Here is a 144,179-nt window from a genome sequence, read left to right on the forward strand (position 1 = left end):
CTTTTGGTAATAAAGAAGGCAAAGGAAGTCCAGATTGCAGAGAGCCCATAGGTTGAATAATCCTGTTTATAGCTCTGAGATCCGTCACCATTCTCCATTTACCAGATTTTTTCTTAACCACAAATACAGGAGAATTCCAAGGGCTGGTAGATTCTTCTATATGTTGAGCATCCAATTGCTCTTGTACTAGCTGTTCTAAAGCTTGCAACTTTTCCTCAGATAAAGGCCATTGTTTTGTCCATATCGGTTTCTCAGTCAAACATTTTAGAGGTAGGGCCGTTGGTGGTTCTGGAGGGGCATCCATTGGTTTGTGTTCTTGTACAGCCCGAATGGCTGGTTTTCGCCATCTGTAATACCTTTTGATGTTTTCCTCAGAAATATATGCTCTAGAGGCAGCAGGAATGTTAATTTGAGTATTCCATTGCTGCAATAGGTCACGACCCCATAAATTTACTGCAATATTAGCTACATATGGCCTTAATTTTCCTATCTGTCCCTCAGGACCGATGCATTCGACCCATCTAGTGCTTTGCCTTACTCGAGATAGGGTCCCAATTCCCAAAAGTCGAACATTTACATCCTGTAGTGGCCAATACGGATGCCAAGATTCTGGAGTAATGATACTAACATCCGCTCCTGTGTCCAGCAGGCCAGTAATGAAAATGCCATTTACACACACTCTTAACTTTGGTCTTTGATCACTTATAGAAGTTTGCCAAAATACACGTAATTCATCTCTTGGGCTATTTTCGCTTCCAACAACAGACATGGGGATTTCTAATTGTCCTGACAAGGCATGTTCTCCGTTGTAACGGGAAATGACTGGACCACATTCGCCATGGGGGCCTGCGAGAGGCCCCCCATGGCGTTTCCCGCCTGTAACGGATTTCCTTGCCTATCTCTTGATGATTTGCATTCGCTGTCCCAGTGTCTGCCTTTCCCACATCTCTTACATAACCCTGAAGGCTGAGGCCTTCTATTCCTGTTATTCCTGGCAAAGGCATTATTATTATTATTATTTCTGTAAGTCCTTTGTCTGCAATTCCGTTTCATATGTCCTATTCTGCCACAATTAAAACATTTGGTATTCTGATATCTTCTTGTACCGTTGGCAATGGCATCTTCTACCCACTTATCGGTGTGATGGGCGTGATGGGCGTGATGGGCGTGGAGCTCATTCGATTCAATATTCATTGTATGTAAGACCCATTCCTCCAGGGGTGCTGATCTGATCTTTAGGGGCGTCAATACCCTTTTGCACTCTACATTGGCATTCTCATAAGCCAAGGACTCAATTATTACCTGCCTTGCCTCTGGGTCAGATATCCCTATGTGTACAGCTTTAGTTAGTCTATGTAAAAAGTCCACAAATGGTTCTCTCGGATCTTGTTTAACTCTGATATATGATTCTGTTCTCTGTCTTGGGTCTTGAACCCTGTCCCAAGCTTTCAAGGCTGCGGTAGTACATATGGATAGAGTGTGTTCATCATAATTAGCTTGTTCTAGAGGATCAGAATAAAGTCCTTCACCCATAATTTGATCTAGGGTGATGTCAACTCCCTTTGATCTTTCCTGCTGTTCTAAAAGCCTGGCCTCTTGTCTAAACATGCACTTCCAGCTCAACTGATGACCGTTCTCTAACACAGCTGAGACTAGGTCCAACCAGTCCCTAGGGGTTGGGTTAATTGTAAGGGACCAAGACTTTAGCATCTCCTTAACAAAGGAGCTATGCATCCCAAAATTCATAACAGCTTGTTTAATTTCTTTCAGATCATTCATACGGATAGGTTCCCATGTATATTCCTTGGTGATCTTAGGGTTTTTAGAACCAGTCACCTTTTCTGTAGTTATTACTGGGAAAATAGGTAGAGTTCTATTGAAGCTATCCCGGAGAGTTCTATTCGATGGGGTTGGGACTTTCTTTTGTACTATTTGCTCCTGTTCATGAGAGTCCATAATTTCCTCGATCTTTTCAAATCTATTTACCATTGCCTTCTGCAATGCCTCAATCTCTTGTCCAGTATTATGTTCCAAGGCTTTCATAGAGGATTCAAGGGTATGAAGTTTGTCCAATACCGATAACGTCTCATCCTTGGACAGAATTTTCATGGCATGAATGGTGCCATCTTGTATTGAAATTCTGTCCAGCAATCTTTCATAGCTCTTTGATAAAGTCTTGTTAATACATTTAACGGTTCGAATCTCCTCAGATAATGTTTCAGTTCCTACCGACAGAGATTGTAACTTATGATTCAGATCCGTTGTTCCTGACTCCATACCTTGCATTTTTCTCTCAAGTGATAAAGCCATCTCAGAGAGAGATCTGTTATTCCTTTCCTCATGAAATTCAAACTTCTCCTCGAAAGTTCCAAATTTCTCAAGTAACAAAGCCATCTCAGAGGAAAGTCTATTATCCCTTTCCTCGAGAGCTGCAACCATCTTTTCAAGCTGTTTATTAGTGTTTTCCAAACCATTTATGTCCTTGTTTAGTTTTTTAGCTCCTGCCTGTAAGGACTCTATCTCCTTTTTATTTTCCAACCACGTTGTAATGAAACAAACAAAAATAAAGAAGATACCAAACCCTGTAAATATCCAGCCAAGGGAAACCACATCTGTATCGCTCAAAAATTCAGTCATCGTGTAGTTGAACAAATTATAGAATCCGTTAATAGTGATATTGTCAGACATTGTTAATCCAAACGGTTGATTTTTAATCAAATGAAAAATTACCTGTAATTACCGTTGTCTGCCACTAGATGGCGTAGGGCCCCGAGTTTCACGTGGTTTAGGAAACCAAAGATGGCGTTCCGCGCAGAGCACCGTAGCTGTGGAAGCAGCAGCGAAGTGGCGGGGCGGGGCTTCGGTTCCCTGCAAGAACTTCACAAACGATTTGGCGGGCGACTTGGCACCGAGGTGTGGGGAGGGGGAGTGCGGCGGGGCACGCGAGCTGCGCAGGGCGCGGAGCCGGACGCACTGCGAGCCGCGGTTTCTGGTCCCGCAGAGCGCGGAGCAGCCCGTGAGACCGGGCAAACAGCTCCCGGGCAGCAGGCCTGGTTTCAGGTGGCTTGGCGGGCCGGAGCAAGCCGCGGTTTCGTCTGGGAGGGAGGGGGGAGCGCGCGCTCCGGCCGGGCCGCAGAGTCGCGGTTTGACCCACGTAAGGTTTTTAAGTGGATGTAGCCACGTTGGGCGCCAGCTGATGCGGCAAAGATTGGAAATAACCAAAAATAGTCCTTTTATAATTATTCAATTTTAATACAAAGGGAGATAAGGGAACTCACAGAACCAAGGGTCCAACGGAGCAGAAGGAGAGCGCGGGCGAGCGCCAAGAAGGGGCTGCCTTCCGGCCCCCAATCCTATTTCAAGGGCAATGCTACCCCGCTGGAGCAGCCACGCCCCTGAACGCAGGGATTGGGCCAGCTGCCCCAACAATAGATGGCCTTAAACTCATGGAAATCCCCTGACTCTGCTATCCAAGTGCTGTAATTAAAGCTTGTGCCACCACAACTGGAAGTGATCGCGTTTGAAATTAAAAATGTGTAGTCTTCAACTTTTTTATTATCTATATTCTTTATTCTGTGTGTTTTCATTATATTACTGAATCAGGTTACATCCAAAAGTGGCATGATGGTTATGGGGTTAACTAACTGCTTTTGGATTAAATATAAGGCTTGACCTAGGAGAGATTTTCTGTTTGTCACTTTAGACCATTTCAAAAGCTCATGAGTAAGGAGGTCATAGGTCTTGTAAGAGAACCCATTGTTGTTAAATGACCACACTATCAATCTGTTTTCTAAATAATTATGTTTATACTCATCAATTTGTGTTGCTCTCAAATTTGGTCAGAGAAGTTTTTTTTTCTTTTTTTCTGAAGTATAGGCTCCCATGAAAGTTCCATGTATAATCAAACTGAACGAAGCATGAGTGATCATCTGTGGATGAGTCATGTTTATCAATCTCCCCAATTATGGTTTAAGGAACATCTTGGAAGACTAGGTGTATAGAGGGTAAGAGTTGGGAGATGAGGAGAAAAGCTGTGAAAAGCTGAGGTCTGGGCATGACATGGCTACTGCACACATCTGTATCAGCTCACACCAGTTGTGCCCACCTGCATAAGATCAAGCCAGTAAAAAACTCCATCCTGGTTGGGAGAGGCATTCTTGAGTCCCTACTCCTATTGGAGGTGCTATTGACAGTTGATGGCTGTTGAGGGAGAGAGAGTTATACTTTTTGGGGTAATGTGGCTGGTGGTAGTCCACACACATATGGGAAACACTAATTAGACTCAAGAAACTATTAATAGCAAGAAAGGAAGACGTGATGTTGTGTATGAAGGGGGTAGTGGCATAAGGGGGAATTGAAGGGAAATAGTGGTGGATGAATATGATCAAAATACACTGTTTAAATTTATTTATTTTACATACCAACCACAGTTTCCCCTCCCTCCTCTCATCCTGTTCCCTCCCCCACCTTCCTTTTACACCCCTGCCCCCATTCACTCCTTTTCCTTCTCCGTTCAGAAGGGGTAAGGCCTTCCATAGCAGTCAACAAAGCATGGCATAAAAAGTTCAGGAAGGACCAAATTCCTCCCCCTTGCATCAAGGCTGGTCAAGGCTTCTCACAATAGGGAATATATTCCAAAAAGTAAGCTAATGTATCAGAGACAGTTCCTGGTCCCAGTACTAGGGACCCCACAACAGACCAAGCTACACAACTGTCACCCACATGCAGCTGGCTTAGGTCGGTCCCATGACAGCTTCCTAACTGTTAGTTCAGAGTCTCTGAGCTCACTGCTTAAATCTTAATAAATAAATCTTAGGTGTAGATGGAATGGTGGAGCACTGCTTCCCACCACCCGACTAGCTTTACACAAAATAATTACATGGAAACTGTATTTATTTAAACACTGCCTGGCCCATTAGTTTCAGCCTCTTATTGGCTAATTCTCACATCTTGCTTAACCCATTTCTATTAATGTGCATAGCACCACGAGGTGGTAGTTTACTGGGAAGATCCTAACCTGTGTCTGTCTCAGAGAGGAGAGTCATGGCAACTGACTGAGGCATCTGCCTGACTCTGCTTTCTTTCTCCCACAATTCTGTCCTGTCTGCTCTGCCTACCTAATTTTCTGTCCTATTAAAGGGCCAAGGCAGTTTCTTTATTAACCAATGAAAGTAACACATAGACAGATGACCCTCCTCCATCACTTAGGTATGTTTTATGGCCCAGAGTGTGGTCCACTTTAGTGAATACTTCATCTGAGCTCATATAGAATATACATGAATATGTATATGAACAGTAGAATATATGTATACATACACACATATCTATCTATCTATCTATCTATCTATCTATCTATCTATCTATCTACCTACCTGTCTATATTCCTAGATACAGGTATCAATTGTGATGAATTGGCTGGTGGTACAGTGGAGTTCATTTATGCTATGCACTTTATTTTCTGCCTTCCCTGTCTATCTTAGTAAAGGGTGTTGAGGTTTCCAAGGAGAATAGTGGATTTGTTTCTTTTTCACAGTTATTTTATCAATGTTTGTCTCATTTGTATTTTGGAATTCTGTCCATTTATGCAAATTAAGGATAAAGGATTAGAGAATCAATCCTTTTGCCATTTTGTAGTGTCCTTGACAATTTTCCTTAGTCTAAAGCCTTCATTGCCAGAAATATAGATAGATGCTCCTGCCATTTTCTGCATGAGCCATCTCTGTGTATCTCTTTACTTTTATTTATGTTTTTACAATTAAACGGTCATTTTGTAGACATTATTTTTAATTTTATTACTAATCTCTTAACATATTCATATAGTTATTTTTATTTTGTTTTTATTCATAGTAAATATATAAACAGTTTTCAAACCATGTGGAAGGAAGCGGCGGGGCTGCGTCCCGCCACCCGGCCGCCGGCTAGCTTTACACCCGAAACAATTACACGGAAACTGTATTCTTTTAAAACACTGCCTGGCCCATAGTTTCAGCCTCTTATTGGCTAATTCTCACATCTTCCTTTAACCCATATTTAGTAATCTGTGTAGCACCACGAGGTGTGGCTTACCAGGAGAGATCTTAACCTGCGTCCATCTCGGAGAGGAGAAGCATGGAGACTCACTTATGGCGACTGCCTGAAGCGTCTCCCCTCTCTTTCCCAGAATTCTGTTCTGTCTACTCCACCTACCTAATTTTCTGTCTCTTAAAGGGCCAAGGCAGTTTTCTTTATTAATTAACCAATGAAAGTAACATAGACAGATAACTCTCCTCCATCAAAACCATGTTTATTACATAAGAATATTCTGAATTTGAATAATTATCTGTACTTGTGAATTTTATTCCTCTTAATAATTTCTTCTTGCTCATTATTTTTTGTCTAAAGTAGTCTCTAACAATTCGTAGAGGACAAGTCTGATGAACCTAAATTTGCTTGCCCTTTACTGTCTAGGAAACTTTATTTTTCCTTCATTTGTAGAGAATAGCTTCATTGGGTACTAGTATCCCAAATTGATGAGGTTTTTGTTGTTGTTGTTTTCGTTATTGTTATTTGGTACTGTGAAAGTCTTTGCCTACTCTCTCCTTGTCTTCAGTTTCTGCCAAGAACTCTGATCTTATGTGAACTGGGTACCTTTAAATGTTATTTTTCCTCATTCATTGATAGTACTTTTTTTTTTAACCGTTTGTCTTTGTAACTGGATTATATAATATCTTGGGATAGATTCAGTTGAATTGAACCTAACTGGTGAGCTTTGATCTTCATCTATGATTAGTTGTATGTTTGTCTTGAAAATCCCTCCTCCTCCTCTTGATTTGTTTTGTTAGCTTGGAACTACCAGGGATCTGCCAACTCTGCCTCCTGAGTGCTGGGATTAAAGGTGCATGCCACCACTCTGGGGCAGTTTTTTTTTAATATTTGTTTTTATTTTATATATATGGATGTTTTGCCTTTATGTATATCTGGGCACCATGTGTGTGCCATGCTGAAGAGGCCAGAAGAGGATATTGGATCCTCTGGAACTGGAGTTAAAAGACTTGTAAACATCCTTGTGGGTGCTGGGAAAGAAACCAAGGTCCCCTGTCAGAACATCAAATACATTGAGCATTCTCTCTCTTTACCACCTCATTATCTTTTTGAATAACCTCTCTACCCCTTTGGCATTCTTGTCGCTCTTGCCTTTGTGACTAGATTTTGCTCTTCTCATGCTGTCTCAGAGATCCCATATGCTTTCTTTACTTCTCTTAGTTTTCTTTCTCATCCCATCATGTATTTTCAAGTAGCCTGTCTTAAAACTTCATCATTTTGTTTCCTGTTTGATCTGTTTTACATTTTCTATCATGTTTTAAATTTCACTTAGTATAAATTCAGCAGCTCAGGAACCTTTGTAGGCTGGGTGTGGTGGTAATTTCACATGTATTCTCCCAGCACTCAGGAGGCAGAACTCAGTAGATTTTGAGCAGTTTCTCAGCCTGTGTATAAACAACAACAACAACAACAAAATCAAAAAAGAATTTGTTTTTGTCTTTGATTTAAAAAAAAATCACGGTGCTTAAATTAGTTCATTATTCTATTGGTTTATTTCTTTGTTATCCTGAAGTTCATTGAATTTCTTTAAATTAGCTGTCTTGAAGTTTTGGTACGTGGATTCTCAGGCCTGAGTTATTATGTAACAATTTCTTGAGTCTTATTTTTGTTCACAAAGTGGAGTACTGGTTCCTGGAAAGTCCTTGGTGTTTGTTGGTGTTTAACAGTGTCTTCAATGAAGTATTAGGTACCTTTTAAAATTTTCACCATTGGATTATGTCATTCCAGAAACTATAGGCTGTTTTTTTTGAGTCTATGGTCATTTCTTTTTTTCAACCTTAGTAAATATAGTCTCCTCTAGAGGAATTAGTTTTGTTTTCAATATTATCTCATTAAAAATATTTTAATAACAAGGTCAAGAATGAGGCACTTTTAGAAATAATACAGTCTTTACAGACTAATAATGGACAGCTAGTTGAGAAGATCAATACAATGGAGTGGGATAGCATCAATTTGACAAAATTATTGGAAAGAATTTGTATTGTTGAATCTGATAGAAAGTTATGATAGATTTACGGCAAAGATATCTCTCCAGGAAGGTGATATGTACACAATCAAAATTATGTCCAAGGATAAGACATAATCTTTACTGGAAAAGTTTCATACCTTGGAATCCTCAGTGAGGCATTAAAATAGAACGACTTTACAAAAGGCAGTAGTAAAAAGAGTTGAAAAGATTGAGGAATTTTTTGAAATTACTGAGCAGGGACAGAAGGTACCAGGACAGGATTTAGCATCATCAGTACATGCCAGACTTATACAGAATTTTAACTGCATATATGGCAATTTCCTTTCAAAGACCATCTGGCACAAAGAACCCCAAGGAAGTCAGAGAATATGCTTGGGAACCAATAAATATGAACAATCTAAAAGAAATAAAATAGCAAGAGTTTTTTATGGGCTACATTCACCTTTTTTCAGATAAATGGTGAAAATATGGGCTTCATGCACCACGATTGGATTCAGTTAATCCTAGCAGTTCTATAAGATGGTCCTCAGCTGCTTTGGAAATGTTATTGAGAGAAGAGGCAAAATTTTTAAAACAATAGGGGAAAGCAAAAGGATTTGAGACTTCCCAAGATCAAATTTCTGGCAAGGGTCTTTACTCTGATATTCAAGAACAGGCTTGCTAGGATAAATGCACCTTGTCCTTATGGAGCACAGCAACCTTAAATTCTTGGGACAGGATTCAGGAACTAGAAAAGAGAACTGAATTATATATTAGGGTTAGACAGCACCAGAGAGAACTCTTTAGTGACTTCTTACAAAGATTAACTAAGGCTGTATAAGGAGCAGTGACAGACCCTGAAGCTAGTTGTGTACTTATTGAATCTTTGGCTTTTGAAAATGCCAACTTAGAATGCAAGAAGGTCCTTGGGTCTTTAAATGTCAGATCAGCACCCATAGATGAATGGATCTTACATACAATGAATGTTGAAACATTTTACTATAGTACTGAGACTTGGGTAGGAAAAGCGAGTTCCAATGGTATGAGGAGACACCAAAATGCCAGATGTTTTAATTGTGGTAGAACAGGACATCTAAGAAGGAACTATAGACAAGGAATTCCTAGGAATAATGTCTCCTCTAGGTATGGCAATAATAGGAGGACTCAGCCTCCTGGTATATGTAGGAGGTGTGGCAAAGGCTGACATTGGAATAATGAATGTGAATTGACAAGAGACGGACAAGACAAACTGATACCACCAGGAAACTCCTTAGGGGTTACTTCTCACAGGTTCCAATATCAAACAAGGTACAATCATTCCCAGTCACTGTGGAGAACATTTCTCAACAAGAAAATTAAATAATCCAGTGCCTACTGTAAAAAACCATACTGTTCTGGATGATGGAATAGACATGGCGGATGAAACAAAAACTCCAGTAGGAAATAGGAAACATATATTTTGGCAGACTTCTAGAAATGATGAAATACCAAAGCTAAGAGTGCATAAAAATGACATTGTAATTGAGGGATTACTAGACATGGGTGTGGACACAAGTATCATTACTCCAAATCTTGGCATTTAGGTTGGCCTTTTCAAGAGGCATATATTCAGTTCCTGGAATTGGAATTCTATCTCAAGTGAAACAAAGCATGAGGTGGGTTGAATACATAAGGTCAGAAGGACAGAAAAGAAGGCTGAGGCCATATGTAGCTAATATTGCAGTCAATTTATGGGGACATTACCCATTGCAGTAATGGAATACCCACATTAACATTTCTGCAGAACCCCAAACTCCTATTTCTGGGAAGGACATTATAAGATATTATAAACAAAGGTAACCAGCCATTCAGACTGTACAAGAACACAAAGAAACTAGCAAACCTTCAGAGTACTAACAGTCTTGCTTTTAAAATGGTTAACTGAGAAACCCATATGGGTTTAACAATGGCCTTTAACAGAAGACAAACTGCAGGCTTTAGAACAGCTGGTACAGGAGCAACTAGATGCTCGCCATATTGAAGAATCAAGCAGCCCTTGGAATTCTCCTGTATTTGTTCTTAAAAAGAATTCTGCAAAATGGAGAATGGTGACAGATCTAAGAGCTGTCACCAAGGTTATTCAAATTATGGGCCCTCTACAATCTGGAATTCTTCTGCCTTCTCTATTACCAAAAGGATGGCCTCTTATATTTATTGATTTAAAAGATTGTTACTTCAGTATACCTTTACAAGAAAAGGACAGAGAAAAATTTGCTTTCACAGTGCCTACTTATAATAATTCTCAGCCTACTAGGAGATACCAGTAACTGTCCTACCATAGGGAACACTCAATAGACTCAACCTGTGCCAATACTTTGTAAATCAGTCATTGGAAATAATACACAAGCAATTTCCTAAGTCCATAATTTAACATTACATGGATGACATTTTGTTATCTGATTTAAATGCAGATACGTTAGAAAAAACGTTTGAAGAAGTAAAGAAAGTTTTTCCTAAATGGGGATTACAAATTGCTCTTGAAAAAATACAAAGAGGAGATTCTGTCAATTATCTAGGTTACAAAATAGGTTTACAGAAAATTAGAACACAAAAGGTACAAATTAGGAGAGACCAATTGCAGACTCTTAATGATTCAAAGTTTGTTATTCCAGTCTACAGCCAGCTGTTGGGATAACACTTGATCTAATAGTTCATTTAAACAAAACCTTAGATGGTGACAAAGACTTAAGTAGTCTCCAGGAATTAACAGCTGAAGCAGAAAAAGAACTGATGATCATTGAGGAGAAATTACTGGTGGCACATGTAGACAGAGTTAATCCAAATCTTAATTGTATGCTAGTCATATTGCCTTCCAGAATTTCTCCTACAGGAATTTTAATGCATAGAAAAGATTTTATCTTAGAATAGCTCTTTTGACCACATAAACCAAGTAAAAAATTAAAAACTTATGTGGAAAAGGTCTCTAAAGTATAAAAGGAAAATTGAGACTTCATCAACTAGCAGATATAGACCCAGCAGAGATTATAGTTCCTTTTACTGATGATAAAATTAAAAAAAATATAAAAAGACAATGAACTATGGCAAAGAGCTTGTGCAAACTTTTTGGGAGAAATTAATAACAATTTCCCCCAAAATGATAGAATTAACCTTATACAGAGAACTATTTGGATTCTTCTCCAAATTGTAAATAACTGGAGCCTGTACATTTTATACTGATAGAAATCAACAAAGGCAGGTTACAAATCAGGTGGAACAAAGCCCTTATAATTCTGTCCAAAAGGCAGAGATATATGTTATTCTCGTGGTACTAAGGGATTTTTAAAGAACATCTCAATATAGTTACTAATTCACAATATTCAGAAGGAGTTGTTTTGCATATTGAAACTGCTGAATTTATATCAGCTGATACAGAATTGACTTCATTATTCATTCAGGTTCCAGGTATAATCAGGAATAGGCTTTGTCCCAAACACATAACACACATCTGATCCCATATGGGTCTGTCAGGTCCTCTAGCTCCAGGTAATGCAGAAATTGACAGGTTATTGACTGGAAGTGTTCTGAAGGTCTCAGAATTTCACAAGAAACATCATGTCAATAGAAAAGGTTTAAAGAAAGAGTTTTCTATTACATGGTAACAAGCTAAGGAGATTACAAAGAGCTGTCCAACTTGCTCTTTCTATAATCAAACATCATTACTTACCTGCAGGGACTAACCCAAAGGGTCCTCAAAGGAATGAGATCTGGCAAATGGATGTGTTCTACTTTATAGAATTTGGAAAATTAAAATATGTACATTGACACGTATTCAGCTCAGAAAAGACTGATTCAGTAATCACACATTTATTGGAAGTTGTGGCCATCATGGGTATATCTTCATAAATAAAGGCAGACAGTGGTCCAGCATATGTGTCAAGAAAATGAAACTTTTTTGCTTAATATAAAGTATATTACAGGTATACCAAACATTTCTACAGGTCAGGCAGTTTTAGAAAGATCACACTGAACTATGAAGGATGTGCTAAACAAACAGAAAGGGATGGAAAATACCTCCAGAAATAGATTGCATAATGCTTTACTAACCTTGAATTTACTTAACAGTAATGAGAAAGGAAAAAACAGCAGAGAGACATTGATAATAGAAAAAGCTTCTGAACTGAATCAGCTGGTATATTTCAAGGATATGTTGACCTCACAGTGGAAACCAGGAGATGTGCAAGGTTGGAGAAAGGGTTTTGCTCTTGTTTCCACAGGAGAAGAAAAATTATAGATACCATCAAAATTAATAAAGATTCTGTTTGAAAAAGAGAAACCACTTGAGAAAGAGAAATGAGAGTTCATCCACAGAGATTTTTCTTTCAGTTTATTTATGTGATGGATTACACTGATAGACTTTCATATTTTGATCCATCCCTGCATCTCTGGAATGAAGCTGATTTGATCATGGTGGATGATTTTTTTTGAAGTGTTCTTGGGTTCGGTTTGCCAGCAATTTATTGAGTATTTTTGTATCTATGCTTATGAGTGAGATTAGTCTGCAATTTTCTTTCTTGGTTGAGTCTTCATGTGGTTTTAGTACTGATTACTCTTTTCATTCTTGTGCTTTTTATCTTTGCTATTGTGCTTGCTTCTTCTTTTCCCTCCACTCCCTTTGCTGCATCCAGACTGAAGCTTATAAGTTGACAAAAATGAGCTGGAGCTGTATGGCCCCCAGAGCTCTTGCATGCCATCAGAATTTTCATATTGGCGCCCGGCACAGACCTTGAAGCGATATTTTGAATTTGTAAGATAGTTGGAAAAGGAAAAGGTGGTATTTGGTCCTTTGTAAATCTAAAGGAAAAGGAATCAAATGAGAATTGCAGTTTTTTCCAATTAAAGCTATATTGTATAGTTTTTTTTTTACAAGAAAAACAAAAATTCCTTATTTTAATGAACATGTTGACAACAAAAGTAAAATTTTACTCAGTGTTTCTAATGTTCTGAGGGTATTCAGTATTTATTAGATAATTATGTTTAATAAAGCATAAAACCCCTAAACTGTTGAGAATTAATTATTTCATGTCTGGACTTGAACATGGATTGTGGTCAGTGGAATCAAGAAATAGTAAATAATTCAATGGTGATGAGCTAATTAAATGAATAAACTAGATTATGTACATACATATTACAGATCAGATGAGACTTTGGAATAAGATTTAGTTACTTTAAACACCTTTGCTTTTTTTTTTTTGGTTTTTCGAGACAGGGTTTCTTTAAACACCTTTGAAAGTAACATACTACCGTCCAAAAAACTCTAACCTCAGCTATACATAGAACTACAGTACTTTTTCAAGATAGGGTTTCTCTGTGTAGCCCTTGTTGTCCTGGAATTCAATCTGTAGACCAAGCTGACCTAGAACTCAGAGATCTGCCTGCCTCTGCCTCCCAAGTGCTGGGATTAAAGATGTGTGCCCATGTCACCAGCACACTTTTTTTTCAAGAATACAAGACCTCATAGAGCCCAGGTATCCTCAACCTTGCTATGTAACCAAAGAGTACCATCATCCTCTTGTAAAAATGTGTGACCATCCCCCCAATATATATATTTAAAAAAACAAGACCTCGTAGAGCCCAGGATACCCTCAGACTTGCTATGTAACCAAAGAGTACTTTCATCCTCCTGTGTTTACCCATCAAGTGCTGAGGCTACAGTCAGGAGCTATCATGCCTGGCAGAATATTAAAGACTAAATGTGAAAGAATATACCTGTTCAGCTTTCTTTCCAGTGAAGACTTGAAGAGAGTAAACAATGGGGTCACCTTTAATTGGCTCCAAGGAATCCCATTTGATCTCACAAATGTTGCTATTCAGTGGATGTAATTTAGGGGCTGGAAAAGGAAAATTGCATTTTAGAACGTTCTATTTTTTTCTAAATGATGCTGAATACATTAAAATGACTGAAACCATACAGTCATTACAAGCACATGTAGACCTAATATGAGAAACATGTAACCATATTTAAAAAGGATATTTATGTATTTTGAGAGATGGTTTCCCTATGTAGCTGTGGCTGGCCTGGAACTTGCTATGAAGATTAGACTTAACAGTTCTGATTGTAACATTCCCCCAGACCTTAAGACAACTGACTCCAAAGTCTCTAAATGTCCAAACTTTGTATTTTTTTGCTTCTATAATTCTACTTCTGGCTAACTGCTCTTGTTAACTGAAGTTTGACAACCCCATACATGGTTTTTGTGCTTCAAGCCCACATTAAGAAAGGCTCAGTGCTACAATAAGATCCAAACACCTAGTGTAGGTTTGGGCCTGAATACTTTTTTTTTAGGTTTCATTATAGTTTTTTAATTTTTTTTCTCATTTTTTTTATTAAAAATTTCCATCTCCTCCCCTCCTCCTCCCCCTTCCCTCCCCTCCCTTCCACCCATACCCCTAATCCCTCCCTCTCCAAGCCAAAGAGTCATCAGGGTTCGCTTCACTATCTTAAGTCCAAGGTCCTCCCAACTCCCCCTAAGTCCAGGAAGGTGAGCAACCAAACTGACAAGGCTCACAGTGAGCCCGTCCATGCTGTAGAGTTCAAGCTCATCGCCGTTGTCCTTGGTTTCTCAGTCCTCCTCCACCATCAGCCACATTCAGAGAGTCCGGTTTGGTCCCCTGTTCCATCAGTCCCATTCCAACTGGACTAATACTTTTTATAACAATCCATTTAAGAAAATATAATATGTAGCAATGAATGGATATGACAATGTGGGGAGCACACCATTATGGAAAACAGGAGTCTGTGTTTTGCTGCATATTGGCATGGGCACCAGTGTGTGTTCTGGGTGCTCACAGAGGTCTGACAGGGAATTGGATTCCATGGAACTGGAGTTGTGGATTTTTGTGAACCACTAAGTGGATCCTGGAACATAACCTGGGTCCTATGCAAGAGCAACCAGTGCTCTTAACTTTTGAGGCCTCTCTTCAGCTCCACGTCTTACTCTTAAAACTTACAGTGCTTGAATTAGATGATCTCTAAGATATTTGAAAAGTATTGATGGCAAGAGTTTCATTTTTTAAATTTTTTTTTTGAGACAGAGCTTCTCTGTGCAACAGTCCTGGCTGTCTTGGGACTCACTCTTTAGATCATGTTGGCCTCGAATGCAAAGACCCGCATGCCTCTACTTCCCAATTGCTGGGATTAAATGTGTGCCCCCACCACCAGGATTGAAGTCTTGATAAATCTTTTCTTGCTCCTGAAGTACACAATTAAGCACTACTTTTCTGATATTTTATTAGTGTATTTTAAAAATTACTGCTGCTAATTTTAAGATTTAATTTTATTTAAATTTTACGTTATTTATGTATTTTATGTGTGTGGGGGTTTTGCCTGCATATATGTATGTCTGCACTATGTGTGCCTGGTGTCTGTGGAGGACAGAAGTGGGCACTAGATTGCCTGGAACTGTAGCTACAGATGGCTATGAGATGCCATGTAGGCACTGGGAATGTATCTTGTGTTTCCTGCAAGAGCATCTAGTGCTCTAACTACTGAACCATCTCTCTAGCCCCAAGATTTAATTTAATTTAATTTTTAATTTTTTTTCTGTTTTTTTGAAACCGTGTTTCTCTGCGTAGGTTTCAAACCTCTCCTGGAACTTGCTCTGTTGCCCATGCTGGCCTCTAACTCACAGTGATCTGTATGTTTCTTTCCCGCTGAGTGTTGCTATTAAAGGCATGAATGATCACTGCCCCACTGTTTTTTTTATAATTTATTCATTATTATTTTATGTGCATTCATGTTTTGCCTCCAGGTATTACCATACAAGGGAACCAGATCCCCTGAAATGGAGTTACAGACAGTTGTGAGGTGCCATGTGGGTGCTGGGAATTGAAACCAGGTGCTTAGCAAGTGGAGCCAGGGCCCTTAATCAGCAAAGAAAGTAAGAGACTTCCTTATGGCGTTTTCATACATTTTGAGTTTGTTTCGGTTCCCATCAGCTATGCATCTCAGTTTCCTGCTGTCTTACTACTTGTACTCCTCACCCTCCTGAATCCCCTTCTACTTTAATGTCATATGTGTTTTATGCTCTTTCTACCCCTTTCCTTAGAGTCTCCCCAGTCTTATGATTTCTACTTTCCTTACCTCTACCCATACTGACTCTCACCTAAATACATTTATATGAAATTTAGAAGTCAGAATTTCCAGGAGAGAGTGCATGTGGCATTTGTCCTTCTGAGCCTTGCTGCCTGTCTTAGCATTTTCTAATTACTGCTTATATATATATGTGTGCTGAGGAAGCTCTAAGAAAATGTTCAGCGTCTGCATGCAGCATGCATCATTTACCTTTAAGAGCACCAGGTGGGGTTTTTGTTGTCGTGAAAGTGTAGACATCAGACTGTGGTCCCTCACCAGCTTCATTACATGCCTGGATTTTAAACTTGTATTGTGTATATTCACTCAATTTTTGCACTTTGTGAGTCAGATCAGGCCCATGGTAAATGACAGAAAATCTGAGAGGAAAAAGATAAAGATTAGGGAAGCAATGTTATAATCAGCAGCTGAACCCCAAAAAGTCAAAATAAGCCAGAAAGGGAAAAGAAAGAAAAAGGCAAAAGGAAATCAAGTCAGAAGATCAATACTGTCAGGGTGGCAGGTTTTCTCTCTTTCTTCCATAACTTCTGTTCTCTGTTACTTACATTGCACTAGGTAAAGGAAAAGTGGTTAGGAAGAAGGGAAAACACACAGCTTAACCATGGACAAGTACTGAAAGTACTAGTGTTGTTTTCATGTCGACTTCGTTCACTGAGACTACAGATTAAGATATTTATGTGTGTGTGTGTGTATGAGAGAGAGAGAGAGAGAGAGAGAGAGAAAGAGAGAGAGAGAGAGAGAGAGAGAGAATGGATGGAAAGATATAATAATTTAAAGTGTTCTAATTACAGTAGACGTTAAATGGTATAAGTTGTTACCTGCCAGTTCGATCTTCCATTAGTAAGTTGTAGCTTATAAAGGTGGCATGTGATTTTTTCCTTGAGATATTGCCCCATTTGAGTCTGAGGCTCTGGTGTCCTTGGACCACACAATCAAGCTGTGGAGGCTCGGGTAGTATTGGTTTGGTTCTGCTTCTTATTGATGGGCTGAAAGGACTTAGTCCGTAACGATTAATAGCTTGAATTCTGATTCTAGTGGTAAAAATAATTTAAAATATATGAATTTGTATTTAGTAGAGGAAATACTTTTCTTCATAGAACCCACTCTATCTCTATATAGAATGACTATTATACTGATTACAAGACAGGTTTCCAAAATATACCTACTATTGAAAACTATTGATGAGAGGCAGAAATGGTTCTTCCTAATATGACATTTTGCCAATGAGGCAGAACTCTTCAAAAGAAATCTGAAGTATATTAAATACACAAAAGCAGATCTGCTCAAAATTCTCAACATTCTTTCCACCTACCCAAAATAAGATATGAGTGACTTACCTGTATGTAGTATTAGGCTGTAGATTTTTCAGAACATACTCTGTTACTCTATCAACAGTCAAGATTTTTTTCTCTCCATACTCGATGTTATATCCAGTGATGGGAGAGCCATGGCAGTCTGGCTCCTCCCATTGAATAGCTATGCAAGATGAGGACAGGTTGGCAGGTACTTTGTCTTCAACTTTGTGTAACATTGGAACTTTGGCGGGTACAGTTCCCAGTGTAGTTACTTTTCCAGTTCCTCCAAACATTCCAACCCCAACTTTATTGACAGCCTGAAAAATGCATGCAATATTTGTTAGCAATTCGTTTTGATGATTTTCTGTGCATGAGTATTTTGTTGCATAATGAAACAGTGCATCATAAACTCATATTCTAACAATTTGGTTCTACATTGCAGAAATACATCTGAGATTTGCAGTCTGTGTCTTTAAGAAGGTAAAGAGTGTACACAAGGGAAGATACGTCAGGAGTGTTATATGGACATTTTAGATAATTAACCCCCACAACACTCATCAACTATGACACTAAGCTTTTCTCCATTCTTTATGCTTGAGTTTTTATCTCTGTTACATTCCCATCCAGTCAATCAGTTTCACTGATCTTGGGAAAGCTTATAATATATAATCCCACACTAAAAAATAACATATACATATATCCTGTACCTACTTTCCTTTGGAGACAATTTTTTTCAATAGTTACAGCTCAATACTATGGCCAGGAAATCACCATTGATAAAACCTACTGATATTACTCGGAACTGTGTGCAGTTATTTGTGTGTGTACTTAAGGTTTAGTCAGTGACCATGGCCACTTCAACATAAAGAAATTTTATTAAAGGATTCTATGTGCTCCTGTTCCAGTCACAGTATGTTCCTACTCTGTCCAACTTCTAATTCGTGGAAACCACTAACTGCTAGCTATTCATCATTACTACAAATTTCTTGTTTTCAGAATATTATATAATACAACATATAACTTTGATGCAGGCTCAGCTTTTAGTTACTGTAATAATCTGGAGAGCTTTCATCTATCCTATATATTAGTAATTTGTTCAAATTCATTGCTGAACCATGTGTCACATTATAGATGTACCTAGATGGATAGATGTTTATTTAACCACACATCTGTTGAAAGATATTGAGCTGATTTCAGTTTTTGACTTCTACAAATAAATGTAAGATGCTACTATGCTCTTTTCTGGAAAGACTATGATTCTCATCAGTATCTTGTGAGTGACCAGTTTCCTTAGGACTCTGACAATACTTGGTGTTACCATTGATCCTTAACTTAAGCATTCTGAAAGATCAAAATGGAATTTCCTTGTGCATTTCCCTATTAGTAAATGACTCTGAACATCTGCATGTGCTCACTTGCCCTTGTACGTTATCTTCAGTTACCAATCTTTATTCATTTTCTTCTATCTATGTTTTTCGAGTCAGGATTTCTCTGTGTATCTCTACTGTCCTGGAAGTCACCCTGCAGACGAGGCTCACCTCAAACTCATAGAGATTCACCAGTCTCTGCCTCCCTAAGTGCTGAGATTAAAGGCATGTGCTATCATTGCTTGGCCTGTATGCATTTTCTAATTGAGCTGCTTGAAATAACTCCTGAGTTTTGAGAGTCTTTATATATTTTAGGTTCTAGCCCTTTTCAAGATATGAGAATGGCAAATATTATCTCCCAGCCAGTAGGTTCAATTTCATGCATATTAGAATATAGAAAAGTAAAAATTTTAAACATTTAATAGCTCAAACTTACCACTATTCCTTTTGTGGGGCTCTAATTTTGATATCAAGTGTTTGCCTAGACATAGATCACATAGATTTTCTCTTACATTTTTACTTTTTTTTAGTTTTGTTTTTGTTTATAAATTTGGGACTTTATTTATTTTTAAGAGCCAGATTCTTGCTATGTTGCTGAGGTTGGACCGAAACTTCTGGACTTAAGGGATCCTAGCATTTCAGTCTCGAGTAGTTGATACTATATGTGCTTTCTGGTTTATACTTTTATTTAGTATTATGGTTTCATTCTGGAAAGGAAGATGTAAACTCACTGTTAATTTGTCTTTAACCTCTTTGTAGAGTTATCCTGTGAAACTTCATTTATTTTGCCATTCTGTTCATTACCTGATGTAGAAACTTAGATTACTGAATCGAGTTCTGTGTAATATAAGCATCAAATGTTCTGAGTTTTTTTTTTTTTTTTTTTTTTGGTTTTTCGAGACAGGGTTTCTCTGCAGCTTTTTTAGAGCCTGTCCTGGAACTAGCTCTTGTAGACCAGGCTGGCCTCGAACTCACAGAGATCTGCCTGCCTCTGCCTCCCGAGTGCTGGGATTAAAGGCGTGCGCCACCACCGCCTGGCCTGTTCTGAGTTTTTTTTACTCAGTACTGTTTAATTCATCCAACTCATTTTGGTATGGTGCATTTTGATTTTTATCCAGTTCTGTGCATTTAATATTTTTCCTTGAGATTTCAGCTTTGATCATGGAAAATCTGAAACTGTATTATTTAATTTCTCTCTGATAAACATTTAAGATACCTTTTGTATTGATTGATAATTTGATTTTACTATGGACAAAGAACACTCAGTATTAAACTTCTCAAATTAAATCCCATAGAGTGGCAGGCATGGTGGCACATACCTACAATTCCAGTACTTGTTTGGTGGAGGCAGAAAGATCAATAGTTCAAGGCCAATCTAGGATACATAGAAAGACTGGCTTTTTTTTTTTTTTAAAAAGACAAATGGGTGGTAGTGGCGCATGCCTTTAAACCCAGCACTTGGGAGTAGAGACAGGTATATCTCTTTGCATTTGAAGGCAGCCTGGTCTACAGAGCTATCCTGACTTTCCTTCCTCATGCCCTACTTTCCCACCACTATTCCTCCTCTGCCCTTCTCCAACTCCATCTCCATCTGATATTTGAGTCTTACCTACAATTTCTCTGAAATCCTAAAATTCTAAAATCCAATACTTTCAACTATGTCTTGGAAGGGTCTCCTCCAGGCTATCCTTGCTCCCTTATCTATCCTGTGGCAGCTGTAGACTTTGGAGCTTCCTTCTCCCTCTGGCACACTCAATCTTAAGACTAAATGTGGACACTCAAGGGAGCTCTTCCAGATGCCCTGCTTTGACCCTTCCTCTGCCTGGCTTGTACCATCGGCCTCTTCTGAAATTGTGCCTTCTTCACCCACATGTGTCTCTTAATTGGATAGGAAAAAAATATTCTTTTCTTTTTCTGTCCCCCGCCATGTCAATTTTCCCCTCTGATGTACCTATCCAGGTCTCAGCCTCCACCAGGGTCTCTAAACAACCTTGGGAGTCACGATGGAGTTATATACGAGGATCTTTCTCTCTAAACAAGTGTTAGAGAGCATCAGCAGTGTTGCACATTGACTCCTCACAATCCAAGACCAGATGTTACCTAGCTGTTTTGGTCATGCAGAACTTCTGGGCCTTCCCTGAATTTTAGAGGTCACCTATGGGGGCTCTGTGTGCACTTTTGAATAAACAGTGCTATTTCTTTACCAGTAAGTCAGCTCTGGTAGAGATAGATCACAAGGTTTAAAGGCTACTGGGCCAGAGAGATGGCTTAATGATTAAGAACACTTGTTGCTCTTACAGTGGTCCTGGGTTCAGTTTCCATCATCCCCAGTATGGCTCACAACCATTTGTAACTCCTATTTTAGGGGATCTTAAGCCCTCTATTCTGGCCTTTGTGGGCATTAGTCATTTTTATAAAATTAAAATTAAAAAGGACAGAGCCATTGTTCTTCAGTGGTCCTCAATCTCATGATTAACCCTTTCACATTCTAGGTTGCTCCTTTTGGCTGCTCCTTTGGTTGTTCCTGCTTATCATGATCATTCTGGAATTGCTCTTCCTTCCATGATCTGTTAACCTTTTCCAGAAGATTTTGGCTGACAGGATCACCTCAGTTTTCCAAGCACAGTCAACTCACAAGAAGGCCTTAAAGTTGTCCTTCTCCTCCAGACCCTTCATTCCTAGGACTGTCACCCCTCTCTAACAGGGAGTATCAGTAGAGACATCCTCGCAAAGCATAGTTCCTGAATTGAGAGAAGAGAAGCACAGCCATCTTGTCTTGATTCTTGTCTCCATTCTGGCCTGAATAGTATCTCTTTTCATGAAACTAAGAGTTTCAATTTGCTGAAGGCAGACTTTAATTGAATATATCATTCCCGTAATGCTATTTAAATCAGTAACATCATCTCATCTAACCCACAAGACCATTCTGATCATTCAGGAAAATTCACAGCACCCCCAGTAAGGCTTTCCCAAGAACTAGCCCTATAAGAACCCTAGCCAGTAAATGAAGTTCATTGTTTTACTCTCGTGACTTCTGATAAGTGCCTGTCCCAAGTTTTTCTCAAAGTCAACCTATCGTTGCACTGGGGAAGCAGAGGCTGTTGGATTTCTGAGTTTGAGACCAGCCTGGTCTCCAGTGAGAATTCCAAGACAACCAGAGCTACACAGAGAATCTCTGTTTTTTCTTGAAGAGCCAAAAACAAAATTAATCCCTCCAAAAAAAGAAAAAAAAAGAAAAGGAAAGAATGAAATTGATCGTATAGAACTGAATGGGTATATTTGTTTGTTTAAGTCAAACTTACTATGTATCCTAGCCTTACCTCAAACCTGTGGCAGTCCTCCTCATTGTCTAAAATTGTGGGAATATATGCATGTATGACAGGCCTGACTCAAGTCAGTGTTTTAAATAAGCATTTTAGATAATTGCTAAGTTCAATGATATCTGGAAACCACAGAAATATAATGCAAATATGGCAGATCAAGTGGGACTGGAAAGTACATGTGAGATCCTTTGGGGCTTTAAATAATAGGAGAAGGAACTCCAAATGCTGTAGTCACAGATAAGCAATATTCTTAGAAATCCTTCCCTTCTTGACTTTACTCTGGTCTTTACATTGGAAATGACACTAGTATTCTATATATATGGGAAGTGCAGTTTAATAGCTATTGTCTTCTTTATAGTGAAGGAAATGCCATCTCTACCTGGACTCTGCAAAAATACGTGGTTGCTGGAATAAGGCCTTTGACTTCACACTGCAAACAAGGGCCAGTGTAAATCAAGTGCATGGAATCTTCAACTTGTCCCCACTGCAGTCGGTAAGCAGTGATTTCAGCACCATTGCATTTAGGAATCTGAAAGACGAAATGCACACAGAAATTCAATCCTTTTTCTAAGTGGTCACTATATTAGATACTGTGGAGAGGAATAACACATGAAAGCTTGTAATCCATCATGTGACGCAGGATAGAGATGGATAGAAACAAACACAGGCAGGACACTAGAACTACATTCAAAGGCACAAATTAAAGTATGTAAAAGGACTTGCTGATTTCACAACTTAGATGAATGAAAACAAATACATTAATATTGTTTAACATAGCCATTGGTTAGTATGATAAATCACTGATCACATGCCCTGGTGAATTGGCCAACATAAGTTAAAAATCAGCATTGTAATACATTATTAACAGACTAAGCCCTTTTTGTCAATGTTAAAAAATAAGCTATTGCTTGAGACTGGGGAAAAAAGACCAACCCAAATGAACCTATTCACCTAAATAATTAGGTAGTTTGAACATAAGTAGTTTGGTAAGACATTCACATGGGTTGTTAAAAGTATATTTTTAAATCTTTAATATACATTATGTACCAGCTTGTAGTTAAGGTTAGTAATGGTACCAGAAGATTTTTCAATGATGTTCTTCAAAAAATAGCAAGTTCTGGGCTGGGGATATTGTTCAGAAGTAGAGTGCTTGCCTAGCATGCATGAATCAGCCCCAGCTTCAGTCCTCAGCAGCACAGAAAGTTAAAAAAAGTTCTTTTTTAACAGAAAGTTAAAGTTAAATTTTATAAAATAAAATTCTTTTATAAAATGAATTACCTTAGCTGTCTCTTGCATTTGCTTTAAAACCTCAATTAGTAACCCATTGATAGTCCATTTTGATCCCTGTTTTTATGGTTGATATCTGATGAGCATATCAGTTTTGTAGTCTTCCTGATATTACTAGTATCAAGTCCTAGGTATGTTCTAGAAACCAAGGTCTGAGGGTTACAGGATCCTAATTCTAATCTATGATTCATGAGAGATTTCAAGTTTCCCCCAGAAATGTTCTAACTCATTAGCATGTCTGTATATCAGCAAAATTATTAATAAGTATAAGTTGAATTAGTGAAATACCTCCCAACTGACAACAACACAGGTTGGACCCTTGCAGGTTAGCACAGGTGTACCACACTGGGAAGGAGGGTGCTGGGCTGGTACAGTTTCACACTTCATTGAAGGAGATCCAAGCTACAATTAAACAAACATACAAATAAACCCATGCATGACTTTGCAGGCGTGGTCACTCCTTACCTGGACAGCAAGTACAGTGCAAGCATGTATTCACTCAAAGTGAACTGAAGTACAGGTGGGTCACCTGGGCAGTGCAACTTCTCTTCTCCTATTTTATGTTTTTAGCCAGAAACTGTGGGTTCTTCAGGAAGTTGTTTACTTACTGTACATTTCTTTACAGAGCCTGGATACTCCTTTCTGTCATTTCGGGGACCTTTTGCTTTTTTGCCACGCACAACTGTTCCCAAGTTCCGATTAATGGATCGGTTGTCTATAAAATATGTAAAAGGCATTCTGTTCCCCTCTTTCCAAATTAGTTATTTTTGTACTAGTGTTTGAACCCACTTTTGTTTATATTAAACAAAAACACTATCCTTTAGCTCCATACCAAGTCTCTAGTATTTAGGGATGGTTCTTTAAAACAATTCAATATATTGTGGAGTGAGTTAAGACTTCTCTTAAAATGCTTAGAGACGCCAAGCTTATTGTATCTATTAACCTAATAATTTGACTTAGGCATTAAAAAGCTAGTTTTCCATTATCAAGCCTTGGTTTGCTAAGAATCATTCAATTCAGATTAAAAGGAAACTCTTCTGGATGATATTAACACATGCACGCAAAGCAGAAGTCACAGGACTAGAAACTTAGGCACAGTTGTCAATCCTGTAAGGAAGCCTCACTTACCAAGGAGAAGGTTTGTGTCCTTGCACTTGGTTTTACTGTTTAAGCGCAGTGAGCGACAAAACACAGGAGGTGGAGTGGGTGTCTGAATTGTCAGTACATCAGAAGGCTAAGAGATAGAAAATGTTTTACTAAATTGGAGATCAGCTTTAGAAAACATTCAATAATATAACAGTTTATTTCAACCCTCAATTTGAGAACTCTCCCTTTTCTGATTTCTTACCTGGCTTTTGCCTACAGGTGAAGTGCAAAAGACTCTCAGTTTATATGTGGTTCCTGGTTGGAGGCCATCGTACAGAAATTCCTGGTGAGTGCCATTGTAGATTATCTTCCAGAGATTTGCTGCAGCAAGCAGAGCAATTTGGCTCAATTTTTCATAGGTCACCTCTAACTTTTAAGTCCCCACAATTAATATATACATGATATACGCTAAGAAACAATCATCTTAGAACATAAGTAGTTCCAATAATCTTTTTTGTGGGGGAGCTTTCAAAACAGGGTTTCTCCTGGAACTCACTCTGTAGATCAGGCTGGTCTCCAACTCATAGAGCTCTGCCTGCCTCTCCCTCCTGAGTGCTTGGATTACACATGTGTGCCACTACTACCTAGAGAAATGCAGTATCCTTTTTATAAGAAATTATTTTGTTCCCAGTAGAATTAAACAGAAGTATAAGGGATCAGTAAGTAATGATTTCTTGTCAAAACTCAAAGGAATCCAATTACATTTTGTGGTTTGGCTTTACAGCTGTGTATTTCTATTGATTTCTGGTTCTTGCAATTGTACTATGGCTACATAACACACTACTATTAGGTGAAGCTAATAGGTCAACGTTTTTCTAGGGAACTCTGTACTATTTTTTATAGCTTCTAGATGAGTGTAAGATTATTTCAAAATAAAATCTTTTAAAATCTGTGTTGCCTTACCACCATCTGAATTTTCACTGACTTCTAAACTGTAACTTGAAATGTGCATCCGACCATTGTCTCTGGGGGAGTCTAAAAAGAAAAACATTGTAAGTGATTCTAGGAAAAGCTTGCAAGTCTTTCACTAAAATTTTATCTCATTAATTGTAACTTCTCAAAGAGAAAAATAAAAACATGTCTCATTGTTATATTTATATCTATATACTAGTAACAATCTACAAACCTAGTACAAGTTACATTCATTTGATATTACTCATCAAATATTTAGATAGTATTTCAAAGTTCTTGGTAAGGAACTAAAATGAAAGGAATATGTGAATAATTTTAAGCTATGTAGTTGAGGCAATAAGTATGTTTAAATATAACTTTTGATTAAGCTGACATTTATCTGTGACACAAAATTCTTTCTACAGTAACTATGTTGTCTAAAATTTTATTTGGAAGACAGTTATTTAAGGATCCATATGAAGTTCAAAAGTTGGTTCATGTGTGAATAATTAAGCTAGCTATAGGAAATTCAATAGCAAATTAGGAAAAAATAGGGTTATATAAACTCATTTATACGACAGAATATTTCACAAGCAAATGGGAACATTTTATTAAGCATAGAGCAATTGCAGAAAGATTTCTTTTCAACAGTTATTATGGGGAGAACAAATTTTAGACATAGAAGAATTATTTACCCCATCCAATTTTTACTTTGTGTGCATGGATTCCTCCCACTACATATGGTTTCTTTGGGTATTCAGGCTTGGCTGGACAAGTAGAATATTTTACTTCTCTGCTGGGGTTGCTTCTTCCTTCTAGATTGCAGGCAAAAATCTGTTTGTGTAAAAGAAAATATTTTGTTGGGCATTGGAAATAAACGTCTGCTTTGATAATGTGTAATGTGCAGCTGGGTGAGCATTTTCAAAAATTAAATGTAAAGCAAAGTTTCATTTCAAAGAAAAAAACAAGCATTTATTCCAGCGAGAGTTTAGTCTTATATGAAAACGCAACACCAATTATTATATTATGCCACATACCCGAAATTTGTATGTAGTACTTCTTTGAAGATGTCTTACAATGCAGGAGAGATCTTCTCCACTGTATTTACGTTTAAAACCCAATCTCTGAAAATGAAGGACAGGGAATTTAGGAATGAAGCTTAGGTTTGAGCTCTAGCTTCAACTTACTGTCTACCTTAATGGTCTTGAGAAAGTACCTTAGACTTTCGGAACCCCAAAGGGTCTGCACCAATTCCTCTGCATATATGTTATAGCTGTTAGCTTGATGCTTTTCTGGGACTCCTAACAGTGGGAATGGGTGTATCTCTGACTCTTTGCCTGTGTTTGAGAGTTTTTCCCTCCTATTGGGTTGCCTTGTCTAGCTCTGATATGAGGGCTTTTGCCTTGTCATATTGTATCTTGTTTGGCTGTGTTTGCTTGTTGTCTCATGGAGGCCTGCTCATTTTTGAAAGGAAACGAAGGAGTAGCAGATCTGGGAGGTGTGTGTGTGTGTGTGTGTGTGTGTGTGTGTGTGTTGGGGTGGATCTAGGAGGAGTGGTGTTGTAAAGGGATGTATTGTGTGAGAGAAGTTAGTTTCAATAGACAATGGAGATAATTTTTAGTTTTAAATGTTCCATTTTTCACAACATAGTGAGATAGCACATGTAAGAGCAAGTCACCTATAGGTGACGACCCAGAACACATCTCAATGTTATCTCCTTCATTTAAAATTTTGTGGCTTGTACACAGTAATTTGTGGCTGTTGTTTAAATTGACTGGCTCTTTGACACAGATTTAAAAGCTCCAAATGGAATGAAATAGTTGCCCCCACCCACACGAAAAAACCGAGATGAAGGTGTACAGCTTGGCAGAATTGTGTAAAGGTGCTGAAAGATATCTGTGACCACAGAGAGTCAGCCAGAACAGGGCTGGAGCTGAAAATGCTAACAGAGGTCTTTGAATAGAACGAGCAGAGTACAGAGATGCTGCTTTTGCGTTCAGCTAGTTGAGGATGAGCGACCTATGCAGACTTGCCCAACAGTTGCTCTGCATTGAGCCCATTCAGAACACAGGGACTCAAGGTTGTTCTGCCCTCCAAGTGAGAAGTGAGTATAAAAAGGTATTGAGAGATGAGGCTAAGGATCATAGCCCCCAAACAGGAAACTTACAGATTTTGGTTCCTCCATCTCGAGTACATAAGTCAGAGTGTCATTTGGGTTTGGGTTTGTTGGGGCACGCCATTCCAGCCACAAACTATAGACTCCTGCTTCTTTCAACTTAGGTGGCAGCGGTGCCGGAGGTGTGTTTCCTGATGTGTAGAAGACGGCTATTTCACTGAAATTACTAAAAGGATATGTTAAAGTGGAAACACCAGTTTCAGGATCTCATGGCACTGTAGACTTTTCAATAGTGAAAATAATTCAGTGTACCTGGAGCCGAAGTAATTTTTGGCAGCTAATCTGAATGCATACTTCGTAGAAGTGGTCAGTTTAAAGATCTTGTGCTGTTTCATGGGACCACTGTAGCAAATTTTGAACTCTTCACCTTTACCCTTGACAATGCACACAATATATTAGAATATTTCAAAATACTGCACTTAACAGCACATACTTGTCATAACCTTAATCATTCACAATCAGGTGAATGATTTTTAAAGGTATCTGTGCATGAGGTTTAAGCCTGATGGGGTCCCTGCACTGAGGGAGGAAAATGGACTGAAGCTCCCATCCTTTACCCGGAAGTTATCTCCTGTTGCAAAGTGCTTGCAAAGGAAAAAATCATTTTCTCCCATGTAGCCTCACTGGGTATCTAATCCACACTTCAGGCCAGGATCCATTCCCAGCAGTAGTTGACTAACGCAAAATGAACTCAATAGTATTTTTTTTTTTTTTTGGTTTTTCGAGACAGGGTTTCACTGTAGTTTTAGAGCCTGTCCTGGAACTAGCTCTTGTAGACCAGGCTGGCCTCGAACTCACAGAGATCTGCCTGCCTCTGCCTCCCAAGTGCTGGGATTAAAGGCGTGCGCCACCACCGCCCGGCTCTCAATAGTATTTTTAAAGATTTTTTAGTGACTCGTAATACTTTGTCTGGGCATTTAAAATTATCTAGAAGTCTTTTGCTTAGATATTATGGTTTTCGATCCTTATGAGATTTCTAGGTGTGCAAACATGGGTCTCTATGTCTTTATGTGTTTATGTGCTTTTTTCCCCCTTTTTTTCTGTTCATTTGTTTGTTTTGTCCTATTCAGGTTTCCTTGTTTTTACATATCTTATTATTTTCTTCTTTCTTGTTTTAGATGCCTATTTTCTAAGGAGAATAAGAAAGTCTTTGGATGTAAATGGGGGATGCGCAGGGGATCTGGAGTTGAGGGAGGGAAAATAGTAACCTGCATATATTATATGAAAAGGTATTTTAATAAAAATAAAATCAAAATAAATGTGCATACCTCATCCCATTCCAAAAGAAAGCTGCTTATTTTGGATCCATTGTCGTTGGAACCCTGAATAGATCAGAATAATAAAATTATGATCGGTTATTTTTACATAATAAATATTTAAGTGTGTTACATATTATATACATATGTGAATGCATTTATGGTGGTATAAATTACTGTAAAATTTTTGTGTATTCTTTCATGGCAATTCAGATTTAAGGTTAAAGCACATGTTTTACAGTCTACAAGACACACAGTGATTCTGTACTTTGTGTTTTCAGACTACACAAAAGGAAAGAAATTAAAACTGATACCTAAGAAAATGGAGAGATATATTTATTAGTAATTGTGATGACTAATACCAAAATTTAAGTGCTGGATAGGCGCAGTTCACTTTTAATTAATTGTCTAAATTCTATTTACATTTCTCAATTTGCTTGGCAGGACCTCTCAGAGCGAAGAGAAAGAGCATTGTGAAGAGAAGCATTAGAGAAGTAAGTTTGATGAAGCATGCATAATCCATCTTTAAAGTTCAGGATACCAGAGACTGTTTTAAAGTCACACTGAGATGCTTTTGTCAGTAAAATCCTTACTTTCCACTCCAGGGTCAGGCTGTTCTTGGTTCTGCTAATTAGTTTGGGTGCAAGTGGAGGGTCCGGTTCACAGCCACGTGTTGTGAAACTAACCACTTCAGACACATTTCTGTGCTGTGCATCTCTTATGGTTGTAACTCTGAAAGGGTAACAGCAATTGTCATAAGCTTTCAAGTACTGAGTTGCAGGATTATGCTTCTAGACACATGTTTTGTTGCTCTGTTGTTAGCCTATATTGTTTATACATGGTAATGGCTCACATTATGGCATTTTTATAGAAGACTATACCTCCTCCTTTCCCATTTTTTCTCTTTTGTTCCCTTCTCATTCCCAATAGTCCCCCACTTTCTACCTTCTTGGCCTTTCTTTTCAGGGTAACCTAATTAGTTAAACTAGGGTTGCTTACATGAGTATGGAAGAGGGGTTGTTTGAAGCTGGAAGGAAAGGGCATTTTGCTGGTAAATAACCACTCTGACTTCAGGAATTTTAAGTACTAAACTCTCATAGGTAAAGGAGTCTTGGCTGGCTTACAGGCTGGTTACAGGTTGTATAGGACAGACTTCTTACCTTAAAAAGTAGACTGTGCAGGGCTGAAGATGATGTAGGGCCACAGTACCCTCATTACCACTGTGAAGATAATCTTTGTTTACATGGGATCTCATATATATTTAACAACTAATAAACAGTCCTAGTCTCATAATACTTGAATAAATGATAAAGAACCACAGTTTTCCTTGAAGTTTGGATAACTTAAAATCACTTTATGTATGGGCAAAATATTTCTAGTAGGCTCCAGCTTGCATTGAGGAGCAGCAGTGCCTCATCAAGCATACCAAGTTGATGAAGGATATGATCTGGGAGGTGAGTGGTTATCACAAGCTGGAGGACACACCACAGAACAGCTCTAAATTTCTATGTCAGATGATCAAGTTTAGAGAGCGGGATGCCCAAGGCAAGAGGTGCTGAGCAAAACCTTAAAAACACCTAGTGTATTTCACAACACTAAAGAATTCCTAAAAAGACCCCTCTAAAGATTGAAGGGATTGATACTTTTAAGCAAAGCCTACTTAAAAGCCTTTAAGTGGCCGGGCAGTGGTGGCCCATGCCTTTAATCCCAGCACTCGGGAGGCAGAGGCAGACGGATCTCTGTGAGTTCGAGGCCAGCCTGGTCTACAAGAGCTAGTTCCAGGACAGGCTCTAAAAAAGCTTCAGAGAAACCCTGTCTCGAAAAACCGAAAAAAAAAGAAAAAAAAAGCCTTTAAGTGTGATCAGAAATGTAAGAAAACAGGCAACGTCATTCTCTTCCCATGCCTTTTCCTCCCAACATTGAAAGCTAAGTTCTTTTTCGTTTTTTGTTTTTGTTTTAAGTTTATTTCTTGTTTTTACTGAGCTAATTATTTTTCTCTGCTCCTCTCCCTTTCTCCCCCCACCCTTCCACCCTTTCTATGATCCCCATGATCCCAGATTACTGAGGAGATCTTGTCTTTTTCTACTTCCTGTATAGATCCATGTATATGTCGCTTAGGGTCCTCTTTGCTGTCTAGGTTCTTTGGGGTTGTGAATTGTAGGCTGTTTTTTGTTTCCTTTATGTCTAAAAGCCACTTATGAGTGAATACGTATTATATTGTCTCTCTGGGTTTGGGTTACCTCACTCAATACAATGGTTTTTAGCTCCATCTATTTGCCTACAAATTTCAATGTGTCATTATTTTTTTCTGCTATGTAGTACTCCATGTGTAAATGTACCATATTTTCTTTATCCATTCTTTGATTGAGGGACATTTAGATTGTTTCCAGGTTCTGGGTACTACAAGTAATGCTGCTGTGAACACAGTTGAACTCGTGTCCCTGGGGTGTGATTGAGCATCCTTTGGGTATATACCCAAAATTGGTATTGCTGGGTCTTGAGGCAAATTGTTTTCTGATTTTCTGAGAAATCGCCATGCGGATTTCCAAAGTGGCTGAACCAGTTTGCACTCCCACCAGCAATGGAGGAGTGTTTTCTTTACCCCATATCCTCTCCAGTATAAGCAGTTATTGGTGTTTTTGATCTTGGCCATTCTGATAGGTTTAAGATGGAATTGCAGAATTGTTTTGATTTGAATTTCTCTGATGACTAAGGATGTTGACCATTTCCTTAATTGTCTTTCAGCCATTTATATTTGTTTGTTGAGAGTTCTTTGTTTAGGTCTGTACCCCATTTTTAAAAATTGGTTCTTTTGTTCTGTTAATGACCAGTTTCTTGAATTCTTTGTATATTTTGGAGATCAGTCCTCTCTCTGATTTGGAGTTGGTAAAGATCTTTTCTTTTTTGTAGGCTGTCATTTTGACTTATTGAATGTGTCTTTTGCTTTACAGAAGCTTCTCAGTTCCAGGAGGTCTCATTTATTAATTGTTGCTCTCAGTGTTTGTACTACTGGGGTTATATTATTTAGGAAGTGGTCTCCTGTGCATTCAAGTATACTTCACACTTTCTTTTCTGTGAGGTTCAGTGTGGTTAGTTTTATTTTGAGGTCTTTGAACCATTTGAACTTGAGTTTTATGCATGGTGACAGAGATGAATCTCTTTTCATTCTTCTATATGTTGATATCTGCTTATGCCACCACCTTTTGTTGAATATGCTTTCTTTTTTCTAGTTTATATTTTTTGCTTTTTTTTTGTCAAAAATCAGATGTTTATAGGTGTGTGAATTTATATCTGGGTCTTCAATTCAATTCCATTTTCCTCCTGTCTGTTTTTATGCCAACACCAAGCTGTTTTCATTACTGTAACTCTGTATTAGAGCTTGAGGTCAGGGATTGTGATGCCTCCAGAAGTTCCTTTATTGTACAGAATTGTTCTGGCTATCCTTGGTTTTTTGCTTTCTCATATGAATTTAAGTATTGTTCTTTTGAATTCTGTGAAGAATTTTGCTGAGATTTTGATGGGAATCCTATTGAATCTATAGATTGCTTTTGGTAAGATTGACATTTTGTGGTATTATTTCTACCTACCCAAGAGCATGAGAGCTCTTTACATTTTCTGGTGTCTTCAATTTCCTTCTTCAAAGATTTCAAGTTATTGTCATGCATTTCTTCACTTGTTTGGTTAGAGTTACTCTGAGATATTTTATGTTATTTGTGGCTATTGTAAAGGGTGATGTTTCTCTGATTTCTTTCTCAGTCCATTTATTATCAGTTTAAAGGATTGCTACTGGTATTTTTGAATTCATCTTGCATCTGCTACATTACTGAAGGTGTTTATGAGTTGTATGAATTCCTTGGTAAAAGTTTTGGGGTCACTTATATAAACTATCATATCATCAACAAATAGTGAGTGTTTGACTTCTTTGTTTCTGATTTGTTTCCCCTTGATCTCCTTTTGTTGTCTTATTCTCTAGGTAGAACCTTAAGTACTATATTGAATAGATATGGAGAGAGTGGACAACCTTGTCTTGTTCTCAATTTCAGTGGTATTGCTTTGATTTCTGTCTGTTTAGTGGTGCGTGATTCCCTTCTATATGTTGTGAATATGTTTTATACTATTGGATAATAAAAAATCAGCTTTGGGCCTATTGTAGTGCAGTATAAAGCAAGGTGGGAATAGAAGAGAAAAATAGAAGGCAGAGTCAGAGAGATGCCACATAGGTGCTGAAGGAAGCAGAGTCCCTGGAACCTTACCAGTAAACCATGAGCCTCGTGTTAAATATAAAATAATTGAAATGGGTTAATTTAAGATATAAGAGCTAGCTGGGAATATACCTAAGTGATTGGGCAATCCATGTTAATTAATAGAGTTTCTGTGTTATTATTTTGGGTCTGGGTGGCTGGGAATGAATGAGCATCCTACACCTACAAAATGGTGCCCAATGTGGGGTGCTAATCCACAACCCTGAGAGTAAGAGTCTCATGTTTTCAAAATGTATGTAGGTAGCCCTGCCCCAAAACCTCCTATCCCCTTCAACCTCAGAGGAACTCTTTGAAACATAGTCTTCTATTACACAGAGAGGACCAAGAAGTGAGTGACCAGCCACCCGGTGGTACACCCCACTCTCTAGGCCCTCCCTACCTCTAGGCAAAACCCTGGGCCCCTCCCTTACCTGTCTTGGCTTCTCTAGCCAGCCAGCAGGAGAATTTCCTGTAGGTAGGCTGCTCCATTACCCCCACACCAGCCATCAAACCCTGCAATTTACAAATCCTGCCCTGCCCACAAGTCCTCCTATCCCTTTGAAACCTCAGTGGAACTCCGAAACACTGCCTGCTACTACACAGAGAGGTCCAAGAGGTGAGTGACCAGACATCCAGGAAGACACCCCACTCACTAGGCCTTCCATACCTGGACAAAACCCTGAACCCCACCTTTCTCAGCTTCTATAACCAGCCAGTAGGTGAGTTTCCTGCAGGTACACTGCTCAAAAACCCCTAAGACACAGACAGTGACAGTATAGAGCAGAGCAAGAATAGTTACCAAGACAAAGACTGGCACTTCAACGATTGGACCAAGATGCAAAGATACTGCTGGCATCAATTGAAGGAAGAGATGGGTAGGTGCCAATGCAAGAGTTCATCTAACAACCTAAAAAGCAGCATGGTAACACCAGAACCCAGTGGTCATACATCAGGAAGACTTGATTATCCTAACCCAGAAGAAGCAGAAGAATATGATTTTAAACATAACTTTATGAAGATGTTGGAGATTGTTAAAGAGGAAATAAAAAACTCTCTTCAAAAATGGTGGAAAAGACAAACAAAAAGTAGAAGAAATTAATAAATTTCTCAAAGAAACCCAAAAAACCAAGCAAAAACAATCAAACAAGTGAAGAAAACAGTTCAAGTATTGAAGTCTGAAATAGAGGCAATAAATAAACCAAGGGAATTCTGAATATGAAAAATCTGGGTAAATAAATGGAAACTATAGAGGCAAGTATAATGAACAGAATACAAGAGATAGAAGAGAGACTCTCAGGTGTTGAAAATACTATAGAAGAAATTGATTCAGTGGTCAAATAAAACATTAAGTCCAACAAATTCTTAACATAATACATCTAGGAAATCTGGGACACTATGAAAAGGTCAAACTTAAGAATAATGAGGATAGAAAAAGGAGAAGAACTCCAGTCAAAGGCACAGAAAATATATTCAACAAAGTCATATAAGAAAACTTTCCAAACCTAAGGAAGGATAGCCCTATGAAGGCACCAGAAGCTTACAGAACAGCAAATAGCCTGGATCAAAAAAAAATCCCCTCGCCATATAAAAATAAAAACACAAAACACATAAAATAAAGAAATAATATTAAGAGTTACATAAGAAAAAAGGTCAAAAACATATAAGGTAGACCTATCAGAATTATACCCAACTTCTCAATGGAAACCATGAACTCTAGAAAGTCCTGGGCAGATGTGCTGCAGACACTAAGAGACCACAGATGCAAGCCCAGACTACTATACCCAGCAAAACTTTCAATCATCATCGATGGAGAAAACAAGATATTCCATGAAAAAACCAGATTTAAACAATATCCTTCTACAAATCCAGCTCTACAGAAAGTACTAGAAGGAAAACCCCAGCCCATGGAAGCTAACTGAACCCACAAAAAGACAATAAACAGATAACCTCACACCAACAAAACTCTAGGAAAGGAAACACACGTAACATCACTGAAAAATCACAGCAATTAACAATCATTGGTCATTGAATTCTCAATATCAAAAGACTCAATTCACCTATAACAAGACAGAGGCTAAGAGAATGGACACAAAAGCAGGATCTAGTCTTCTGCTGTATACAAGAAACACACCTCAACCTCAAAGACAGACATTACCTCATAGTAAAGGGTGAGGGAAAAGATTTTCCAATCAAATGGACTAATAAACAAGTGGGTGTAGCTATCTAATATGTAACAAAATAGACTTCAAACTAAAATCAGTCAAATATGGAGAAGGACACTTTATATTCATAACAGGAACAATCCATCAAGATGAAGTCTCAATCCTAAACATCTATGTCCCAAATACAAGAGCACCCACTAACTTAAAACAAACATTAATAAAGCTTAAATGGCACATCAAACCCCACACACTAATAGTAGACTTCAATACCCTACTCTCCTGATGGACAGGTCAACCAGATAGAAACCTATTAGAGAATCAGAGAACTAACAGGTATCATGATTCAAATGGAATTAACAGACATCTACAGAACATTCCACCCAAGTGCTAAAGAATATACCTTCTCAGCACCTCATGTATCCTTCTCTAATATTGATCACATACTCGGTAACAAAGCAAATCTCAACAGATACAAAAAATCTGGAATAACCCCCTGTATCTATCAGATCACCATGGCTTAAAATTAGAATTCAACAGCAACACTAATTTCAGAAAACCCACAAACACATGTAAATTAAACAGTGCTCTATTGAACTACCCCTGGTTTAAGGAAGAAATAAAGAAAGAAATTAAAGACTGATGTGGGATTTCCCTCTGTACCATTGATTAATAAAGAAACTGCTTTGGGCCTATAGCAAGGCAGAAATTAGGTAGGAAGGGAAGGCTAATCTGAATGTTGGGAGAAAGGAGGTGGAATCAGGGAGAAGCCATGGAGCTGCCGGAGACAGAGCTAGGAACTTTATCCAGTAAGCCACAGCCACGTGACAATATACAGAATAATACAAATGGGTTATATTAATATAAGAGTTATTCAATAAGAAGCTAAAGCTAATGGGCCAAGCAGTGATTTAATTAATACAATTTCTGTGAGATTATTTTGGGTCTATTGTAGATGGGCAGCTGGGAACTAACAAGTGACACTTCTCCTACAAAAGACTTCCTAGAATTCAATGAAAATTAAGGTATAACATACCCAAAGCTATGGTACACTCTGAAAGAAGTGCTAAAAGAAAAGTTCATCACATTAAGTGCCTACATAAATAAAATGGAGAAAGCTCACACTAGTGACTTATCAGCACAACTGAAAGCTCTAGAACAGAAAGGCAGACTCACCCAAGGAGTAGAAGATAGAAAATAATCAAACTGAGGGCTGAAATCAACAAAATAGAGACAAAAGCAATACAAATAATCAATAAAACAAAGAGCTGTGGTTTTTTTTTTGGGAAAATCATCAAGATAAACATACCCTTATCTAAAATAACTAAAAGATAGAAAGAGAACATCCAAATTAACAAAATAAGAAATAAAAAGGGGGACATAACAACAGATACTGAGGAAATTCAGACAATTATTAGGTCATAGTATACAAACATGTACTCTACAAAATTGAAAAATTTAAAAGAAATGGATAATTTCATGGATAAGTACCATATACTAAAATTAAATGAAGACCAGGTGTACAATTTAGATAGACTTATAGCCTGCAAGGAAATAGAAGCTGTCATCAAAAGCCCCTCAACCAAAAAAAATCCCAGGGCCGAATGGTTTCAGTGTAGAATTCTAGCAGAACTTCAAAGAAGAGTTCATCCCTATCCTCCTCAAAGTGTCCCACATAATAGAAACAGAAAGAACATTGCCAAACTCATTTTTATGGGGCTATAGTTACCCTGATACCAATACCATACAAAGACTCAACCAAGACAGAAAATTACAGACCAATTTCACTCATAAACGTAGGTGCAAAAATACTCAATAAAATAATAACAAACCAAATGCAAGGACACATCAAAAAATCATCCACTATGATCAAGTCAGCTTCATTAGAGATGCAGGGGTGGTTCAACATAGAAAAATCTATCAATGTAATTAATCATATAAATAAACGAAAATTAAAAAACATGATCATCTCTTTAGATGCTGAAAAAGCACTTGACAAAATCCAACACTCTTTTATGATAAAGGTCTTGGAGAGATCAGTGATACAAGAAACATATCTAAACATAATAAAAGGAATATACAGTAAGCTGACAGCAAACATCAACTTAAATGGAGAGAAATTTCAAGCGATCCCAGTAAAATCTGGAACAAGATGAGGCTGCTCACTCTCTCCATATCTATTCAGTATAGTTCTTGAAGTTCTGGCTATAGCAATAAGAAAACAAAAGGAGATCAAGGGGCTACTATTTGGAAATGAAGAAGTAAAACTTTAATTATTTGCAGGTGATATGATTATGTGTGTGTGTGTGTGTGTGTGTGTGTGTGTGTGTATGTGTGTGTGACCCCATTACTCTACTAGGGGACTTCTACAGCTGAGAAATACCATCAGTAATGTGATAAGATACAAGATCAACTAAAAAAAATCAGTAGCCCTCCTGTATACAAATGATAAAAAAGCTGAGAAAGAAATCAGAGAATCATCACCCTTTACAATAGCCACAAATAACTTAAACTATATTAACCCTATATATATATATATATACATATATACACACATATATACATATATGTGTATATATGTATACCCACATATATGTATATATATGTATGTATATACATATAGGCAACACTAACCAAAGAAGTGAAAGAGCTTTTTTGAGAAAAACTAAGTCTTTGAAGAAAGAAACTGAAGAAGATACCAGAAAATGGAAAAGATCTCCCATTCTCTTGGATAGGTGGGATCAACATAATAAAAAATGGCAACCCTACAAAAAGCCGTCTATAGATTCAATGCAATCCCCATTAAAATCCCAACACAATTTTTCACAGACTTTGAAAGAATAACCAACTTCATATGGAAAAACAAAAAACCCAGAATAGCCAAAACAATCCCATACAATAATGTAACATGTGGAAGCATCACAATCTCTGACATCAAGCTCTATTACAGAACTACAGTAATGAAAACAGCTTGGTGTTGGCACAAAAACAGAGAGGTTGACAAATGGAATTGAATCGAAGACCTGGATGTTAATCCACACACCAATGAACACCTGATTTTTGACAAAGAAGTTAAAAATATACAATGGAAAAAAGAAAACATCTTCAACAAATGGTTCTGGCATAACAGGATGTCAACATGTAGAAGCATGAAAATAGATCCATATCTATCATCATGCACAAAACTTAAGTCCAAATGTATTAAAGACCTCATATAAATCTTATCACATTGAACCTATTAGAAGAGGAAGTGGGAAGTAGCCTTCAATGCATGGGCAAAGGAGACCACTTTCTAGATATAACCCCAAGAGGACAGACACTGAGAACAATAGTAAATAAATGGGACATCCTGAAACTGAAGCTTTTGTAAAGCAAAGAACACTGTCAATAAGACAAAAAGGAAGCCTACTGAATTGGAAAAGATCTTCTACAAACCCATATCAGACAGAGGACTGATCTCCAAAATATATAAAGAACTCAAGAAATTAGACATCAAAATTCCAAATAACCCAATTAAAAAATAGGGCACAGGACTAAACTGAGAATTCTCAACAGAAGAATCTCAAATGGCTGAAAGACCCTTAAGAAAATATTCAACATCCTTAGCCATCAGGGAAATGCAAATCAAAACAACTTTGAGATACCATTTTACACCAGTCGGAATAGCTAAGATCAAAAACACCAATGATAGCTTATGCTGGAGAGGATGTGAAATAAGGGTAACATTCCTCCATTGCTGGTAGGAATGCAAATTTGTACTTGTACAACCACTTTGGAAATCAATATGACTCTTTCTTAGAAAATTGAGAATCAACCTATCTCAGGACCCAGCAATAGCACTCTTGGGCATATATCCAAAAGATGCTCAATCATAGTACAAGGACACTTGTTCATCTATGTTCCAAGCAGCATTATTTGTAATAGCCAGGACCTAGAAACAACTTAGATGCCCCTCAATTGAAGAATTGATAAAAAAATGTAGCAATTTACACATTAGAGTACTACTCAGCAGTAAAAAAACTATGACATCTTCAAATTTGCATGCAAAGAGATAGAACTAGAAATAAAAATCATCCTGAGTGAGATAACCCAGACCTAGAAAGATGAACATGGTATGTAGTCACTTATAAGTGGATACTAGCTGTAAACAAAGTATATTGAGTTCAGGATCCTAGAGAAGGTCAATAACAAGGTGAATCCTAAGAAAAACAGACGGGATTCACCTGGAAAGGGAAACAGACAAGATAGCCTGACAAAATTGGGAGGATGAAGGTAGGAGAAGTAGGGAGAATGGAAATGGAAGATGAGGGTAGAAGGAGTCGGGGAGGAGAACTTGAGGGAATAGGATAGTTGAGATGGACAAAGGACAGAGATGAGAGCAAAGAAAAGGCTATTTGATTGAGGGAGCCATTATGGGGTTAACAAGAATCCTGGCACTAGTGAAATTCCCAGTAATTCACAAGGATGACCCCAGCTAAGACCCTAAGCAATAGAGGAGAGGATGCCTGAACTGGCCTTGCCCTGTAGTCAGACTGATGTATATCTTAAATATCACCATAGACCATTCATCCAGTAACTGATGGAAACAAAGGCAGAGACCAGCATCTGAGCACTGGACTGAGCTCCCAAAGTCCAGTTGAGAATGGGAGGAGTAAGAATATGAGCAACAAGGTCAAGACCATGATGGAGATACTTACTGAAACAGTTTAGCTGAGCTAATGGGTGCTCACCAACTCCAGCCAGACAGGGAAGGAAACAGCTTAGGTTCAAAGTAGTCCCTCTGAACGTGTGGGTTACAGTTTTATGGCTGGAACAGACTGTGGGGCCACTGGAAATGGCACTAGGATTTGTCCCTACTGGTTTTGCTCGCTTTTTTGGGAACCTGCTCTGTTTGGATGGATACCTTGCTCAGTCTAGTTATAGTAGGGAGGGCCTTAGACTTTCCCCAAAGCAATGTAACTTAACCTCTCTGAGGAGTGGATAGTGGGTGCGGTGGATGTGTTAGGTGTTATGTGGAGGGAAGGGGAGGAAGGGAGGGAATGGGAACTTGGAATGGTATGTAAAATGAAAAAGGATTGTTTGTTTTCTTTTAAAAATACATAAATAAATAAATAAAAAATTTAAAAACATACTTAGGCTTGGGAGAGAGAACAAAGAGTATAGACAGTTATAAAAAGAAGTAATATAAAAGAGTACAGACAGACATAAATTAAAGGAGTAAAAAGAACAAATATTAAAAAGCAATAGAGTAAAAAAGGTCACATAAAGATGGAAAATACACAGAGACTATATTATGTATACTATTGTGTTTTGTTTGAATTTTTTGACTGTGAATGAGCTAATATAGAAAGACATTTTATTGTACAGGCTGCTAAGCTAAGCTAACATATATATATATAATATATATATATATATATATAATGCATCTTGACTCCAAATTTGAGTTAAAGGATATGTTGCTTTGGAAAAGAGGTTCTGCTTTTGTTTCCACAGAGGTTGAGAACCTGTGTATTCCTTCCAGACTAATGTGGTTTGATGGAACAAGACCCATTAAAAGGTCTCCATGAATCCTCCCAAATACTTTGCCCAGCAAAAAGCAGGAAGCAGTTTGGGGATAACTAAGCCCAAATTCTGAAATATTGTTTATAACTGTTTATTTTCATTTAAACGGAGATATATTATTAAGATGAATACTTTACATTGATATGGACTCTGGATTATTGATACAAATTTAAGGTTAATTTTGTTATGTGTATATTTCTGCTCTTGTTTAAGGTATTGTGCTTATGCATCTCATTTAAAATGTAATATATAGTTAGGAAATACAGATTAAGAGATAGTCATTTATAATAACCAAACTTTTAGTCATATTAGTTAGATTTTTGTAGATGTACAGAGATATATTTCAGATAAATAGGTATTGTTCAAATCTTTCAAAGACTTACAGAATATGGTATTGAAAATGTTTTAAGAACTGAGACTCTTCTCTACAGTGAGACATATCTGCTTCTAGAAGCACCAGTTACTTTAGAGAGGTTGATGGGCATTGAAGAAACTCATTATGGAAATTGCTTTAATGTGACAAGGCTAACCATTTGGGCAAGAAACTGCTCTTGCCTGCTTGATGGTTTGCTATATAAATTGGACATTAAGGACCTGCTGAAAAATGACTGCTGAAGTTGCTTAAAGAAGGTGAGACAGTCCTTCAGGGTTCCTGCTTCATGAAAGAGTCTGCCAGATATTCTGCATGATACAGAAGAAAGTTACTGACAAACTGCCAATAGAGGCGGATCTGTCTTTGAAATTTCCTGCTTCATAGAAAAGTCTGCCAGATCTGTAGGCTGAAGATGATGTCCCAATTTTACAATGAAGTTTGGGTGGCTGTCAGGGCAGCGAGATGTCTCTGTCAATTCTAGGGTTTTGGAAGTTGCTTACAATGCACTTCCTGTTAACTTAGGTAACATTATATCCTTCTGTGGTCTTTGATGGAGTTGAAGAATAGATCGAATTATAATTTTCCTTAGTTATGATAAAAGATAAAGTATATATAAATATTGTAACTGTAATTCTTACTTGATACCTGTTTTGTTGTATGTAATTTTACTATGTTAAAGTTAAAATGTTCCTTTTTATTTAGACAGAAAAGGGGAGGTGATGTGGGATTCCCCTCTGTATGCTGTGAATATGTTTTATTATCATTGGTTAATAAATAATCTGCTTTGTGGCTTTTGCAGTGCAGAATAGATTAATGTGGGAATTCTAAGCCGAGCTAGAGGAGAAAAGAATTTGGAGTCAGAGAGATGCCATGGAGGTGCCGAAGGAGACAGAGGCCCCAGAACCTTATTGGTAAACCATGAGCCTTGTGGTAAAGTATAAAACAATGGAAACTTTGGGTTAATTTAACATGTAAGAGTTAGCTAGCAATATGCCTAAGTTATTGGCCAAACTGTGTTGTAATTAATATAGTTTCTGTGTTATTATTTTGGGTCTGGGTATCCAGGAACGAATGAGCAACCTCCACATATATTTGATGTTAGCTGTTGGCTTGCAGTATATTGCCTTTATTATGTTTAGGCATGTTCCTTGTGTCCTTGCTCTCTTGAAGACCTTTATCATGAAGGGGTGTTGTACTGAACTAGTGATGTGTGTAAAGTGCATGAGATGCCAGAAATAGATTTCCATGCAAGTTAATTTTGCATTTCCCTGTCTCTTACCCAACATAGAGGATTGTGGGTTGTGATTCTTAAATCTCATAATTTTACACGATAATTATCAAATTAATGAAACTTCACAGAAATTCCCATTTTTTACTTTGAGTATCTGGTCAAAAATAGTTTTAAAAAATCAAATTGTTTAATATGATTTCCAAAGTATTGTACACCATCTCTGGTTTACTTACTGCCTAAGCTGAAAAATGGATATGATTGTCCCTTTCTCTCTATCTGCATGTCTTTCCTTCCTTGTTTCTCTTTGTTTGCATCTTCATCCAGGATGACTGCTACTTAGAACATCTGGTTGTGCACATGTTATCTTCTAATGTATTCTCCATAGTCCTGGATCTATCTTCTGAGCCACACCCCTCAATTTATCTTGCTATTTTAACAGACTCCTTTTTTATAACCAGCTCCCAGAGCTTAATTAAGAGTGCAGGGCTTGAATTTTCACTGCCATGTAAATTATCTCACTCGTTTACCCAACGACAGTATCACGTGGAACTCCTTTTTTCTAAATTGTACCAAGTGAAAAATGAGGAGGAATTAGAGGTTCAATTTTTTATCCTCCTAATGTTCAAATTTTTCTACCAGGAAGCCTGTAGCTGAAAATGGATGATCTGATATTTAAATAACGTCTTCAATATAATGAGCTTTGTGGACTGATTTGGGAACCAAGTATTAGAAAAAAAACTAAACTAAAACTCACCCTGTCTAATGGAAGAATCTAGGAAAAAACAAAGAATTTAGCCTAGGGATAAGTTGGGACACAATGATTATATATTTATACAATATACTTGAATTGAATAACACAAAGTAATTAAAAAGACTTACTTATACATGCTTTTGTAGATTTCATTTTTACCATCGCTAGACAGTGCCAATTCAAATGTCACAGGAGAATTAGTATGATCACATTTTTCAGTACAGGTCAGATTCCATGAAACAGTAGCAGATCTTGTTTGGATATTAGAAACCTGAATTTATGAAAATGGAAGGAATATACTTAAAAATCATAATGTGTAATTTTGAATACAGTCTTTTCTTCAGTCTTAATTGATATTAGGTGTATCACATTAGGTCCTGAAATACTATGATTAAATAATTAGCTATTAATTTTATGTTTAATGGTGCTGCGTTGGTTATTATTGCTTGCTGAAGGAGATTATAGAAATTTTAACACAGTAAATGCTTCAAATGAATCTTCTTTTAAGGAAAACATCACAGTGATCATGCAGATTAAGGGTGAAAAGGTAAAAGAGCACGAATTCTTCAGTTAAGTTACTTACCACAGGCTTTTCAAGGTTGGAACAGCAGGGCCATGCTCTGTATTCTGTATTGTTTTCTAAAAGTAAGAAAAAACTCACATCAAACAATAATAATAATATATTGGTAAAAAAACAAAAGTTAGATCTATTATCACCCTTCAAATATATCAGTCCAGTGAAAAATGTAAAGAGCTAATGACAACTTACATTAAATACTAAATTAAGAATCTGACAAAAATATGTATTAAACTCTAGCAGTATTATAACATTGCTCAATTTAAGTAAAATCAGACAGACTAAGTAGGATTGAAATTTGCAATGCTTCATTAGAATACCACCAGAAAAACATTCAAGGACATGGAAATTTTAAAGAAGACACATTTTTTTTTACTATGTGTATTTGCGTGTGTGTATTCCTTGGCATTTTATCCAGGCCCTTTCACGTACTAAGCAAGCTCTCTATCACTCAGATGTATTCTTACATTTTCCATGATTTTTTTAAAAGGCAGCCAAATTATGATTTTGCACACACTAATTGGTCTTCAAAAGAAGAATGAGAGTTCTGTCATTTGCTACAACATATACAAACCCAAAAGACATTTAATAAATGATATAAGTCAAGCCCAGATAATAAATACATCATGATCTCAGTTATATGTAGAATTCTATAGAGTTGAAGGAAACATTACCAGGAGTCGGTGGAAGTTAGAGAATGGGTAGTTTCTGAAGAAAGGAAAGAAAATTTTGTATGGGAGATAGATTTTTGAGAGCTATGGCATGGCAGGGTGACTCTAGCTAATATAATGTCTATTTCATTATAATGTATATGCATTTCAGATGTTGCAACATAAAATTCTCCTACCCAAATTCTCTTGAAAGAGTCTATTCCCTTCATTCTGTCTTGGAGATTCCACCTTTAGAGCTTCTGCTGATTTGTTGTCCCAAACCATCTCCCATCCGGTAGCTCAAACTGTTCCTCTCTGAGGGTTGGCACAAGGTAATAAACTGGAGAATGCTTCTGTTGTCTAACTCCTCTGCACTGCCTTCCTAGCCACAAGAGCATACTTTCTGTCACTAGCATGAAAGCCCAAGCTGAGATTCCACATTTCACACCCCATTCATTTTTTTTTCCTTCTATAACATAAGTCTTATGCACTCATTTATCATCTTACTCCACTATCTATTTCCTCTATTAGGAGGGGGCTTGCTTCCTAAACTTGCATCGGTCCTATGTCTTTCTTGTCTATCAAATTATCTTCAATTTATCCTTCTGTGCTAGACGGAACCTGAGAGTGACTTTCTCACATCCCTCAATCCTGTTTCTGTCTCTAAAATCAGCCCCATTATATAGGACACAGGCCACCTGACATTTGCCCAACACCATCACCCGGAGCTCATTTCCCTCAGACTTCCTTCTTAATTTATCTCAATTCTGAAGCATCCAGTTTCCTCTGCCAGGCGGCAGGGACTTAAACCCATCACTTCTTACTTCTTTGTGAATATCCTAATGCCCACAAATTCCCAAACAACAACAGGCCTGTTCCTGCTCTTTGAAAGCCCAATGTCCCTATCACCTTGTACAAGACCTTTTGACAGTTCCTAATCTACTCACGTATATCCAACCTTATACTATTTACCTTTTAAAAAGTTTTTTAAATTTAGTTTTTGTTGTTGAGACATGTTTTCTCTGTGAAACAGTCCTGCCTGTCCTGGAACTTGCTCTGTGGACTAGGCTGGCCTCAAACTCACAGAGATCCAGCTGTCTCTGCCTCCTGAGTGCTGTAATGAAAGGCATTGGACACCACCGTCTGGACCTTCTACTATTTTCTCACAGACCCCAGGCATCAATTCTGTTTTCAGTCTTGAACTCAAAGTTGCCTTCTTCACCATTATCCTCTAGCCAAACCATGGAACTTTCTCCTTTCACTTTGACCATCCACGAGTCTAACTTCTCTCAGAGACTTACCTGGATTGTTCTCCATGGAGATTTGGTGATGGCTCCTAGCACTTGCTTCAACGGCAGTCTGTTCCTGTTCTGTCTTCTCTCCTCTCTCTTGCTCCCATTCTCCCTCTTTCTCCTCCCAAATATTCTCGTCTTCCGACAACATTCTACTGCATGACATAGTAGAACTGTTGTGGACTCGATACCAGTTCCTAAGAGTGAGAGAGTCCTTCTTGCAGTCTGAAGTCGCAGAGACTACTTCCTGCTGCAGGTCTCCAGCGTTGTGTGTCTCTCCCAGCCTTTTTATGCTGCATTCAAAGATGATCTCATGGTCATCTGGTTTTCACTCCAGACACACTCAGAGGTTCCATCACCCTGACACAGGCCCTCAGGAACTTCTGCCCTTGGGCTCCCCACCCCTCCTGACCTTTCTTTACCTTTACCTCTACAGTGCTCATAACCAGGTCTTAGTTCTTCAAGCCCAACCAGTATTTCTCTAAACAAACTGAAGTATATATTAACGTGGCCCCTTATGCCACAATGTTCTAGAAATTGCCATCCTGCTCATCCCTAGAGTCTATAAAGTTGCTTTCCCCTCAACATCTTTTTTCTCCTCTCACCCGTGTGCAACACGAATAGCTATCTTTCACTCTCCTGCACTTCCTCCCTTTGCTCCCAGTCTTGTTACATCACCCTTTTCTAACCTGTGCAGTTTCTCTCCAGCCCTGCCCTCCACTCAGTCCTAGCTACTCTGCTCTCAAATACAGATAACGTCTTTCTTGTGGCCCAATACTTCACAATTACTCTAGGACAACAGAGGGCGCATTAAGGTTTTTTCACCACTTCCCATTCCTAGACCTTTGGATTGGTTTATTGAAGGTAGTTTTCTCAGGGAAGGCCCTTATTATGCTAGCTATGATAACAATTTGAGATTATTATTTTAACTGGACCACGGGGTACCATGATGATCTTGACTGCTTCCCTCAGCTGGTGGTAGAGGCAGGTTCTCTCCTCTATCAGACTAATTTTCAGCAGGCAGAGTTCTTTGCACTCACTATGGTCCTAAACCTAGGTAGATACACCACAATTAACATCTACACTCATTCCAACTTGGAGAATGTAGTGTTTTCTCACTTCCAAGGGTACCTTGTTATTACCAGGAAACTCATCCTGTGTCTCCCTGAAGCAGCCTCATTGCTAAATGTTCCACTTTGGGAAAAGACTGCCTAATCCTCAGCCTGCTGGCTGGCCAAGATCTAGGATGTGCCCCACTGTCTTTCCCCTTTGATTCCTCTTCTCTCCTTTTCAAACTTATCATAGCATTGAAACAACTCAGATGGTGTGGGAGGTCCTTTTCTCTATGTGTTGCTTTTATTGGTTAATGAATAAAGAACTGCTTTGAGTCTATGGCAAGGGCAAACAGAACTAGACTGGAAAAACTAAGCTGAATGCTGGGATGAAGAAGGGTGGAGTCAGAGCGATGACATGGAATCTCCACTAGAGTTAGACGCTGAAAACTTTACCTGGTAAGCCACAGCCACATGGTGATATACAGATTAATAGAAATTGGTTAAATTAATATATGAGTTAGCCAATAAGAAGCTAGAGCTAATGGGACAAGCAGTCATTTAATTAATACAGTTTCTGTGGGATTATTTTGGTCCTGGGTGGCTGGGACGAACAAGTGCCTTCCTTCAACACTCAGATCCCTAAAGTCAACCTTTGAGAAGCTTACTAGTAACAATGTAGTATCTTTTCAACCGAAAAACCTTTCTACCTTCAAGAAAGTCACTGATACTTTCTAGGCCACTTTCCCCTCTGAAATGTCCTTAGTAAACATGTTCATCTCACCCTTTTATGAAAGAATACTTACAGGATCTCTGTAAACAGTGTAACATCTGTCATAGGGTCTCTTCATGAGATACTATTAGGTTCTCACCTTTCTCAACTCATCTATGTGTGGTTCAACTCATACATCCCAAAAGCCATGTCAATTACTTCCTGGTAGTAGTGGGAGTTGACACTTTCACAGATTTTGTAGAGGCTTTCCCTATTACTAACAAATTCCAGTGTGGCCTCTAGGCTACTAAGCAAAATCCTTCCTCACTTAGGGGTACAGGCCTTCCATTTAATTTGAAAATGGCTCTGAATTTGTTTTTCAAATAACTCAATGGATCAACTATGCCTTAAGAATTTCTATAGTCCTTGTCATTCCCAGTCCTTTGGGAAAGGAGCGAGCACATGCATGTGGGAGAGAGAGAGAGAGAGAGAGAGAGAGAGAGAGAGAGAGAGAGGGAGAGAATGGGATCTTCAAAACAATCTATCCCGCATCTCCAAATACATAAAGACTGGACTTTTTCCTGCCCTTAGCATTAATCAAGTTTCCTGAGGTTATCTATAACCCCCTCATTCCCAGTCCTCCTGAATTAATGTATAGGCACTCCCTTTTGCCCACACCTCTTTCTAATTTGAACCCATCAAAAGATCCTCCTTCTTCACTGAGTAAGTCTATTTTAGTTTCTTAAGACCCTCCTGTAGTCCTTTAATAATTCTCACACCCCCAATTCAATCTCTAACCCACTAGACAACTCTTTGCTTCTTGTGTCTTTAGATGTTGTTTTCATTCTTGTTTCAGTGAGCCCTCTAAAGCCCATATGTGAGAGTCCACATGGGTTCCTTCTAACCACCCCTATCTCATCCAAATGTTAAGATTGCTCCCATTGGTACCAGTTGTCCTCCATAAAGAAAGTCCCCTCTGACTCTAGGGACCTGAATACAGTAGTTACTAAATAATCTTCCACCTGCACAGGATCTACCTTGATGTGCCTCATCTGCATCCTAGAGGATATGGAGTGATGCATCCACTCCAGTCTACTCCCTAACCCTGTCGCTGACCTTTCTCATGTCCCTCCCTCTCAGACAGGATTCTGGGTTCTGACCTAAACCAGACTGTCTCACTGCTGGTTTCCTGAAATCCTTTAGTGATGCCATCCACTCATCTCGTTGGTTTTTTCACCACTTGCCTCCAGTAACCAAGACTTTCGTGAGACCTATCACTGCCTAGCTCTCTTCAGAATTGCGATTCCACCATGCCTGATAGGATGCTGATGAATCTGAGTAGAAGCATGAGGATGGCTGGAATGGAGATGAAGATTTCTGCAAACAGGTCACCAAAATTAGTTTCCAGAAATTTGCCTGTCCATAGCTGAGGAGTGTCTCTTCATTGGCAGTAATAAAAAGGCCTTTGCCTGACCTGCCAAGACTCCCTATGCACCTCCTGACCAATCATGCCCATTTCCTTGGATGTCGGCAACTTTGAATCTGATCATTGCAACCTTACACTAACCACTCTTGCTCCAACTCACTGCATTAACATACTTTTCCTTGTTTGATCTGAAGAACTTAGAACAACTGAACCTCCCACCACAAACCAGATCTGTTGACAGCCAAGGAAGATATTTGCTTTCTGATGTCTTCCTGTGTCTTACTTTCCCCAGCCTCTAGTTCTCTTCTATCCTTTTCTCCCCTGAAAACTTCTGCACTTCTTTTTAAATTCATACACATAATTTTTTTCTGAAATTCTTTTCCTAAAATATTTTCAACTTATCCTTGGATTTGTTGATCCTCCAGACTGTCCTGCCACCCATATGCTGTCTCTCACAGCCCTAGCCTTTGGACCTTCCATCTCCCTCTGCACACTCACTCTTAACACCAAATATGGGCACTCAGTGAAGCTCTTCCATATATACTGCTATGTGTTTTCCACTGCCTGGCATACACCACTGGAAACTTTAGGATTTGCAACTTCCAAGGACACATGTGTCTTCCTGTTAATTGTACTCTTAACTTCCTTATGCTTCCAACCTAAACCTTCCCTCCTGACACACAAACCTCAGTCCATATCTTGAACTCTGTCAGGACATAGTGAACTGTAAATTTCACTAGTTAATACTTCTTTTCAAATAAGTATTATAGTCTCAAAGATGCTGGATATCAGCTCCTGCCATTTTGAGACCATATCTGTTCCCTAGCTGCTGCTCCTGTGCAGGATATCAGTATCCTGGAGCCCACCCATAGGTCTGTATGTGCACTTCTGAAAGAACAGTTTACTTCTTTATTAGGAAGTGAGCTCTGGTATAGATGGACCATAAAAGATAAGGAATAGAGCCACTGCCTTTCTGCAGGTCCCCAACTCAGGGTGAGCATCTTCATTGTCCTGGATGTTTTTCTTTCTGTCTCTTTCATACTCATCATCCTGTGCTCCTCTGCCTCTCTTGCTTATGAACCTCTTCTGTAAGTTTTGGTTTACAGAACCACTTTAGTTCCTTTCAGGACAGTGAACCCTCAAGAATACCTAAAACTGTGTTTTTCTTTGAGACCCTTCTTTCTAGGACTAATGGCCCTTGCTAGCAAGAGGTACCATTAGAGACTTGGTTTCCCTTACTTCCCACTGAGACTAAATTGAGTGACAAGTCTCATGATCAACCTATCTTGAAAGCAGTCCCATTCTTCTGTGCTGAGGCTGTCAACTGATGAATGAAAGTACCCAGGTTCCTTTGCCCCTTAGCATCTGAGTCCACAGAACACAGGGTATTTGTGATGGTATATGATAAGACAATGTCCCTTCTTTTGGATTCAGTTGAAACTGACTAATCCTGTTGTAATTCACTATCAGGGAAGAACTACAGGAATTTCCTTCCTTTTGAAGTCAGTAAAGGACAATGTGAAATTTCCCCAATCACACTCTTATTTACCGTTTTCTTCCAGGACCTTATCCATGTAGTCTCATTTCTTGTCTTTCCCTCCTCTCCCTTTTGTTTACCTGGGAGGGCATTACACTATAAACTTGGGGCATTTCAAATTGTTCTCTCATTCTAGGCTGTAATTGATGGAGACTCCTATTCATCCTTTGATTTTTTTATTATTATAAATGCCCAGCTGATAGCTTAAGCTTGTTTTTTAGGTAGCTCTTATAAAGTAGCTGTTTCAATTAATCTATGTGCCTCAGGCTCATTTACCTCATGTACTAACATCCCATCCTGCTTCCTCTGACTCCACCCTTCTCCCCAGCATTCTCGGTCCCCAAAATCCTGCCTAGCCATCAGCCAATCAGCTCTTTATTAACAATGAGAGCAACATGTCTTCACAGTGTACAGAACAGAAGGATTATTCCACAGCAAAGTGGTTTTATTTTTCTACTTCACCAAGTCTTTTGGGCGCTTTTTCTGGATAAATACTTTTAAGTATTGAAGTGATTACAAATGAGAAAAAAGCCACTAACGTACTTACTATCCTTAACGCTTTGAACCAGTTGGGATAATGTGGCAAGAAGAAAAGTTCATTGTGTAATGCTATACCTAAACCTATTATTACGATGACAGTGGCTTCACCGAGTCTTTCAGAAAAGAGGACAGCTACCCATGAAAACAGAAGAGGACTCATACTACTAGCTAAGTTAATGTAGTCTGGTTTGGCTGGACTGCTTTCTGGCAGGGCAAAGCCCCATCTAATCCCTCCCAAGAAAGCTAGGAAACTGGCTCCATAAGCCACCTGAGTAAACGCTAATATGGGGATATAAGACTTTGTTATGACCATGGTGAGTGGTGGAGCAATAAAGGGGACTAACCCCACCAGACTTATGTACAATGCTGGCTTTGGGCTATCAGGTAGGTAAGTGATGTTGCTTGGTGTCCTGGAGGAAACAACTGCTTCCTTCTGCTGTCTTTCAAAGTTGCATGGTGATGCATGATAGCATTGTATGTTGTTCATACACACTTGAAATGATGTCGAAAGGCAAGTCCTTGGCGACAAAGGGGAAAGGTTCTCCTGAAATGATGTCTTGGGAGAAAGTACATCTATTCTGCTAGCTCCGAGTGTCACTGTAAAAGGGTACTTCAGAAGCTTTGAAGAGGCTCCAGAAAATTTCTGGATGAAGTGAAGCATACTGGTCTTTATTCAGTCTTGTTCCAGAAGATGCAGTTCTGATTAATATATTTTGCAGCTGAGTGGGATAGCTGAAGTTGAAGCAAAGCTGCTTTTAGAACTCTGTAACCAGTGTACCACGTTGTTTTCCAATTGGGAAGTATTTAAAGAAAGCGTTAGGCTGAAGCCTAGAGTTGTCAGGTGATGCGAATTAAGGCCAGAAAGCCCAATTTGCCACCATCACGCGGTGGAAGATCTGAACCTCATTCCTTGATCTTAACTGAGACTCCTAGCATGACACCCTTGTATGAGACATAAATATGTCCAGAATTACCCATCATTACCACTTGTCTCGCTTCTCTCAAGAACCCTTCTGAACACATTTTGGTAACAAAATACTCATTCTTCCCCTTGGAGCTCTGTGTACCAACACCATCATGGTTCATTGCCTTTTTTTCTGTTAGTATCATTTATGAGAACTCCCTCCAAATTATGCTTATCCTTACATTCCTGAAACCCAAGAATCCTTCTAATGGTGTGTCCATCCACCTAGTAGTCCTGAGGCCTGAGACCCTCCACTCTCAAATACCCACTGATCACCACTTCACAGTGTTGGACCTCCAGGATTCTTTCTTCATCATTGCCTGCCACCTCATGTTCTGTGACATTTCCCCTGACTTCTGACTCAAATTTCTTCCAATAATGTACATTGACGGAACCCCCCGCCCCGGGATGTTTAAAGCCCACTGCTTTGGATAAAATTTGCCAAACACCCTTTTCTTCTCACCAGCAACCTTTTTCAGGACACATAAGAGCCTCTTTTATACTTCCTCCTTTTATTACTTCATACAAGGCCTTTAGACAGGTTAACTGTTTAATTGTTCCCATACACCCAGTGGTCCTCAACACTTATTTCCTTCTTTCTCACCCTTCTGCCCCCACACTATCAAAAACTCACTTCACTCTCTTAATCTCAAGGGGGCTTTCTTCCCCCTGTGCTTTTCACCTTTGCCTCTTGCACAGCATCTGAATCAGTCCTTAGGTCTTCTAGTCAGCACCTGGAATTAGCCCCAAACCTGTAGGCTGTTTCTGTAAACACACTGATGCTCTGTGTCATTGCTGACGTATTACATCTCTAACTTCAGGCAACTGTCATTCCCCACAGGCTTCAAACTGTCTTTTATCGCTCTGCTTTTTCCTGTCCTTGCCTCTGTTTCCTCCGTTTGCCTCCAGTCTTGTCCCAAGGGCTTTCTATCCCCTACAAACTCAGTACAGTTCCGCCCTCAGGTATCCTTACCACCCTTGCTCCCAGTCACACAGACCGCATGCTTCTTATGACCCTCACGTACCTCACAATTAATCCATGACGGTAGATGAGACCCTTAAGGTTCTTTACCAACACAATATACCACTCCCAATTCTAAGACACTGGATAAGTTGATTGATGGTAGAACCCTCAAGTTTCCCCCTTGTTGGATTCCCGTTGTTGAGTGGTATCTTGAGAATCTCAACTGCTCCCATTCTCTGTGAGTGGAAGAGACAAGCTTCCTCCTTCCTAAGACCACTCCTCAGCAGGCAGAGCTTCCTGCAATCAATTGTCAGGGTCTTACCACAGCCTGGAACACTGCTGTCATCATCTATCATGACTCTCTATACACCTATAGCATCATTCATTCCATCTTCTAGATCTGCAGAGAATCACATTTCCTTACACCAAAACCATTAAAATTATCAATGAGAGGCTTCTTTTCTCCTCCTGGAAGTATCCATTTTTGCTCCAAAGGGATGCTATTACATACTGCAAAGGCCATCAGACCAGCAAAGGCTTTGGCACCTTTGGGAATTGAATGACCCATCCCTGGGTTGCCCTAGCAGTCTAGGGCTAGGATATTCTCAACTATCTCTTTCCTTTGTACACATCACTTCTCACCGCACCCCATCTCACAGGCAGAAAATTAACCAGAGCTTGATTTTCAGAATCCTTTCTGGAACCTCACGAGAAGCTTTGTATCCCTAGGTTGCATACTGGAAGAGAAGATGGACTGATGGGATCATCTCTGATCCCATTCTCAGTCTCTCATTGCTCTTTCTACTCTCCCTCCTTCTCAGTCAGTGGTCCTCACTTAAATACCTCAACCAGACTGTATTGCTATCCACCCATCCAGCGAAATCCAGTAACTCCTTTTGGTTTGCCTCATGTTGGTACTGTGTTCACATGTACCTGGTGACAGATCAAGCTTTCCTGTCCCATATCTGCTTGACTTTCTTCAACAGGGAAACTGCACTATTCCCAGTAGAAAAACCCTGAAATCGAGTATGTGCATGCATTGCTGGAGCTGAGGCTAAGTAAGATTTCTCAAATCAGGCCACTGTAATAAACTTTCAGAGGTTTCTGACCTGTCTGCAATCCTTTCAACATCTCTTCAGAATGCCATAGCAAAGGCCCTTTGCTTGGCCTGCCAAGTCACACTTGGAGACATCTAGTCCTCTCTGTACAACTGCACCCTCACTATGCTTTCTCCCTTTAACTTTATTAATCTCTACTCACTCTTTAAAGACATGGTCTCTCTATGTATTCCTGGTCTCTATGCATTCCTGGTTGTCCTTGAACTTACTATGTAGACCAAGCTGTCACTGAACTCATAGAGATCCACTGGCTCTGCCTTCTGAATTTTAGAATTAAAGTGGTGCTCTGCCAAGCCCAGTCTCACACACACCTCTTTCTCTTCACTCTGCTGAACTCCTTAGACAAACCAAACTATGAAACTTTTAAGTAATCAGAGACCCAAGCCTGATCCCTCAGCTTCCAAGGAAGAGCTCTCTGTCCTGACTTTCCTTCCTCATGTCCTACTTTCTCACCCCTATTTCTCTTCTGTCCATTTCCAACTCCTTCTCCAGCTGATATTTCATTCTTCCTCACAATTTCTCTGAAATCCTAATATTCTAAAATCTATTAACTTCAACTTAACATTGGAAGTGTCCCTGTCCATAATATCATTCCCCACTTTGTACCCCGTCACAGCCCTAGCCTTTGAACCTCCCCTCCCTCTCTGGCACATTCACTCTTAACACCAAATGTGAACACTCAGAAAGTTCTTCCAGATATCCTGCATGGACGTTTCCACTGCTTGACCTACACCACTGGAATCTTTTAGATTTGTAGCTCCTAGGCATTCATGTGTCTTCCTGTTAAAAGTACAAGGGTTTGCACTCTTACGTTTCTCTGCCTCATAATCTCACTCTTCCTTCCTGACAGACAAATCTCAATCCATACCTTGACCTCTGAGAGGACATAGTGGTATGTGAAGATGATCTTCCTCTTAGTAATCTTGGGGGTTCTGATGAATGTGGGTATGGGGACCTCCAACCTGTGAGTCAGCCCTCTCCAGTTAACACTTCAAATAAGTATTAGAGTCTCAAAGATGTAGTACATCAGCTCCTGGCTGTTCAAGACCAGATCTGATCCCCGGCGCTGCTACCATGCAGGATGTCAGTATTCTGGAGGCCACCCATAGGGCTAATTGTGCACTTCTGAAAGAACAATACTATTTTTTTTTAAATCAGCAAGTCAACTTTGGTAGACATGGACCATAAAGAATAAGGGATATACCCCCTCCCTTTCTACTCCCAACTTATGGCTGGCATATCCATTGTCCTGGTTCTTTTGATTTGCCACCTCTTTCATTCTGATTATCCTCTCTGCTTCCCTTGCTTACTAACCTCTTCCAGAAGTTTTGGTTCACAGGAACAATTTAATTTCTTTTAGCAAAGTGAACTCACATGAACACCTCAAATATGCCCTCTTCTTTGACACCCTTCAGTCCAGGTCTATCACTCCTCCCTAGCAGGAAGTACCATTAGAGACTTGGTTTCTCTGTCTTCCCACTGAGACCGAATCGAGTGACAAGTCTCATGATCACCTTATCTTGAAAGCAGTCCCATTTCTTCTGTACTGAGGCTGTCAACTGATGAATGAAGTTACCCAGGATGCTTTGCCCCTTAGCATCTGAGTCCACAGAACACAGGGTGATTGTGATGGTATATGACAAGACCATGTCCTTTCTTTTGGGTCCAGTTGCACTTGACTAAGTGTGTTCGAATTGACTATCAGGGAACAACTACAGGGGTTTTCTTGTGCTGACATGAAAGGTAAACATGGGATTCCACCCATCACATTCTTTTTTTTTTTTTTGGTTTTTCGAGACAGGGTTTCTCTGCAGCTTTAGAGCCTGTCCTGGAGCTAGCTCTTGTAGACCAGGCTGGTCTCGAACTCACAGTGATCCGCCTGCCTCTGCCTCCCGAGTGCTGGGATTAAAGGCATGCGCCACCACCGCCCGGCCCATCACACTCTTATTTATGCTCTTCTTCCATGACCTTATCTACATGCACTCATTTGTTGTCTTTCCCTCCTCTCCCTTTTGCTTACCAGGGAGGTTCTTACTCCATAAACTAGGAACCTTTCAAATTATCCTTTCATTCTAGGTTGTAGCTGATGTTGACCCCCATTCATTTGTTGACCTTAACTGAGACTCCTATGGTGACACTATTGTATGAGACATAAAGTTGTTCAGAATTACCCAGTACCACATTTAGTCTCACATTTTTCTCAGTAGCCCCACTGAATATATTTTGATAGCCTAATACCCATCCTGCTCCTTTAGGGCTATGGGTATCAACCCAATCATTTTTCATTTACATTTTTCTGTCAGTTTCACTTCTGAGAACTACCTCCAAAACATGCCTATCTTCACAGTCTGGAAAGCCAAGTGTTCCTACTAATTGTGAGACCATTCATCTAATAGTCCTCAACCCTGAGTCTCTTCTTTCTAATATACCACCTGGACACCTCTTCAGAGTCTTGAACCTCCTAGGGATCTTTCTTTACCATTCCCTTCACCTCAAGTCATGTGACATTTCCCCTGACTTCTGACTCAAGTTGGTTCCAACAACTTACCTTTGCCTGCCCTCCCACAGAGATTCTAAGGGTTGACTGCTTTCGACAATCTTTCCCAAAGTTTTTTTTTCTCCTCACCAGCAACCCTCTCGAGACATAGAAGAGCTGGCCCTGTACTTCCTCCTCCTACCCCCTCATACAGGGCCTTCAGATGGGTTAACTCCTCAGTTCCCACACACCCAGTGGTACCCATCCCTTACTCCTTCCTTTCTCACACGGCTGCCCCCACGCCATTAAAAACTCACTTCACTCTTTTAATTTCAAGGGGGCTTCTTCACCAGGTGCTTTTCACCTTTGCCTCCCGCACAGCCTCTGAATCAGGTCTTAGTTCTTCTAGCCCACTGCTGGAATTTGTTCCAACCTGTAGCCTGTTTCTCTATGCAAACAGACACTATATATTTGACCTGTTGCCTTATGTCCTTAACTCATGGGTCACAGCTGTCAAACTATCTGTCATCCATCTGTTTTTTCCTGTCCTCTCCTCTATTTCCTCCTTTGCCTCCAGCCTTGTCATATCGGATTTCTCTCCCTTGCTCTCAAGTATCCCTGACACTCTGCTCCCAGCCACAGACAACACTCTTCTTGTGACACGCGTATACCTCACCATTACTCCATGACAGTAGTTGAGGTCCTGAAAGTTTTTCACCAGCACAATACCACTCCCGTTTCTGGAACCCTGGATAAATTGATTGATGGTAAAGGGTCTCCCTTGTTGGAATCCCATTGTTTGGTGATATCATGAGAATCTCAATTCCTTCCATTCTCACTGAGTGTAGCGGGCAAGTTTCCTCATTCCTAAGTGGACTCCTCAGCAGGCAGATCTCGCTGCTTCTGCTTGAGTCCTACCCTTAGCCTGGAACACTGCCATCATTGTCTATCATGACTATACACCTATAGCATCATTCATTCCATCTCCTAGATTTGGAAAGAATCACATTTCCTCACCCCAAAGTCCATTACCAACATCAATGAGAGATTTTCCCCCACCCCCTTCCTTGAAGTATCCATATTGTCACAAAGGAATGCTATCCTCCATTATCAGGGCCATCAGAGAGCAAAGGCTTTGGCATTCTTGGGAGTTGAATGACCCATCATTGTGTTTTCCTAGCATTTTGGGGTCAGGATATTCTCCACTATCTCTTTACTTTGTATACATCACTTTTCTCCTCAACTTAGCTCACAGAGGCAGAAAATCTACCAGACCTTGAATTTCAGGAACCCTTCTGGTGTACCTCATCAAAAGTATGCACCTTGGTATTGCTTGATTGCATCCCAGAGGACAAGGAGGACTAATGGCTTACTCTCTGGAAAGGTCCCGGTCTGTTTCTGCTCTTTCTATTTTCCCTCTCTCTCAGATAGGGACCCTTACTTCCATATCTCAATCACACTACCCACCAATCCTGTGAAGTCCCGTAATTCCTCCCTGTTCTCCTCACGTTGGTACTGTGTTCACATATCCCTGGTTGCAGATTGGGCTTTCCTGCTCCATGTAATGTTTGTGTTTTCTCAAGAGGCAGCCTGCACTATGACCAGTAGAAAAACTCTGAAATTGATTATGTGCATGGGATGGTTGGAGTTTTGGTAAAGATTTCTGCAATCAGGCCACTATGATTAATTTCCAGAGCTGTCTTACCTGCCTACAATCCCCTCAATATCTCTTCAGGAGTCCATAACAAAGACCCTTTATCTGGCCTGCCAAGTCGTTTTTGGTAGCATCTGCTCCTCTCTCTACAACTGCACCCTCACTATGCTTTCTCCCTTCCACTATATCAACTTTTACTCTCTCTTAAAAGACAGGGTCTCTCAATGTAGTTGTGGCTGTTCTAGACTCACTATGTAGACTAGGCTGCCACTGAACTCTCAGAGATTCACCTGCCTCTGCCTCCAAAATGCTGGGATTAAACTTGTGCTCCCCCAATCCCAGCCAATCAACACACTTCTTTCTCTTCAGTGTGGTGAAATTGCCTAACCCACCAAACTGTCAAAGCTTTCATCAATCAGAGACCATAATCTGATGCCTCAGCTTGTAAGGAAGAGGCTACTGTCCTGGCCTTCCTTTCCCATGTGTTACTTTTCCTACCTCTGGTCTTCCTCTGTCCCTTTCCAACTCCCTGTCAACCTGATATTTGGTTCTTACCTATGATTTCTCTGAAACTGTAAGTTTCTCAAATCCATTAACTTCAATTTAACCTTAGAGGTGTCCCCTCCAGGATTTGGACTCCCTCCGGCACACTCTCTCTTCACACCAAATGTGGACACTCAGGAATCTCTTCCAGATACCCTGGTTTGACCTTTTCACTGCCTGGCATACACCACTGGAATCTGAAAGGTTGTCAGCTCACAGGGTCGAACGTGTCTTCCTTTTCATTGTACACAGATGTGTGTGCACTCTTAACTTCCTCATCCTCCCAGTCTCACTCTTCCCTCCTGACACACAAACCTCAATCGATATCTTGACCTCATTAGTGTTTGTTGAGTTGTTGGGGTTTTCTGTCCTGTCCAGTTCCCACAATCGTTAAGTCCCAAAGAAATCATACAGAGGTCGACATTAGTTATAAACTGATTGGCCAATTAGCTCAGTGTTCTTATTAACTCTTATAACTTATATTAGCCTATTATTCTTATCTATGTTAGCCTCATGGCTAGGTACCTTATTCAGTGAGGCAGTGACATCTTCCTTCTTCTGTGGCTGGGAAAGGTCTGCGTCCTCTTCACAGCATTCTCTTGTTCTCTTTGACCCGCCTCTATTTCCTATCTGGTTGTCCCACCTATACCTCATGCCTGGCTACTGACCAATCAACTTTTATTTAAAATGTAATTGACAAAATACAGACAATTGTGCCACACATTAGGACATAATTGACTGCGAAGGTGATGGTTTGGGAACCTCCAACCTGTGAGTAATCCTTCACCAGTTAACAATTCATTAAAAAATATTAGAATCTCAAAGATGTGTGCATCAGCTCCTGGCAGTTTTAGAGCAGATTATGATTCCTGGCTGCTGCTCCCATACAGGATGTCATTTCCCAGAAGCTACCCGTAGGGCTATATGTGCACTTCTGAAAGAATAGTTCTATTTCTTATCAGTAAGACTGCTCTGGTAAAGAAGGAGTACAAAGAATAAAGGATAGAGACACTTTCTTTTTGCAAACCCCCAACTCAGGATTTGTATCTTCCTTGGTCTGGCTGTTTCCCTTTGCTGCCTCTTTCATCCTCCTCCTACTCTTCTGTCTCCCTTGCTTACTAACCTCTTCCAGAAGTTTTGGTTCACAGGAACAATTTAATTTCTTTTAGCAGAGTGAACTCACAATAACATTTTGAATATGTCCACTTCTTTGACACCCTTTATTCTAGGTTTATCACCCCTCCCTAGTAGGAAGTACCATGAGAGACTTGGTTTCCCTGTCTTCCCACTGAGACTGAATTGAGTGACAAGTCTCATGATCAACTTGTCTTGAAAGCAGTCCCATTTCTTCTGTGCTGAGGCTGTCAACTGATGAATGAAGTTACCCAGGATGCTTTGCCCCTTAGCATCTGAGTCTACAGAACACAGAGTGATTGTGATGGTATATGACAAGACCTTTCTTTTGTCCTTTCTTTTGGGTCCAGTTGCACTTGACAAATTGACTATCAGGGAACAGCTACAGGAGTTTCCTTCCTTGTGCTGACATGAAAGGCGAACATGGGATTCCACCCATCACACACTTATTTACTCTCTTCTTCCATGACCTTATCTACATGAACTCATTTCTTATCTTTCCCTCCTCTCCCTTTTGCTTACCAGGGAGGTTCTTACTCCATAAACTAGGAACCTTTCAAATTTTCCTTTCGTCCTAGGTTGTAGCTGATGTTGACCCCCATTCATTTGTTGACCTTAACTGAGACTCCTATTTGGTGACATTATTGTATGAGACATAAAGTTGTTCAGAATTACCCAGTACCACATTTAGTCTCACATCTTTCTCAGTAGCCCTACTGAATATATTTTGATAGCCTAATACCCATCCTGCTCCTTTAGGGTTATGGGAATTAACCCAATCACGTTCCATTACCTTTGTTTTTCTGTTAGTATCTCTTCTGAGAACTCCTTCCAAAGCATGCCTATCCTTACAATCTGGAAAGTCAAGCATTTCTACTAATTGTGAGACCTAGTACTCCTCAACCCTGAGTCCCTCCTTTCTCAAATACCCACTGGTCATCTCTTCAGAATCTTGGACCTTCGGAGTTATTTCTTCACAATTGCCTTCAAGCCCAAGTCCTGTAACATTTTGCCTGACTTCTGTCTCAAATTTCTTCCATCAACTTTACTTGACTGATATCCCCCAGGATTCTTAGAGTCCCCTATTTTGGACTAACTTTGCCAAAGTCCCTTTTTCTCCAAGACATAGAAAAGCTGCTCCTGTACTTTCTGCTCCTACCCCTTCATACAGGGCCTTCACTTGGGTTAACTGTTCATTGGTTCCCACATATTAATGCCCCATCCTTTATTTCCTTCTTTCTCACCCATCTGTCCCCACTCCATCAAAAATTCACTTCACTCTCTTGATCTCAAGAGTGCTTTCATTAATGTGGGATTACCTTCTATATGCCTTGAATACCAACACAATACCATTGCCAATTCTGTGACCCTGGATAAGTTAATTGATGGTAAAACCCTCATTGTTCCCCCTTGTTGGGTTTCCATTTTTGAGTGATATCATGAGAAGAGAATTTCATCTGCTTCCATACTCCGTAAGTGGAAGAGGCAAGCTGCCTCCTTCTTAAGATCACTTCTCAGCAGGCAGAGCTCATTGCATTCACAAGGTCCTACCCTCAGCCTGGAATCCTGCAGACATCTTTTCTCATGACTCTCTTATATACATATAGCATCTTTCATTCCATCTCCTAAATTTGGAGAGAATCACATTTCTTTTCATCAAAGACCATCACCATCGGGTGTGGGAAGTCCTGTATATGTGTTGCTTTCATTGGTTAAGAAAGAAGCTGCTTTTGGACAATGTCTTAACAGAATTTAGTCAGGCTGGAAGAGAGAGAGAAAGGGGGGAGGCAGAGTCAGCTTGAAGCTATGTAGCCTCCAGAGGAGAAAGATGCTCAACACCAGTGACCTTGTTGGTAGGCCATAATCCTCATGGTAAAATATAAAATAATGCTAATGGGTTAATTTAAGCTATGAGAGCTTGCTAGCAATGTGCTTAAGTGATTGGCCAAGGGGAGATTTAAATAATATAGTTCCTGTGAAATTATTTGGGAGTCTGGGCAGCTGGGAAATGAACAAGCAGCCTCCCACAACAACCATCATCAATAACAGGTTTTTTCCTCCTCCTGAAAGTATCTATTTGCCCCAACAGGATACTATTATACACTGCAAAGGCTATCAGACAGGCAAAGACTTTGGCACCTTTGGGAATTGAATGACTTTTTGCTGTGTTATCCTAGCAGTCTAGGGCCAGGATATTCTCCATTATCTCTTTCCTTTGTACACATCACTTCTCTCCTCACCTCACCCCATCTCAAAGGCAGAAATTCAACCAGAGCTTAATTTTCAGGATTCTTTCTGGAACCTCACCAAAAGGCCCATCTTTGTATCCATAGGCTGCATCCCAAAAGAAAAGATGGACTGATGGGATCCTGTGTAACCCCCCTTCCCAGTCTGTCCCTGCTCTTTCTACTCTCCCCCACCCACAGACAGGGGTCCTTACTTGTATACCTCAACAAGACTGTCTTACTACCCACGAATCCTGTGAAAGCCCATAACTACTCCCTGTTCACCTCATGTTGGTACTGTGTTCACATGTACCTTGTGACAGATCAGGCATTCCTGCCCCATATTTGCTTGAATTTCTTCAACATGGAAGCTGTACTATGCTCAGTAGAAAAAACCATGAAATGATTATGTTTTTGGTATGGCTCAAGTTGAATCAAAGATTTCTCAAATCAGGCTACTGTAATATATTTTCAGAGATGTCTTAACTCCCTACAATCCTCAACATCTTCTCAGGAGGCCATAGGAAAGGCCTTTTGCCTGGCATGCCAACTCACACTTGGTGGCCTCTTCTCGTTGTTCTACAACTCACCCTCACCATGCTTGCTCCCTACCACTATATTAACGTCCACTCTCTGTTTAAAGACATGGTCTCTCTAAGCATTCCTGGTTTGACTTGAACTCACTGTATAGACCAAGCTGGCAAACAAAGCATAGAGATCCACGTGCTTCTGGCCCCTGAACCCAGGAATTAAAGGTGTGCTCCGCCAAGCACTGCCACTCAACACACATCTTTCTCTTCAGTCTGGTGCACTCCTTAGACGAACCAAACTCTCAAACCTTTAAGCAATCAGAGACCCAAGCCTGATCCCTCAGCTTCCAACAAAGAGCTCTCTGTCCTAACTTTCCTTCCTCATGTCCTACTTTCCCACCCCTATTTCTCTTCTGTCCATTTCCAACTCCTTCTCCAAGTGATATTTCATTCTTCCTCACAATTTCTTTGAAATCCTATTAGTCTAAAATTCATTAACTCCAACTTAACCTTGGAAGTGTCCCCTACAGAATATCCTATCCCCCGTTGTATCCTGTCACAGGCGTAGCCTTTGGACATTCCATTTCCCTCTGACACATTTACTCTTAACACCAAATGTGAACACTCAGGGTAGCTTTTCCAGATACTCTGCTTTGAGCTTTTTACTGCCTGACGTACATCACTGGAATCTTTCATATTTGTAGCTCCCAGGCATTCATGTTTCTTCCTGTTAAATGTACAAAGGTGTGGACTCTTGCTTTCCTCTCCCTCACAGTCTCATTCTTCCCTCCCAACATACAAGTCTCAATCTATACCTTGACCTCTGAGAGTACATATTTGGTCCGTGAAGTTGGTCTTCCTCTTATTAATCTTTGGGGTTTTCATAAAATTGGGTATGGTGACCTCCAACCTGTGAGTAAGCCTTCACCAGTTAACACTTCTTTTCCAACAAGTATTAAGAGTCTCAAATATGTTGTGCATCAGCTCCTGTCATTTCCAGACCAGATCTGATTCCTGGTTGCTGCCATGCAGGATGTCATTATCCTGGACGTAAACCATAGGGCCAATTGTGCACTTCTGAAAGAACAGTACTACTTTTTTTTTTTTAAAATCAGCAAGTCAACTGTGATAGACATGGACCATAAAGGATAAGGGATAGAACCACTGCTCTTCTGCAGGACCCCAACTCATGGTTGGCATCTCTATCCTGGCTGTTTTGATTTGCCACTTCTTTCATCTTGAATATTCACCTTTGCTTCCCTTGTTTACTAACCTCTTTTAGAAGTTTTGGTTTACAGGAACAATTTAATTTCTTTTAGCAGAGTGAACTCACATGAACACCTCAAATATGTCCAATTTTTTGACACCCTTCATCTATTGCCCTGCCTAGCAGGAAGTACCAATAGAAACTTGGTTTCCCTTACTTCCCACTGATACTGAATTGAGTGACAAGTCACATGATCAACTTGTCTTGAAACCAGTCCCATTTCTTTTGTGCTGAGGCTGTCAACCTACGAATGAAGGTATCCAGGATGCTTTGCCCCTTAGCATCTGAGTCCACAGAACACAGGGTGATTGTGATGGTATATGACAAGACCATGTCCTGTCTTTTGGATTCAGTTGCAATTGACTGTGTTCTAATTGACTATCAGGGAACAACTACAGGGGTTTCCTTCCTTGTGCTGACATGAAAGGTGAACACGGGATTCCACCCATCACACACTTATTCACTCTCTTCTTCCACGACCACGTGCACTCATTTGTTGTCTTTCCCTCTTCTCCCTCTTGCTTACCAGGGAGGTTATTACTCCATAAACTAGGAACCTTTCAAATGATCCTTTCATGCTATGTTGTAGCTGATGTTGACCCCAAATGCTGGACATAACTTCACAGTTCCGTCTATAAATTTTGGTCTGGGAGAGGGTATTTGGGCTCTGTCAGGTACCAGATCTCAGTGTATTGGCCACACACTGAATTCTAAGAAAAAGTTTTATCCTCACATTTCTTCTCTGCACCTCAGTGGGTGGGATGCTCTTGCTGCTCTTCTGTCTGAGGTTGAGAGTGGGCTGGTGCACGTGGTCCCTTAGTTTCTAGGGAAAAGCCAGATGCTCAGTCTGAGGATATAGGCCCGAGACCAGGAGTAAGGGGCCCCCTGCTTGGCATTGGGTTTCAGGTCTACAGTCTGGATTTAATTCTCTTTCCCAAGTGGGAGGCATCTTCAGCTGAACTCCATGGAGGAGAGGGAGGGGCACCACAGGCAACTCTTTCCTCTCTGTTTCCTTCACTGTTTCTTTTATAGACCAGCAACACTGAGACTTTCCCTGACCTCCTGTGAGCCTGTGCACACATATAGGTTCATGGATCACTGCTTAAACTGGTGTCTGCAGAGAAGATGGTCACTGGACCATCTCACTCAGTTGCCATCTTTCTGTAATGCATCTCACTGCTTCATTGGAATATTTTCAATTGCTAATTCATTTTATTAACACTTAATAATTATATGTATATAAATAATAATTATATGTATATATGGGGCACAGTGTGATATTTTAACAAATATATGCAGCATACACTGATAAAACTACGTAATTATCTGTATGACACTTATATTTTGAGCTTCCTTATTGGCCTGACTTTTTTATACTTTCAGCCTTTGAGCCTCTCTTATAATTCTTCATAACATTCTATTGTTTAGATTACTATGCTGTGGATCACTATGAACCATTATTTCTGTCTGCCTTCCAGTACCCCTTAACCAATCTTTATCCTTCCTTTTTCTCTTCTTCCTAATCCCCAGTACTGTACAATCTGACTTCTTCAGGTTTCTGAATCAGAGCAACAGATTTCTCTTTCTGTGTCTGGCTTATTTCAGTTAACAGACTGTCATTCTGTTTTGACAGTTTTGCTACAAATGGCATGTTTATGTTTCTTTATGACTGAGTAATGTTCAATGATGTACCTATTATCAGCAACAATTTCTTAATCAATGGGCATTTACTATAGACAGTACTGAAATACTGTTTAATATTTTTTTCTTCTCCAATGTCTAATCTATCACAAGAATTAGGGAAATCAAGTAGAATGCATGTGGAAGTTGGTTTTCTGTATTTTTTTCTGAACCAATAGTTACTTATTTAGTGGAAAGAAAATGTTATCTGTTATATGAAGGCAGTCATAGTGCATATAGAGAAGCAAGACTGAGCCAATGTCTATCAAAATGTACTGGAACTTTTATATTATCATTTATATTGCTTATCAGTGCCCAACAAAAGGATATGTTATAGAATACAACAAAATTGTCAGTGGTAGGTATCTTCATATTGAATTTAGGTATTGTTTTAAAACCCACTGAAATATGACATAGCATTTAAACATTTTCAGTATGTGTGATGGCTAGTAAGCAAATGCCCTACAAAGTGCGTGGCTCTATGAGGACGTGTGGCCTTGTTGGAGTAGGTATGGCCTTGTTGGAGCAGGTGTGGCCTTGTTGGAGGAAGTGTGTCACAGTGAAGCTGGGCTTTGAGATCTCATATATGCTTTAGCCACTCCCAGTCATGGTTCACTTCCAGTTGCCTTTGGTCAAGATGCATTGACTCTCAGCTTCTTCTTCAACACCTCGTCCCACCATGTTAATAATGAACTGAACCTCTGAACTCTAAGCCACTACCATAATTAAATGTTTTCCTTTATAAGAGTTGCTGTGGTCATGGTGTCTCTTCACAGCAATAGAAACCCTAATTAAGACAGTGAGCATAGTAAGTTTCTTGAGAGATTTTGAGAAAACCCCCCAGAGCAAGAACTGTGGGAACTGAGGTGAGATGCTTCATGTGTAACTAGAAATGGATGTGACTCCATTTATTGTGAGAGAAAACAACTATGATTTGCTGTATACACGTGCATATAGACGATTGTGTATGTATACAATGTTATAATATGCTGTGTACATGTGCATATAGATGATTGTGTATGTATACAATGTTATAATATGCTGTGTACACGGGCATATAGATAATTGTATATGTACACAATGCTTGACAATACCAACGAATGGGGTGTATTTCAAGGAGCTTATAGTGATATAGAATAGTTCTCCATGTCATTTCCATTTTCCCTAATTTCCTATTACAGCAAAGAGCTATAAAGTGCTGTTTCCCCACTTTCAAAGCATGATGGCTAATCTTGGTTGTCAACCTGACTATATGAAGACTCAACTAAATCCACACTCCTGGGCACTCCTCTGAGTGATTTTCTTAATTAGATTATTTGAAGCAGAAAGACCCACCATAAACCTTCTGTTGGTAGGCCATATCAAAGGACACAGAAGAAGGAAGCATTTCTTTTTGCCTGCTTTCCCTCACTCTTCCTGGCAAGTTCTTTCCTGTTGCTATGTCCAGTATTAAATCCAACTTCTTCAGGATTCTAATGTAGTCTGAAAACCAGTAGCTCTCCAGGAATCCTCTGGGCTCCAGCACCTCACTGGGACTGCGAAGACATCCAGCCTTGTGAGTGAAACAACCAGTGGTTCTTGGCCTTTCTGTTATGAGACAGCAATTGGTGGACTATTCGGAGGCAGTGTATACTGTCAGGCAGTCTAATGCATCCTCCATTAGTAAATGTGTTCACTCTATCAGTTCTGTTCTTTAGAGAACTCCAGCTAGTACTCAAACTCTTTATCAGTATAGAAACCAGCTGCTGAATACATTTTTTGAACAAATGATAGCACAAAGTTTGGTAGGTACTTTTTATTTCTTCGTATGGATATTTAAGTGGACAAGTAGAAGTGATTTTAGTATTTTCTTCCAAATAAAATTCCAGAACACTGCTGTTATCTCACAGTCTCAACATTTTTGGAAAATATTCCCTTGAAAATTTAAGGCAAGAAATAGTTTAACAAAAGTTGGTAGTTTTGCACAACAATGTCAAAATTTGTCAATTGTTTTTGACAAAATGATGGAATTCAAGGTACATCAATTTCCTTAAAAATTCTCTTGTTTAAAAGTTCTTAAATAGTGAGCGGGGTTCTTTTTTTTTTTTTAAATCTGTTACTAGTTTCTCTCAATAAACTTTACTTTTAAGTATGAGTGAAGATATATCTAAGGTTTTCTAAATTTGGTGTAGTATGCTTTCCTAATTTCTAAAAGATCAAACTAGTTGATCAGGAAGTACTGAATTGCAGAAGCACACAAAATGGCAATAAGTACAAATCCAGTCAGAAGGGATAGAACAAAGGTGTCATCACTCATTTCTATTTTGCTATTGTGCTTGCTTCTTCTTTTCCGTCCACTGTCTTTGCCACACCCGGACTGAAGCTTATAAGTTGACAAAAATGAGCTGGAGCTGTATGGCCCCCAGAGCTCTTGCATGCCATCAGAATTTTCATATTGGCGCCCGGCACAGACTTTGAAGCGATATTTTGAATTTGCAAGATAGTTGGAAAAGGAAAAGGTAGTATTTGGTCCTTTGTAAATCTAAAGAAAAAGGAATCAAATGAAAATTGCAGTTTTTTCCAATTAAAACTATATTGTATAGTTTTTTCTACAACAAGGAAAACAAAAATTCTTTATTTTTACAAACATATTCACAACAAGTGTAAAATTTTACTCAATGTTTCTAATGTTCTGGTGGTATTTAGTATTTCTTAGATAATTATGTTCAATAAAGCATAAGAAAACCCTACAACTGTTGAGAATTAATTATTTCATATCTGCGCTTGAACATGGATTGTGGTCTGTGGAACCAAGAAATAGTAAATAATTCAATGGTGATGAGCTAATTAAATGAATAAACTAGATTATGTACATAAATAATACAGATCAGATGAAACTTTGGAATAAGATTTAGTTACTTTAAACACCTTTGAAAGTAACATACTACCGTCCAAAAATTCTAACCTCAGCTATACATAGAACTACAGTACTTTTTCAAGATAGGGTTTCTCTGTGTAGCCCTTGTTGTCCTGGAATTCAATCTGTAGACCAAGCTGACCTAGAACTCAGAGATCTGCCTGCCTCTGCCTCCCAAGTGCTGGGATTAAAGATGTGTGCCCATGTCACCAGCACACTTTTTTTTCAAGAATACAAGACCTCATAGAGCCCAGGTATCCTCAACCTTGCTATGTAACCAAAGAGTACCATCATCCTCTTGTAAAGATGTGTGACCATCCCCCCAATATATATATTTAAAAAAACAAGACCTCGTAGAGCCCAGGATACCCTCAGACTTGCTATGTAACCAAAGAGTACTTTCATCCTCCTGTGTTTACCCATCAAGTGCTGAGGCTACAGTCAGGAGCTATCGTGCCTGGCAGAATATTAAAGACTAAATGTGAAAGAATATACCTGTTCAGCTTTCTTTCCAGTGAAGACTTGAAGAGAATAAACAATGGGGTCACCTTTAATTGGCTCCAAGGAATCCCATTTGATCTCACAAATGTTGCTATTCAGTGGATGTAATTTAGGGGCTGGAAAAGGAAAATTGCATTTTAGAACGTTCTATTTTTTTCTAAATGATACTGAATACATTAAAATGACTGAAACCATACAGTCATTACAAGCACATCTAGACCTAATATGAGAAACATGTAACCATATTTTAAAAAGGATATTTATGTATTTTGAGAGATGGTTTCCCTATGTAGCTGTGGCTGGCCTGGAATTTGCTATGAAGATCAGACTAGCCTAGTGCTGGTGATAAAGGTGTATATAACTACACCCAAAAAGAACAATACTTATTATTGCAATTACTTTTGTTATACCATCAGGCATTATTATTATTATAGCAAAACCTTGATGAAGTTATCAATTAATAATGCATGATTATATTTTCTATTTATATTTATATTAGTTTAAATTTTGTTTTCTCCTTTTATAATAATCTGCATTGTGTTCATGTGGTGTATTTTACATTTAGGAACATTTTCATAAAGACAAGTAATTATATTTTAGGGATTCAGCAACTGTATGAGGTCAGAAAGAGCACACTCTTCATTTCATGTTGTTAATCTCTAGATTTTAAGAAAATGGTGCTTAAACATATAGGGACATTAGTCAGGAAAAGAAGAAAACATTATTTAATCTAGGCAGAATTAATTTAATTTGAATGTGTTTCAGTTAGCATTCCACTGGAGAAGAATGATTTCATATTAGTGATTGAACTTGGGGGCTAGAGAGATGGCTCAACAATTAAGAGCATGGGCTGCTTTTCCAGAGGACCAAGGTTCAATTCCCAGCAACTACATGGCAGCTCACAACTATATGTTATTCCAGTTCCAGTGGATCTACCACCCCCACACAGGCATACTTGCAAGCAAAACACCAATTCACATAAAATAATTGAAAATTAATAGTGGTAGAATTCTTGTGGAAAGATTGAATCAACCAACCATCACAACTGGGAGAGGGAAAAATAATCCTCAAACCCGAGGTTCTGAGACCAGCCAACTTGGACTCATGGTTAGTTGATACATAGCACTTAACTGTTCTGATTGTAACATGCCCCAGACTTTAGGACAGCTGACTTAAAAGTCCATAGTTCTGGAAAAGTCTCTAATTGTCCTAACTTTGCTTTTTGGCTTCTATAGTTCCACTTCTGGCTAACTGCTTTTGTTAACTGAAGTATGTCAAGCCAGTACATGGTTTTTATGATTCAAGCCCACCTTAAGAAAGGCTCAATAAGATCCCAAACACCTAGTGTAGGTTTGGGCCTGAATACTTTATATAACAATCTATTTAAGAAAATATAATGTGTAACAATGAATGGATATAACAATGTGGGGAGCACACCATTATGGATACCGGGAGCCTGTGTTTTGCTTGCATATTGGCATGGGTACCAGTGTGTATGCTGGGTGCTCACAGAGATCTGAGAGGGAAATGGATTTTCTGGAACTGGATTTAGAGATGGTCGTAAACCACCAAATGGGTGCTGGGAACATAACCTGGGTCCTATGCAAGAGCAACCAGTGCTCTTAACCTTTGAGGCCTCTCTTCAGCTCCATGTCTTACTCTTAAAACATACAGGGCTGATCTCTAAGACATTTGAAAAATATTGATGGAAGGAGTTTTATTAATCTTTTAATTTTTTTTGAGAGAGAGTTTCTCTGTGCAATAGTCTTGGCTGTCTTAGAACTCACTCATTAGACCAGACTGGCCTTGAATGCAAAGACCCGCATGGCTCTACCTCCCAAGTGCTGAGATTACAGGTGTCTGCCTCCACCAACAGGACTGAAGTCTTGATAAATCTTTTCATTGGTCCTTAAGTACACCATTAAGCACTACTATTCTGATATTTTATTAGTGAATTTTAAAAATTACTGCTGCTAATTTTAAGATTTAATTTAATTAAAATTTTACATTATTTATGTATTTTATGTGTGTGGGGGTATTGCCTGCATATATGTATGTCTGCACTATGTGTTCCTGGTGTCTGTCGAGGACAGAAGTGGGCACTAGATCGCCTGGAACTGTAGCTACAGATGGCTATGAGATGCCATGTAGGCACTGGGAATTTATCCTGGGTTCTCTGGAAGAGCATCCAGGGCTCCTAATGACTGAACCATCTCTCTAGCCCCAAGATTTAATTTAATTTTATTTTTAATTTTTTTTCCTGTTTCATGAGACGGGGTTTCTCTGTAGCTTTAGAGCCTGTCTTGGAACTTGCTCTGTTGCCCAGGCTGGCCTCGAATTCACAGTGATCTGCCTGCTTATGTCCCGCTGAGTGCTGGTATTAAAGGCATGAATGACCACTGCCCCACTGTTTTTTATTCATCATTCCTTATTATTTTATGTGCATTCATGTTTTGCCTCCAGGTATTACCATACAAGGGAACCAGATCCCCTGAAATGGAGTTACAGTCAGTTTTGAGGTGCCATGTGGGTGCTGGGAATTGAAACCAGGTGCTTAGCAAGTGGAGCCAGGGCCCTTAATTTAATTTTTAAATCAGCAAAGAAAGTAAGAGGTTTCCTTATGGCGTTTTCATATATTTTGAGTTTGTTTCGGTTCCCATCAGCTGTGCATCTCAGTTTCCTGCTCTGTCTTACTACTTGTACTCCTCACCCTCCTGAATCCCCTTCTACTTTAATGTCATATGTGTTTTATGCTCTTTCTACCCCTTTCCTTAGAGTCTCCCCAGTCTTATGATTTCTACTTTCCTTACCTCTACCCATACTGACTCTCACCTAAATACATTTATATAAAATTTAGAAGTCAGAATTTCCAGGAGAGAGTGCATGTGGCATTTGTCCTTCTGAGCCTTGCTGCCTGTCTTAGCATTTTCTAATTACTGCTTATATATATGTGTGCTGGGGAAGCTCTAAGAAAATGTTCAGCGTCTGCATGCAGCATGCATCATTTACCTTTAAGAGCACCAGGTGGAGTTTTTGTTGTCGTGAAAGTGTAGACATCAGACTGTGGTCCCTCACCAGCTTCATTACATGCCTGGATTTTAAACTTGTATTGTGTATATTCACTCAATTTTTGCACTTTGTGAGTCAGATCAGGCCCATGGTAAATGACAGAAAATCTGAGAGGAAAAAGATAAAGATTAGGGAAGCAATGTTATAATCAGCAGCTGAACCCCAAAAAGTCAAAATAAGCCAGAAAGGGAAAAGAAAGAAAAAGGCAAAAGGAAATCAAGTCAGAAGATCAATACTGTCAGGGTGGCAGGTTTTCTCTCTTTCTTCCATAACTTCTGTTCTCTGCTACTTACATTGCACTAGGTAAAGGAAAAGTGGTTAGGAAGAAGGGAAAACACACAGCTTAACCATGGACAAGTACTGAAAGTACTAGTGTTGTTTTCATGTCGACTTCGTTCACTGAGACTACAGATTAAGATATTTATGTGTGTGTGTGTGTGTGTGTGTGTGTGTGTATAAGAGAGAGAGAGAGAGAGAGAGAGAGAGAGAGAGAGAGAGAGAGAGAGAGAGAGAGAGAGAATGGCTGACATTAAATGGTAAATAGGTTACCTGCCAGATTCATCTTCCATTAGTAAGTTGTAGCTTATAAATTTGGCATGTGAGTTTTTCCTTGAGACATTGCTCCACTTGAGTCTGAGACTCTGGTGTTCTTGGACCACACAATCAAGCTGTGGAGGCTCGGGTAGTATTGGTTTGGTTTTGCTTCTTATTGATGGGCTAAAAGGGCTTAGTCCGTAATGATTAATAGCTTGAATTCTGATTCTAGTGGTAAAAATAAATTAAAATATATGAATTTGCATTTAATAGAGGAAATACTTTTCTTCATAGAACCCACTCTATCTCTATATAGAATGACTATTATACTGATTACAAGACAGGTTTCCAAGATAGAACTACTATTGAAAACTATTGATGAGAGGCAGAAATGGTTCTTCCTAATATGACATTTTGCCAATGAGACAGAACTCTTTTCAAAAGAAATCTGAAGTATATTAAATACACAAAAGCAGATATGCTCAAAATTCTCAACATTCTTTCCACCTATCCAAAATAAGATATGAGTGACTTACCTGTATGTAGTATTAGGCTGTAGATTTTTCAGAACATACTCTGTTACTCTATCAACAGTCAAGATTTTTCTATCTCCATATTCGATGTTATATCCAGTGATGGGAGAGCCATGGCAGTCTGGCTCCTCCCATTGGATAGCTATGCAAGATGAGGACAGGTTGGCAGGAATTTTGTCTTCTACTTCTCGTAACATTGGAACTTTGGCGGGTACAGTTCCGGGTGTAGTTACTTTTCCAGTTCCTCCAAACATTCCAACCCCATCTATATTGACAGCCTGAAAAACGCATGCAACATTCGTTAGCAATTCATTTTGATGATTTTCTGTGCATGAGCCATTTTGTTGCATAATGAAACAGTGTATCATAAACTCATTCTGTCAATTTGGTTCCCACAAAGCCAGTACATACAATATATTCTTCTTATCACTTATTTATTTATTATTATTGTTAAGAGACAGATATTTGTTATTTTGCTCAGGTTGGACTGAAACCTCTGGACGTAAGGGATCCTAGCATTTCAGTCTCAAGTAGTTGATATTAGATGTATGTGCCTGATGGTTTATGCTTTTACTTAGTGTTTTACTGTTTCATTCTGGAAAGGAAGATGTAAACTCACTGCTAATTTCTCTTTAAACTTCTTGAATAATTCCTCTGGAAATTCTAATTGTCCTTATTATATAGACACAAATTCTTTCATTACTACAGGGCTAAATACCACCTAGGCTGAGTTTCATTGCTTTGTGATTTTTGAGGACCAGTTTCACTTCTTGTGTTCATGTATAAAAGTGTTCTGAGTTTGTAAAAATAATGCTGTTGTATTCCAGAAATCAGTGATTTGTGTTCATCCCTTTTTAGTGCAGATGAACCCATGGCCTCTCACACTGATTTCCCCAGCAGCTCTATTGTTTTCATCCTTGTCAGTTTTATAAGAAGTTTTTTTTAACTTTCTTGTTTTTTCTAGTAAATTAATCATAATGTTTTATTGAATTTTACTATTGTTTTTTATTTGTTGATTTCTTACTATATATTTCTTGTTTCTTCCCTTCTGCTTGCTTTTCCTTTATTTTGCCATTCTGTTCATTATTTGATGTAGAAACTTAGATTACTGAATCAAGTTCTGTGGTAATATAACCGTCTAATGTTCTGAGTTTTTTCCTCAGTACTGTTTTAGGTCATCCCACTCATTTTGGCATGGTGCATTTTGATATTCATCTGGTTCTTTACATTTAAAGTTTTTCTTTGAGATTTCAGCTTTGACCATGGAAAATATAAAACTGTATCATTAAATTTCTCTCTGATAAACATTTATGATGTCTTTTAATATTGATTGATAATTTGATTCCACTATGGACAAAGAGCACTCAGTATTAAACTTCTCAAATTAAATCCTATAGAGTTCCAGGCATGGTGGCACATACCTACAATTCCAGTACTTGTTTGGTGGAGGCAGAAAGATCAATAGTTCCAAGGCCAATCTAGGATACATAGAAAGACTGACCCTTTTTAAAGAAAAGAACAACTGGGCAGTGGTGGCGCATGACTTTAGTCCTAGCACTTGGGAGGCAGAGGCAGGTGGATCTCTTTGAGTTCGAAGGCAGCCTGGTCAACAGATTGAGTTCCAGGACAGCCTGGGCTACACAGACAAACCCCATCTTGAACTAATAACCACCCCCCCCCACACACAAGAGAAACCAAAATAAAGAAAAAGACAGTGATATGACTGGCTGTAAATAAGACCCAGTTATAGGTTGCTTTTAAGAAACTCACGTTTCTTCTAAGAATATATATATATATATATATACATACATATATGTATATAGTGAATGTAAAAGGATAGAATGAAATATTTTGTGCAAATGTAATCTGAAGGAAATCAGGAATAGATAAACCTATATCAGAAAAATCGCTTTCAGTCAAAAGGATATGAAGAAACAGAGGGTCATTGTTTTTTTTTTTTTTTGAGTGTCATTGTTTAATGACTGATAAAGGCCTGTTGTGAAATTTTGGAGCACCTCTATATATAAAGTGATTTGTGATTAACCTAATTGGAGAGATCCCAATGCAGTAATAGTTGGGGACTACAGTGTTCTATTTTTAGTAATAGACAGATGATCCTAAGAGAATATTACCAAAGGAAAATCAGAATGAAATCATGTCCTAAAGCAAATGTGCCTAACATCTGCAGATTTTTCCCAAAATTGTACCTGCGGGCACCAGCGGAAATGTACCGGTGGGTACCGGCGGTACCGGCGGTCGGAGGGGTTAGGGAATAACCAAGATAGTCCTTTTATAATAAATCAGTTTTAATAAAAGGGGAAATAAGGGAACTTACAGAACCAAGGGTCCAGCGGAGCAGAAGGTAACGCGGGGGAGAGCAAACGGGGCTCCTTCCGGCCCCCGATCCTATTTAAGGGGTATCCTACTACACTGGGGCAGCCACGCCCCTGAACGCAGGGATTGGGCCAGCTGCCCCAACACAAAATATTTATTTTTGTGGTACGTACGTCTTACTTAGTGCCTGAATGTTGTGAACAAGTATTCTTCCACATAGTTCCACACCCTGTTCATCCGATTAAGCAATATTCAAAATATTTAAAAACTCACTTCTTAATTTTTTTCCTTCTGGGAAAAGTGTATCACTGTGTAGCCCGGGCTAACCTGGACCTTGGGATCCTCCTGCCTCCTACTCCCAAGTGTTGGGATTCTGACTGTGAACCACCATGTTCAGCTTTGCCTGCTTTCTTTTTCTTTCATTTTGGTAGGGCTGAGTAGTTCTGAGTATGTATCCCAGGCCCTTTGCACACACTAGGCAAGTGGCCGACTGTTAAGGTTCACATACAGCCCTCTGCTATTGTGATGAATTAAATTTTACAGAGAGCACATGTCAGATTATTTTAAGTTTATACTTCCTCCTGCAAAACTTTTAAGTTGCACATATTATTGTTCTAGTTTTTCACAAAAAAACCCGGCTCACTTCCAGCTGGTTTACGGGAAGCATTTATGCCAGAACTGGCTTTTGATGAACAAGACAGGCAAAGGGGCACACTTTCCAGGTGGAGGCAATTTGTCCAGAATAAAAATTCTATAGAGGTTTTCTTAACCGTGATAACTGTCAGTTAGAGAGCAAAAACATGCCTATCTTATTTTGAAGGCAACCTCATCCTAACCTGAGGAGATCCCTTTTATTTAATTAAAGCATAATTACGTTCTTTCTCTCTCACTCTCTTCTCTCCAACCCCTCCTATGCTCCATTCCTTTCATATCCATGGCCTACGGTTGTTTATTACTGCTACACACACACAACACACACACAGACACACACACACGGGGGGAGAGGTACACACACATATATGCAACACTAAATACACTCAAATGTTGAATGTATGTCTGTGTGTGTGTGTGTGTGTGTGTGTGTGCGTGCGTGCGTGCGTGCGTGCGTGTCTGTTTTACAGTGACCAGTTGGGATTGCATTTAGGTGTCTTATCCCTGGAAAAAAGTGTCTCTCCCTCTAATGGCAGTCTTTAATAGCCTGTACTTCTAGGGGTGGGGACTATGGGATTTCCCTCACCTATGGTGACATGTCAATTGGTATCATTGTGCAGGTCTTGTTCGAGCAGCCCTATTAGCCCCTTCTGTCATGTAATTGACAGTTCACAATTTCCCAAAGGTAAAGCCACTAATGTCATTCCTACACATTCTAGTTTGAGAACACCATCCTATCTAAATGACCAGGCCATTCTGCACTCTGACCATAAGCCCTATAAAAACCCTAGACTGTATAAGAGAAGTTTGCTCTATAACTCTTTTCTGAGAATTGCCCTCAGTTTTAACTAAAATAAATGTGTCCTTGTCTTATCTTCTTCATTTTTGATCAGGCAGACCGCATAGTATAGGACAAATGTTGTCCAAATAATTGGCCGACACCACTAACTAGTGCATACCTCCTTCAAAGATACTTTTGCAGTATATTTCAATACTCAAATACCCATTTTCCCCTGTGGGTCTATGGGGACTCAGACATATCATCCTTTGTCCCCGGAGACAGCCTGCCTCATTCCCAGAACACCTTCCCACCAAATATCATTATCTTCTCAGCCCTTTCTGGAACCTCATTAATGCAGCAGCTTGGTATGCCTCATCTACATTCGGGACGAGAAGGAGGACTGAAGGCATCCTCTCTTACCCCTTCCCAGTCTGTCACTGGTCTTGCTACTCTCCCTCCCCCTCAGGGGTCCTTACTTGCATACCTTAACCAGACTGTATTAGTACCCAGCAATCCTGTGAAGTCCCCTAACTCCTCTGTGTTCTTTGAATGTTGGGCACTGAACTCACAGAGATTCATCTGCTTCTGCCTCCAGAATGCTGGGATTAAAAGTGTGCTCCGCCAAGACCAGCCACTCAACACACCTTTTTCTCTTCAGTCTGGTGAACTCCTTAGACCAATCAAACTGGCAAACTTTTAAGCAATCAAGACCAAAGCCTGATCCCTCAGCTTCTAAGTAAGAGTTCAGCTTCCAAGAAAGATGTTGCTGTCCTGAGTTCCCTTCCTCATGTCCCAGGCTTACCTCAAACCTGTGGCAATCCTCCTCCTCAATGTCTAAAATTGTGGGAATATATGCATGTATGACAAGCCTGACTCAAGTCAGTGTTTTAAATAAGCATTTTAGATAATTGCTAAGTTCAGAGAGATCTGAAAACCACAGACGTATAAAGGAATTATGGCAGATCAAATGGTGATGGAGGAGTTATCTGTCTATGTTACTCTCATTGGCTAATAAAGAAAACTTCCTGGCCCATTTAATACGCCCGCCCTTAGGTGGGTGGAGTAGACAGAACAGGAAGAAGGAAGTGAGGTAGATGGCTGAGGCGGAGGAGAGTTATCTGTCTATGTTACTTTCATTGGTTAATTAATAAAGAAACTGCCTTGGCCCTTTAAGAGACAGAAAATTAGGTAGGCGGAGTAAACAGAACAGAATGCTGGGTAGAAGGCAGTGGGACAGACAATTCAGGCAGTCGCCATAGTGAGTCGCCATGCTTCTCCTCTCCGAGATGGATGCAGGTTAAGATCTCTCCTGGTAAGTGACCTCCTTGTGGTGCTATATAGATTACTAAATATGGGTTAAAGCAAGATTTGAGAATCAACCAATAAGAAGCTACAGATAACAGGCCAGGCAGTATTTAAATGAATACAGTTTCCGTGTAATTATTTTGGGTAAAGCTAGCAGCCGGCTGGGTGGCGGGACACAGCCCTGCTGCTCCATCTACAAAATGGGACTGGAAAGCACACTAAATGCTGTAGTCCAAGACAAATATTCCTAGAAATCCTTCCCTTCTTGACTTTAGTCTTTACATTGAAAATGACACTAGTATTATATATATATATATATGGGAAGTGCAGTTTAATAGCTGTTGCCTTCTTTATAGTGAAGGAAATGCCATCTCTACCTGGACTCTGCAAAAATACGTGGTTGCTGGAATAAGGCCTTTGACTTCATACCGCAAACAAGGGCCAGTGTAAATCAAATGCATGGAATCTTCAACTTGTCCCCACTGCAGTCGGTAAGCAGTGATTTCAGCACCATTGCATTTAGGAATCTGAAAGACGAAATGCACACAGAAATTCAATCCTTTTTCTAAGTGGTCACTATACTAGATACTGTGGAGAGGAATAACACATGAAAGCTTGTAATCCATCATGTGATACAGGATAGAGATGGATAGAAACAAACACAGGCAGGACACTAGAACTACATTCAAAGGCACAAATTAGAGTAAGAAAAAGGACTTGCTGATTTCACAACTGAGATGAATGAAAACAAATATATTAATATTGTTTAACATAGCCATTGGTTAGTATGATAAATCACTGATCACATGCCCTGGTGAATTGGCCAACATAAGTTAAAAATCAGCATTGTCATACATTATTAACAGACTAAGCTCTTTCTGTCAATGTTAAAAAATAAGCCATTGGGGCTGGAGAGATGGCTCGGTGGTTAAGAGCATTGCCTGCTCTTCCAAAGGTCCTGAGTTCAATTCCCGGCAACCACATGGTGGCTCACAACCATCTGCAATGAGGTCTGGTGCCCTCTTCTGGTCTGCAGACATACACAGAGACAGAATATCGTATACATAACAAATAAATAAATATTTTAAAAAATAAGCCATTGCTTGAGACTGGGGAAAAAAGAATAACCCAAATGAACTTATTCACCTAAATAATTAGGCTAATCTTTATTTTTAAGAACTTAATTAGTTTGGTAAGACATTCACATGGGTTGTTAAAAGTATATTTTTTAAATCTTTAATATACCTTATGTATCAGTTTGTAGTTACAGGTTAGAAATGGTACCAGATATTTTTCAATGACGTTCTTCAAAAAATAGCAAGTTCTGGGCTGGGGATATTGTTCAGAAGTAGAGTGCTTGCCTAGCATGCATGAATCAGCCCCAGCTTCAGTTCTCAGCAGCACAGAAAGTTAAACTTTTATAAAATGAATTACCTTAGTGTCTCTTGCATTTGCTTTAAAACCTCAATTAGTAACCCATTGATAGTCCATTTTGATCCCTGTTTTTATAGTTGATATCTGAAGAGCAGAATATCAGTTTTGTAGTCTTCCTGATATTACTAGTATCAAGTCCTAGGTATGTTCTAGAAACCAAGATCTGAGGGTTATGAGATCCTAACTCTAATCTATGATTCATGAGAGATTTCAAATTTCCCCCAGAAATGTTATAACCTATTAGCATATCTGTATATCAGCAAAATTATTAAGTTGAATTAGTGAAATACCTCCCAACTGACAACAACACAGGTTGGACCCTTGCAGGTTAGCACAGGTGTACCACACTGGAAAGGAGGGTGCTGGGCTGGTACAGTTTCACACTTCATTGAAGGAGATCCAAGCTACAATTAAACAAATATACAAATAAACAAACCCATGCATGACTTTGCAGGCAGCGCAACTTCTCTTCTCCTATATTATGTTTTTAGCCAGAAACTGTGGGGTCTTCAGGAAGTCGTTTACTTACTGTACATTTCTTTACAGAGCCTGGATACTCCTTTCTGTCATTCCGGGGACCTTTTGCTTTTGTGTCACGCACGACTATTTCCAAGTTCCCATTAACGGAATGATTGTCTATAAAATATGTAAAATGCACTCAATTCTCCCCTTCCCAAATTAGTTATTTATATGCTAGTGTTTGAACCCACTCTTGTTTATGCTAAACACATACACTATCCTTTAGCTCCATACCAAGTCTCTAGTTTTTAGGAATGGTTCTTTAAGTTAAGATTTCTCTCTTAAAATGCTTAGAGACGCCAGGCATATTGTATGTATTAACCTCATAATTTGACTTAAGCATTAAAAGGCTAGGTTTCCATTGCCAAGCCTTGGTTTGCTAAGAATCATTCAATTTAGAATAAAAGGAAACTCTGCTGGATGATATTAACACATGCACGCAAAGCAGAAGTCACAGGACTAGAAACTTAGGAACAGTTGTCAATCCTGTAAGGAAGCCTCACTTACCAAGGAGAAGGTTTGTGTCCTTGCACTTGGTTTTACTGTTTAAGGGCAGTGAGCGACAAGACGCAGGAGGTAGAGTAGGTGTCTGAATTGTCAGTACATCAGAAGGCTAAGAGATAGAAAATTTTTACTATTTTACTAAATTGGAGTTCAGCTTTAGAAAACATTCAGTAACATAACAGTTTATTTCAACCCTCAATTCCCTCAATTTGAGAACTCTCTCCTTTCTGATTTCTTACCTGGCTTTGGCCTACAGGTGAAGTGCAAAAGACTCTCAGTTTATATGTGGTTCCTGGTTGGAGGCCATCGTACAGAAATTCCTGGTGAGTGCCATTGTAGATTATCTTCCAGAGATTTGCTGCAGCAAGCAGAGCAATTTGGCTCAATTTGTTCATAGGTCACTTCTAAATTTTATAAGTCCCCATGACAATTAATGTATGCATGATATATTCTAAGAAACAACCATTGTGGAACGTAACATGATCCAACAACCTTTTGAGCTGAGATTTCAAGACAGGGTTTTTCTGCGTATCATTGGCTGTCCTGAACTCACTCTGTAGATCAGGCTGGTGTCCAACTCATAGAGCTCTGCCTGCCTCTCCCTCCTGAGTGCTGGGATTAAATGTGTGCACCACCACTTTCCAGCAAAATTTAATAATCTTTTTATGATAAATTATTTTATTCCAAGTAGAAGTAAACAAAAGTTTTAATGGATCAGTAAGTAATCACTTCTTATCAAAACTCAAAGCACTTCACTTACATTTTATGGTTTGGTTTTATAAGTGTGTATTTATACTGATTTTCTGATTCTGTTAATTGCACTATGGTTACATAAGACACTACTATTAGGGGAGACTAAGTTAATGTTTTGCTAGGGAATGCTGTGTAGTTTTTCATAACTTCTAAATAAGTGTACAATTATTTAGAAATAAAATCTTTTAAAGTTCATGTTTCCTTACCACCGTCTGAATTTTCACTGACTTCTAAACTGTAACTTGAAATGTGCATTCCGCCATTGTCTTTGGGGGAGTCTAAAAAGAGAAACAAATTTTAGGTGATCTAGAAGTATCTTGCAAGTCTTTCACTAACATTTTTTTCATGAATTGTAACTTCTCACAGAGAAAAATATAAACATGACACATTGTTGTATTTATATCTATATACTAGTTATAATCTGCAAACCTAGTACAAGTTACATACATTTGATATCACTCATCAAGTATTTAGATAGTATTTCAACGTCTTGGCAAGAAACTAAAATGAAAAGAATATGTGAATAACTTTAATTTATCTAGTCAAGGCCATAAATGTGTTTAAATATAACTTTGGGTTAAGCTGCCATTTATCTGTGACACAGACTTCTTTCTACTCTACCTATGTTGTCTAAAATTTTATTGGAAGACGTTTATTTAAGGATCCATATGAACTTCAAAAGTTAGTTCATGTGTGAATAATTAAGCTAGCTATAGGAAATTCAATAGCAAATAACAGGTCTCCATGCTGCTCCTCTCCGAGATGGATGCAGGTTAAGATCTCTCCTGGTAAGCCACACCTCGTGGTGCTACCCAAATTACTAAATATGGGTTAAAGGAAGATGTGAGAGTTAACCAATAAGAGGCTGAAACTATGGGCCAGGCAGTGTTTTAAAAGAATACAGTTTCCGTGTAATTATTTTGGGTAAAGCTAGCCGGTTGCTGGGAACTGGGCGGCGGGAACGCAGCCCGCCGTTTCACACTACAGATTGGCGCTCCAACGTGGTGACTAAATCCACTTAAAAACCTTGCCCACTTGGGATCGGAAAGAAAGTTCTCTGAGACCATGCCAATGGCTCACTGCTCCCTTCCTGCACCTGGGCAGATGGCGGAATCAGGCTTAGGCGAGCGGGAGAGCATGGCGGATTCCTGCCGCCATAGAGATGTTTTCAGACTGCGCGGTGCTCTGCGTGTCAGATTTGGCTGTAACTTGGATGAAAAGAGTTTCTGTGCTGCACGCTCAGTCTCAGAATTAAACTGCTGAGTGCGGCTCCAATGTCGACTGCTGTGTGCCTGGAACTGTGTGCGGCTCAGGGGCACCAAATGACTGAGGCAGGAGCGGCTTTGGCTCTGCTCCACCATGCTGAATTGTGCTGACCTCAGGCAGGAACTATCGTAATTACCATGATAACAGCGCAGTTAAGGTTTAGACTTGGCTATAAACAGGCAGTACCGTATTATTTTAAGAAGTGGTTAACCTTTTAAGAAATGCTCCTGGATAGTAAAAAATTACAGATTCACAATAGAAAAGATTCAGACATAGAAGGCCTTTAAATGGCTCACGTAGGCTTAAAAGAGAGAAAAAGAAAATACAGAGAATAAAGTTAATGCCTTAAAAAAAAAGGTTAAAGTCTTTAAAGAGACAGAGTACAGATAGTTATAGATTAAAAGAAGTAAAGCGATAGAGTAAAAATAAGCCACGTAAAAATGGAAAATTCACAGAGAGTCTGGATTATGTATTTTGTTGTGTTTTCTTTGATTTTTTTGACTGTAAAGGAGCTAAATACAGAGAGACATTTCATTATATGGGCTGCCAGTCTAGACCAAAATGGACATCTTAATGGTATGACTTCAGGATTTGGATCTAAGAACATGATGCTTTGGAAAAGAGTTTCTTCTTTTGTTTTCACAGAGGACGAGACTCTGTGGATTGCTTCTATCCCAATATGGTATGATAGACCACGCCCTCCTGAAAGGTTGCTGTGAACACCCTCAAAAAATTACTTCGCTCAACTGCCGACTGGGATGAACCTAGCAGACAGGTTATACCATGAAAGACCTAAATAACAGCGCCCCCCATTCAGCAGGAAGCAGTTTGGAGAGAAAAAACTGCGCCCATTTTCCCAAATATTGCTTATAAATGTTCTTTTACATTTAAAGGGGGAGATGATATAGATATGAATTTGCATTGGTATGGATTTTAAGGTCAATTTGTTATATGTATATGTATTTCTGATTTTGATTAAGCTATTGTGATTGTAGTTCATTTTAAAGAATGTAATGTATAATTAGGAAATATAGGTTGTTAATGGATAATCATCGATTAATAGTCAAGCTTGTAGTCATGTTAGTCATTTTCTAGATGTGCATAGATATATTTCAGATAGGCATTCTTCATATCTTTCAAAGACTGCAGAATATGGCATTTAATGTTTTAATAACTTAGGGTTTTTCATGACAATGAGACACGTCTGCTCCTGGCAGCACCAATCTACTTCAAGAGGAAGATGGGCATCGAAGAGGCTACTTATGGAGTTTGTTAGCCATTTGGGCAAGAAACTGCTCTTGCCTGGACTGTTGCATAAACTGGACACAAGGAACCCACAGAAAGAGGACTGCTAAACTTGCCTAAAGGTGAGATGGTCTCTCAGGGTTCCTGATTCGTGAAAGAGTCTGCGAGACGTTCTGCAGGACACAGCAGAAAGTGACTGAACTGTCTTTGGAATTTTTCTGCTTCATGGAATTGTCTGCTGGATACTGTGGGCCTGAAGCCCGAAGATGGATGCCCCAACGGTACAGAGGAACTTTGGGTGACTGTCCAGGCAGCGAGTTGTCTCTGTCATTTCTAGAGTTTTATAAGTTACTTATTTCTTGTTTACTTAGGTAATATTATATCCTTCTGGAGTCTTTGATGGAGTTGAAGAATAAATAGATAGTTATAGATTTCCTTAGTTATGATAAAAGATAAAATAGATTTAAATATTGTAACTGTAATACTTGCTTGATAACTGTTTTGTTACATGTAATTTTACTATGTTAAAGTTAAAGCCTTTCTTTTTTGTTTAAACAGAAAAAGGGGAAATGATGGAGGAGTGTTTATGTGTTACTTTCATTATTAATAAAGAAAACTGCCTTGGCCCTTTAAGAGAAAATTAGGTAGGTGGAGTAGACAGAACAGAATTGTGGGAACAAGGAAGTAGAGTGGGGGAGACGCTTCAGGCATTCGCGATGTGAGTCTCCATGCTGCTCCTCTCCGAGATGGATGCAGGTTAAGATCTCTCCTGGTAAGCCACACCTCGTGGTGCTACCCAAATTACTAAATATGGGTTAAAGGAAGATGTGAGAGTTAACCAATAAGAGGCTGAAACTATGGGCCAGGCAGTGTTTTAAAAGAAAAAAAAATAGCAAATAACAAAAAATAATAGGGTATATATAAACTTATTTATATGGCAGAGTATCTCACATGCAAATGACAATATTTTATTAAGCTTAGAGCAATTGCAGAAAGATTTCTTCACAATAGTAATTATGGAGAGAACAAATTTTAGACATAGAAGAATTATTTACCCCATCCAATTTTTACTTGGTGTGCATGGATTCCTCCCACTACATATGGTTTCTTTGGGTATGCAGGCTTGGCTGGACAAGTAGAATATTTTACTTCTCTGCTGGAATTGCTTCTTCCTTCCAGATTGCAGGCAAAAATCTGTTTGTGTAAAAGAAAATATTTTGTTGGGCATTGGAAATAAACGTCTGCTTTGATAATGTGTAATGTGCAGCTGGGTGAGCATTTTCAAAAATTAAATGTAAAGCAAAGTTTCATTTCAAAGAAAAAAACATTTATTCCAGCGAAGAGTTTAGTCTTATATGAAAACACAACACCAGTTATTATATTATGACACATACCCGAAACTTGTATGTAGTATTTCTCTGAAGATTTCTTACAATGCAGGAGAGATCTTCTCCATTGTATTTAGGGTTAAAACCCAATCCCTGAAAATGGAGGACAGGGAATTTAGGAACGAAGCTTAGGTTCAAGCTCTAGCTTCAACTTACTGTTTACCTTAATGGTCTTGAGAAAGTACCTTAGACTTTCGGAACCCCAAAGGGTCTGCACCAATTCCTCTGCATATATGTTATAGCTGTTAGCTTGATGCTTTTCTGGGACTCCTAACAGTGGGAATGGATGTATCTCTGACTCTTGCCTGTGTTTGAGAGTTTTCCCCTCCTATTGGGTTGCCTTGTCTAGCTCTGATATGAGGGCTTTTGCCTTGTCATATTGTATCTTGTTTGGCTGTGTTTGCTTGTTGTCTCATGGAGGCCTGCTCATTTTTGAAGGGAAACAAAGGAGTAGTAGATCTGGGAGGTGTGTGTGTGTGTGTGTGTGTGTGTGTGTGTGTGTGTGTATGTGTTGGGGGTGGATCTAGGAGGAGTGGTGTTGTAAAGGGATGTATTGTGTGAGAGAAGTTAGTTTCAATAGACAATGGAGATAATTTTTAGTTTTAAATGTTCCATTTTTCACAACATAGTGAGATAGCACATGTAAGAGCAAGTCACCTATAGGTGACGACCCAGAACACGTCTCAATGTTATCTCCTTCATTTAAAATTTTGTGGCTTGTACACAGTAATTTGTGGCTGTTGTTTAAATTGACCGGCTCTTTGACACAGATTTAAAAGCTCCAAATGGAATGAAATAGTTGCCCACTCACACGAAAAACTGTGATGAAGGAAGGACAGCTTAGCAGAATTGTGTAAAGGTGCTGAAAGATATCTCTGACCACAGAGAGTCAGCCAGAACAGGCTGGCGCTGAAAATGCTAACAGACGTCTTTGAATAGAACGAGCAGAGTGCAGAGATGCTGCTTTTGCCTTCAGCTAGTTGAGGATGAACGACCTATGCAGACTTGCCCAACAGTTGCTCTGCATTGAGCCAATTCAGAACACAGGGACTCAAGGTTGTTTTGCCCTCCAAGTGAGAAGTGAGTATAAAAAGGTATTGAGAGATGAGGCTAAGGATCATAGCCCCCAAACAGGAAACTTACAGATCTTGGTTCCTCCATCTCGAGTACATAAGTCAGAGTGTCATTTGGGTTTGGGTTTGTTGGGGCACGCCATTCCAGCCACAAACTATAGACTCCTGCTTCTTTCAACTTAGGTGGCAGCGGTGCCGGAGGTCTGTTTCCTGATGTGTAGAAGGCGGCTATTTCACTGAAATTACTAAAAGGATATGTTAAAGTGGAAACACCAGTTTCAGGATCTCATGGCACTGTAGACTTTTTAATAGTGAAAATAATTCAGTGTACCTGGAGCCGAAGTGATTTTTGGCAGCTAATCTGAATGCATACTTCGTAGAAGCGGTCAGTTTAAAGATCTTGTGCTGTTTCATGGGACCACTGTAGCAAATTTTGAACTCTTCACCTTTACCCTTGACAATGCACATAATATATTAGAATATTTTAAAATACTGCACTTAACAGCACATACTTGTCATAACCTTAATCATTCACAATCAGGTGAATGATTTTTAAAAATATCTGTGCATGAGGTTTAAGCCTGATGGGGTCCCTGCACTGAGAGGAAAATGGACAGAAGCTCCCATCCTTTACCCGGAAGTTATCTCCCATTGCAAAGCGCTTGCAAAGGAAAAAATCATTTTCTCCCATGTAGCCTCACTGGGTATCTAATCCACACTTCAGGCCAGGATCCATTCCCAGCAGTAGTTGACTAACGCAAAATGAACTCAATAGTATTTTTTAAGATTTTTTAGTGACTCGTAATACTTTGTCTGGGCATTTAAAATTATCTATAAGTCTTTTGCTTAGATATTATGGTTTTCGATCCTTATGAGATTTCTAGGTTTGCAAACGTGAGTCTCTATGTCTTTATGTGTTTATGTGCTTTTTTCCCTCTTTTTTTTCTGTTCATTTGTTTGTTTTGTCCTATTCAGGTTTCCTTGTTTTTACATATCTTATTATTTTCTTCTTTCTTGTTTTAGATGCCTATTTTCTAAGGAGAACAAGAAAGTCTGTGGGTTTGAATGGGGGGTGCACAGGGGACCTGGAGTTGAGGGAGGGAAAATAGTAATCTGCATATATTATATGAAAAGGTATTTTAATAAAAATAAAATCAAAATAAATGTGCATACCTCATCCCATTCCAAAAGAAAGCTCCTTATTTTGGATCCATTGTCATTGGAACCCTGAATAGATCAGAATAATAAAATTATGATAGGTTATTTTTACATAATAAATATTTAAGTGTGTTACATATTATATACATATGTGAATGCATTTATGGTGGTATAAATTACTGTAAAATTTTTGTGTATTTTTTATGGCAGTTCAGATTTAAGGTTAAAGCACATGTTTTACAGTCTACAAGACACACAGTGATTCTGTACTTTGTGTTTTCAGAAAGAAATTAAAACTGATACCTAAGAAAATGGAGAGATATATTTATTAGTAATTGTGATGACTAATACCAAAATTTAAGTGCTGGATAGGGACAGTTCACTTTTTATTAATTATCTAAATTCTATTGACATTTCTCAATTTGCTTGGCAGGACCTCTCAGAGCAAAGAGAAAGAGCATTGTGAAGAGAAGCATTAGAGAAGTAAGTTTGATGAAGCATGCATAAACCATCTTTAAAATTTAAGATATCAAAGAGTGTTTTAAAGTCACACTGAGATGCTTTTGTCAGTAAAATCCTTACTTTCCACTGAAGATTCAGGCTGTTCTTGGTTCTGCTAATTAGTTTGGGTGCAAGTGGAGGGTCCGGTTCACAGCCACGTGTTGTGAAACTAACCACCTCAGACACATTTCTGTGCTCTGTGTCTCTTATGGTTGTAACTCTGAAAGGGTAACAGCAATTGTCGTAAGCTTTCAAGTGCTGAGTCTCAGGACTGTGCTTCTAGACACATGTTTTGTTGTTCTGTTGTTAGCATATATTGTTTATACATAGTAACAGCTCACATTATGGCATTTTCATAGAAGGTCATACCCCCTCTTTTCCCATTATTCTCTTTTGCTCCCTTCTAACTCCCAATAGTCCCCTACTTTCTACCTTCATGGCCTTTCTATTCAGGGTAACCTAATGAGTTAAATTAGGGTTGCTTACATGAGTTTGGAGCTGGGGTTGTTTGAAGCTGGAAGGAAAGGGCATTTTGCTGGTACGAAAAACCAGGCTGACTTCAGGAATTTTAAGTACTAAACTCTCATAGGTTAAGGAGTCTTGGCTGGTTTCAGGTTGTATAGGACAGACTTCTTACCTTAAAACGTAGACTGTGCAGGGCTGGAGATCATGTAGGTCCACTGTAACCTCATTACCACTGTGAAGATAATCTTTGTTTACATGGGATCTCATATATATTTCACAGCTAAGGTAGCAGTCCTAGTCTCGTAATACCTGAATAACTGATAAAGAACCACAGTTTTCCTTGAAGTTTGGATAACTTTAAACCTCTCTACATGTGTACAAAATAATGTCACTAATAGGCTCCTTTTATTTTCTTATTGCTCTAGATAGCACCTCAAGTACTATATTGAATAGATATGGAGACAGTAGACAACCTTGTCTTATTCCTGTTTCCAGTGGTACTGCTTTGAATTTCTGTCTGTTTAGTGATGTGGGATTCCCCTCTGTATGCTGTGAATCTGTTTTATTACTATTGGTTACTAAAGAATCTGCTTTGGGCCTATTGCAGTGCTGAATAGAGCAAGGTGGGAATTCCAAGCAGAGATATAGGAGAAAAGTAGTTGGGGTCAGAGAGAAGTCATATAGCTGCTGAAGGAGACTATGTCCCTGGAACCTTACCAGTAAACCACAAGCCTCATGTTAAAATATAAAATAATGGAAGTGGTTTATTTTAAGATATAAGAGCTAGCTAGCAACATGCCTAAGTGAATGGCCAAGCAGTGTTATAATTAATATACTTTCTGTGTTATTGTTTCACATCTGGGTGTCTGGGAGCAAATGAGCATCCTCCACCTACAAAATGGTGCCCAACATGTGGTACAAATCCACAGCAAGAAAGCATCCAAATTAACGGAAATTAGAAATAAAAAGGGGACACAACAACAGATACTGGGGAAATTCAGAGAATCTTTAGGTCATACTATAAAAACATGTACTCCACAAAATTGGAAAATTAAAAAGAAATGGACAATTTTCTGGATAAGTACCACATACCAAAATTAAATGAAGGCCGGGTGGACAATTTAAATAGACTTATCACCTACAGGGAAATAGAAGCTGTCATCAAAAGCCTGCCAATGAAAAAAAGGCTAGGGCTGGACAGTTTCAGTGTAGAATTTTTCCAGAAGTTCAAAGAAGAGCTAATACCTATACTTCTCAAAGTGTTCCACATAATAGAAACAGAAGGAACATTGCCAAACTCTTTTTATGAGGCTACAGTTAACCTGATACCAATACCGCACAAAGACTCAACCAAGAAAGAAAATATCAAATCAATCTAACTTATGAACATTGATGCAAAAATACGCAATTAAATACTGGTCAGGGGTTAAGAGCATTGGCTGTTCTTCCAGAGGTCCTGAGTTCAATTCCCAACAACCTCTTGATGGTTCACAGGCATCTGTAATTGGATCTGATCCCTTCTTCTGCCCTTCAGTTGTACATGCAGATAGAGCACCATATATATATATATATATATATATATATAAATTTAATAAATATGCAGGAACACATCAAAAAATCATTCACCATGATCAAGTTGGCTTTATCCCAGAGTAGCAGGGATGGTTCAACATATGAAAATCTGTCAATGTAATCCTTCATATAAATAAACTGAAGGAAAAAAATCCATATGATCATCTCATTAGATGCTGAAAAAGCATTTAACAAAATTCACCACCCCTTTATGATAAAGGTCTTGGAGAGATCACGGATACAAGAAACATATCTAAACATAATGAAAGCAATATACAGCAAGCTGACAGCCAACATCAAATTAAATGGAGAAAAATTCAAAGCGATCCCACTAAAATCAGGAACAAGACAGGCCACCACTCTCTCCATATCTATTCAACATAGTTCTTGAAGTTCTGGCTAGAACAATAAGACAACAAAAGGAGATTAAGGGGCAACCAACTGGAATGGAAGAAGTCAAACTTTCATTATTTGCAGAAGATATGATAGTATACATAAGTGACCCCAAAAATTCTAGTAGGGAACTTCTACAGCTGATAAATCTCTTCAGTAATGTGGCAGAATACAAGATCAACTAAAAAAAATTAGTAGCCTTGCTATATGCAAATAATAAAGAAGTTGTGAAAGAAACCAGAGAATCATCACCTTTCACAAAAGCCACAAATAACATAAAATATCTTGGGGTAACCCTAACCAAAGAAGGGAAAGTCGTGTTTGACAAAAACTTTAAGTCTTTGGAGAAAGAAATTAAAGAAGATACCAGAAAATTGAAAGGTCACCCATGCTCTTGGAAAGATAGGATCACCATAATAAAAATGGCAATCCTACCAATAGCAGTCTATAGATTCAGTGCAATTCCCATCAAAATCCCAAAACAGTTCTTCACAGACCTTGAAGAACAATACTTAAGTTCATATGAAAAGCCAAAAAACTCAGTATAATCAAAACAATCCTTTACAATAAAGGAATTTCTGGAGGTAGCACCATCCCTGACATGAAACTCTATTACAGAATGACAGTAATGAAAACAGCTTAGTTGGCATAAAAAACAGAGAGGTTGACCAATGGAATCGAATCAAAGATGCAGATATTAATCCACACACCTATGAACACCTGATTTTTGACAAAGAAGGTAAAAATATACAATGGAAAAAAGAAAGTATCTTCAAAAGATGGTGCTGGCATAACTGGATGTCAGTCACCATGTAGAAGAATGCAAATAGATCCATATCTACTCCCATGCACAAAACTCAAGTCCAAACGGATTAAATATCTCCATATAAATCCAACCACACTGAACCTGATAGAAGAGAGAGTGGGAAGTAGCCTTCAATGCATGGACACAGGAGACCATTTCCTAAATATAACCTCCATAACCCAGACACTTAGAGTAACAGTACATAAATGGAATATCGTTAAACTGAAAAGCTTTTGTAAAGCAAAGAAAACAGTCAATAAGACAAAAGGGCAGCCTACTGAATGGGAAACCCACATCAGACAGAGGACTGACATCCAAATTATATAAAAAACTCAAGAAATTAGACAACAAAATTCTGAATAATGCAATAAAAATGGGGTACAAAACTAAACAGAGAGTTCTCAACAGAAGAATCTCAAATTACCAAAAGACACTTAAGGAAAGGTCAGCATCTTTAGCCATCAGGGACATGCAAATCAAAACAACTCTGAGATACCATCTTATACCATTCAGAATGGCTAAGGACAAAAACACCAATGATAGCTTATGCTGGAGAGGATGTGGAGTAAGGGGAACACTCCGCCATTGGTGGTGGGAATGCAAACTTGTACAACCACTTTGGAAATCAGTATAGCAGTTTCTCAGAAAATTGGGAATCAACCTACCTCAAGACCCAACAAAATCACTCTTGGGCATATACCTAAAAGATGCTCAATCATAGTACAAGGACTTATCCAGCTATGTTTATGTCAGAATTATTTATAATAGCCAGAACCTGGAAACAACCTATATGCCCCTCAACCGAAGAATGGATAAAAAAAATGTGGCACATTTACACATTAGAGCACTACTCAGTGGTAAAAAAAATGACATCTTGAATTATGAATACAAATAGATGGAACTAAAAAAACTATACTGAATGAGGTAACCCAGACCCAAAATATGAATATGTATGTACTCAATCATAAGTGGATACTAGCTGTAAAGCAAAGTATATTGATTTTATAGTTCATGATCCTAGAAAAGTTAAGTAACAAGATGAACCCTAAGAAAAACATACATAGATCCAACTGGAAAGGGGAAGCAGACAAGATCGCCTGAGAAAACTGGGAGTATGGTAGTGGGGGGAGTAGGGTGGATGGAAGGGGAAGACTAGTGGAGAAGGGGAGGAGGAGGAGAACTTGAGGAAATGGGATAGTTGAGATGGACGAAGGAAAGAGAGAAGAACAAGGAAAAGTTATTTTGATTGAGGGAGCCATTATGGGGCTAGCAAGAAACCTGGCACTAGAGAAATTCCCAGGAATTCACAAGGATGATACCAGTTAAGACCCTAAGCAATAGAAGAGAGGGTGCCTCAGCTGGCCTTTCCCTGTAGTCAGACTGATGAATATCTTAAATATCATCATAGACCTTCTTCCGGAAACTAATGTAAACAGAGGTGGAGACCTGCATCTGAGCACTGGACTGAGCTCCCAAAGTCCAGTTGAAGAGTGGGAGGAATAAGAATATGAGCAAATAGGTTAAGACTATGATGGATATACCTACTGAAACAGTTTACCTGAGGTAATGGGAGCTCACCAACTCCAGCCAGACAGGGAAAGAAACAGCTTAGGTCCAAAATAGCCACTGTGAATGTGGGTGACAGTTGTATGGCTGGGGAATACTGTAGGGCCACTAGAAGTGGCACCAGGTCTTAACCCTACTGCTTGTACTGGCTTTTTGGGATTTTATTCTCTTTAGATGGATTCCTTGTTCAGTCTAGATATAGGAGGGAAGGCCTTGGATTTTACTCAAAGCAATGTGCCTTACCCTTTATGAGGAGTGGATGGTGGGTGGGGTAGGGGTTTTAGGTGGATGTAAGGGGAGGAATCCAGGGAGTGGAAACTGGGATTGGTATGTGAAATGTAAAAATATTGCTGGTTTTCTTTTTAAAAATAATTAATTAACTAATTGAAAAAATGTACATAGGCTTGGGAAAGAGAGAACAAAGAGTATAGACAGTTATAAAAAGAATTAATATAAAAGAGTTCAGACAGACATAGATTAAAGGAGTAAAGAGAGTAAATATTTAAAAGCAATAGAGTAAAAAAGGTCATGTAAAGATGGAAAATACACAAAAAGTCTGGATTATGTATGCTATTGTGTTTTCTTTGAGTTTTTGACTGTGAATGAGCTAAGCACAGAGAGACATTTTATTGTTCGGGCTACTAAGCTAAACCAACATATATATTTAATAGATATCTTGACTCCAAATTTGGGTTGAAGGATAAGTTCCTTTGGAAAAAAAGTTCTTCTTTTGTTTCCACAGAGGTTAATTGAGAACCTGTGTATTCCTTCCAGACTAATGTGGACTGATGGAACAGGGCTCTCTGAAAGGTATCCATGAACCCCCCTCCCCAAAATACTTTGCTCAGCAAAAAGCAGAAAGCAGTTTGGTGAGAACTATGCTTAAATTCTTAAATATTGTTTATAAACTTTTGTTTTAATTTAAAGGGGGATATAATATAAAGATGAAATCTTTACATTGATATGGACTCTGGATTATTGATACAAATTTAAGGTCAATTTAGTTATGTGAATATTTCTGCTCTTGTTTAAGGTATTGTATTTGTGACACTCTTTTAAAATGAAACATACTGTTAAGAAATACAGATTAAGAGATAGTCATTTATAATAACGAAACTTTTAGTCATGTTAGTTAGATTTTCTAGATGTACAGAGATATATTTCAGATAGATAGGTATTCTTCATATCTTTCAAAGACTTACAGAATATGGTATTGAAAATGTTTTAAGACTGGAGATTCCTCTCTATAGTGAGACATGTCTGCTTCTTGAAGCACCAATTCTTCATAGAGGTTGATGGGCATTGAAGAAACTCATTATGGAAATTGCTTTAATGTGACAAGGCTAACCATTTGGGCAAGAAACTGCTCTTGCCTGCTTGATGGTTTTCTCTATAAACTGGACATTAAGGACCTGATGAAAAATGACTGCTGAAGTTGCTTAAAGAAGGTGAGACAGTCCTTCAGGGTTCCTGCTTCATGAAAGAGTCTGCCAGATATTCTGCATGATACAGAAGAAAGTTACTGACAAACTGCCAATAGAGGCGGATCTGTCTTTGAAATTTCCTGCTTCATAGAAAAGTCTGCCAGATCTGTAGGCTGAAGATGATGTCCCAATTTTACAATGAAGTTTGGGTGGCTGTCAGGGCAGCGAGATGTCTCTGTCAATTCTAGGGTTTTGGACGTTGCTTACAATGCACTTCCTGTTAACTTAGGTAACATTATATCCTTCTGTGGTCTTTGATGGAGTTGAAGAATAGATCGAATTATAATTTTCCTTAGTTATGATAAAAGATAAAGTATATATAAATATTGTAACTGTAATTCTTACTTGATACCTGTTTTGTTGTATGTAATTTTACTATGTTAAAGTTAAAACGTTCCTTTTTATTTAGACAGAAAAATGGAGGTGATGTGGGATTCCCCTCTGTATGCTGTGAATATGTTTTATTATCATTGGTTAATAAATAGTCTGCTTTGTGGTTTTTTCAGTGCAGAATAGATTAATGTGGGAATTCTAAGCCGAGCTACAGGAGAAAAGAATTTGGAGTCAGAGAGATGCCATGGAGGTGCCGAAGGAGACAGAGTCCCCAGAACCTTACTGGTAAACCATGAGCCTTGTGGTAAAGTATAAAACAATGGAAACTTTGGGTTAATTTAACATGTAAGAGTTAGCTAGCAATATGCCTAAGTTATTGGCCAAACTGTGTTGTAATTAATATATTTTTTGTGTTATTATTTTGGGTCTGGGTATCCAGGAACGAATGAGCAACCTCCACATATATTTGATGTTAGCTGTTGGCTTGCAGTATATTGCCTTTATTATGTTTAGGCATGTTCCTTGTGTCCTTGCTCTCTTGAAGACCTTTATCATGAAGGGGTGTTGTACTGAACTAGTGATGTGTGTAAAGTGCATGAGATGCCAGAAATAGATTTCCATGCAAGTTAATTTTGCATTTCCCTGTCTCTTACCCAACATAGAGGATTGTGGGTTGTGATTCTTAAATCTCATAATTTTACACGATAATTATCAAATTAATGAAACTTCACAGAAATTCCCATTTTTACTTTGAGTATCTGGCCAAAAATAGTTTTAGAAAATCAAATTGTTTAATATGATTTTCAAAGTATTGTACACCATCTCTGGCTTACCTACTGCCTAAGATAAACAGTGGGTATGATTGTCCCTTTCTCTCTATCTGCATGTCTTTCCTTTCTTGTTTTTCTGTGTTTGCATCTTCATCCAGGCTGACTGCTACTTAGAACATCTGGTTGTGCACATGCTATCTTCTACTGTATTCTCCATAGTCCTGGATCTATCTTCTGAGCCACACCCCTCAATTTATCTTGCTATTTTAACAGACTGCTTTTTTATAACCAGCTCCCAGAGCTTAATTAAGTGCAGGGCTTGAATTTTCACTGCCATGTAAATTATCTCACTCGTTTACCCAATGACAGTATCACGTGGAACTCCTTTTTTCTAAATTGTACCAAGTGAAAAATGAAGAGGAATTAGAGGTTCACTTTTTATTAACCTCCTAAAGTTCAAATTTTTTCTACCAGGAAGCCTGTAGCTGAAAATGGATGATCTGATATTTAAGTAACGTCTTCAATATAATGAGCTTTTTTGAATTTTTTGGGAACCAACTATTAGAAAAACACTAAACCAAAACTAACCCTGTCTAATGGAAGAATCTAGGAAAAAACAAAGAATTTAGCCTAGGGATAAGTTGGGACACAATGATTATATATTTATACAATATACTTGAATTGAATAACACAAAGTAATTAAAAAGACTTACTTATACATGCTTTTGTAGATTTCATTTTTACCATCGCTAGACAGTGCCAATTCAAATGTCACAGGAGAATTAATATGATCGCATTTTTCAGTACTGTTCAGATTCCATGAAACAGTAGCAGATCTTGTTTGGATATTAGAAATCTAAAATGATAGAAATGCAAGGAATATACTTAAAAATCATAATGTGTAATTTTGAATACAGTCTTTTTCTTCAATCTTAATTGATATTAGGTATAACCCCATTATTAGGTGCTGAAATACTGTGATTAAATAACTAGCCATTAATTTTATGTTTAATGGTGCTGCATTGGTTATTATTGCATTGCTGAAGGAGATTTGAAATTGTAACACAGTTAATGTTTCAAATGAATCTTCTTTTAAAGAAAACATCACAGTGATTGTGCAGGGTTAAGAGAGAAAAGGTAAAAAGAACATAAAATCTTGAGTTTAGTTACTTACCACAGGCTTTTCAAGGTTGGAATAGCAGGACTGTGGTCTGTAGTCTGTATTATTTTCTAAAATCAAGAAAAATCCCACCTCAAACAATAATAATAATATATTGGCAAGAACAGGATAAAAAATTTAGGTCTATTATCACCTTTCAAATACATCAACACAATGAAAATTACAAAGACCTAATGACATTTACACTAAACACTAAAATAAGAATCTGATCAAAATATGTGTTAAACTCAGCAGGATATTACAACATTACTCAATTTAAGTAAAATCAGACAAAGTAGGATTAAAATTTGCAATGTTTCATTAGAAGATAACCAGAAAAGCATTCAAGGATATGCAAATTTTTCGAGAAGATGACTTTTAAACTAGGTGTATTTGTGTGTGTGTATGTATGTTGATAGGAATTTAATCCAGGGCCTTTCACATATTATACAATGTCTCCACCTAGATGCTTTCTGACATTTTTCATGATTTTAAGAGGCAACCTAATTATGATTTTGCATACACTAATTGGTCTTCAAAAGAAGAATAAAAATTCTGTTACTTGCTACAACATACAAACCCAAAAGACATTATGCTAAATGAAATATGTCAAGTCCAGAAAAATAAATACAGCATGATCTCACTTATATGGAGAATTTTGCAGAGTGAAGGAAACATTAGCAGGAGTGGGGTGGAAGTTAGAGAATGGGTAGATGCTGAACAAAGGTAAGAAACTTTCATATGAGAGAAATAGATTTCTGAGAGCTATTGCATGGCAGGATGACTCTAGTTAATATAAGGTATATTGCAATATAAAACACATGCATTTTAAACGTTGTAACATAAAATTCCTGATTGGTGAGATGACAGTGGTTAGTTAGCTTTACTTACTAGTTCTACTTTATATTTATAGATTACATGTTTGTGCATCACACTGTACTTTATAAATGTGTGGTTGTTATTTGTCAGCTAATAATAAATTAAAAATAAATTATAAAACCATGGAGGTACAAGTATAATCAGGTTCAGAGGAAACAGAAGTGGAGAATAGCATGTTAATATTTAAAATGGGCTGGCAAGGTGACATTAGAGAATAATGGTGCTTTCCACCAAGCTTTATGACCTGGGTTTGGTTCAGGGACCTGCATAGTTGAAAGAAGAAAATAAACTCCTATAAGTTACCTCTGATATCCCTCATTCACATACATACACCAACTAAATAAATAATGATGTATAATAGAAATTTATTTAAAAATGCATTGAGAGTCCAACATATTTGACTTGAGTATTCATTGCTCATTGACAACAAAACTTGATTCCTGGGTCCTCTAATCCTCCCTTGTTCACATACATACACAGACTAAATAAATAAGTATGTGTAGTAGAAATATATTTAAAAATATATTTATAAAAAAAATAGGTCTATTATCACCTTTCAAATACATCAGCACATTTTACTTTGAGAGCCCAAAATAGTTGACTTGATTACTCAATGACAACAATACTGGATTCCTGGGTTTACCTTTTGGTACTGCATTTGTCAAATGATTCTTCCTTTGTTTTTCATCTGATATCTGCTTATTGTCTTTACCTTCCACATTATTCTCTCTCTTTCCATGATTACCTTCAGTATAAGCCTTGGTATTGCTGGAAATGCTGGCAGCACCAGAAGGTCTGAACACATTATTAATTGAAGGGTGGATATGAGCATTTTCAGAGATGAAAATGTTGTGATCACTCTCAGAAATATAGCTTGGAGTAGTCTCGGTATTTGACGACTTTTGAGTTCCATCAGAGGTGACTGGATCATGAGAAATTCTGGAAGGACCTGGAGCACTATTAATGATGTCAGAGCAAAGAGTAGCGTTTGAGGTAGTAGTGCTAGGGGCATGTTCAGAGGAACTAGTGATTGTGTCAATAGTGTTAATGTCTGGAAGACTGTCGGCAATGTAGGTTTTTGGAGTATTGTCAATGGTGCAAGTGCTCAAGACAGTATTAGGAGAGCAAGTGCTTGAAGTATTGTTATCAGTGTTAATGCCTGGAGGAGAATCCACCACAGTGTAAGGACAAAGAAGACTAGAAGTACCAGACATGTCAATGGCTTTGTTTAGAAGCAAAGGAGTGTCATTAAACATAGAGCTAGCCTTCTGTTCACCAAATCGGTGATCTCTCATTTTCTTCTTTGACATTTTAACATTTCTTTTATGAAATTTGTCATGATGTGCTCTTCCATGACGATAGGTTTCTAAAAAGATAATGTGATAATGTTCAGTAATCATAATAACCATATTCTTTCAAGTTCTTTCTTCCACTTAAACATAAAAAGAACACTGATAAATCGTGCTTTACTTAATTTTTTACTTTTTTTCAATCCGAATATTCAGTTTTTATGTATATTTTCTATGTATATGTTTTTATGATAAACTGATAGGCATGGAAAAATATGAGCAAATACGGTATTTTTGTAGATAATAACTTCACTTTCAAATCTTCAGGTCTTATGATTGTGGTGACAATTCTCCAGGTCCTTTTGTATTCCTAATAGATAGCATTAATAGTCAAGGATTTTTTAAATAATTTTTCAATCTGAATTTATGAAGAATATATACCACAAATCCATGCTACATAGAAACAAAACAAATGTTAATAAAAATAAAGATTCATGAGTATATTACCTAGGACCATAAACTTTAGACATTATATCTATATATATTATGTCTATGGATTATCATTAGCCCTAAGATATATGCATGATATATAATCATTGAAGGAAATGCTATTATCTTCTACTATTTTCAGCTTTAATAACTGTCCAAATCTGTTTGCTTTTAAGAAACTGTAAATCCTTCATATTTTTTCACTTTTATAAATTTTTTTCTTTCAAATGACACCTATCATTATAGTGTAGTTAGTGATGGATTCCATGAAAACATTTTAACAACTATATGATGTACTTGCTCATATTTACCTCCTTACCTTCCTATTTCTTTCTTCTCCCACTCCTGCTCTTCTTTATTTTTGAGATACTCCTTCTTTTTTCCTTCCTCCTCCTTCCCCCCCTCTGCCTCCTCATGTTTTTGAGACAAAAATCACATTTTCTAGGCAGGCCTCAAACTCCAGCATAGATGACCTTTAATTTGTAATCCTCCTGCTTCCACCTCCAGGATGCTGAACTTGTACACAAACACCACATGTCTAGTTTCGTGTTGTACTGCTGCTTGGGAAATCAGTATGGCAGTTTCTAGAAAATTGGGAATCAACCTACCTTAGGACCCAGCAATATCACTGTTGGTCATATGCCCAAAGGATGCTCAATAATAATACATGGACATTTACTCAACTGTGTTAATAACAGTATTATTTGTAATAGCCAGAACCCGAAAATAACCTAGATGACCTTCAATCGAAACATGGATAAAGAAAATGTGATACATTTACACAATGGAGTACTACTCGGTTTAAAAAATGGCATCTTGGAATTTTCATGCAAATGGATGTAACTAGAAAAACCATCCTGAGTGAGTTAACCCAGACCCAGAGAGATGAACAAGGTATGTACTCACTCATAAGTGGATTCTTGCTGTAAAGCAAATAATAACAAGCTTATAGTCCATGACCCCAGAAAAACTAAATAACAAGGAGAACCCTATGAGAAACATATAAATCACCCTCATAAGGGGAAATAGACAAAGTATCCTGGGAAAATTGGGAGCCTGCAGGTGGGGTAGAAGGGAGGGAAGAAGGGAAGGAGGAGGATAGAACGCGAGGAGAACTTGAGGGAATGGGAACAGTCAAGATGGGAGAAGGACAGAGATGGAGAGCAAGGAAAGAGATGTCTTGATTGAGGGAGCCATTATGGGGCTAGGAAGAAACCTGGCCCTAGAGAAATTCCCAGGAATTCACAAGGATGACCCCAGCTAAGACCCTAAGCAATAATGGAGAGGGTGCCTGAACTAGCCTTGTCCTGTAGTCAGACTGATCTTAAATGTTACCATAGAGCCTTCATCCAGCAAATGATGGAAACAGAGGCTGAGAGACACAGTGGAGCAGTGGGCTGAGCTCCCCAAGTCCAGTTGAAGAGTGGGAGGAGTGAGAATATGAGCAAAGAGGTCAAGACCATGATTGGTACACCAACTGAAACAGTTTACCTGAACTAATGGGAGCTCATCAATTTTGGCCAGAGATGAAGTAACCAGCATAGGACCAAAGTAGGTCCTCTGAATGTGGGTGACAGTTTTATGGCTGGAGCAAGCTTTGGGGCCACTGGTAGCGGGGCCAGGATTTGTTCCTACTGCTTGTACTGACTTTTTGGAACTCATTCTCTTTGGAGGACTACCTTGCTCAGGCTAGATATAGTAGGGAGGCCCTTGGTCCTTCCTCAAAGCAATGTGCCTTACCCTCTCTGAGGAGTGGATGAGGGGTGGGATGCGGTTAGGAGGAAGGAATGGGAGGAGGGGAGAGAGTGAGAAGTAGGATTGGTATATATAATGGAAAACAGTTATTTAAAATAAAATTAAAAACGAAAGAAAAGAGAAGAGTGCATACTGGGGTGGAGAGATGGCACAAAGGTTTAGAGCACTGGTGATCTGGGTTCAGTTACAAGCCCCCATACAGTAGTTAACTGCCTGTTAATGCCAGTCCCAGGACATATGATGCCCTCTACTGGGTTTGGCAGGCACTATACATACACAGTGCACAGGCTTCAGGTAGACACTTTGTACACCTAAAAAGAATCAAAATCTCAAAAGAAGGAAAGCACATATTACCATGATGCTCCTGGTATATGAATGTTGCTGGTGGTGGTCGCAGCGGTAATGGTGGTAGTGCTGGAGGTGGTGGCATCTGCTGTGGAGCAGCTTCTTGGAAGTAAGGTATTGGGAATTCCCCATGAACTGGGGGATACATAAGCTGAGAGGCCTGAGGGAAAGTTAGCAGTGGCGGTGCTATGAAGGGTGAGACCTGCTTCGCAGGAGCAGTCAGGGGCATGTGGTAGTCAAGTGTCTGAGGCACAGTTTCTTCCTCCACCTAAAACACAAGACAGAATCATAGTAAAATCCACAGAAATCATTACGTTTCAGATTTATACCATATCCTGTTAATTTGGCAAGCTATAACATCAAGGATCAATAATCTAGAAGGCAAGATCATTCTTTTTTTCCACATGTATATTGCTTTCTTTTGAGACAGGAGCTCATTATGAAGTTTCTGGAACTCACTGCATACACCAGGCTGACTTTAAAGTCACAGAAATCCACCTGCCTCTGCCTCCTGAGTATTGAGATTAAAGGCATGTACCACCATGCTTGGCTGCAGGTAACTTTCTGTTTAAAGGAAGTAATTTCTGGCACACTTCAAAACCTTAATGTGTACCATATAGTTTAAAAGTACCCTTCCTAATCCCCACTTTCTCAATGCTTTACAACTGGAAACTATTGTGAATTTATTAAGAACACTTCTAAAATTTGCTTTTTTTCCTTCTTATTATATCACAGTAGCATTATTCCTATTTTGTACTTTCCTTTTTTATTTATCAATATACCTTTGAAGACTTTTCTGTATTTGTTTATAATTATCCCCTCCTGCCCTTTTTGAGACAGTCTTTCATTATGTAGCTCTGGTTGTCCTCGACCTCACTATGTAGACGAGGCTGGTTTTGAACTCACAGAAATCTTCCTGCCTCTGCCTCCCAAGTGTTGTGATCAAAGGTCTACATACCAGAACCATTTCTATTTTTCCATTTTTTTGCTTATTGTTAAAGTGCTTCATTATACACATATGTTGAAGTCACTCATTTATAAACATCGTGTTCATTTTCAAACCTCTTTTTGAGTATAAAGAACATTATAAGGAATATTATGTATATGAGTAATATATCATTTTAAAGTTGTAAAAATAAATCTTTCTGATAAATTAAAGAATTTACTTATTGAGGTATTTGAAGTAAAATGCTGAATGCAAGCATAGGTGCTCTCGTATTTTGATTAGGCATTTTCTTACAAGTAATTTTGTTTAGAATTAAAATACACTGTACTGACTCCTTTGGCGTGTTTTGCATCTACACCACTATGCAATATACAGAAAAAATAAGTTATGAAGCAAAGGCTTTGAGGAAGGATAACAGGACATCTTCTTAAGTGTATATTTTCAAGGCCATTGGATATTTTCTTATTCTCAGTAGGAGTGTTATCCATCTTCTCATTTTAGGTACACAATAACTATATGAGGAATGTCTTAAAAGTTTTTCTTAGGCCTTTAAGAATGAAACACTGCTGAGTTGAAAATACCATGTCATTTTAAGGACCAAAGATTGTACGTTTCAGAAGCCATTACTGTGAGAATTACAATGGTACTTAAGATCAATTAACAATCTCTACAAAGCAAGGGAAGATTATGCAATATTCCTTGATATAAATTCAGTAAACAATGAGGTATCACTTATGAGGCAATTTAAGGGAGGCTTGGTTAAAGCCAATCAGTTGAAATAATTACAGTTAAAGATTTATTTAAAAGCAAAATTGAAAGAAATGACAACATAAAGTAAATAAATAAATATTTCTGAAAATCTCTTATCACACATTGGCATAGCAAAAATGTTAGATGATAATATAGTTCTAGACACCAAATAAAAACCGCATTAGCCTACCTGAGATATGTAATCAGGAGGAAGGTATATTGGTGACAAATTACCGGTTGGAGCTATCAGGGGTATGTCTTCTGGTCCTAGAGAATTATTAATGAAGTTTAAACAAAGTCCATTACAGAATCCAGTTAACTTTGCATAGTGAAAATCAGCACTGAGCTTCAACAATAGCCACTTTGAAAGGATATTGTCGCATATTCACAAAACCCATTGCCAAAGTATAGACGAATCACTAGAAATTCATTTCAACCAATGGAATAGCATCAAGGGACATCATGAGGACTTGTAAATTATGTCTTCTAAAAATATTGGCAAGCTCACTGTAAATGAAAATGAGCTATCAGCTTTCTGCTAGTGTTCTCTCACTTAGCACGGTTATATTGCCTAAAGTTTTATCTCTGCGTCATAAAATAATTTCTTGCAGTGATATTGCCTAATAAATGAAATGAATTTTTATTTTAGGGCTTCCTTCTAATAATATTAAAGTGAATATACAGACATATATGTGTGTAACAAGTGTCAATGAGAAAGCGGCCTGTAAGAGAGCTAGGAGGGTATATAAGATAGTTTGGAGGGCGGGAAGGATAGGGGGAATGATGTAGTTATAGTATGATCTCAGAAGAAAAGAAATAATTACAAAAGTGAACTAGGGGCCTGGAGGGATGGCTCAGTAGGTAAGAACACTCACTGATTTTCCAGAGGATCTAGGTTTCATTCCCAGCTCCCACGTGATGACTCACAGCCATTGGTTAACTCCAGTTCCAGGGTATCTGATGCTCACTACTGACCCCCAGGGGCACTGCACACACATGGTGCACAGACATCCATGCAGGTAGAACACTCATACACATAAAATAAAAATAAAGAAATCTCAAAAGCTATAAAAGTGAACAGTCTTTAGGAAATGACCTATTATAAAGGAGGGCTTAGAACTATACATGTGATGCTGCACTTTTATACCACAAATTTTAATATCTCAACTACACATTTGCATAGCAGCTGAAAATTATATTACAGATACTTATGTGTCTTCCTTCTTTGGGTTATCTGCATTTTCTTCATTGATTGAGACAAGGTTTCTCTGTGTCACAGCCCTTCCTTGTTGTCCTGGAATTCTCTTTGTAGACCAGGCAGGCCTGTAACTCAGAGATATCTGCCTGTTTCTGCTTCCCAGGTTCTGGGATTAAAGGCATGCACCACCACCCAGTTATTTGCAATTTTTACAATTAGTATTTAGTTGTAAGTATACATGTGATTTAAGACCCTTGAATGGTAATTTGTGTGGGTTCATGATGAACATTACATACCAACCATTTAAATTCTTTTCTTAGATGATATTTTCAGAAACTCTGGAGACATGGATGCAGAGACAAAAAGCCCAACAAGATAAAAACAGAAATTCCCCCACTTTCAAAATCAGACTGACCAATCAGAATGTCACCTCAGTGTCTTGAGATGTCTTAGCTAAACATTTAGTCTCTAACTTTTTAAAAACGTGATTTAGTTTTGTTTTGTGTATATGGCTGTTTAACTGCATGCATGTATGCAGGCCATGTGTTGGCCTGGTACCTGTACAGAACAGGTCCACTGGATCCATGGGATTCCTGGATCCACTGGAATCTGAGTGGTAATGGTTGTGGGCCACTAGGAAATAAACCTGGGTCCTCTGCAAGAGCAAACAGACCTCTTTGAGTATAACTTCCAAGGAACTTCAGCCCAAATGTCAGTCTTATGAAAGAAAGTTGGTGCTCCAAAATTTACTACTTAACAAAATAGAAGCTTACTAGTCTATTCAGAAATGAACCCACACAAATTACATGAAATAAGAATAAATAATTTTCCTTTTAAAAAACTATTATTCTCTTTCAAGTGGTGATTCTTTTTTTCAGAATTTTCTTGCTGCATTTCTATCTTTGCAGCATATTTTCTTTGATCATATATATGTATATACATAATACACACACACACACATATCCCGTACTCCTTCTCTCCAGCTCTCCTCACCGTCCCAAAATATCTCCCATTTCCTTTTCTATCCTCTTATTTTTAAAAATATAACCCACTAAGTCCTATTAGTGTTGCTGGTATGTGTGTATGTGTGTGTGGGTTCAGCCACTGTGGCATGGGCAACCTAAAAATGGAAGCCCTCCCACAAAGAGAAGTAACACTCCCTCAGTAGCCATCAACTGCCATTAGCTTCTCAGCTAGGGGTGGGGCACGGAAGCTGGAATTTAACTCCCTTGATCTTGTGGTGGTCTTACGCCATAACCGCAGATGCTGAGTTGAGGTATACAACAGCCATGCCACTTCCAGAGGCCAGCCTTTCACAGCACTCTTCTCCATCCTCTGACTCTAACGTTGTTCTTTCTGATCCTACTTCAAGATAGTCCCTGAGCCTTTTGGTGTGTGTGTGTGTGTGTGTGTGTGTGTGTGTGTGTGTTGATATAGATGTTCTAGATATTGCCAAACAGTTGCAATTGCTAATCCTCAGCATTTTGAAGAGTTATGAGTCTCTGAATTAACCACTACTTTCTGCAGTAAGCAGCTTTTCTGGCTAGGGTTGAGGACAGCATAAGTCTGTCACTGGAGATAGAGAGTTTAGGGTATTTACTATTTTCTTGTCTTCACTGTCTGGTAAATCTTTTTATCCTGGTGCCTTTGGCTCACCACTGTTGTTTCTGATACATTTTGGTGGTTGTAAGAACCCTGTCTATGTGCCTGTTTTGGCCTTTTTCCAGTCCGGTGATCCTAGTAGGTTTGAGTTCTTTTCAGTGAGATACAACGGCTTCTGAGCTGACTCTGAACTAGTATCTCTTATCAAGGAGTTCGTTTTGGTCCCTGGTGGAGAGGCGTACTTCTTGCTTGTGACTGGAAAACTCTGTTCAATGCTATGCTTTGGTGGGAACTGTAGGCAGTGGAAAAGAGGCAAGTCCATTATAAGTTTGCAAGGCCAGTGAGTCATTCTCAACATGTGATGTGGTTGGCAGCTTGTCCAGAATGGCTTCACAAGGACTGTGAAGACTCTTCCTTTTGTCTCTCTCATTTTCTCTGTCTCAATGTTTCCCGTTGCTTTCCAAGATGGGAGGAAGTAAGCTGCTTGCTATCTTCTCCAGGACCATGAGTCCTCTCCTTTCCCTCACAACTGGTTTATGGTTTCTTTCAAGGTTAATCTAACCTGACTAACTGAATAGGTTTGGTTCTGGAGTGAAACAAGTCACAAGGCTCTCTATTCTCAGAGGATGCCCTGGCTTAGAACCTGCCTTAGACAAGCCAGTATGGTGAAATTAGATCTCACCTCTGACTACAGGGCAAGTCCCCTGCCCTCAAGAAATACCTTCTGGATGAACACTGCAACTCCTGCCAGACCTAACCACTATATTCTCTCCAACTGAGCCCTTGTGTGTGGTCTCAAAAACTAGCTGAAATCTGATCCCCACTCTTAAAAAGTTCTTATTTTTTTGTCATAAAATTTTGCCATTTTACCCAACTCCCAGATCAAGAATGCTTGTCACATCATGGCATATGAAGATATAACAACAATTAAATCTATTTTGTTGCAATTTATGGAAAGACTCTGAGGTTCCTTATAAGTTCCTCTAAGTCTCCATGGCCGTGTCACATGATCTTCATTTGTGAGGGAGATGTCCAATGTGCCTGAATAGATCTTCCGACACACCATGCCATGACCTCTAAACTTAGTCCTGGCTGATTTCCTTGATAAGTCTTATTTATGAGCACCCAGGCTCTGCTCAGTCTATGGTTATAGGTCAGGGTTATGGTGTGGTGCCTGATATGTAGCTTCTCTGGTCGTATCAGACCACTGAAGTAGAAACTGGTGTGGAGCAGAAGTTTCCAAGACTGTATCCTGTCTATGAGGGGGAATTTTGTAAAGGCTACTATGAAACTTAGTAACTTTAACACTTTGCGGGAGACAACACTGGGGTGCTCCCATGAACCTTACTTGCTTTCAACTAGTAGACTAGTTGAAACCATCTGGATGTATGTCAGAAAGCTAAGCCTTCCTGGCTGGACATTTCACAGGTTAAATCTCTCCAGATATTAGACACAAGTTTAAAGGGATGTGAAACTCTTGCTTCACATTATTAGATACGGCTTTCAAGATCCTATCCATAAGGAGACCCAGAGAGCCAATGATGTATACTAAAAGAGCAAGGTCAGTTCACGGCTGGCACAACTGTCCATTCCCTCAACATTTCAGGAGACCCCAGGGCTCTACCTGGTAGCCACCATGGACTGTCACAAGGAACTAGCTCATTTATGGGCCAAAGGACTCTATCCTGTTATTGCAATTGTTAGCAAGGACATTTTAGGAGTGCTAAAGGTTACCGGACCATAAGTGTCCTCCAGGACATGTCCAATCTGCAAAGTATAGGCCAATAGGGAGCAAAAAAGTCCCTCTCTTCTTGTGAGGGAAGGCCAGTTTCCACCCAAAGAACTCATCCAGATCAAAGCTAAAAAGGGACAACTGCCCATGATTTTGTGAGAGAACAAGAACATAACTCAGAGTCAACCCCCATTCATGCCTTATCTCCTCCTGTCATTAAATTCCAGTTTGTGTAGCCCCTTTTCCCTGTGACTAGCAGTTTCAATTTCCCATAGTCAGCTTTCCAAAGTTCACACCACTAATACGATTCTTACAATACTAGTTTAACTATGATTATTACTTGCCCACCTGACCTCAGCTTCTTACACAGCTCTGGTAAAACCATAGCCCGTAGGAGAAGTTTGCTCTCTCACCTTCGATGCTGAGAGTTCTTCTTGGGCTTATTTCAAAACAGATCTGCCCAAACAGCTGTGAATTTACCTCCTCAGAGTGAGGATCGTCTTGTATCCCAGGAAGCAGCTGACAGTGATAGCTGTTCCTGGTCTCGATCTTGCATAGTGTTTGGTTTTCTCCCCATGCTACTTCCTTCCTTTCTTTCAACCCTCAGACTGAAAATATGGTTGCCAACTTTGTAGGTTTTCAGGTCCTGGTCAGGGGGTGACTCCCTTCTGGACACTCCAAATCCTCTGCAATATTTAGCCCCTCTCCGACCCTCTCTGGCCTCTGGGTAGTATATTTCTCCCTCCCTCTCTTTTTCTCTCTCTCCTCTCCTCTCTCCTGTTCTCCCCTCTCATTTTCTTTCCTCTTTCATCCCCCTCCCCTCTCTCCATCACTTCCTTTTATATTCTCTTCGTTAGCATCTTTAGCATCTCTGGCACTGTGGAGCCATCTTGCTCTTTACTTGTATTGTTGAGTGACCCCTTCTGTCTGATTCTCTCTCAAGGTTACTAGGAGATGAACTGGGGTACTTCCCAGGTTGAGAGGTCAAGGAATCATTACTGGGATGCCTGTCATTTATTTTTATGACCTCTCCAGGCAATGTCCTATAGGTAAGTGACATATTAACAAGTAATAGGCACACAAAGGTCCAGTGTCTTCAGAACATCTTGGGCTCTCCTCACCACCATAGGTTTCTAAATTTTCTCCAAATACCTTCAACATCCCCTTTAAGGTATCTTTTGTCTAACCTCTCTTAATTATAAATTTAAAAGTGAAATATAACCCAGGAAATGGCCTGGCACCAATGTAAATTGGACAACATCTTTCCATGGTGAATGGTTATCTGACTTGATAAATTCTCAGGGACCTTGATCACTTTAAGGACGAGAACCAGAAAGAGGCAGGAAGCTCTCAATGTACAATCTTTCTGCTTCAATGGATTTTTCTGTGTCAGTCCTTTTCCCCTACCCAATTTCTCTTGAAAGAGTCTACACCCTTCATTCTCCCTTGGAGATTCCACCTTTAGAGCTTCTACAGATTCTTCCTCCCAAACCATCTCCCATCCGGTAGCTCAACCGGTTGCTCTTGACCCCACTGCCTTGCTCTCTGAGGGTTGGCACAAGGTAATAAAATGGAGAATGCTTCTGTTATCTAACTCCTCTACACTGCCCTCCTAGCCACAAGAGCATACTTTCTGTCACTAGCATGAAAGCCCAAGCCGAGATTCCACATTTCACACCCCATTCATTTTTTTCCTTCTATAACATAAGTCTTATGCACTCATTTCTCAACTTACTCCACTGTCCATTTCCTCTATTAGGAGGGGGCTTGCTTCCTAAACTTTACATCGGTCCTATGTCTTTCTTGTCTATCAAATTATCTTCAATTTATCCTTCTGTACTAGATGGCACATGAGGGTGACTCTCTCACATCCCTCAATCCTGTTTCTGTCTCTAAAATCAGCCCCATTATATAGGACACAGGCCACCTGACAATTGCCCAACACCATCACCCGGAGCTGATTTCCCTCAGACTTCCTTCTTGATTTGTCTCAATTGTGAAGCATCCATTTTCCTCTGCCGGGCAGCAGGGACTTAAACCCATCACTTCTTACTTCTTTGTGAATATCCTAATGCCCACAAATTCGCAAACAACAACAGGCCTGTTCCTGTTCTTTGAAAGCCCAATGTCCCTATCACCTTGTACAAGACCTTTTGACAGTTCCTAATATACTCATGTATAACCCAACCTTCTACTATTTATTTTTTATTCTATTCTATTCTATTCTATTCTATTCTATTCTATTCTATTCTATTCTATTCTATTCTATTTTTTTTTGTGTGTGTTCTTGAGACATGTTTTCTCTGTGAAACAGTCCTGCCTGTCCTGGAACTTGCTCTGTGGACTAGGCTGGCCTCAAACTCACAGAGATCCAGCTGTCTCTGCCTCCTGAGTGCTGTAATGAAAGGCATTGGACACCACCGTCTGGACCTTCTACTATTTTCTCACAGACCCCAGGCATCAATTCTGTTTTCAGTCTTGGACTCAAAGTTGCTTCTTCACCATTATCCTCTAGCCAAACCATGGAACTTTCCCCTTTCACTTTGACCATCCACGAGTCTAACTTCTCTCAGAGACTTACCTGGATTGTTCTCCATGGAGATTTGGTGATGGCTCCTAGCACTTGGGAAAAGTTCTTCAACGGCAGTCTGTTCCTGTTCTGTCTTCTCTCCTCTCTCTTGCTCCCATTCTCCCTCTTTCTCCTCCCAAATATTCTCGTCTTCCGACAACATTCTACTGCATGACATAGTAGAACTGTTGTGGACTCGATACCAGTTCCTAAGAGTGAGAGAGCCCTTCTTGCAGTCTGAAGTCGCAGAGACTACTTCCTGCTGCAGGTCTCCAGCGTTGTGCGTCTCTCCCAGCCTTTTTATGCTGCATTCAAAGATGATCTCATGGTCATCTGGTTTCCTCTCCAGATACACTCAGAGGTTTCATCACCCTGACACAGGCCTTCAGGAACTGCCCTTGGGCTCCCCACCCCTCCTGACCTTTCTTTACCTTTACCTCCACAGTGCTCATAACCAGGTCTTAGTTCTTCAAGCCCAACCAGTATTTCTCTAAACAAACTGAAGTATATATTAATGCGGCCCCTTATGCCACAATGTTCTAGAAACTGCCATCCTGCTCATCCCTAGAGTCTTCAAAGTTGCTTTCCCCTCAACATCTTTTTTCTCCTCTCACCCGTGTGCAACACGAGTAGCTATCTTTCACTCTCCTGCACTTCCTCCCTTTGCTCCCAGTCTTGTTACATCACCTTTTCTAACCTGTGCAGTTTCTCTCCAGCCCTGCCCTCCACTCAGTCCTAGCTACTCTGCTCTCAAATACAGATAACGTCTTTCTTGTGGCCCAATACTTCACAATTACTCTAGGACAACAGAGGGCGCATTAAGGTTTTTTCACCACTTCCCATTCCTAGACCTTTGGATTGGTTTATTGAAGGTAGTTTTCTCAGGGAAGGCCCTTATTATGCTAGCTATGATAACAATTTGAGATTGTTATTTTAACTGGCACCACGGGGTACCATGATGATCTTGACTGCTTCCCCCAGCTGGTGGTAGAGGCAAGTTCTCTCCTCTATTAGACTAATTTTCAGTAGGCTGAGTTCTTTGCACTCACTATGGTCCCAAACCTGGCTAGATATAGCACAGTTAGCATCTATACTCACTCTAAATACACTTATGGCATCATTCATTCAAGCGCTCCAGCTTGGAGAGTGTAGTGTTTCCTTACTTCAAAGGGTACCTTGTTATTACCAGGAAATGTATCCCGTGTCCTTGAAGCAGCCCCATTGCCAAATGTTCTACTTTGGGGCAAAGACTGCCTAATCCTGGGCCTGCTGGCTGGCCAAGGGCTAGAATTTGCCCCACTGTCTTTCACCTTTGACTCCTCTTCTCCCCTTTTCAAACTTATCATAGCATTGAAACAGCTCAGATCTACTAAAGCCAACCTTTGAGAAGCCTACAGGTATCTTAAAAACCTAGCACTTCCTCCTCAACTGAAAAACCTTTACTTCCCCCAAGAAGGAGGTCACTTTCCCCTCTGAAATGTCCTTAGTAAACGTGTTCATTTCACCCTCATATGAAACAATACTTACAGGATCTCTGTAAACAGTGTAACATCTGTCATAGGGTCTCTTCATGAGCTCCTATTAGGCCCCCCACCTTTTCCAACACATCTGCATATGGTTCAGTTCATACACCAAAAAGGCCATGTCAATTACTTCCTGGTAGTAGTGGGAGTAGACACTTCCACATGTTGGGTAGAGGCTTTCCCCACAACTAACAAATTTATTTCCAGTGTGGCCTCTAGGCTACAAAGCAAAATCCTTCCTCACTTAGGGGTGCAGGCCTTCCATTTAATTTGAAAATGGCTCTGAATTTGTTTTACAAATAACTCGATGGATCAGCTGTGCCCTAAGAATTTCTATAGTCCTTATCATTCTCAGTCCTTTGGGAAAGGAGCAAGTGTGTGCGTGCGCACATGCGCACAAGGGGGGGAGAAGGAGAGAGAGAGAAAGAGAGAGAGAGAGAGAGAGAGAGAGAGAGAGAGAGAGAGAGAGAGAGAGAGAGAGAGAGAGAGAATGGGATCTTCAAAACAATCTAGCCCGCTTCTCCAACTACATAAAGACTGGACTTTTTCCTGCCCTTAGCATTAATCAAATTTCCTGAGGTTATCTATAAGCCCCTCATTCCCAGTCCTCCTGAGTTAATGTATAGGCACTCCCTTTTGCCCACACCTCTTTCTAATTTGAACCCATCAAAAGATCCTCCTTCTTCACTGAGTAAGTCTATTTTAGTTTCTTAAGACCCTCCTGTAGTCTTTTATTAATTCTCACACCCCCAATCCAATCTCTAACCCACTAGACTACTCCTTGCTTCTTGTGTCTTTAGATGTTGTTTTCATTCTTGTTTCAGTGAGCCCTCTAAAGCCCATATGTGAGAGTCCACATGGGTTCCTTCTAACCACCCCTATCTCATCCAAATGTTAAAATTGCTCCCATTGGTACCAGTTGTCCTCCATAAAAAAAAGTCCCCTCTGACCCCGGGGACCTGAATACAGTAGTTACTAAATAATCTTCCACCTGCACAGGACCTACCTTGATGTGCCTCATCTGCATCCTAGAGGATATGGAGTGATGCATCCACTCCAGTCTACTCTCTAACCCTGTCGCTGACCTTTCTCATGTCCCTCCCTCTCAGACAGGATTCTGGGTTTTGACCTAAACCTGACTGTCTCACTGCTGGTTTCCTGAAATCCTTTAGTGATGCCATCCACTCATCTCGTTGTTTCTGCCATACTTGCCTCCGGTAACCAAGACTTTCGTGAGACCTATCACTGCCTAGCTCTCTTCAGAATTGAGATTCCAACATGCCCTACAGGACGCTGATGAATCTGAGTAGAAGCATAGGATGGCTGGAATGGAGATGAAGATTTTTGCACATAGGCCACCAAAATTAGTTTCCAGAGATTTGCCTGTCCATAGCTGAGGAGTGTCTCTTCATTGGCAGCAATAAAAAGGCCTTTGCCTGACCTACCAAGATTCCCTATGCACCTCTTGACCAATCATGCCCATTTCCTTGGATGTCGGCAACTTTGAATCTGATCATTGCAACCTTACACTAACCACTCTTGCTCCAACTCACTGCATTAACATACTTTTCCTTGTTTGATCTGAAGAACTTAGAACAACTGAACCTCCCACCACAAACCAGATCTGTTGACAGCCAAGGAAGATATTTGCTTTCTGACGTCTTCCTGTGTCTTACTTTCCCCATCCTCTATTCATCTTCTGTTCTTTTCTTCCCTAAAATCTTCTGCTCTTGTTATTAAATTTATACACATAATGGCTCTTAAATTCTTTCCCTAAAATATTTTCAACTTATCCTTGGATTTGTCCCCTCCAGACTGTCCTACCACCCATATGCTGTCTCTCACAGCCCTAGCCTTTTTACCCTCCATCTCCCTCTGCACACTCACTTAACACCAAGTATGGGCACTCAGGGAAGCTCTTCTGTATGCATTTTACATTGCCTGGCATACACCACTGGAATCTTTAGGATTTGCAACTTCCAAGGACACATGTGTCTTCCTGTTAACTGTACAAGGGTCTGTACTCTTAACTTCCTTGTGCTCCCAATCTCATCCTTCCCTCCTGAAACACAAACATCAATCCATGTCTTGACATCTGTTAGTACATACTGGACTGTGAAGGTGATCCTCATCCTAGTAATCTTGGGGGTTCTGATGAAAGTTGGTATGCGGGACTCCAACCTGCGAGTAACCCTTAACCTGTTAACACTTCTTTTCAAACAAGTATTAGGATCTCAAAGATGTTGCATATCAGCTCCTGCCATTTCAAGACCATATCTTTTCCCTAGCTGCTGCTTCTGTGCAGGATGTCAGTATCCTGGAGCCCACCCATAGGTCTGTATGTGCACTTCTGAAAGAACAGTTTTCTTCTTTATTAGGAAGTGAGCTCTGGTAGAGATGGACCATAAAAGATAAGGAATAGAGCCACTGCCTTTCTGCAGGTCCCCAAATCAAGGTTAGCATCTTCATTGTCCTGGATGTTTTCTTTTCTGTCTCTTTCATACTCATCATCCTGTGCTCCTCTGCCTCTCTTGCTTATAAACCTCTTCCATAAGTTTTGGTTTACAGAACTACTTTAGTTCCTTCTAGGACAGTGAACTCTCAAGAACACCTAAAACTGTGTTTTTCTTTGAGACCTTTCTTTCTAGGACTAATGGTCCTTGCTAGCAGGAGGTACCATTAGAGACTTGGTTTCTCTGTTTTCTCACGGAGACTAAATTGAGTGACAAGTCTCATGATCAACTTGTCTTGAAACCAGTCCCATTTTTTTTTCTGTTTTGAGGCTGTCAACTGATGAATGAAGGTACCCAGGATGCTTTGCCCTCACAACATCTGAGTCCACAGAACACAGGGTAATTGTGATGATATGTGTCAAAACCATGTTCTTTCTTTTTTATTCAGTTGAAATTGATTAATCCTGTTGTAACTCATTATCAGGGAAGAACTACAGGAATTTCCTTCCTTTTGAAGTCAGTAAAGGACAATGTGAGTTTCCCCCAATCACACCCTTATTTACTCTCTTCTTCCATGACTTTATCCACATGCACTCATTTCTTATCTTTCCCTCCTCTCCCTTTTGTTTACCAGGGAGGGCATTACACTATAAGCTTGGGGCATTTCAAATTGTCCTCTCATGCTAGGCTGTAATTGATGGAGACCCCCATTTATTCCTTGATCTTAACTGAGGTTCCTAGCATAACAGCTTTGTATGAGACATAAATATGTCCAGTCATCACCAGTTGTCTCGCATCTCTCAAGAACCCTTCTGAACACATTTTGATAACAAAACAATCATTTCTCCCTTTAGAGCTCTGGGTCTCAATGCCATCATGTTTCATTAACTTGTTTCTATTAGTATTATTTCTGAGAACTCCCTCCAAAGCATGCCTATCTTTACATTCTGGAAACCCAGGGGTACTTCTAATTGTGAGCCCAACCATCTAGTAGTCCTTAGCCCTGAGGTCATCCTTTCTCAAATACCCACTGGTCACTACTTCACAGGGTTCTTCTTCACCATTGCCTTCCACTTCAAGTCCTGTGATATTTTCCCTGACACTGACTCAATTTCTTCTAATAACTTACCTTGACTAACCTCTCACAGGGATTCTTAGAGTCCACTGCTTTGGAATAACTTTGTCATAGCCCCTTTTCTCCCCACAGCACCATTCTTCAAGACATAGAAGGGTTGCTCCTGTACTTCCTCCTCCTATCCCCTCATACAGGGCCATCAGTTGGGTTACCTGTTCATTGGTTCCCACACACTCAGTGGTCCCCACCCCTTATTTCTTCCTTTCTCACCCGTCTGCCTCCACACTATCAAAAACTCATATCACCCTCTTAATCTCAAGGGGGCTTCTTCACCATGTGTTTTTCTCCTTTGCCTCCTTCACAGCATCTGAATCAGGTTTTAGTTCTTCTAGTCAACAACTGAATTCATCCCAACCTGTAGGCTGTTTATGTAAACACACTGATGCTATGCGTCATTGCTGACATATTACGTCTGTAACTTCAGGCAACTATTATTCCCCACAGCCTTCAAGCTATCTTTCATCCATTTGTTTTTTCCTGTCCTTGCCTCTATTTCTTCCTTTTGCCTCAAGTCCTGTCCCAAGGGCTTTCTATCCCCTACAAACTCAGTACAGTTCTGCCCTCAGGTTTCTCTACCACCCTTGCTCACAGTCACAGACCACATGCTTCTTATGACCCTCACGTACCTCACAATTAATCCATGACGGTAGATGAGGCCCTTAAGGTTCTTTACCAACATAATATACCACTCCTAATTCTGAGACACTGGATAAGTTGATTGATGGTAGAACCCTCAAGGTTCCCCCTTGTTGGATTCCCATTGTTGAGTGGTATCATGAGAATCTCAACTGCTCCAATTCTCTGTGAGTGGAGGAGACAAGCTTCCTTCTTCCTAAGACCACTCCTCAGCAGGCAGAGCTTCCTGCAATCAATCGTCAGGGTCTTACCACAGCCTGGAACACTGCTGTCATCATCTATCATGACTCTCTATACACCTATAGCATCATTCATTCCATCTTCTAGATCTGCAGAGAATCACATTTCCTTACACCAAAACCATCAAAATTATCAATGAGAGGCTTCTTTTCTCCTCCTGGAAGCATCCATTTGCCACAAAGGGATGCTATTACATACTGCAAAGGCCATCAGACAGGCAAAGGCTTTGGCACCTTTGGGAATTGAATGACCTATCAGTGTGTCATTCTAGCAGTCTATGGCTAGGATGTTCTCTACTATCTCTTTCCTTTGTACACATCAGTTCTCTCCTCACCTCACCCTTTCACACAGGCAGAAATTCAACCAGAGCTTGATTTTCAGGATCCTTTCTGGAACCTCACCTAGGCTGCATTGAGAAGAAAAGAAGGACTGTTGGAATCCTGTCTGATCCCCTTCTCTGTCTGTCCCTTCTCTTGCTACTCTCCCTCCCCCTCAGACAGGGCTCCTTACTTGTATACCTTAACCAGACTGTCTTACTCCTCACTAGTCCTGTTAAGTCCTGTAATTCCTCCCTGTTATCCTCATGTTGGTACTGTGTTCATGTGTTTGCAGTGACAGATAAGGTTTTCTGACCCCATATCTGTTTGGCTTCCTTCAATGGGGAAACTGTGCTATGCCCAGTAGAAAAACTATGAACTCGATTATGTGCTTGGCAGGGCTTGAGTTGAGGCAAAGATTTCTGCAATAAGGCCAGTGAAATAATTTTTTCAGAGGTATCTGACTAGCCTGCAATCCTCTCAACATCTCCTCAGGAGGCCATAGCAAAGGACCTTTGCCTGGCTTGCCAAGTCACACTTGGTGGCATCTAGTCCTCACTCTACAACTGCTCCCTTGCTGCGCTTTCTTCTTCCTTCTGTATTAAACTCCACTCTCTCTTTAAAGACATGGTCTCTCTATGTATTCCTAATTGGTTTTGAACTAACTGTGTAGGTCAAGTTGTCACTGAACTCATAGAAATCGACCTGCCTCTCCCTTCTAATCTTGAATTTAAAGGTGGTGCTCCACAAAGCCCAGCCACTCAACATACCTCTTTTTCTTCAGTCTTCTGAACTCCTTAGATGAACCAAACTCTCAAACCTTTAAGCAATCAGAGACCCAAGCCTGATCCCTCAGCTTCCAACGAAGAGCTCTCTGTCCTGACTTTCCTTCCTCATATCCTACTTTCCCACCCCTATTTTTCTTCTGTCCATTTCCAACTCCATCTCCAACTGATATTTGATTTGTCTCCACAATTTCTCTGAAATCATACTTTTCTAAAATCTATTAACTTCAACTTAACATTGGAAGTGTCTCTGTCCAGAATATCATTCCCCTCTTTGTACCCTGTCACAGCCCTAACTTTTGAACCTTCCCTCTCCCTCTGGTACATTCACTCTTAACACCAAATGTGAACACTCAGAAAGTTCTTCCAGATATCCTGCTTTGACGTTTCCACTGCTTGACCTACATCACTGGAATCTTTTGAATTTGTAGCTCCCAGGCATTCATGTTTCTTCCTGTTAAAAGTACAAGGGTTTGCACTCTTACGTTTCTCTGCCTAATAAACTTACTCTTCCCTCCTGACACACAAATCTCAATCTATATCTTGACCTTTGAGAGGACATAGTGGTCTGTGAAGGTGATCTTCCTCTTAGTAATCTTGGGGGTTCTGATGAATGTGGGTATCGGGACCTCCAACAAGTGAGTAAGCCCTCTCCAGTTAACACTTCAAACAAGTATTATAGTCTCAAAAATGTTGTACATCAGCTCCTGGCATTTCCAGACCAGATAGATTCCTGGCTGCTCCCATGCAGGAAGGCAATATATTGGACTCCTCCCATAGGGCTATATGTGCACTTTTGAAAGAACAGTGTACTTTTTTGTTTTTTATTTTTATTTTTATGTCTTTTATCTTTCAAAATTTAAACTTCCTCCCCTCCTCCCACTCCCCTCCTGCTTCCCTACTTACCCTTCTCCCTCCCCCTTCCTGCTTGAGAGAGGGCAGGAAAACCTGCCCTGTGGGAAGTCCAAGGCCCTCCCCCCTACATCTAGGCCTAGGAAGCTGTGCATCCATATAGACTAGGGTCCCAAAAAAGCCATAACATGCCATAAAAATAAGTCCCAGTGCCTTTATCAATGGCTTCTCAGTCAGGCCCCATTTTCAGCCACAATCAGAGAGTTCGGTTTGATCACATGCTCATTCAGACCCGGTCCATCTGGATTTGGTGAGCTTCCATTAGAACAGGCACACTGCTTCAGTGGGTGGACCAACCCCTTGTGGTGCTGACTTCCTTGCTCATCTTCTCCCTTCTTCTGCCCTTCAACTGGACCTTGGGAGCTCAGTCCGTTGTTCTGATGAGGGTCTCTGTCTCTATCTCCATTTGTTGCCAGACGAAGACTCTATGGTGATATTCAAGATAATCGTCAGTGTGATAGTAGGGCAAGGACAGTTCAGGCACCCTCTCCTCTGCTAGTTGGAGATATCCCTGTGGACACCTGGAATCCCCCCTAGAGCCAAGTGTCTTGCCAACCCAAAAATGGCTCCCTTAATGTAGATACCCTCTTCCCTGCTCCTATAGCTGCCCTTCCTCCATCTCCACCCTCCTACTCCCCCAAGCTCTCACCAGGCTTTCCTGTTGAAAGAATGGCGGGGCTGTTTCCTGCCACCCAGCTATCTTTACCCAAAATAATTACACGGAAACTGTATTCTTTTAAAACACTGCCTGGGGAGTCTCCATGCTTCTCCTCTCCGAGATGGACCCAGGTTAAGATCTCTCCTGGTAAACCACACCTCGTGGTGCTACCCAGATTACTAAATATGGGTTAAAAAAAGATGTGAAAATTAACCAATAAGAGGCTAAAACTATGGGCCAGGCAGTGTTTTAAAAAAATACAGTTTCCGTGTAATTATTTCGGGTGTAAAGCTAGCCGCGAGACTCTGTGGATTGCTTCTATCCCAATATGGTATGATAGACCACGCCCTCCTGAAAGGTTGCTATGAACATCTTCAAAAAATTACTTCACTCAACTGCCAACTGAGAGGAACCTAGCACACAGGTTACACCATGAAAGACCTAAATAACAGCGCCCCCATTCAGCAGGAAGCAGTTTGGAGAGAAAAAAACTGCGCCCATTTTCCCAAATATTGCTTATAAATGTTCTTTTACATTTAAAGGGGGAGATGATATAGATATGAATTTGCATTGGTATAGATTTTAAGGTCAATTTTGTTATATGTATATGTATTTCTGATCTTGATTAAGCTATTGTGATTGTAGTTCATTTTAAAAACCGTAACGTATAATTAGAAAATATAGGTTGTTAATAGATAATCATTGATAATAGTTAAGCTTGTAGTCATGTTATTAGATTTTCTAGATATGTAGAGATATATTTCAGTTAGAAAGACATTCTTCATATCTTTCAAAGACTGCAGAATATGGCATTTAATGTTTTAATAACTTAGGGTTTTTCATGACAAAGAGACACGTCTGCTCCTGGCAGCACCAATCTACTTCGAGAGAAAGATGGACATCAAAGAGGCTACTTATAGAGTTTGTTAGCCATTTGGGTAAGAAACTGCTCTTGGCTGGACTGTTCCATAAACTGGACACAAAAAACCCGCAGAGAGAGGACTGCTAAACTTGCCTAAAGGTGAGATGGTCTTTCGGGGTTCCTGATTCATGAAAGAGTCTGCGAGATGTTCTGCAGGACACAGCAAAAAGTGACTAAACTGTCTTTGAAATTTCCTGCTTCATGAAAAAGTCTGCTGGACACTATGGGCCTAAAGGCTGAAGATGGATGCCCCAACGGTACAGAGGAACTTTGGGTGACTGTCCAGGCAGCGAGTTGTCTCTGTCATTTCTAGAGTTTAAAAGTTACAAATGACTTGTTTACTTAGGTAATATTATATCCTTCTGGAGTCTTTGATGGAGTTAAAAAATAAATAGATAGTTATAGATTTCCTTAGTTATGATAAAAGATAAAATAGATTTAAATATTGTAACTGTAATACTTGCTTGATAACTGTTTTGTTATATGTAATTTTGCTATGTTAAAGTTAAAGCCTTTCTTTTTTGTTTAAACAGAAAAAGGGGAAATGATGGAGGAGAGTTATCTGTCTATGTTTCCTTCATTGGTTAATTAATAAAGAAAACTGCCTTGGCCCTTTAAGAGACAGAAAATTAGGTAGGTGGAGTAGACAGAACAGAATTGTGGGAACAAGGAAGTAGAGTTGGGGAGACGCTTCAGGCAGTCGCCATAGTGAGTCTCCATGCTTCTCCTCTCCGAGATGAACCCAGGTTAAGATCTCTCCTGGTAAACCACACCTCGTGGTGCTACCCAGATTACTAAATATGGGTTAAAAAAAGATGTGAAAATTAACCAATAAGAGGCTAAAACTATGGGCCAGGCAGTGTTTTTAAAAAATAAAAAAAAAAAAAAAAGAAAAAAAAAATAAAACACTGCCTGGCCCATAGTTTCAGCCTCTTATTGACTAATTCTCACATCTTCCTTTAACCCATATTTAGTAATCTGTGTAGCACCATGAGGTGTGGCTTACCAGGAGAGATCTTAACCTGTGTCCATCTCGGAGAGGAGAAGCATGGAGACTCACTATGGCGACTGCCTGAAGCGTCTCCCCAACTCTTTCCCAGAATTCTGTTCTGTCTACTCCGCCTACCTAATTTTCTGTTTCTTAAAGGGCCAAGGCAGTATCTTTATTAAAAATGAAAGTAACACATAGACACTCCTCCATCATTTCCCCTTTTTCTGTTTAAACAAAAAAGGCTTTAACTTTAACATAGTAAAATTACATATAACAAAACAGTTATCATTCAAGAATTACACTTACAATATTTAAATCTATTTTATCTTTTATCATAACTAAGGAAAGCTATAACTATTGAACCATTCTTCAACTCCATCAAAGACTCCAGAAGGATATAAGACTACCTAAGTAAACAAGAAATATGCAACTTTCAAACTGTAGAAATGACAGAGACAACTCGCTGCCTGGACAGTCACCCAAAGTTCCTCTGTACCATAGGGGCATCCATCTTCGGCCTTCAGGCCCATAGTATTCAGCAGACATTTCCATGAAGCAGGAAATTCCAAAGACAGTTCAGTCACTTTCTGCTGTGTCCTGCAGAACGTCTCGCAGACTCTTTAATGAATCAGGAACTCCAAAAGGCCATCTCACCTTTAGGCAAGTTCAGCAGTCCTCTTTCTGTGGGTTACTTGTGTCCAGTTTATGCAACAGTCCAGGCAAGAGCAGTTTCTTGCCCAAATGGCTAACAAACTCCATAAGTAGCCTCTTTGATGCCCATCTTCCTCTCGAAGTAGATTGGTGCTGCCAGGAGCAGACGTGTCTCATTGTCATGAAAAACCCTAAGTTATTAAAACATTAAATGCCATATTCTGCAGTCTTTGAAAGATATGAAGAATGTCTATCTAACTGAAATATATCTCTACATATCTAGAAAATCTAATAACACGACTACAAGCTTAACTATTATCAATGATTATCCATTAACAACCTATATTTCCTAATTATACATTACATTTTTAAATGAACTACACAATTACAATACCTTAATCAAGATCAGAAATACATATACATATAACAAATTGACCTTAAAATCCATACCAATGCAAATCATTCATATCTATATTATATACCCCTTTAAATGTAAAAGTACATTTATAAACAATATTTGGGAAAATGGGCGCAGTTTTTTCTCTCCAAACTGCTTCCTGCTGAATGGGGGCGCTGTTAATAAGGTCTTTCATGGTGTAACCTGTGTGCTAGGTTCATCTCAGTCGGCAGTTGAGCAAAGTAATTTTTTGAGGGTGTTCACAGCAACCTTTCAGGAGGGCGTGGTCTATCATACCATATTGGGATAGAAGCAATCCACAGGGTGTCATCCTCTGTGAAAACACAAGAAGACCCTCTTTTCCAAAGCATCATATTCTTAGATCCAAATTCTGAAGTCATACCGTTATAATATCCATTCTGGTTTAGCTTGGCAGCCCATATAATGAAATGTCTCTCTGTACTTAGCTCCTTTACAGTCAAAAAAATCAAAGAAAACACAACAAAATACATAATCCAGACTCTCTGTGAATTTTCCATTTTTACGTGGCTTATTTTTACTCTCTTACTTTACTTCTTTTAATCTATAACTATCTGTACTCTGTCTCTTTAAAGACTTTACCCTTTTTTAAGGCATTAACTTTATTTTTTATATTTTTTTCTTCTCTCTCTCAAGCCTACGTACATTCATATGTCTGAATCTGTCCTATTGTGAATCTTTAATTTTTTTACTATCCAGAAGCACTTTTTTTTGTGCTTTTAAATCGCTAAGCACTTAAGAATCTAAGCTGTGACATTCCTAGGTCAAAACAGGTACTGTGAGCTTGCCACGCCCAGTCCAACATGGCAGAGCCGCCTGTGACTGAATCAGTTGCAGCTCTGGGCTGCAGAGTGGCGAGCTGTTCTGATGTTGGCTCCACCTCTCTCCAATTTCAAAATGGAGGATGTATCATTTTCTACTAGCTCTGGGGCCGCCAGGTAGGAGCCGCACTCAGCACTTTAATTCTGAGACTGAGAGTGCAGCACAGAAACTCTTTTCATCCAAGTTACAGCCAAATCTGAGCACCGTGCAGCCTGGAAACATCAGCAGAAATCCGCCATGCTCTCCCGCTTGCCTAAGCCTGATTCTGCTATCTGCCCAGGTGCAGGAGGGGAGCTGCGAGCCATTGGCCTGGTCTCAGAGTACTTTCTTTCCGATCCCGAGTGGGCACATAAACATCCAGTCCGATAAAAGCCACTGAAATGCTTTATAGCCAGAGTTCACGCTGGCGGCACAGCACCAGGAAGCCGCATTTTAAAATGACTCAGCTTTTTCTCTGCTGCTATTGCCAAAACAGGAAATCTCTCTACAGCACATCCTAGCAAACAGCAAAAAGCTGTGTTAAACTCTCTCTCTCCTTTATTTAAAGCTTTTTCAGGTTTTTAAGTGGATTTAGTCCATCAGGTTGGAGCGCCCATCTGTTGAAAGAACGGCAGGGCTGTTTCCTGCCACCCAGCTATCTTTACCCAAAATAATTACACGGAAACTGTATTCTTTTAAAACACTGCCTGGCCTATAGTTTCAGCCTCTTATTGACTAATTCTCACATCTTCCTTTAAACCATATTTAGTAATCTGTGTTGCACCACGAGGTGTGGCTTACCAGGAGAGATCTTAACCTGTGTCCATCTCGGAGAGGAGAAGCATGGAGACTCACTATGGCGACTGCCTGAAGCGTCTCCCCAACTCTTTCCCAGAATTCTGTTCTGTCTACTCCGCCTACCTAATTTTCTGTTTCTTAAAGGGCCAAGGCAGTATCTTTATTAAAAATGAAAGTAACACATAGACACTCCTCCATCACTTTCCCTTCTCCCTTTCCTCTCCCCCTTTCCTCTTTACCCAACCTTACCCCCACCCCTACCCCCACCCCATGCTCCCAACTTTTGCCCAGCAATCTTATTTGCTTCCAATTTCCAGGAGGATCTATATATGTTTTTATTTGGGTTCACCTTGTTATTTGGCTTCTCTAGGCTTGTAAACTGTATGCTTAATGTCCTTATTTATGGCTAGAGTCCACTAATGAGTGGCCCTTAAGGTTCTTCACTAATACAATACCACTGCCAATTCTGTGACCCTGCATAAGTTGATTGATGTTAGGGCCCTCAAGGGTCCCCCTTGTTGTGTTCCCATTGTTGAGTGATATCATAAGGATCTCAACTGCTTCTATTCTCAGTGAGTGGAGGAGACAAGCTTCCTCCATCCTTAGAGCACTCCTCAGCAGGCAGAGCTCACTGTACTCACCAGGGTCCTACCCTCAGCCTGGTACCCTGTCGTCATCATCTATCATGACTCTCTTTTAATTTTTTTTTTTTACTTTTTTACTGATTTTTATTGAGCTCTACATTTTTTCTCTCTGTTCCCCTCTCTGCCTCTCCCCTCTCCCTTCAACCCTCCCCCAAGGTCCCCATGCTCCCAATTTACTCAGGAGTTCTTGTCTTTTTCAACTTCCCATGTAGATATGATCTATGTAATTCTCTCTTAGTGTCCTCATTGTTGTCTAAGTTCTTTGGGGTTGTGATTTGTAGGCTGGTTTTCTTTGCTTTATGGCTCTCATATACATATAGCATCATTCATTCAATCTCCTAAATTTGGAGACAATCCTATTTTTTACATCAAAGACCATCATCATCTGGTGTGGGAAGTCCTTCTGTATATGTGTTACTTTTATTGGTAAATAAATAATCAATTTATTTGATTTTGGCCAATAGCTTAACAGAATTTAACCAGGCATTAGGATATATATATATATATATATATATATATATATATATATATGGCAGAGACAGTGAGTGAGAAAGATGCTAAAGGAGAAAGATGCTAGCTGCCAGGGAGACTTGCTGGTAGGCCACAAGCCTCATGGAATTGGGTTAATTTATAATATAAGAGCTAGGTAGCAATGTGCTTAAGTGATTGGCCAGGCAATGATTTAATAATATAGTTCATGTGTAATTATTTGGAAGTCTGAGCAGGCAGGAAATAAACAAACAGTCTCCCAAAACAACCTTCATTAATGAGAGGCTTTTTTCTGCCTCCTGGAAGTATCCAAAGGGATGCTATTACACACAACAAGGGCCACCAGACAGGCAAAGGCTTTGGCACCCTTGGGAATTGAATGACCCATCCCTTTGTTATCCTAGCAGTCTAGGGCCAGGATATTCTCCACTCTTTCCTTTGTACACATCACTTCTCTCCTCACATCACCCTTTTACACAGGCAGAAATTCAATCAGAGCTTGATTTTCAGGATCCTTTTGGGAACCTCACCAAAAGACCCATCTTTGTATCCCTAGGCTGCATCCCAGAGGAAAAGATGGAGTGATTGAATCCTGTCTGACACCCTTCCCATTCTGTCTCTGCTCATTCTATTCTCCCTCCCCCTCAGACAGGGTTCCTTACTTGTATACCTCAAACAGACTGTCTTACTCCCCACCAATCCCATGAAGACCCATAACTCCTGCCTGTTCACTTCATGTTGGTACTGCGTTCACATGTACCTGGTGACAGATCAGGCATTCCTGCCCCATATTTTCTTGAATTTCTTCAACATGGAAGCTGTACTATGCTCAGTAGAAAAAACCATGAAATGATTATGTTTTTGGTATGGCTCAAGTTGAATCAAAGATTTCTCAAATCAGGCTACTGTAATATATTTTCAGAGATGTCTTACCTCCCTACAATCCTCAACATCTTCTCAGGAGGCCATAGGAAAGGCCTTTTGCCTGGCATGCCAACTCATACTTGGTGGCCTCTTCTCGTTGTTCTACAACTCACCCTCACCATGCTTGCTCCCTACCACTATATTAACTTCCACTCTCTGTTTAAAGATATGGTCTCTCTACGCATTCCTGGTTTGACTTGAACTCACTGTATAGACCAAGCTGGCAAACAAAGCATAGAGATCCACGTGCTTCTGGCCCCTGAACCCTGGAATTAAAGGTGTGCTCCGCCAAGCACTGCCACTCAACACACATCTTTCTCTTCAGTCTGGTGCACTCCTTAGACGAACCAAACTCTCAAACCTTTAAGCAATCAGAGACCCAAGCCTGATCCCTCAGCTTCCAACAAAGAGCTCTCTGTCCTAACTTTCCTTCCTCATGTCCTACTTTCCCACCCCTATTTCTCTTCTGTCCATTTCCAACTCCTTCTCCAAGTGATATTTCATTCTTCCCCACAATTTCTTTGAAATCCTATTAGTCTAAAATTCATTAATTCCAACTTAACCTTGGAAGTGTCCCCTACAGAATATCCTATCCCCCGTTGTATCCTGTCACAGGCGTAGCCTTTGGACATTCCATTTCCCTCTGACACATTTACTCTTAACACCAAATGTGAACACTCAGGGTAGCTTTTCCAGATACTCTGCTTCGAGCTTTTTACTGCCTGACGTACATCACTGGAATCTTTCGTATTTGTAGCTCCCAGGCATTCATGTTTCTTCCTGTTAAATGTACAAAGGTGTGCACTCTTGCTTTCCTCTCCCTCACAGTCTCATTCTTCCCTCCCAACATACAAGTCTCAATCTATACCTTGACCTCTGAGAGTACATATTTGGTCCGTGAAGTTGGTCTTCCTCTTATTAATCTTTTAGCAGCTGTTGCTCCTTCCTCAGCATTTAAACAATTTAAAGAGAGCATATTAACACACAGTATCAAGATTCTCTGTGTATTTTCCATCTTTACATGGCTTTATTTTAACCTCTATTTCTTTAATTTTCACTTTTCACATTTGTCTTTTTGAGACAGGTTCTCTGTATATCTTTGTCCTGGAATTTCCTCTGTAAACCAGGCTATTTTTGAACTCACAGAAATCTGTCTGTCTCTGCCTCCCAGGCCCCCTCCCCCTCTCTCTCTTGAGAACTTAAATCTTTAGCCTGTATATACTTTTAACAAACTGTAAACCATTTAGAGGTTTTATTACTTTTTGAATCTGTCTTTACTGTATCTCTCTCTCTTTGTGACCACATGGGTCTTTAATTTGCTAAGGAATATGGAGAAGTTTCCTTGCCAGGAAGCAAGCTGTAGTAGTGTGTTCATAAACAACAGTCAAAAGCTCCTATGGCATTTTCTTGCCATAGGAAGCAAGCTGCAACAATGTATCCATAGCTCCATAGTCCGGACTGCCTGCTTGAAAGAGTCAGAGTTTTTCTGGCAGGAAGGCCCAGAAAGCCAGCTTTTAAAACAGCCCATATTTTTTCTGGTACAGCTGAAAACCAAAATGTTTTACTCTAGTCTTTTTTAAAAAGCTTTTAGGCTTTATGTGGATGTAGTTATCCACGTGGGCGCCATTCTGTAACATGAAGGGGCCAGGCCTGCTTGTTTGGGTTTCTGTCCAGCCTGGTACCCCACAGCCGGCAAGCCCCAAAGAAATAACACAGAGATCTCTATAAGTTATGAAGCTGATTGGCCCATTAGCTCTAACCTTTCACTAAACAAGCAGGCCTGGCCCCCGTTCATTGTTACATTTGGGTTTCTGATAAATTTAGGTATGGGGACCTCCAACCTGAGAGTAAGCCTTCGCCAGTTAACACTTCTTTTCAAACAAGCATTACAGTCTTAAATATGTTGTGCATCAGCTCCTGCCTTTTCCAGACCAGATCTGATTCCTGGTTGTGTCCATGCAGGATGCCAGTATCCTGTAAGCAAACCATAGGGCCATATGTGCACTCCTGAAAGAACAGTGCTATTTCTTTACCAGGAAATCAACTCTGGTAGACATGGATTATAAAGGATAACGGATAGAACCGCTGCCTTTCTGCAAGGACCGCAACTCATGGCTGGCATCTCCATTGTCCTGGCTCTTTTCCTTTGCCACCTCTTTTATTCTGATTATCCTCTCTGCTTCACTTGCTTACTAACCTCTTCCACAAGTTTTGGTTCACAGGAACCATTTAATTTTTTTTCAGCAGAGTGAACTCACAACACCTCAAATATGTCCTCTCCTTTGATACCCCTCAGTCCAGGTCTATAAACTCTCCCTAGTAGGAAGTACCATTAGAAACTTGGTTTCTCTGTCTTCCCAATGAAACTGAATAGAGTGACAAGCCTCATGATCATCTTGTCTTGAAACCAGTCCCATTTCTTCTGTGCTGAGGCTGTCAACTGATGATTGAAGTTACCCAGGATGCTTTGTCTCTAAGCACCCCAGTCCACAGAACAAAGGGTGGTTGTGATGTTATAGGTCAAGACCATGTCCTTTCTTTGGATTCAGTTGCAGTTGACTAATTCTGTCCTTTTTTATATCATAATCATTATTTTTATAGTGTTCTACATTTTTCTCTGCTCCCCTCCTTGCCTCTCCCCTTCAGTCTTCTCCCAAGGTCCTCATGCTCCCAATTTACTCAGGAGATCTTGTCTTTTTCTACTTCCCATGTAGATTAGATCCATGTATGTCTCTCTTAGGGTCCTCATTGTTGTCTAGGTTATCTGGGATTGTGATTTGTGGGCTGCTTTTCTTTGCTTTATGTTTTAAAACTACTTATGAGTGAGTATATGTGATAATTGTCTTTCTGTATCTGGGTTACCTCACTCAAAATGATGTTTTCTAGCTCCATCCATTTTCCTGCAAAATTCAGAATGTCATCATTTTTTCTGCTGTGTAGTACTTTATTGTGTAAATGTACCATATTTTCCTTATCCATTCTTTGTCAAAGGGCATTTAGGTTGTCTCCAGGTTCTGGCTATGACAAACAATCTTGCTACGAACATAGTTGAGCACATATCTTTGTAACACAATTGAGCATCCTTTGGATATATACCCCAAAGCAGTATTACTGGGTCTTGAGTAAGGTTGTTTCCTAATTTTCTGAGAAATTGCCACACTGACATCCAAAGGGGATGTACCATCTTGCATTCCCACCAGCAATGCAGAAGTGTTCCCTTTATCCCACAACCTCTCCAGCATAAGTTGTCATCAGTGTTTTTGACCTTGGCCATTCTTGCAGGTATAATATGGAATGTCAAAGTTGTTTTGATTTGCATTTCTCTGATGACTAAGGATGTTGAACATTTCCTGAAATGTCTTTCAGCCATTTTAGATTCCTCTGTTGAGAGTTCTCTATTTAGGTCTGTACTCCATTTTTAAAATTGGATTATTTGTTCTTTTGATGACCAATTTCTTGAGTTCTTTATATATTTTGGAGATCAGACCTCTGTCTGATGTGGGGTTAGTGAAGATCTTTTCCCATTCTGTAGGCTATTGTTTTGTCTTGTTGACCATGTCCTAAGCTTTACAGAGGCTTTTCAGTTTTAAGTGGTCCCATTCATTAATTGTTTCTCTCAGTGTCTGTGCTGCTGGGGTTATATTTAGGAAGTGGTTCCTTGTGCCAATGCATTCAAGTGTACATCCTACTTTCTTTTCTATAAGTTTCAGTGTGGCTGACTTTATATTAAGGTCTTCGATCCATTTGGACTTGAGTTTTGTGCATGGTGATAGATATGGGTCTATTTTTTATTCTTCTACGTATTGGTATCCAGTTATGCCAATACCAGTTGTTAAATATGCTTTCTTTTTTCTATTTGATATTTTTTGCTCCTTTATAAAAAATCAGGTGTTTGAAGGTATGTGGATTAATATCTTCTATTAGGTCTTCTATTAGGTTACATTGGTCCTCTTGTCTGTTCTTATGCCAATACCAGGCTATTTTCGGTACTGTAGCTCTGTAGTTGAGTTTGAAGTTAGGGATTGTGATGCCTCCACAAATTCCTTTGTTATACATGATTGTTTTGGCTATCCTGGGTTTTTTGCTTTTCCATATGAACTTGAGTACTGTTCTTTCAGTGTCCGTGAAGAATTTTGCTGGGTTTTGCATTGAATCTGTAGATGACTTTTGGTAAGATTGCCATTTTTTACTATGTTAATTCTACCTACCCTGTAGTAATGAGGCAAGCAGGCCTGCTTTTCATCCCACCCAGCTCCCACATAGCTATCTTAGCCCCAGAAATAACAACACACAAACTGTATTTATTTAAACACTGCCTGGCCCATTAGTTCCAACCTCTTATTGTCTAATTATCACATCTTGATTAACCCATTTCTAATAATCTGTGTAGCACCACGAAGTGGTGTCTTACCGGGAAAGATTCAGCATGTCTGACCTAGTGGCTGGCTTCATGGCGTCTGTCCCACTGAGGAGAGGCATGGCATCTGACTAACTTCCCAGCATTCTGTTCTGTCTACTCCACCTCTCCAAATCCTGCCCTATCAAAAAGCCAAGGCAGTTTCTTTATTAACCAGTGAGAATCCTCCATCATTTCCCCTTTTTCTGTTTAAACAAAAAAGAAAGGCTTTAACTTTAACACAGTAAAATTTCATATAACAAAACAGTTATCAAGTAAGAATTACAGTTACAATATTTATATCTATTTTATCTTTTATCATAACAAAGGAAAACAACTATAATTATCTATCTAATCTTCAACTCCATCAAAAACTCTAGAAGGATATAATATTACCTATGTAAATGAGGAGTAAGCAACTTACAAAACTCTAGAAATCACAGAGACATCACCCAAAGTTCCTCTGTACCGTTGGGGCATCCATCTTCAACCTACAGGCTCATAGTTTCCAGCAGACATTTCCATGAAGCAGGAAATTTCAAAGGCAGTTCAGTCACTATCTGCTGTGTCCTGCAAAATGTCTTGCAGACTCTTTCATGAATCAAGGACCCTGAAAGACCATCTCACCTTTAGGCAAGTTCAGCAGTCCTCGCTCTGCGAGTTCTTTGTGTCCAGTTTATGTATCAGTCCAGGCAAGAGCAGTTTTTTGCCCAAATGGCTATCAAAGTCCATAAGGAGACTCTTCGATGCCCATCTTCCTCTTGAAGTAGATTGGTGCTGCCGGGAGCAGACGTGTCTCATTGTCATGAAAAGCCCTAAGTTATTAAAACATTTAAATGCCATATTCTGTAATCCTTGAAAGATATTAGGAATGCCTATCTAACTGAAATATATCTCTATATATCTAGAAAATCTAGCTAACATGACTACAAGCTTGACTATTATCGATGATTATTCATTAACAACCTATATATTATACATTACATTTTTAAAATGAACTACACAATCACAATACCTTAATCAAGAGCAGAAAAACATATATGTATAACAAAATTGACCTTAAATTTCTATCAATAAGGCAAAATTTATACCAATGTAAATTATTCATATCTATATCATCTCCCCCTTTAAATGTAAAAGAACACTTATAAACAATATTTGGGAGTATGGGTGCAGTTATTTCTCTCCAAACTGCTTCCTGTTGAATGGGGACGCTGTTAATAAGATCTTTCATGGTGTAACCTGTGTGCCAGGTTCATCTCAGTCATCAGTTGGGTGAAGTAATTTTCTGAAGGTGTTCACAGCAAACTTTCAGGAGGGCGTGGTCTATCATACCATATTGGGATAGAAGCAATCCACAGGGTCTCATCCTCTGAAAACAAAAGAAGAATCTCTTTTCCAGAGTATCATATCCTTAGATCCAAATTTTGAAGTCAAGGTATTTTAAACATATCTATGTTGGATTAGTTTAGCAGCATTTATAAAAAATATCTTTTAGCAGCTGTTGCTCCTTTCTCAGCATTCAAACAATTCAAAGAGAGCATAACAGCATACAGTATCAAGATTCTCTGTGTATTTTCCATCTTTGTGCGGCTTTTTTAAATCTCTATTTCATTTATTTTTACTTTTATTTTTTGAGATAGGTTCTCTGTATATCTTTGTCCTGGAATAACTCTGTAGACCAGGCTGTCCTTGAACTCTCAGAAATCCTCCTGTCTCTGCCTCCCAGGAACACCTTCAAGTCACAGAGGTCAATCTACCTCTACCTCCCAAGTGTTGGGATTGAAGGTGTGTACTACCAAACCCAACTACTTTTTTTTTTACTTTTAAGAACTTTAACCTTTAGCCTGCATATATTTTTAACACATAGTAAACCATTTAGAGATTTTATTCATCTTTGAATCTTTCTTTTACTGTATATCTCTCTTTTTGTGACCACATGAGTCTTTAATTTACCAAACAATGTCGGTAGGACTAAAGCCGTGACTTTGGCAGCTGATTCCAACCCATTCCCTAGCTTTCCAGCCTCATGGCAGAGGTACAGGCTGTAGCCATTTTTATTGCCACAACTCTATGGCATTTCACGGTACTTGCCAGCAAGCAAGCTGCAGCATTCTGCTCACAGACCACAGTCAGTCAGACCACCTGCCTGAAAGAGTCAGAGTTTGCCCTGGCAGGACGGCCCAAAAGCCAGCATTTTAAAATGGCACAGCTTTTTTCCTGCTATGGCTGAAAACTGAAAAGCATGCATTCAACTTTTCATCAACACTGTTTAAGTGTTTCATAGCAGGACCTCTTAAAAGAGCTGCAGGGTTTTGCAGCTGAAGCTATGTCAGGAAGCCTCTTTTAGATGAGAGTGCTTGCTTGCCTCTAGCAAACAGAACAGACATGAGAAATTGCTGCTACCAAGAAAACATGCCTTACTTTATTCTTTCCCAAGCTTTCTCAAGCTTTCTGTGGATTCAGTTATCCACGTGGGTGCCATTCTGTAGTGATGAGCTGCAGGCAGGCCTGCTTTTCGTCCCACCTGGCTCCCAGCCACCTGGCTAGCTTATGTCCCGAAATAACAACACACCAGTTGTATTCTTTTAAACACTGCCTGGCCCATTAGTTCCAGCCTCTTATTGTCTAATTATCACATCTTGATTAACCCATTTCTAATAATCTGTGTAGCACCACAAAGTGGTGTCTTACCAGGAAAGATTCAGCATGTCTGACCTGGTGGCTGGCTTCATGGCATCTGTCCCACTGAGGAGAGGCATGGCATCTGACTAACTTCCCAGCATTCTGTTCTGTCTACTCCACCTCTCCAAATCCTGCCCTATCAAAAAGCCAAGGCAGTTTCTTTATTAACCAATGAGAGTCCTCCATCACTACTCAAGAGCTTGGGAGATCTTTCCAGTTTCTGGTGTCTTCTTCAATTTTTTTCTTCAATTAAAATTTTTGTCATACAAGTCTTCCACTTCTTTGGTTAGAGTTTCTCTGAGATATTTTATGCTATTTGTGGCCATTGTGAAGAGTGATATTTCTCTGATTTCTTTCCTAGCCCATTTATCATCTCTGTACAGGAGGGTTACTGATTTTTTGAGTTAATCTTGTATCCTGCTACATTACTGAAAGTGTTTATGATATGTAGAAGTTCCTTGGTTGGGTTTTTGGGATTGCCTATGTAAACTATCATATCATCAGCAAACTGAGAGTTTGACTTCTTTTCTGATTTGTATTCTCTTGATCTCCTTTTGATGTCTTATTGCTCTAGCTAGGACCTCAAGAATTATATTGAATAGATATGGAGAGAGTGATTATGTTGTCTTGTTCCTGATTTAAGTGGAATCGCTGGGAGTTTCTCTCCATTTAGTTTGATGTTGCCTGTTGGCTTGCTGTATATTGCCTTTATTATGTTTAGGTATGTTCCTTATATCCCTGTTCTCTCCAAGACCTTTGTCATGATGGAGTGTTATATCTTGTCAAAAGCTTTTTCAGCATCTAGTGAAATTATCATATCGTTTTTATTTTTCTGTTTGTTTATATGGTGGATTACATTGACAGATTTTTGTATGTTGAACCATCCTTTCATCTCTGGGATGAAGTTGACTTGGTGTATGTTGGTTCTGATGTTTTCTTGGATTTGATTTGCCAGCATTTCATTTAGTAATTTTGGATCAATGTTCATGAGTGAGTTTTGTCTGTAATTACCTTTCTTAGTAATATCTTTCTGTGGTTTGGGTATCGGGGTAATTGTAGCCTCATAAAAAGAGTGTGGCAATTTCCTTCTGATTCTATATTGTGGAATAATTTGAGGAATATTGGTATTATTTCTTCTTTGAAAATATTGTAGAATTCTGAGCTGAAACCGTGTGGTCCTGTTTTTTTTATGATTGTGAAACTTTTGATGAATGTTTCTATTTCTTTAACAGTTATAGGTCTGTTTAACTTGATTATCTGGTCTTGATTTAATTTTGGTAACTGATATTTATTCAGAAAGTTGTCCATTTCATTTAAATTTTTCAAATTTTTTTGGAGTACAGGTTTTCAAAATATGACCTGAGTATACTCTATTTTCTCCATATCTGTTGTTATCTCCCCCTTTTTTATTTCTGATTTTGTTAATTTGGATATTCTTTCCCTGCCTTTTATTTAGTTTGGATAAAGGTTTGTCTATTTTGTTTATTTTCTAGAAGAACCAACTCTTTGTCTCATTGATTCTTTGTATTGTTTTCTTTGTTTCTCATTTGTCAATTTCAATTCTCAATTTGATTATTTCTTGCCATCTATTTCTCTTGGTGAATTACTTCTTTTTGTTCTAAAGTTTTCAAATGTTCTGTTAATTCTCTAGTGTGGGATTTTTTCTAGCTTCTTTATGTAGACATTTAGTGCTATAAACTTTCCTCTTAACATTGTTTTCATTGTGGTCCATAAATTTTGGTATATTGTATGGTCATTTTCATTGAATTTTAGAAAGTCTTTATTTTCTTGCTTTATTTCTTTCTTGACCCATTGATGATTCAGGTGAGTATTGTTTAATTTCCATGTGTTTGTGGGTTTTCTGGAATCAGTATTGCTGTTGAATTGTAGTTTTAAACCATGGTGATCTGATAAGATACATGGGGTTATTCAATTTTTTTGTATTTGTTGAGGTTTGTTTTTGTTACCGAGTATGTGGTCAGTTTTTGCGAAGGTTCCATGAGGTGCTGAGATGAAGGTATATTCCTTTCTGTTTGGATGAAATACTCTATAGATGTCTGTTAAATCCATTTGAGTCATAACATCTGTTAATTCCCTTATTTCTCTGTTCATTTTTTGCCTGACTGACCTGTCCAGTGGTGAGATGGGAGTGTTGAAATCTCCCACTGTTAGTGTGTGGGGTTTAATGTGTGATCTAGGCTTTAGAAGTGTCTATTTCACATATGAGGGTGCCCTTGTATTTGGGGCATAGATGTTCAGTATTGAGATTTCCTCTTGATGGATTTTTCCTGTAATTAATATGAAATGACCTTCTTTGTCTCTTTTGACTAATTTTAGATTGAAGTCTATTTTGTTAGATATTAGGATAGCTACACCCACTTGTTTCTTAGGTCCATTTGATTGGAATATTTTTCCAAACCTTTACTCTGAGATGATTTCTGTCTTTGAGGTTGAGATGTGTTTCTTGTATGCAGAAGAAGGATGGTTTCTGTTTTCATATCTAGTCTGTTAGCCTGTGCCTTTTTATACGTGAGTTGAGTCCATTTACATTAAGGAATATTAATGACCAGTGATTGTTATCTCCTGTTAATTTAGTTTTAATTGTTGGTGATGTTAATTTGTACGTTTTCCCCTTCTTTGGGATTTGCTGCTATGAGATCATCAATTGTATTTTTGTTGATGTAGTTAACTTCCTTTGGTTGAAGTTTTCCTTCTAGTACTTTGTGTAGGGCTGGGTTTGTGGCTAGGTATTGGTTAAATCTCATTTTGTCATGGAATATCTTGTTTTGTCCTTCTATGGTGATTGAAAGTTTGGCTGGGTATAGTAGTCTGGGCTGGTATTCATCGTCTCTTAATGTCTGCATAGCGCTTGACCATGACCTTCTGGCTTTTATTTTCTCCAATGAAAAGTCAGGTATAATTCTGATAGGTTTGCCTTTATCTGTTACTTGTCCTTTTTCCTTTGCAGCTCTTAATATTCTTTCTTTACTCTGTATGTTTAGTGTTATGATTATTATTTGGCGAGGGGACTTTTATTTGGATACAGTTTATTTCTTGTTCTGTAAGCTTCTTATATCTTCATAGGCATGTCTTTCTTTAGGTTGGGAAAGTTTTCTTCTATGATTTTGTTAAATATATTTTCTGTGGTTTCAAGTTGAACTTCTTTTTCTTCTATACCTAATATTCTTAGGTTTGGTCTGTTCTTGGTGTCCCATATTTCCTGTATATTTTTGGGTTAAGCTTTTGTTAGATTTAATGTTTTCTTTGACTGACAAGTCTGTTTTTTGTATTGTATCTTCAGCGTTTGAGATTCTCTCTCCAATCTCTTATATTCTGCTGTTCTTGCTTGCGTTTGTGGTTTTTGATCATTTTCTCATGATTTCTGTTTCTATAATTCCATCAGCTTTTGTTTTCTTTATTGTCTCTAGTTCAGTTTTCAAATCGTGTATAGTTTCTTTCATATGTTTGATTTCTTTTTCTTGATTTTCTTTAATGGATTTGCTGATGTCTTCCATTTTTGTCTTTTCCTCCATTTCTTTTTTTAAATTTTTTTGTTTTTTATTTTTATTTTTAAATTTTTTTATTAAAAATTCCCACCTCATCCACTCCTCCCATTTCTGTCCCCCTCCTCCACTCCCCTTCTCTCTCCAGTCCAAAGAGCAGTCAGGATTCCCTGCCCTGTGGGAAGTCCAAGGTCCTCCCCCCTCCATCCAGGTCTAGGAAGGTGAGCATCCAAACAGACTAGGCTCCCACAAAGCCAGTACATGCAGTAGAATCAAAACCCAGTGCCATTGTTCTTAGCTTCTCAGTCAGCCCTCATTGTCAGCCACATTCAGACAATGGAAAGGGGTTATGGAAAATTATCAGAAAGAACACTAAATTTGGTAAGTTATTTTCATGCCATAAAGATAGTCACAAAGGAAACAAGGCAGCCTTGACAGACAAGTTAAAAGCTTTAGAGACGTATATGAAGGAAGAAAACAAACACACAAGCAAAACCCAACTGTTTTAATGAAGGCTTTGGAAGCACTCACAGTTCAGGAAGTTCAGACCTTACAAAAGGCAAATACTAATAGATTCCAAGCCTCAGAAGAACTTATTAAGATTGATAGAAAGAACATTCAAACATAGATGATAACTATTATAGGGGACTCTACCTCCCCATTACCTCATAAAATTAGAGATGAGCTGCCTAAGGTTGTTAGCCCACCTGCCATGATGTGGACACTCACCGAAGCAGCTTGCCTGAGCTAATGGAAGCCTTCCAAATCTAGCCTGACAGCAGGGGAGCGAGCAGAGGACCAAACTAGACCCTCTGAATATGGGTGATAGATGTATGGCTGGGTAGACTGTGGAGCCACTGGCAGTGAGACCAGGATTTATCCCTACTTCTTGTTCTGGCTTTTTGGAATCCATTCTCTCTGGAGGGATACCTTGCCCAGAGTAGATATATTGGGCAGGACCTTGGTTCTGCCTCAAAGCGATGTGCTAGACTTTGTTGACTCCCCATGGGAAGCCTTACCTTCTCTAAGGAGTGGAGAGGGGGAGTGGAGTAGGGGATGGAAGGGGTGGAAGGTGGAGTGAGGAGGAGGAGGGGAGGAAGTAGGAAACGGATTTGGCATGAAAAATGAGAAAAAGTAGTTTTTTAAAAAAATAGATTAAAATAAAAAAATCAGAAAAAATGACATGGATTATCAAAATAATTAGCATTATGTCAGTCCCAGTTAAGTTGATCATCCCTTCATTTAATTGTTCCATTTTAAATCATGCATTGCATAATCATGCAGAGATTTCTCTATCATAATTGTGTTTCTCATTTTTTAATGTTGGAAGAAGCTCTCTTTTTTTATGAATTCCCCCATTTAAGAATTTTCAATTCTTTGGTTGAGGGGCATCTAGGTTTTTCCCAGGTTCTGGCTATTAAAATAATGCTGCTATGAACATAGCTGAACATATGTCCTTGTAGTATGGTTGAACATCTTTTGGGTATATGCCAAAGAGTGGTATTTCTGGGTCCTGAGGTAGGTTGATTCCCAATTATGTGAGAAGCTGCCATACTGATTTCCAGAATGGTTGTAAAAGTTTGTATTCTCACCAGCAACTGAGGAATGTACCCCTTACTCCACATCCTTTCCAACATAAGCTATCACTGGTGTTTTTGATCTGAGCTATTGTGACTGGTGCAAGATTAGGTATCTCAGAGTTTTTTGATTTGCATTTCTCTGCAAAGGATATTGAGGCTATATAGTTCATGATTCTAGTGAAGCTAAGTAAAAAGGTGAACCCTAAGAAAAGCATACATAGATCTCTCTGGAAAGGGGAAATAGACAAGATTGCCTGACAAAATTGGGAGCATGGAGGTGGGGGGAGTAGGGAGGGCAGAAGAGGAAGACGAGGGAACAAAGGGAGGAAGAAGGAGAACTTGAGAGAATGGGATGGTTGAGATGGAGTAAGGAGAAAGACAGGAGCAAGGTAAGAAATACTTTGATTGAGGGAGCCATTAAGGGGCTAGCAAGAAACCTAGCACTAGGGAAATTCCCAGGAATCCACAAGATGACCCCAGCTAAGACCCTAAGCAATAGAGGAGAGGGTGCTTTTCCCTGTAGTCAGACTGATGAATATCTTAAATATCACTATAGAAACTTCATCCAGCAACTGATGGAAACAGAGGTAGAGACTCTCATCAAGTTCCAGTTGAAGAGAGGAAGGAGTGAGAATATGAGCAAAAAGGTCAAGACCATAATGGAAACACGACTGAAACAGTTTATCTGAGCTGATGGGAGCTCACTACCTCCAGCTGGACAGGAAAGGAAACAGCATAGGTTCAAACTATTCCCTCTGAATGTGGGTGACAGTTGTATGGCTGTGGCAGACTGAGGGGCCACTGGCAGAGGCACCAGGATTTATTCTTACTGCATGTATTAATTTTGGGGAACCTAGTCTCTTTAGCTGTATCCCTTGTTCTGCCTAGATATAGTAGGAAGGGCCTTGGATCTCCCCCAAAGTACCTTGCCCTCTCTGAGGAGTAGATAGGGGGTATGGTGAGAGGGTTAGTGGAGGGAATGGGAGGAAGGTAGGGAGTGGGAACTAGGATTGGTATGTAAAATGAAAAAAGATTGTTTTCATTTTTTTAAAAAAATTAAATAGTGAAAAAAAAGAATTCCTAATTTTCTCACCGAATCTGCTAATGGTGATGATGTAGATGTGAGAATGATTGCTGCTGCATAGAACTTTATAAGCCTGACCATATTTCAAGGCACCCACTTAGTATTGGCAGCATCTGGAGAAGGGGGTCCAGGGAAAGCCCACCAGGAGAGAAGAAAGAAAAACCTAGGGGCGGGGCAGTGACTCCAGTCGAGTGTAGCTCAGGCATACGCCAATTGCTGCAAAGCCTGTCCAGGCAAACAGCTTCCTCATGAATCCATACCCAAAAAGTTAGGCACCAGATGTAGCTTGAACTGTAATTGTTCTTAATAATAAAAACTCAGAGTCAGCTATCAAGGGGTGAAATCTGAAGAATCAGAGAAGCAGAGTGGCCAGCCACTAGAGTTCACACCTCTCCCAATGCTTAGACCAAATGGATGATTCTGTCCTTAGGCTGCTTAAGACAGCATCAGACTGACTGCAACGAGCTCCTGTCTCCTCCCACCTTAGATTCCTTTCTCTACTCAGCTGTATCACTCCTCTCTCCACCTCCCTAGTGCTAGGATTATAGGTATGTGATCTCAAGTGCTAGAATCACCTTTGTGTGAGCTCTGTTTCTATTTTAGAATGTATTAGTTTTGTGTAGCCCAAGGTGGCCTTGAACTATCAGAGATCTGCCTACCTCTGTCTCCTATGTGCTGGGATTAAAGGTGCTTGCCACCACTGCCTGACCTCCATGGCTAACTATTGTGGCTAGCTCTGCACTCTGATCTTTAGGCAAACTTTATTTGTTAGATCATAAACAAAATAACACCATATAAGATTGTTTGGCCTTTTCTTCATCACTGGTTTATTGCTGTGAATAGACATTAGGAGCACAGCAACTTTTTTTTTTAAGGATACCATGTAATTGGGTCTTTGCTAATAATAGTTCCAGAGGTTTTAGTTCCCTATTCATTATCACAGTAGTGGTATGGTGGTGCTCATGGCTCTGGAACAGTAGCTGAAAGCTACATCCTGATCCACAGGCAGAGATACAGTGGACTTGGTATGTGCTTTTGAAACGACAAAGCCCACATCCAGTGACACACTTCCTCTAACAAGGCCACACCTCCTAATTCTTCTAATCCTTCCAAGTGTTCCAGTGTCTGGAAACTAAACATTCAAATATAGGAGCCTATGGAGTCATTCTTATTCAAACCAGCACAGGTGTCTTCTGAATCCCTTGCACTCTTCCTTGAATTTTAGGATCCATTTGGCAATTTCAAAAGAGTGACTGCTAGGATTATGATGGAGCACATTGAGTCTGTGTATCTGTTTATGATGTACTGACATCCTAAGAACATAGTCTTCTGATAAATGAACACAAGCCTTTAAATGACCATGCTAATGAACTCAGTCTATCTATCTATCTATCTATCTATCTATCTATCTATCTATCTATCTATCTATCTATCTATCTATCTATCCATCCATCCATCCATCTATCTATCTATCTATCTATCTATCTATCTATCTATCTATCTATCTATCTATGTTAGAGACATTCAAATACATATGTATAAATATATTTCAGTAGATAAAAATGCTTTTGTTACCTATTATGATTATTTTTTAATCAGGGCCCTTAATTAACTTAATTAATTGACATCATCAAATGTCAATGTGCAACTCTCTCTCTCTCTCTCTCTCTCTATATATATATATATATATATATGTGTGTGTGTGTGTGTGTGTGTGTGTGTGTGTGTGTGTGTGTGTGTGTGTTTTCAGGCTCCCACAGATTATCTCACCTGGTTGAGAATCATTCATTTGGAGGATTTAGATCTTATGGTTCTAAAAGGGTAAGGAGGATCTGGCTATGCTGGCCTTACAGGGCCTTTCTGATGGAAAGAACACCAAAATGCCTTAAACCAGCATCAATAACTCTCCTAGGCTTGGTCATGGCAAAGGCTCAGTGTCTGATATCATATTCACCACATCTGTGAAATGGGAACCATAGGCTTGGCTTCTAGGCCTGCTGTGAGGATCTGGTGATGAAACACAGGTGAAACCAGCTATGAGATTCATAGTGATGTCCCAAGGGACCATTTTAAATGTCACATTGTTTAGTGACAGTTCAATCTACTGCTGTTTCTCATAAGATCCTTCTCCAGACACAAAACCAGGTAACTTTTTGAAGTGCTCATCTTACAAAATGAGCCAATTCTCACATGCTCCATTAATGAGGTTTGGTCAGCTGCGGTCATTTAAGGAGACCCAGTTGTGATACCTGCGGATCTGCTGGATTCTCCTTCCTCAAAGCTTGGCATCTTCTCCTTCAGGACTGTGGGTCCACCTGAGTCAGAATGAAATCTCTAGAGTATGACTTTTCTTCATGCTGACCTCTGGGATGACCCCATGACCACTGTGGACTCGGCCCAGCTCTGAGAAACAGGAGTCTTTTTGGCTAGAACCCATGTATAGCAAATAGCTTGAATTCACACATTAAGCATCTGATAGACATGTCAGATTCAGCCTCACCCCCAGAGGCAAGTGGTGAGTCCCAGGAGTTGGTTTTACCATTTACTTGTTGGGTAACCTTTGCCAAACTTCTCATGTCTTCTGGGTTCTTTATCTGTGCAATGGGCAGATAGAACTATTCTATGGAATCTCTAAGTGCTGCAGTCTTTAATTATATAGCATGTGAAGTCCCTTGGAGCACATCTATAACTCAATTGATGTGTGTGTCTTTCCCTCTTGAACCCGTTTCTAAACATCTATAATAAAATCCATGACCAAAATCAACAGTGTCAGGGTGGCTGTGTCATTCTATATTTGACATTCAATCACAGAACTGCCTACTTCTCTGTGAACCTCCATTTCTTCATTAATCCTGGTGGAGAAGACTCTCTGCCTGGACTCAACTGCCTCTCCAGAGCTGATGAGGATCAGCAACAGGATCGAGGAGAGTTGTTGTCAGAGCTGTGGAACAAGGCTTAGCAACGCCACTGCAGGGGCCAAGGTATTTCTGATTAGTGCCAATTGCCAATTAGAAAGGTGTAAATATACCAATTGTGACCAAAGCAATGATTGCAACACATGCCCTTGAACAGCAGTTGAGATTACGTGTTATTATATAGCATTTCAACCAGCAAATGCATTACACTAAACAACTGCTAGAATAAAGTTCACAGCAAAATGAAGTTGGTCTTCTGGATGTGTAGAGTTCATAGCTGTGTTGCCTTCATTTTTTTAATGCCATGATTCAAACTCTAGCCTCAAGCATTCCATTTACTCAGGTGCTATACAGCTGAGCCACATTTGTTTCATTTTTCATCCTTGATGTTGGCAAGTTTAATTTACTTTTTTGATTGGTATTTGTTGACTATTTCAAAGAAGCACTTAAAAACATTTAACATCATGAAAAATTGTTCATAATTTTGAATTACAGGACATAAAAATGAATATGAAATATCTATAGGTAAAAATATTTGATTTTAGAACACATAAACATGGCTATAAAAAGATACATGACATGATTTACATGAACATGGGTATAAAAAGAGACACAGGGCACATGCTACAGCGACTAAAGAGGCTGGCCAGGTATAATGGTGTGTGCTTGTGATACCAAACTTGGGAGCCTGAGGTGGGAGTATTCTTGAACTTGAAGCCAATCTCGAATACATAGTGGGACTCTTATCTCAAAAACACACAAAAACTCATGATACACAAGGCCTTTGAATACAACTTTCAATTCTACCGGAATCATTAGTCTGACACTAGATTGCTGTAGGAACTCCTTCAGCCAGTAGTCTTTAAGTTACCCACCCACTTGGGCGTGGCCTCTAATACTATAAATGCTGATGTAAAGCATGTGCTCACTCCTCTTCTGGCTGCTGGATTCGGTTCCTGTTTCCCTGTTTGTGCAGAGGACTGCGATCTGTGAGTTTACCCCTAAATAAATAACCCTTTTTAATACTCAGTGCTGAGCTAATGTGGGATTTCTTTTTAGCATCCTTCTTCATTTGGCACCCACGTGGATCCCAAACTCCATGCTAACCGGTTGAAGTAGTTTGAAAAGCCCAAAGAGTCTGCAGCCCAAAAAGTCTCCCACCCCTGCCTGCCTGGCTTGCTATTTATTTATTTATTTATTTGTTTGTTTGTTTGTTTGTCTGTCTGGCTGTTTATTTAATTATTTATTTATTTTATTTTTTGGTCATTTTTTGGTTTATTTGTTTATATTTAAAAATTTCCATCTTCTCCCCTCTTCCTCCCCCTTCCCTCCCCTCCCCTCCACCCATATCCCCCCTCCCTCTTCAGGCCAAGGATCCATCAGGGTGCCCTACTCTATGTTAAGACCAAGGTCCTCCCAACTCCCCCCAGGTCCAGGAAGGTGATCAACCAAGCTGAGAAGGCTCCCACAGAGCCTGTCCATGCAGAGGAGTCAAAGCTCAGTGCCTTTGTCCTTGGCTTCTCAGTCAGCCTCCACCGTCGGCCACATTCAGAGATTATTTATTTATTTTTGCAAAAACCCACCCGCAGAGTCATGTCAGCGACTTGGAAATTTCCCAGGCTTGCACATGCTTCCCCACAACTTCCACTTTCCCTGCTGCATGCTGACTTGTGCAGCTTCCAGTTTGTGCTCTCTGCTTGTGACCTCTGGGCTCCTCGTTTCATGTATGGAGTTGATTTAATTGCATTTGTCAAGCAAAGCATATTTGTCAGTATTTAACCAGGCACCAAGGCAAGAAACCAACTTGGTGCAGGTCTGTTCACGCTGGCCACTGCCACTTGCATCTCTTTGCCATGTGGCTGCAATTGTAACACCTGCTGGACAATAAAGATAATTACATCTATACCAATTTAAATCAATAAACTTGAAAGGTATATAATTGCAGACAATATTGCCATCCAGAAATTTAAGGACCTTTTTACTTATACTATGGATTGTATTCTGCAAGGGTTATATAGTTTTTCTGAAACATCCATTTTTTGGATATCGGGATTAAGTTTTCTTTTCCATATCATATCCTTAAGAAAATGGGTTGATAACAGAGCTAAGAATGAGGCACTTTTAGAAATGATACAGTCTTTACAGACTAATAATGACCAGCTAGCTGACAGGATTAAAACCATTGAAAATCAAAAGTTACCTGAAAAAATTAATACTCTTGAAAAGTATAACAATTTGACAGACAAAATTCAATCCATGTCAAAGAGTACTGAGAAATTATCTGGAGGAATTCATATTGTTCAATTTGACAATCAAAATTTGTTAAAAAGTTATAATAGGTTAGCAGATATCTCTCCAGGAAGGCAATCTGCCCACTATCTAAATAATGTCCAAAAATAAGATGTTATTTTTAAAGAAAAATCTTCAGACCTTAAATTCACATGTGCAGAATGAGGACCAGAGGCTAAGTGACCCAATGAAATCACTAGAAATATATACATGCTAGGAGATTCAGGCTTTACAAAAGACAGTAGTAAAATGATTTGAAATGATTGAGGAAATGGAACCCTATCTCAAGTGAAATAAATCATGAGATGGG

General features: G+C 39.3%; 3 protein-coding genes across 3 annotated transcripts; all 3 read right to left on the reverse strand.

The window, feature by feature from the left end:
• Positions 1 to 12,601: 12,601 nt before the first annotated feature.
• Positions 12,602 to 48,556, reverse strand: LOC119804314 (fibronectin type III domain containing protein 3C1-like). The gene is given in 22 exon segments (XM_038315769.2): positions 12,602 to 12,859; positions 13,775 to 13,896; positions 16,350 to 16,516; positions 16,976 to 17,188; positions 17,495 to 17,769; positions 22,522 to 22,671; positions 23,718 to 23,831; positions 24,038 to 24,144; positions 24,558 to 24,663; positions 24,778 to 24,896; positions 25,479 to 25,550; positions 26,162 to 26,300; positions 26,504 to 26,590; positions 27,634 to 27,808; positions 27,895 to 28,016; positions 28,911 to 28,964; positions 29,492 to 29,630; positions 30,059 to 30,118; positions 43,344 to 43,486; positions 43,799 to 43,854; positions 46,019 to 46,224; positions 48,447 to 48,556. Coding segments are annotated over 22 exon segments (2,994 nt in total).
• A 2,350-nt stretch (positions 48,557 to 50,906) lies between these two features.
• On the reverse strand, positions 50,907 to 51,662 carry LOC119804315 (transmembrane protein 69-like). Its single transcript, XM_038315770.1, has one exon. It carries the CDS (start codon positions 51,660 to 51,662, stop codon positions 50,907 to 50,909), a length of 756 nt encoding a protein of 251 aa, XP_038171698.1.
• A 16,094-nt stretch (positions 51,663 to 67,756) lies between these two features.
• LOC119804316 (fibronectin type III domain containing protein 3C1-like) lies at positions 67,757 to 116,134 on the reverse strand. Its single transcript, XM_042054331.1, has 27 exons — positions 115,900 to 116,134; positions 113,567 to 113,687; positions 108,435 to 108,576; positions 104,758 to 104,854; positions 103,192 to 103,268; positions 101,315 to 101,573; positions 98,071 to 98,793; positions 96,564 to 96,619; positions 96,103 to 96,245; positions 88,639 to 88,698; positions 88,083 to 88,221; positions 87,516 to 87,569; positions 86,674 to 86,795; positions 86,413 to 86,587; positions 85,276 to 85,362; positions 84,937 to 85,075; positions 81,577 to 81,648; positions 80,857 to 80,975; positions 80,621 to 80,726; positions 80,124 to 80,230; positions 79,885 to 79,998; positions 78,538 to 78,687; positions 73,093 to 73,367; positions 72,572 to 72,784; positions 71,963 to 72,129; positions 68,948 to 69,069; positions 67,757 to 68,077 (listed from the first exon to the last, which is right to left on the reverse strand). Exons 1-27 carry the CDS (start codon positions 116,132 to 116,134, stop codon positions 67,757 to 67,759), a joined length of 4,395 nt encoding a protein of 1,464 aa, XP_041910265.1.
• Between the last annotated feature and the right edge of the window lie 28,045 nt (positions 116,135 to 144,179).

The sequence above is a fragment of the Arvicola amphibius genome, chromosome X (genome assembly GCF_903992535.2).
Source record: "Arvicola amphibius chromosome X, mArvAmp1.2, whole genome shotgun sequence".
Lineage (NCBI taxonomy): Eukaryota > Metazoa > Chordata > Mammalia > Rodentia > Cricetidae > Arvicola > Arvicola amphibius.

Excerpts from the sequence above, each read along its gene's own strand:
- LOC119804315 (XM_038315770.1), bottom strand. The coding sequence starts at position 51,662 with ATGCTTCACTTCATCCAGAAATTTTCTGGAGCCTCTTCAAAGCTTCTG.
- LOC119804316 (XM_042054331.1), bottom strand. The coding sequence starts at position 116,134 with ATGATAGATGATGACAGCAGTGTTCCAGGCTGTGGTAAGACCCTGACG. Across the intron at positions 88,222-88,638 it reads TGCACAGTCTACGTTTTAAG|AGTTACAACCATAAGAGACA; the intron begins GTAAGAAGTCTG and ends TTACCCTTTCAG. Across the intron at positions 86,796-87,515 it reads TTCTTTTGGAATGGGATGAG|GGTAAAGGTGAAGAGTTCAA; the intron begins GTATGCACATTT and ends TGCATTGTCAAG.